We start from the raw sequence: 123,577 nt of genomic DNA, 5'->3' as shown, positions 1-123,577 counted from the left end.
AATGATTTAATTCATTTTAGAATAATGCTGTAACATAACAAAATGTGGAAAAGGGAAGGGGTCTGAATACTTTCTGAATACAACTTAAGAGTCATTGGACAAAGGTGTCTTCTGTAGGGGGGAGTTTTGTTAAGATCCCCGACACTCGATCTGAACATTAACATGCATCGCTTGCGGTACAGTTTTGAAAGCATAAGGACTTTATCTAAATTGTTAAAAAAAGTGAAATTGTTACACACCTTGATAGGGTTAGTGTTCCCACACATCCATATCTCCATGTTACAGTGCTTGTTTACAGAAAACAGAAGAAAAAAGGCGACCCCCTGTGCTAATTAGCTTAGAACACTTGTGTGTAAGCATATCTCGGGAAATGCATTGGAAGTGTAGTTGTGTCAGATGGAGGCTCCATAGCTGTATAGATCTGTGCAAAACTGCTACAGTTAAGTGTGTGTTTTTCATTTGAAAGATAAGGGCCATGTGTTTCGAAAGCCGTATCACAAGAGATGATTATTGGCGTTTTTAAACATTCAAACATAGCGTCGGGATTGTAGTTCACGTGAGGCAGTCGTGGGCGAAACTAATGGCTGAGAACTGTAAGGAGAAGGCAGAATAGAGGGTAAGTTTCAAACAAACTTGTCTTGTTGTCATTTGGTAGTCCAATTAAACTTTACATCATATTTGATTGTCAGATTTATTGTACAACATTTTTTGGAAAGTGGTTAGCTAGCTAGCTTGATTGACTCTTGCTAAAGAGCTAGTCGAGCTAGCGAGCTCATGCTTCTAAAATTATATGTTATTGATTTTGAGTGTTGTGCAGGTGTTTCATGCCAGCCACCACCTAGCATTAAATAGCTAGCTACTGTAGCTCGATGCTGTGCCGCTACGTACAGCAAGCTCTCTGCTGCTGTACGTAGCTAGCTAGCTTGTGGCTGACAACAACTGGGAACACCATTTTTTGTGCTTAGCTAGCCAACAATACCTGATGCTAATGCTATGGTTTGTTCTTTCAATTTCATCTCCTTCTATGTGGCAGACTAATCTGATAATGGAGAGTGAATAATTATAGACAACTCCACTGCATAATAGTCTTTTTCCAAAAAGTCAGACGTCCTTTGTCCTCGTCTTGTCCCATGTATATATATTTTCTATATTTTTATCCGCATATCTTTTTATATATTTTTTCTAAAAACGCAACTTCAAAACACTCTCCTGCAACCCGCCTCACTAAATGTGGTGCGGATCTGTTTTTTTTTCTCAATAGTATTATTTACCTCGTATCCGAAATCCACAACAGAAGCTAGCCAGAAGTTAGCCAGCTCACAAACTAACGTTAGTATTCAGCTAACCATGGCTAGCGGTCATCAGCTATCCTTTAACTCGGAAAGCTATCGCCAGTTTTGTACAACGTGACTCAGACCAGGGCATACCGGACCTATTTTCTCTCCATATCCTTGGATTTCTACCGCAAGTTCTGGACATTTACACCTGGATCTTGCAGCTAAATAGCTGCTATCAGAGTGACTATTGGCTAACGTCGGTTCCGGAGCAAACACCAATTATCCCGGAGCTAGCCAGCTGAAGAGTTCCATCAGCCACTCCTGGGCTACAATCACCTATCTGGACCAGTTTTACTGCTTGAAAAATTTGGAGCCCCATCGGGCCTTCACGACTGGAATACCAACGTTATCCGTCCAAGGGAGTTATTCAACTGGCCCCTCCATCGCGAAGTAACCTGAACGCATATCCGCTAACTGCGGCCAGTTAATCGTTAGCTGTCTTGAGTATATCGGCTGCTATCTTCTTGGGCCACTATAACTATTTTGACAATTGGGTTGGTCCCCTCTACCATATTGAACCCCACTAATCTACCGACGGAAACTCACAGGGTGGCTAAAAACAGACCTCCATCTTCTGCTAGCTTGCTACCCATGGCTCGGCTAGCTGTCTGAATCGCTGTGACCCCAACCAACCACACTACTCACTGGACCCTTATGATCATTTGGCTAAGCATGCATCTCCTTAATGTCAATATGCCTTGTCCATTGTTGTTCTGGGTAGTGTTTATTGGTTTATTTCACTGTAGAGCCTCTAGCCCTGCTCATTATACCTTATCCAACCTTTCAGTTCCACCACCCACACTGGTTTCAATGATGTTTCTAGAGACAATATCTCTTTCATCATCACTCAATGCCTAGGTTTACCTCCACTGTATTCACATCCTACCATACCTTTGTCTGTACATTATACCGTGAAGCTATTTTATCGCCCTCAGAAACCTGCTCCCTTTACTCTCTCTTCTCTCTTATTCTCATAGCCTTTTAGCCTTACCCTTATCCTACTCCTCCTCTGTTCCTCTGGCGATGTAGAGGTGAATCCAGGCCCTGCAGTGCCTAGCTCCACTCCTATTCCCCAGGCACTCTCTTTTGATGACTTCTGTAACCGTAAAAGCCTTGGTTTCATGCATGTTAACATCAGAAGCCTCCTCCCTATGTTTGTTTATTCACTGCTTTAGCACACTCTGCCAACCTGGATGTCTTAGCCGTGTCGGAATCCTGGCTTAGGAAGACCACCAATAACTCTGAAATCTCCATCCCTAACAACAACATTTCAGACAAGATAGAACGGCCAAAGGGGCGGTGTTGCAATCTACTGCAGAGATAGCCTGCAGAGTTCTGTCCTACTATCCAGGCTGTACCTAAACAATTTGACCTTCTACTTTTAAAAATCCACCTCTAAAAACAAGTCTCTCTCCGTTGCCGCCTGCTATAGACCACCCTCTGCCCCCAGCTGTGCTCTGGACACCATATGTGAACTGATTGCCCCCCATCTATCTTCAGAGCTCGTGCTGCTAGGCGACCTAAACTGTGACATGCTTAACACCCCGGCCATCCTACAATCTAAGCTTGATGCCCTCAATCTCACACAAATTATCAATGAACCTACCAGGTACAACCCCAAAGCCGTAAACACAGGCACCCTAATAGATATCATCCTAACCAACTTGCCCTCTAAATTCACCTCTGCTGTTTTCAACCAAGATCTCAGTGATCACTGCCTTATTGCCTGCATCCGTAATGGGTCAGCCGTCAAACGACCTCCACTCATCACTATCAAATGCTCTCTGAAACACTTCAGTGAGCAGGCCTTTCTAATCGACCTGGCCCGGGTATCCTGGAAAGATATTGACCTCATCCCGTCAGTAGAGGATGCCTGGTCGTTCTTTAAAAATGCCTTCCTCACCATCTTAAATAAGTATGCCCCATTCAAGAAATATAGAACCAGGAACAGATATAGCCCTTGGTTCTCTCCAGACCTGTCTGCCCTTAACCAACACAAAAACATCCGGTGGCGTTCTGCATTAGCATCGAAAAGTGAGCCCGTGAAATGCAACTTTTCAGGGAAGTTAGAAACCAATATTCAAAGGCAGTTAGAAAAGCCAAGGCTAGCTTTTTCAACCAGAAATTTGCTTCCTGCAACACAAACTCAAATGTTCTGGGACATTGTAAAGTCCATGGAGAATAAGAGCACCTCCTCCCAGCTGCTCACTGCACTGAGGATAGGAAACTCTGTCACCACCGACAAATCCACTGTAATTGAGAATTTCAATGAGCATTTTTCTACAGCTGGTCATGCTTTCCACCTGGCTACCCCTACCCCGGTCAACAGCACTGCACCCCCCACAGCAACTCGCCCAAGCCTTCCCCATTTCTCCTTCTCCCAAATCCAGTCAGCTGATGTTCTGAAAGAGCTGCAAAATCTGGACCCACACAAATCAGCCGGGCTAGACAATCTGGACCCTTTCTTTCTAAAATTATCTGCCGAAAATGTTGCAACCCCTATTACTAGCCTGTTCAAACTCTTTCGTGTCGTCTGAGATTCCCAAAGATTGGAAAGCAGCTGCAGTCATCCCCCTCTTCAAAAGGGGGGAGGCACTCTTGACCCAAACTGCTACAGACCGATATCTATCCTACCCTGCAAAGCAAAGTTAACAAACAGATCACTGACCATTTCGAATCCCACCGTACATTCTCCGCTATGCAATCTGGTTTCAGAGCTGGTCATGGGTGCACCTCAGCCACGTTCTCGGTCCTAATTTCTCGGCCCCCAATTTGTAAGTCGCTCTGGATAAGAGCGTCTGCTAAATGACTTAAATGTAATGTAATGTAAACGATATCTTAACCGCCATCAATAAGAAACAATACTGTGCAGCTATATTCATTGACCTGGCCAAGGCTTTCCACTCTGTCAATCACCACATCCTCATCGGCAGACTCAACAGCCTTGGTTTCTCAAATGATTGCCTCACCTGGTTCACCAACTACTTCTCCAACAGAGTTCAGTATGTCAAATCTGAGGGCCTGTTGTCTGGGCCTCTGGCAGTCTCTATGGTGTTGCCACAGGGTTCAATTCCAGCATCCAGCACCGCTACTCTGGACAGTTCTGACTTAAAATATGTGGACAACTACAAATACCTAGGTGTCTGGTTAGACTAAATTCTCCTTCCAGACTCACATAAAACATCTCCAATCCAAAGTTAAATCTAGAATTGGCTTCCTCTTTTGCAACAAGGCATCCTTCACTCATGCTGCCAAACATACCCTTGTAAAACTGACCATCTTACCGATCCTCAACTTCGGCGATGTCATTTACAAAATAGCCTCCAACACCCTACTCAACAAATCAGATGTAGTCTATCACATTCAATCCGTTTTGTCACCAAAGCCCCATATACTACCCACCACTGCGACCTGTACGCTCTTGTTGGCTGGCCCTCGCTTCATACTTGTCGCCAAGCCCACTGGCTCCAGGTAATCTACAAGACCCTGCTAGGTAAAGTCCCGCCTTACCTCTGCTCGCTGGTCACCATAGCAGCACCCACCCGGAGCTCGTGTTCCAGCAGGTATATCTCACTTTTCATCCCCAAAGCCAATTCCTCCTTTGGCCGCCTCTCCTTCCAGTTCTCTGTTGCCAATCACTAGCTTTAAGCATCAGCTGTCAGAGCAGCTCACAGATTACTGCACCTGTACATAGCCCCTCTATAATTTAGCCCAGACAACTACCTCTCCCCCTACTGTATTTATTTATTTTGCTCCTTTGTACCCCAGTATTTCTACTTTGCACACTCATCTACTGTCAAATCTACCATTCCAGTGTTTTAATTGCTATATTGTATTTATTTCGCCACCATGGCCTTTTTATTGCCTTTACCTCCCTTATCTCACTTCATTTGCTCACATTGTATACATACTTATTTTTCTACTGTATTATTGACTGTGTTTGTTTTACTCCATGTGTAACTGTGTTGTTATGTGTCGAACTGCTTTGCTTTATCTTGGCCAGGTCACAGTTGTAAATGAGAACTTGTTCTTAACTAGCCTACCTGGTTAACTAACGGTGAAATAAAATACCAAATAAAAAAGTAGTTCTGGGAACTACATGAAAGTTTTGGGAACTCTATGTTAAGGAATTTAAGAATATTAAGTGAGTGCAACGATTTTTGTATTGTTGACAAATTTACTGAACTGATGGTGGTATCCCTGAGGATGGCACACTGAGCTCTGACAAACTGGATGGAGTGATAGTGGTTTCCCTGAGGATGGCACACTGAGCTCTGACAAACTGGATGGACTGATAGTGGTTTCCCTGAGGATGGCACACTGAGCTCTGACAAACTGGATGGACTGATAGTGGTTTCCCTGAGGATGGCACCCTGAGCTCTGACAAACTGGATGGACTGATAGTGGTTTCCCTGAGGATGGCACACTGAGCTCTGACAAACTGGATGGACTGATAGTGGTTTCCCTGAGGATGGCACCCTGAGCTCTGACAAACTGGATGGACTGATAGTGGTTTCCCTGAGGATGGCACCCTGAGCTCTGACAAACTGGATGGACTGATAGTGGTTTCCCTGAGGATGGCACCCTGAGCTCTGACAAACTGGATGGACTGATAGTGGTTTCCCTGAGGATGGCACCCTGAGCTCTGACAAACTGGATGGACTGATAGTGGTTTCCCTGAGGATGGCACCCTGAGCTCTGACAAACTGGATGGACTGATAGTGGTTTCCCTGAGGATGGCACCCTGAGCTCTGACAAACTGGATGGACTGATTGTGGTTTCCCTGAGGATGGCACCCTGAGCTCTGACAAACTGGATGGACTGATAGTTGTTTCCCTGAGGATGGCACCCTGAGCTCTGACAAACTGGATGGACTGATGATGGTTTCCTTGAGGATGGCACCCTGAGCTCTGACAAACTGGATGGACTGATGATGGTTTCCTTGAGGTTGGCACCCTGAGCTCTGACAAATTGGTGGAATTAATAAAGCAGCTGGAAAAGTAATAAGAAGATTAAAGTGAAGTGAGATGATTTTATAAAGCGGGAGAGAGAAGATTCTCTGAAGGAGAAAACAGTAAAATGACTGATGGTAAAGCAAGTGGAAGACAAATAAAAGGAAGACGAGAGAAATAGAAGACTGACCTCTTGGTGGTGGTAACCAACAGCCAGGCCCCCGACCACCCCCCCCCCCCCGGTTAACTCTGGGAAGACCAACAGCCAGGCCAAAAACAACCCCTGGCTCCCGGACCAGTGAACCCCGGGTATGGGCAGGTTCTAGAACCATGGAACCTGCCGCACCGCAGCCACCCCCAGCCTATTATGGGCAGGGGGCGAGAGCTAAACTAAACCCAAGATAAGGCCAAAACAAAAGACTGACTACGACCTTAAACAAAGATGAAGGGACAAAGCCGACAGCCCCCCAGAATGCAGCTCTGATGATGATGATCAATACCGCAAAGGAGACGAGCGGACCCCACTCAAGAAGCTCTTCCTCCTGATATCATAACCAAACCCTCAGGGGGAGCTACTATGACTGTGGATTGACTCTCAGACGTGGATGAGGTGAAAGCCATTGTAAAGGCCGTGACTGACCCGCAAAAGATGCTGTGAATTTTGAAGAGGTGAGAGCAATCATTGCAATGTATAACCCCATCACATGTGAAATTTAGGAAATACTCTGTTCGTGTTTAAAGTTCAAGTGGAACCAGTGTAAGGAAGTTTGGAACAGTGATGCAACCATAGCCAACCGTGCTGACCAACTCACTGCTGTGTTTGATAATGTAAAGACAACATACCCAAAACACACAGACCGGCAGAGAAAACATTCCACCATGATGAAGGCCGATGAGAGCCTGCAACAAGACCTGAAGACATCTGTGACCACTACATGCATTGGGTGGGAGACAAAGACCCTTTCTGATGTCAAACCCCACATCACCCATGCAGAAAGACAGATCAGGCAGAAGAACTCCAAGACTGGTGCGAAACTACAATGTGCATAGTTGATGTTATTCGCTGGAGGAGGAGGACACCATGGAGGTGGAGGACGAGACTGAGGAGGAGGTAGAGGAAGGGGGAAGAGGCAGAGGGCGAGGAGTGCAATGCACCTCTGGAGAAGGAGACTGGAGCAGCTTCAACTGTGGCAAGCCAGGACATTTTGCAAGGGACTGTCCTGGGGATGGAGATGACAAGGGTGAATGGCAAGGACCACCTGAAGATGTAAGGGTTGGAAATCCCTTTGGTGGGCAAAGACCATAGGATGAGGTGGAAACAGAAGAAGACTGAAGAAGACTATTTTATTTAATAATATTTAATAATTTAATCAAAAGTAATCATACTTTTTCATCGTAATCGTACCTAAATCTATGCTATATTGTCGTGGAAATTTCCTGTATTACCAAATAATGAGAGAGCAAACCACACAAGTCAGTTATATTATAAAGTCCATCTTTAATTATATGAGCTTCACCATAGCCCTTTTTGACTCTCAGATCAATTCAGTCCTATAAATGAATTCTCTAAGAGTGCTTACAAAACAATTCTTAGTAACATTTATAGCCAAGACACACCCCTCTCAACTCACATGACGAATAACAGATCTTAGGAACATTACAATGGAAGACTTTACTTGAGAGAGGAGTATCCCATAGCCAGACAGCATTAGCTATAAATTATCGTTCAGTTTGCTCTCTTAAGATGAGGTTCTACTTCTCGTTCTTGGTACAACATAGTACCAAAACATCATTACATTTACATTACATTTAAGTCATTTAGCAGACGCTCTTATCCAGAGCGACTTACAAATTGGTGAATTCACCTTCTGACATCCAGTGGAACAGCCACTTTACAATAGTGCATCTAAATCATTAAGGGGGGGGGGGGTGAGAGGGATTACTTATCCTATCCTAGGTATTCCTTGAAGAGGTGGGGTTTCAGGTGTCTCCGGAAGGTGGTGATTGACTCCGCTGTCCTGGCGTCGTGAGGGAGTTTGTTCCACCATTGGGGGGCCAGAGCAGCGAACAGTTTTGACTGGGCTGAGCGGGAACTGTACTTCCTCAGTGGTAGGGAGGCGAGCAGGCCAGAGGTGGATGAACGCAGTGCCCTTGCTTGGGTGTAGGGCCTGATCAGAGCCTGGAGGTACTGCGATGCCGTTCCCCTCACAGCTCCGTAGGCAAGCACCATGGTCTTGTAGCGGATGCGAGCTTCAACTGGAAGCCAGTGGAGAGAGCGGAGGAGCGGGGTGACGTGAGAGAACTTGGGAAGGTTGAACACCAGACGGGCTGCGGCATTCTGGATGAGTTGTAGGGGTTTAATGGCACAGGCAGGGAGCCCAGCCAACAGCGAGTTGCAGTAATCCAGACGGGAGATGACAAGTGCCTGGATTAGGACCTGCGCCGCTTCCTGTGTGAGGCAGGGTCGTACTCTGCGGATGTTGTAGAGCATGAACCTACAGGAACGGGCCACCGCCATGATGTTGGTTGAGAACGACAGGGTGTTGTCCAGGATCACGCCAAGGTTCTTAGCGCTCTGGGAGGAGGACACAATGGAGTTGTCAACCGTGATGGCGAGATCATGGAACGGGCAGTCCTTCCCCGGGAGGAAGAGCAGCTCCGTCTTGCCGAGGTTCAGCTTGAGGTGGTGATCCGTCATCCACACTGATATGTCTGCCAGACATGCAGAGATGCGATTCGCCACCTGGTCATCAGAAGGGGGAAAGGAGAAGATTAATTGTGTGTCGTCTGCATAGCAATGATAGGAGAGACCATGTGAGGTTATGACAGAGCCAAGTGATTTGGTGTATAGCGAGAATAGGAGAGGGCCTAGAACAGAGCCCTGGGGGACACCAGTGGTGAGAGCGCGTGGCGAGGAGACAGATTCTCGCCACGCCACCTGGTAGGAGCGACCTGTCAGGTAGGACGCAATCCAAGCGTGGGCCGCGCCGGAGATGCCCAACTCGGAGAGGGTGGAGAGGAGGATCTGATGGTTCACAGTATCGAAGGCAGCCGATAGGTCTAGAAGGATGAGAGCAGAGGAGAGAGAGTTAGCTTTAGCAGTGCGGAGCGCCTCCGTGATACAGAGAAGAGCAGTCTCAGTTGAATGACTAGTCTTGAAACCTGACTGATTTGGATCAAGAAGGTCATTCTGAGAGAGATAGCGGGAGAGCTGGCCAAGGACGGCACGTTCAAGAGTTTTGGAGAGAAAAGAAAGAAGGGATACTGGTCTGTAGTTGTTGACATCGGAGGGATCGAGTGTAGGTTTTTTCAGAAGGGGTGCAACTCTCGCTCTCTTGAAGACGGAAGGGACGTAGCCAGCGGTCAGGGATGAGTTGATGAGCGAGGTGAGGTAAGGGAGAAGGTCTCCGGAAATGGTCTGGAGAAGAGAGGAGGGGATAGGGTCAAGCGGGCAGGTTGTTGGGCGGCCGGCCGTCACAAGAAGCGAGATTTCATCTGGAGAGAGAGGGGAGAAAGAGGTCAGAGCACAGGGTAGGGCAGTGTGAGCAGAACCAGCGGTGTCGTTTGACTTAGCAAACGAGGATCGGATGTCGTCGACCTTCTTTTCAAAATGGTTGACGAAGTCATCTGCAGAGAGGGAGGAGGGGGGAGGGGGAGGAGGATTCAGGAGGGAGGAGAAGGTGGCAAAGAGCTTCCTAGGGTTAGAGGCAGATGCTTGGAATTTAGAGTGGTAGAAAGTGGCTTTAGCAGCAGAGACAGAGGAGGAAAATGTAGAGAGGAGGGAGTGAAAGGATGCCAGGTCCGCAGGGAGGCGAGTTCTCCTCCATTTCCGCTCGGCTGCCCGGAGCTCTGTTCTGTGAGCTCGCAATGAGTCGTCGAGCCACGGAGGGGAGGGTAGGACCGAGCCGGCCTGGAGGATAGGGGACATAGAGAGTCAAAGGATGCAGAAAGGGAAGAGAGGAGGGTTGAGGAGGCAGAATCAGGAGATAGGTTGGAGAAGGTATGAGCAGAGGGAAGAGATGATAGGATGGAAGAGGAGAGAGTAGCGGGGGAGAGAGAGCGAAGGTTGGGACGGCGCGATACCATCCGAGTAGGGGCAGTGTGGGAAGTGTTGGATGAGAGCGAGAGGGAAAAGGATACAAGGTAGTGGTCGGAGACTTGGAGGGGAGTTGCAATGAGGTTAGTGGAAGAACAGCATCTAGTAAAGATGAGGTCGAGCGTATTGCCTGCCTTGTGAGTAGGGGGAAGGTGAGAGGGTGAGGTCAAAAGAGGAGAGGAGTGGAAAGAAGGAGGCAGAGAGGAATGAGTCAAAGGTAGACGTGGGGAGGTTAAAGTCGCCCAGGACTGTGAGAGGTGAGCCGTCCTCAGGAAAGGAGCTTATCAAGGCATCAAGCTCATTGATGAACTCTCCGAGGGAACCTGGAGGGCGATAAATGATAAGGATGTTAAGCTTGAAAGGGCTGGTAACTGTGACAGCATGGAATTCAAAGGAGGCGATAGACAGATGGGTAAGGGGAGAGAGAGAGAATGACCACTTGGGAGAGATGAGGATCCCGGTGCCACCACCCCGCTGACCAGAAGCTCTCGGGGTGTGCGAGAACACGTGGGCGGACGAAGAGAGAGCAGTAGGAGTAGCAGTGTTATCTGTGGTGATCCATGTTTCCGTCAGTGCCAAGAAGTCGAGGGACTGGAGGGAGGCATAGGCTGGGATGAACTCTGCCTTGTTGGCCGCAGATCGGCAGTTCCAGAGGCTACCGGAGACCTGGAACTCCACGTGGGTCGTGCGCGCTGGGACCACCAGATTAGGGTGGCCGCGGCCACGCGGTGTGGAGCGTTTGTATGGTCTGTGCAGAGAGGAGAGAACAGGGATAGATAGACACATAGTTGACAGGCTACAGAAGAGGCTACGCTAATGCAAAGGAGATTGGAATGACAAGTGGACTACACGTCTCGAATGTTCAGAAAGTTAGGCTTACGTAGCAAGAATCTTATTGACTAAAATTATACAGTACTGCTGGAGTAGGCTAGCTGGTAGTGGCTGCGATGTTGACACTACACTAATCAAGTCGTTCCGTCGAGTGTAATAGTTTCTACAGTGCTGCTATTCGGGGGCTAGCTGGCTAGCTAGCAGGTTGATTGCGTTACGTTACCTTAAAAGAACGACAATAGCTGGCTAGCTAACCTAGAAAATCGCTCTAGGCTACACAATTGTCTTAGATACAAAGACGGCTATGTAGCTAATAATAAAAAATAATATCCCATTTAGCAGACGCTTTTGTCCAAAGCGACTTACAAGTCGGCTGGGGCCACTACTTTTGCATATGGGTGGCCCCAGTGGGAAACGAACCCACGACGCTTGGCGTTGCAAGCGCCATGCTCTACCGACTGAGCCACACAGGACCCGGAGCTAGCTAGCTACGATCAAACAAATCAAACTGTTGTACTGTAATAGTTTCTACAGTGCTGCTATTCGGGGGCTAGCTGGCTAGCTACGTTAAAAGAACGACAATAGCTGGCCAGCTAACCTAGAAAATCGCTCTAGACTACACAATTGTCTTAGATACAAAGACGGCTATGTAGCTGGCTAGCTACGATCAAACAAATCAAACCGTTGTACTGTAATGAAGTGAAATGAAAATGTGATACTACCTGTGGAGCGACGCGGAATGTTGACCGGGTAGTTGAAGTTCAATTCGGTAGAGGTTGGCTAGCTGTTGGCTAGCTAGCTAGCAGCATCTCCTACGTTAAGGACGACAAATAGCTGGCTAGCTAACCTCGGTAAATTAAGATAATCACTCTAAGTCTACACACTCTAAACTACACAATTATCTTGGATACGAAGACAGCGAAGACAACTATGTAGCTAGCTGACACTACGCTAATCGAGTCGTTCAGTTGAGTGTAATAGTTTCTACAGTGCTGGTGGACAGTGGATGTTAGCTAGCTGCTTAGCTAGCTGCTGGGCAGATACGTTAGGACAACGAAATACGATAATTAAGCAATTATCTTTGATACAAAGACGGCTATGTAGCTAGCTAAGAAGAAGAAGAAGAAGAAAAGAAGAAGAAATTGCTAAGATTAGACAAATCAAACCGTTGTACTATAATGAAATGTAATGAAAAGTTATACTACCTGCGGACCGAAGTGTAGATGCAATGGCATATCTCAATTGTCAATTCTAGATACTCCCATCTCAAATACAATCTCTCCTGGACAAGATCACCAAGACAGTGAGCCTCTTAGGTCATATACTAGATCAAGATAAGGGCATCCTCAGAGGGGACATACAATAGTTACAGACACATTCCCATAAGAAGAGGAGCCTCCATTCTGTCCTCCTCCCCTTCTGATATTCTTCATGCATCACATGGTTTAACAGATATATTGACATATAAAGACAAGCCTGACCTCTCCCCTCTCTGGGCCCCTAGTGACTAAGCCCTGGGAGAAGAGAGGAAAATGCCACTGCCAACAGTATTATCCAAAAGAAAACATCCTAATGACAAATATCTCACATAAGCATTATTATGTAAATAAAACATCTTTTTTGTCAATGTTACCTAACTAATTCTGATTCAGCCACGACAATATTTAAGCAATAAGGCACCTCGGGGTTTGTGATATATGGCCAATATACCACGGCTAAGGGCTGTGTCCTAAGCACTCCGCGTTGTGTCATGCATAAAGAACAGCCCTTAACTGTGGTATATTGGCCATATACCACACCCCCTCGTGCCTTATTGCTTAAATATACCACGGCTTTCAGCCAATCAGCATTCAGGGATCGAACCACCCAGTTTATAATCTCCATTATTGATATAGCATATATTTGTGACTATATAAGTGTATTTAGATCACATTGATAAAAGGACAGGATATCTTGCGGTAAACAGGGTCTTTGAAGTCAAATTGTTACCTTTTTTTAGTTATGTAAAAAGGAATAGCATTCACAGATTTCTCCAAATTCTCTAAATTAAGGCATGATCATTGTTGGCGTGAGGTTGTAGGGTGTACACCCTCATATTCTTAGTTAGATCAGATAAAATTCTGATAGCCTTCATTTATATAATTTTTCTTTATAGACTTATATTGTCACTATGTCTGTTAAATAACAAAATAATATTGTACTTGACAGGCTACTGTGGAATTGTAATGGTCATAATAACATTGACCTTTTTTCAATAGACTGCCAGCGTGAGAAATTTAAACTCCACTGTTTCTGGTGCTAATTTCTCGGGCCAAACTTAATTAAGAAGCATGATTAAGAAACATCATGAACACAGGCATCTGTACTACACTGGAACAATTCTGGAATACTGGAGCTAAGGTGGCTGACAAATTTGCCACCGATTGGATGCAAAAAGTGAAGGTCGACGACAGATGTCTTGGTCAGCATCCTAGACATGATGTAAAATCCATTGATGCAAGACCATTATATAGGCACTATAATAACTGCAGATTTAAGCAAAGCCTTCAACAAAGTTGACCTTACAGTGGTAACAAAGTGCTTGATTCAGCTAGGAGACAGAGTCCCTTATCCCCTGGGTCTATAGATTAATCTCCAAAAGGAAGCAGAGGGTGAAATACTAAGGTACCCTTTCACCATGGCAACATCTGACCTATGGAGTGACTCAAAGCACACTTATTGGACCCCTTATCTTCCTGGCCCTCCTTGACAGCGCACTTCAGAAGTTCGATCACAGGTTGATGGCATTGCAGAGTGTATTAGGGTGGGGCAGCTCTACAGCCTTTAACATGGTCTAGAAAAGATGTGCTCCTAGATGGATGAGCACTCATAACAATTTCCACCACATTAGTTCCCTAAACATGTGTTGCATGTATGTTCCTTTTCTTGTTAAAAAATATATGTATCATGCAGTTCAGAGTTAATTAATTCACATGGCAGGATACAAATTAAATTAATTGAATTTGACAAAGCACTAGTCATGTCTAATAGATACATTATGTCACTTTGTAATTTTAGACATGAATTTACCACAAACCACAGCATCCCGATAAGTTTTCTAGATTGATTGTCATCCGCACGCGGTGGACATGGCACCCTTGCTATCACATTATGATAGGGAGAATGGACTTTATCTTCTTCCAATGTATTTAAAGCTATCGTACACACAGAAGGAAAGGAGCCTCTTCCTTCCTTCTATCGAGTGTAAGTGTAAACAATCGTCTTGTGAAATCACCCAGTGTGAAGGCTACTATCAGGCCATGTAGTGTAGTGTGCTTTCAATTTGAAGTGGAGATCAAATTGCATAGTGTGAGATGCTGCCACCATTTCATATTGGTGGAATTGTACTTAACATAAATCTTTCTCTCCACGGCCCTCCTCTCCATGCGCATCCTCTCTCCTTGGCTCCTGAACTAGAACTAGAAAACATAGAGATAACTATCAATCAATCAAATGTATTTATAAAGCCCTTTTTACGTCAGCAGATGTCAAAATGCTTATACAGAAACCCAGCCTAAAACCCCAAACAGCAAGCAATGCAGATGTAGAAGAACATATTATTAGATACAGTGCCAGGCGAAAGTATTCGGCCACCTTGAACTTTGCGACCTTTTGCCACATTTCAGGCTTCAAACATAATGATATAAAACTGTATTTTTTTGTGAAGAATCAACAACAAGTGGGAAACAATCATGAAGTGGAACGACATTTATTGGATATTTCAAACTTTTTTAACAAATCAAAAACTGAAAAAATTGGGCGTGCAAAATTATTCAGCCCCTTTACTTTCAGTGCAGCAAACACTCGACAGAAGTTCAGTGAGGATCTCTGAATGATCCAATGTTGACCTAAATGACTAATGATGATAAAAACAATCCACCTGTGTGTAATCAAGTCTCTGTATAAATGCACCTGCACTGTGATAGGCTCAGAGGTCCGTTAAAAGCGCAGAGAGCATCATGAAGAACAAGGAACACACCAGGCAGGTCCGAGATACTGTTGTGAAGAAGTTTAAAGCCGGATTTGGATACAAAAAGATTTCCCAAGCTTTAAACATCCCAAGGAGCACTGTGCAAGCGATAATATTGAAATGGAAGGAGTATCAGACCACTGCAAATCTACCAAGACCTGGCCGTCCCTCTAAACTTCCAGCTCATACAAGGAGAAGACTGATCAGAGATGCAGCCAAGAGGCCCATGATCACTCTGGATGAACTGCAGAGATCTATAGCTGAGGTGGGAGACTCTGTCCATAGGACAACAATCAGTTGTATATTGCACAAATCTGGCCTTTATGGAAGAGTGTCAAGAAGAAAGCCATTTCTTAAAGATATCCATAAAAAGTGTAGTTTAAAGTTTGCCACAAGCCACCTGGGAGGCACACCAAACATGTGGAAGAAGGTGCTCTGGTCAGATGAAACCAAAATTGAACCTTTTGGCAACAATACAAAACGTTCTGTTTGGCATAAAAGCAACACAGCCCATAACCCTGAACACACCATCCCCACTGTCAAACATGGTGGTGGCAGCATCATGGTTTGGGCCTGCTTTTCTTCAGCAGGGACAGGGAAGATGGTTAAAATTCATAGGAAGATGGATGGCGCCAAATACAGGACCATTTTGGAAGAAAACCTGATGGAGTCTGCAAAAGACCTGAGACTGGGACGGAGATTTGTCTTCCAACAAGACAATGATCCAAAACATAAAGCAAAATCTACAATGGAATGGTTCAAAAATAAACATATCCAGGTGTTAGAATGGCCAAGTCAAAGTCCAGACCTGAATCCAATCGAGAATCTGTGGAAAGAACTGAAAACTGCTGCTGTTCACAAATGCTCTCCATCCAACCTCACTGAGCTCGAGCTGTTTTGCAAGGAGGAATGGGAAAAAATTTCAGTCTCTCGATGTGCAAAACTGATAGAGACATACCCCAAGCGACTTACAGCTGTAATCGCAGCAAAAGGTGGCGCTACAAAGTATTAACTTAAGGGGGCTGAATAATTTTGCACGCCCAATTTTTCAGTTTTTGATTTGTTAAAAAAGTTTGAAATATCCAATAAATGTCGTTCCACTTCATGATTGTGTCCCACTTGTTGTTGATTCTTCACAAAAAAATACAGTTTTATATCTTTATGTTTGAAGCCTGAAATGTGGCAAAAGGTCGCAAAGTTCAAGGGGGCCGAATACTTTCGCAAGGCACTGTACATACACATAATTGATCAGATACATAATGCAACATATTTACAAATAAACATTTCAGATTTTAATGCAGTTATTAAGGCTAACACACACTGAGGAATCAGTCTTACCTTACGATGACATTGCAAGTGCCTATATTGCCCTCCCCTTGCCCTCCCCACACTTGCCGTGTGGGTGCTAAGTGGACATCGTCCAACCCTGCCTATAATAAGTAGGCCTAGTCTACTTACCATAGCTGATCTTAAACCTAGAGCTAGGTTTTAGAGTAATTATATAGCATTCCTACCAGCAACAGGACAGTAGACACTATTCAACAATGTGGAGTCAAGCCCAACACTTACACACCCGCCAGTGTATTAGTCCTCATTGGGTTAGCTGGGACAGAAGCCTGCACACCCCGTGGCTCTCCAGGAACAGGGTTGGTGACCAATGCCCTACATGCCATGACAGGTCAGGAAATCCTGATCCCTACTAACCCTAGTATAGGCAGACCTACTATACCTAATAGCACATATAGTCTATTGTTATTGTGGTGATTGCCATTAGACCACAAAAATGCAGTGTTGATCTGGGCCTGGACACTAATCCCTGAAATCCAAATAAACCTGTAGCCCTTAGAAACAACTTCCAGTGTATATCTGGAGGTATTGGATAGGTGTAAGCAATTTGCTTGTAGCTCCATCTTAAACTCTGATAGGCCAGGTGGGATTAAGGAAATGTCCTGTTGTGGTGTGTTGTTTTTGAAATTGGTATTGTATACAGTTTTTTAGTTCTCAAAATGAGCTTGCTGGAGCTCTGATCTTGACTCTGCAAGACATTTCTTATCTCTGCAATATTGTTACAGGAAGGTGCGTAGGTATATGTGAATGTAGCTAAATTTAATATAAAACCACTTCTAATACTCTTTGCATCACCCATCTATCTAGCTAGCTATTTGTAGCTATTTATAGCTAGCCTTAGCTAAACAATCGGCAGCTGATCGTTTTGTGAATAGAACTCGTGTGCATCACATTCAGATTCACTTTTTTATTAAATATTTGTTGTTGTTAAGTAGCTATATGCTGTATCTCCATATCTATCTACCCATTTCTAATGATCCATTGGTCTATGAATGGCGGTGTCGGAAGATACATGAAACAAAAAAATAACAAATCGTTAGGAACATTGAGAGTAGAGCTACTGAGTTCGGACTGACACATGTCCGTTGGCAGCCATATTGGATGGCGCAGGATAGTTGCTTGGCTTTGGAACGTTCTCAGCACAATTAAGGAACTTGACAAAAAAAAACTATGATATTTTAAAAGTTCAAACATGGTTACATTTTATTTAAATGTTGGTAATGTTCAAATCAACACACATGTATTTTATAGTAGGCTAAGACTATAATGAAATATAACATAATAAAATACTAAATAATATTTTTCGCAAACAACTTGCGTCAAGGCAACGTGTGGAATTAACTTACTGTCATAAAACAATAATAGGCTTAATTTGAAACTTTTTTTGATCCACATTTCATCTCTTTTGTTTAGGGAGCCGGGGATGTTGGTAGTTTGAAGGCATGTATGGCAGAAAGAGTCCCTGGTTACTATGGACATGACCTAATTCACTGACTGTGTCAAATAGATCGCATTTATTTTGGTAGATCAAACTACAATGTCTACATTCAAGATAGGATAAACAAAATGATTCAGAAGATAATAAACCATGTTTCTTTTAGTTACGTTTGTTCTCAACTTGTTTCTATTACTTTCTAGCACGTCATATTAATTTACAGAGTAGGTAGCTATCTGGACCGCTAGCTTTGTAGCCATGGATTGTGCACCTTCCATTGTTTAGCTAAGTAGCTAGCTGTTTATACACTTAGCTAACTGGTTGATGTTTTCCTTTTGCAACCAGAGGAAAGCAACATTCAACTCCACAAATGCTGTTTACATTGATATCCAAACTGAATGAAGCACTTAAGGGAACTCATGGGGATCCTTAACTTTAAAATGTTTTGTGCAACTGACTTAAATTTAAGGAAACTTTAAGGGAAAAGATGCTGGGAAAATTGACTTAATATGTTTTATGCAACCAGGCCCAGCCATATAATAACCAGGCGCTGCCAAGCAACCATCAATAGCCTATCCTATATTTGTATAGGTCACAATTTGAATGCATTTGGATTTTGGATTGCATGTTACACAATATGCACTTGTGGTCTGGGTAGGAGTGTTGAAATTTATGTGAGCAAAATGTTGCTGTGACTTTTCCATTGTGTTTAGATGAATGAACTTGTTCTCCTTTTCTTCAAGGAACATTATTTTGACCCACGAACTAGAGATGGTTACTTGTCGTGGGAAATCAAAACCATCCAGAGGAATTCTGCTTCATCTGAGAAACTAGCCAGTCATTCAGTGGCGGCCCAACAACTGAGAAAGACTCCATTCAGTCCAGAGGTTACCCTGAGTAATGTACAGTGCAGGGAGGCCATTTTCCTAATGATTTACATTTACATTTACATTTAAGTCATTTAGCAGACGCTCTTATCCAGAGCGACTTACAAATTGGTGAATTCTGATGCCTTCTATTGATCTGAGGTGGTAGGTGTGGTGAAGTTCTCGGAGCCAGAGGCTTGCACTGAGGGTCAGGATAAAGATGGGTCTGTGACGGTAGGAGTGAAATTTGGGGGAAATGTGAACTTTTGCCTTTTGGCTGATCCATTTGTGGTTTCAGGGTGGGTGAAAACAGAGTTGAGTGCTGTGGAATCAGTGAAGGTAACCAGAAGTGGTCTGGTGATAATAGTTTGTGTTTCTGCTGGTTAGAGGGAGCAGGAGCTCCGCGTTAAATGAATGGGGACAGGAGAGGTGAATTGTTTTGATCTCAAGAAAAGGGCTTAATTGAAAGGAATGATTACTGGGGTAGCAGTAAATGTGAAAGTTGACCAACTGAAGGGGAATATTCCTGGTGATTGGGATGCTCGTCATTTGGTGCAATGCAGACAGGGTGGCATGAGTACTGAAAAAAAAAGTTGTTCTGTTCTTTTGAGTCTTTGCCCAACAAAGTTATGTTAGGAGCTAAGGTAGGACTAGATAGGTTTGTTTAAATAGTGGATTATGTTGGTAGGTTATTAGTGAGTGTAGGGTATTTGTTGATTTTTTAAATTATTTTTAAGCAAAGTAAAAGGGAATTATACTCCAGTCTAGTAGGTGGCGGTAATGCAACATTTATTGGATGCCAACCGCCGTTAAACCTCATCGAAGAAGACAAGTGAAAGATGTGATTTTGCTGACCGAATTTCTACGGTTAATGGATGTGAAGAGTCTGGCAAGCTCTTCAAAGTCAACATTTGAATGTTGTTGTAGTTGGACATTGTTTCTAATTCTTGACTTGGACCATCGGTGACGTGGACCATCGGTGTAAACTAAAACAATACATTTGGACCAGTTGATATTGCCAGTTTGTTGGCAAAATTCTGCCCTTGTTGGCTAAATAATTCCTGTTTTAATACTGCTGCGTCAAACTCATAAGTGTCTGAGTAGACGTGGAATTTTGGGCAAAAAGCATGCTTGCATAAAACCAATGTTTTGTTCTGTCCTTGTGTCATTTTATTTATGCTGTTTGGAGAGACAACATCAGACAGGATTTTGGAGAGGTGGCCAAATGCATTCAAGCAAAATATAATTGAGCAAAGCAAGGACCTTGCCTCCACACCTAAACTTCAGAAGCTGATCCATGCAGCAGAATCTGCAGTCAATGAAGAGGAAACTGACACAGACGCTGCAGGTTCGATTAGCGTAATCTGACAGAACAGCAAAGGGAGACGGTCCACTCAAAAATACTTACGGAAACGCGAGCGAGCAGACTCTTTATATTCATCATCTCCTTAGTGCTCATGTTCTCATTGATAGACTGCTCACTCACGTAGCCAGAACCACATTATGAACATGTCATTGTGCTATGCTCTGCGCTTCCGGACTACAAATGTGAATAGGTGTTATAATGGCGATGATCTCTTCCAAACCTGTACCCTATTTTGCATACTTTCCCAGATGACGCAACTTTGTGCTTGTTTTTTTAATGAGTATTTTACATTGTTTATTGTTGAAATGAAAACATGTACAGCTCTTATTGGGATGTCATATTCCAGAATCTATGTGTCTCTTGACATGACAAAATTCCTTATGTTTTGAAATCTCAGCACATATACAAAACAATCTAATTTGATGTTTGAAGCATAGCACTGAATAAATCATTTTTGGACATGATGCAACCGTTCTGTTTGGATTCATTGTTATTTTGTCATTCCAGGTGCCACTACATTTATACACCTGACAGAGTAACCAGAAATGTGAATGTTAAATGTTGTGTTCAATGCTAGGAGTTAACTTTTGATGAACACTAGTGTTGAATAGAGATAATTGTTAATTATCCCATAGTGTTAAATTTGAGTAACTCTGGCAAGTGTAATGCAGTGTTAATATATCTGTATATATATATTAACTCTCAAGTAGCCATAGGCATCATGAAAAAGTACTACTGAATTACTACACAAAACCTATTTGTGCAGTAGTGACTATGTAGAGACGTGTAGGGGTTGTGTATTGAATGTGTAGTTTATGCACTACTCAAGATAAACAAGAAGAGTTTTGTAGTGTTCAGGAAAACAGTGTGTCCAGTAGTAATCAGGTGGAGCTTTTTACTACTTGATGTTGGTAGTAAATAAGTAGTCAAAACACTACAGCTTTACTACACAGGCTTTTTGCAAGTGCAGAAGACAACACGGGAAGTAGTTGGTTGTTGTTTGCTAGCTACTGTATTTGACAATACCCAAGGTAATCATCTTCAACCCTTCGTCATCCTGTCTTTCATAACCCTATGCTGGCACCATCGAAGTTTAACTTTCCTTTATTGCTAGCCAAAAATTGTATTATGTTTAGCCTAACTGTTTGCAAGCCCCATTGAAATGTGGCAATGTAGCCTCTGTTTTTGTCATGCTAGCTAATAAGTATGTTTGTTTGTATGCAAATGTACAGTAGCCTATGTTCATATTGGTATACTTCCCATTCTACTTCCCTCTTTTGGCCTGTTGCCAGGGAGACCCTCGACATAAGAAAACTGGAGGCCACTGTTGGTAAGATTAACATTGTTTATCAAATGATTTTGTCTTATGTGACCTCTGTTAGCAGATGATTGATAATGGCGTATAATTGGTTGCCACTTAAATGTTACATGGTGGAGAAATGTGGATCCAACAAAAAAGAGGATCTGAAGATGGTTAAGTCAAAGCTGAATGAAGACCAGGCATAAAAGACATTTAAAAAAAATGTGTAAATATGTAATTTTATAGTTTATAGGAGCAGATAGTGTGCTATAGGCTATTATTTTCTCAAGCTCAGATGGCCAGAAAGTGTCATACTGGACATGGACTCCGTTCTATAGAATAGGCCTAGGTGGCCCTATCACACTTCTACAACTTTGTCTGTGTTACTTCCTTCAATAAGCCAAAAATAAGAACAAAGCTGGGCAGTAGAGTCTTGCATGGGCTACAATGGCACTTTTGTAGGACTGGTGGTTGAACGCACTGTAGTGTCACTGTGCCAATAATATGCGTTTGCGTGTCCCCCCATGCCCGAGCACGCTTTCATCCTCCAATTTGGGACAGGAGAATCTTTGTGCGTTGCGTGCCCAAGAATCCAGCCAAGGTCACCCTAGAAACAAGCTTCATTGCGATAAAAAGGTGATACTTTCCGCAGTCAAATGATCTTTAGATAGGTTGTACCTAGAGGGAGTACAGCTACGAGATCAGTCAGAACCCTTTAGATAGGACTCGACTCTCTTTTAGAAATGTGTCAGTAGCTCGCAGAGGTGGGACTAGTGGTCATGAACGGAGGTTGGACAGTGTGTGAATGACCTCCTGACAAATGAAATATGAGACATAATTCCCTCAGATTACACAGACCCACAAAGAACTAAAAAATAAATCAAATTTTGATCAACTCCCATATAGAGATCGACCGATTATGATTTTAACGTAGATACCGATTACTGGAGGACCAAAAAAAGCCAATAACGATTAATCGGCCAATTTATATATATATATATTTGTAATAATGACAATTACAACAATACTGAATGAACACTTATTTTAGATTAATATAATACGTCAATAAAATCTATTTAGTCTCAAATAAATAATGAAACATGTTCAATTTGGTTTAAATAATGCAAAAACAAAGTGTTGGAGAAGAAAGTAAAAGTGCAATATGTGCCATGTAAAAAAGCTAACGTTTAAGTTCCTTGCTCAGAACATGAGAACATATGAAAGCTGGTGGTTCCTTTTAACATGAGTCTTCAATATTCCCAGGTAAGAAGTTTTAGGTTGTAGTTATAGGACTATTTCTCTCTATACCATTTGTATTTCATATATCTTTGACTATTGGATGTTCTAATAGGTACTTCAGTATTGCCAGTCGAATCTCAGGAGTTGATAGGCTTGAAGTCATAAACAGAGCAATGCTTGAAGCACAGAGAAGAGCTGCTGGCAAATGCAGGAAAGTGCCGTTTGAATGAATGCTTACGAGACTGCTACTGCCTATCACCGCTCAGTCAGACTGCTCTATCAAATCATAGACTTAATTATAATATAATAACACGCAGAAATACGAGCCTTAGGTCATTAATATGGTCAAATCCGGAAACTATCATTTCGGAAACAAAATGTTTATTCTTTCAGTGAAATACAGAACCGTTTTCTATTTTATTTAACAGGTGGCATCCAGAATTCTAATTGCTGTTACATTGCACAACCTTCAATGTTTGTCGTAATTACGTAAAATTCTGGCAAATTAGTTAGCAACGAGCCAGGCGGCCCAAACTGTTGCATATACCCTGACTCTGCGTGCAATGAACGCAAGAGAAGTGGCACAATTTCCCTAGTTAATATTGCCTGCAAACATGAATTTCATTTAGCTAAATATGCAGGTTAAAAAAATATACTTCTGTGTATTGATTTTAAGAAAGGCATTGATGTTTATGGTTAGGTACATTCGTGCAACGTTTGTGCTTTTTTCGCAAATGCGCTTTTGTTAAATCATCCCCCGTTTGGAGAAGTTGGCTGTCTTTGTTAGGAAGAAAAATTAATTCATGCTTTTGTTACTTCTAGGTTAGACTACTGCAATGCTCTACTTTCCGGCTACCCGGATAAAGCACTAAATAAACTTCAGTTAGTGCTAAATATGGCTGCTAGAATCCTGACGAGAACCAAAATATTTGATCATATTACTCCATCGGATATCATCGGATGGGGCCACAGTGTCTCCTGACCCCTCCTGTCTCAGCCTCCAGTATTTATGCTGCAGTAGTTTGTGTCGGGGGGCTAGGGTCAGTTTGTTATATCTGGAGTACTTCTCCTGTCCTATCCGGTGTCCTGTGTGAATTTAAGTATGCTCACTCTAATTCTCTCTTTCTTTCTCTCTCTCGGAGGACCTGAGCCCAAGGACCATGCCTCAGGACTACCTGGCATGATGACTCCTTGCTGTCCCCAGTCTACCTGGCCATGCTGCTGTTCCAGTTTCAACTGTTTCAACCTGTGATTATTATTATTTGACCATTCTGGTCATTTATGAACATTTGAACATCTTGGCCATGTTCTGTTATAATCTCCACCCGGCACAGCCACAAGAGGACTGTCCACCCCTCATAGCCTGGTTCCTCTCTAGGTTTCTTCCTAGGTTTTGGCCTTTCTAGGGAGTTTTTCCTAGCCACCGTGCTTCTACACCTGCATTGCTTGCTGTTTGGGGTTTTAGGCTGGGTTTCTGTACAGTACTTTGAGATATCAGTTGATGTACAAAGGGCTATATAAATACATTTGATTTTAAATATTCTTCACACAGTTCGCAACGAGCCAGGCGACCCAAACTGCTGCATATACCCTGACTCCGCTTGCACAGAACGCAAGAGAAGTGACACAATTTCCCTAGTTAAAAGAAATGCATGTTAGCAGGCAATATTAACTAAATGTGCAGGTTTAAAAATATATACTTGTGTATTTATTTAAAAAAAGGCGTTGTTTATGGTTAGGTACACATTGGTGCAACGACAGTGCTTTTTTTTTTGCAAATGTGCTTGTTAAATCGCCCGTTTGGCAAAGTAGGCTGTGATTCAATGATAAATTAACAGGCACCGCATCGATTATATGCAACGCAGGACATGCTAGTTAACCTAGTAATATCATCAACCATGTGTAGTAAACTAGTGATTATGTTAAGATTGATTGTTTTTTATAAGATGTGTCTAATGCTAGCTAGCACCTTACCGTGGCTCCTTGCTGCACTCGCTTAACAGGTAGTCAGCCTGCCACTCTCCTCGTGGAGTGCAATGTAATCGGCCATGAACGGTGTCCAAAAATGCAGATTGACGATTATTATGAAAACTTGAAATTGGCCCTAATTAATCAGCCATTCCGATTAATCGGTCAACCTTTACTCCCATATCTATTGGGTGAAATACCAGTGTGCCATCACAGCAGCAATATTTGTGACCTGTTGCCACAAGAAAAGGGCAAGCAGTGAAGAACAAACACCATTGTAAATACAACCCATATTTATGTTTATTTATTTTTTCTTTTGTACTTTAACTATTTGCACATCGTTACGTCACAGTATATAGCCAAAATATGACATCTGTAATGTCTCTATTCCTTTGGAACTTTTGTGATTGTAATGTTTACTGTTCATTTATTGTTTAATTCCCTTTTGTTTATCTATTTTACTTGCTTTGCCAATGTAAACATGTTTCCATGCCAATAAAGCCCTTTGAACTGAATTGAGAGAGAGACCAAGAGCACAAGTGTTCTTGATGAAGCAAGCAATAAACAAACTCACCATGAACAACATTCATTGGTGTAAAGTACTTAAGTAGTACCTTAAAGTATGTTTACTTAAGTCATTTTTGGGGGTATCTGTACCTTACATTGCTATTTATATTTTTGCCAACTTTTACTTCACTACATTCTAAAGGAAATGATGTACTTTATACTCCATACATTTTTCACGACACCCAAAAGTACTCATTACATTTTGACAGAACAATGGTCCAATTCAAGAGAACATCCCCAGTCATCCCTACTGCCTCTGAACTGGTGGACTCACTAAACACAAATGCTTTGTTTGTAAATTATGTTGGAGAGTGCCCCTGGCTATCTATTTTATAAATGTGTGCCGTCTAAGAAATTTGAAATGTTTTCTACGTTTGATACTTAAGTATATTTTAGCAATTCAATTTACTTTTGGCACATGTATATTTAAAACCAAATACTTTAGACTTTTACTCAAGTAGTATTTTACTGGTTGACGTTCACTTTTACTTGAGTCATTTTCTATTAAGGTATCTTCACCTTTACTCAAGTATGACAATTGAGTCCTTTTCCCACCACTGTTTATAGTCCCGACCCCAGCCCAGACTAATAACGTGATGAAGACATTGCAAACATTATTGTAGGCTACATGGACTATGAAACAACATCGCCATCAAGCGGACACTGAACCACATTTCTATGCCAAGAATCAAAACGATATTATATCGAAGCGATATTCTGATTGGCTGCTTTCTTTTTGCGTCATTTCCTGCATATGACTTTCACCGGAAAGGAGCTTTGGCGCGAAATCTTCTGTTGTGTTGAACTTTGAAGCTAGCTACCAAAAAAGAGCTGAAGGTTATCAATACATTTGAAATAAATAGCAATGTCTCCGGTTTCTAAGCCAGAGAAGGACGTGGACAACCCGGACGGTGGTGAGTCTGACCGGAATATTACTGCAAACAAGTTAGCGTGAATACCCGACACGATTTAGCCAACAAGCTGTCAGTTAACTATCGTGGGCTAACAACAAAGCAAGCAACTCACGTTCATAGAATGACTACATTTAGCTTGCTTACTTACGTGCCATTAAATTAACACCGAATGTTCATAAATTGCATAATTAGCCACAGTTAACTGGCCATTTAGCTACTGTGATGTTGACCTTTTATACTTTAAGACATACTCCGCTGGTACTTTGGCGACAAAGTATTTTTTTTTTAAACCTCCCACTTTGAGCTAAACGTTTCTCTGTAGTTCATACATGTATAATATATGCGCAGAACTAATGTTTACCTCAATTAGCCACAAAATCCCTAGTTTGAGAGGAACTTTTATTGGAGCTGTGCTGGACGCCATTTTCCCTTAATTCCCCACCCAGGTCAGCCTGGTCTTTAACTCTTTCTGCTTTCTCTCTGCCCCTTTCTTCCCCCATCTTTTATGCTCCCTCCATCTCAATCTCTCCCCCCACTCCATCTCAATCTCTCACCCCCACTCCATCTCTCTCACCCCCACTCCATCTCTCTCTCACCCCCACTCCATCTCTCTCTCACCCCTCACTCCATCTCTCTCTCACCCCTCACTCTTCCTGTTTTCTCTCTCCAGAGAATGACTGTGGCCTGGCAGTGGGTCGCTCCAGGAGGGAAAAGAAGGAGAAGACAGGGAGGAAGTCAGCTCTGGAGCAGCTCAAGAGAGCCAAGAAGGGAGAGAAAGTCAAATATGAGGTGAGAGTTGTGTGTGTGTGTTGTCCAAGTCCTGATCTGACAGAGGTGTGTTTGTGTCCACCTCTTTTAATCTGTGTGTTAAGTGAACAAGTTATGTAGTGTATGTTATCGTGTGGGTGTTATAGCCAAGCCTTGTTTTAACATGTGTGTTGAATCTGTGTGTGCTGTGTGTAGGTGGAGGATTTGACCAGTGTGTATGAGGAGGTGGATGAGGAACAGTACTCTCGAATGGTGAGAGAAAGGCAGGATGATGACTGGATCATTGATGATGGTGAGTTGGTCTGAAATACCTTCAGAACCTTTCTGCTTCTGAGTCCCAAGTTATAGCAAGTTCTCTCTCTCTCTCTCAGATGGCACAGGGTATGTGGAGGATGGGAGAGAAATCTTTGATGAGGATTTGGCGGATGATGTGTTAGAGAAGGGCGCCAAAGGTAGGAACCATGTGTGCGTTTGTGTGTCTGTGTGAAAACAAGCCTGTGTGTGTCTCCAGCCTAATTATTGTTTGTTTGTGTGTAGGTAAAGCAGGCGCTAAGGGAGCAGACTCTAAGAATAACATTAAGAAGGCAGCGGTGGCCAAACCCAACAACATCAAAAACCTCTTCATGAACAGCAACGTCAAGAAACCTGCTGAGGTGAGTGTTTGTATTTGTGCACCTGTTTATCAAAGTCGCTTCGCTAATCATGGGTGTCTGTTTCTCACCCTCTGTGACCCTATACATGCAATCCAAAACACTCAATAGTTAGTGTTCTAGTCTATTTTTTCTATTTTGTAATTGAACCAGCATTGTGTGTTTTGTGTCTCTTACAGAAAGATGTGGACCTGTCCAAAGATGACCTACTAGGGGACATTCTACAGGACCTGCACTCTGATGTCAGTCTCTCCTGTCAACCTCCACACCTTCTCATAGCGGGGAAAAAATAGTGCATGTCAGCTCACTCACACATGAAGTTTACTCCACAAGTGGTTCAACAACGCTTCAGCCTTAATGGGTTTTTTTTGTCAGGTTGCTGTGTATGGTTTAGTCCAGCTCCTGAAATTCCCCTCTCTTAAACCAACCAGCTAGATCATTTGGTAGATGCTTAGATTTCAGCTTGTTTTTGATTCTTTTTCACGAAGACATGGACTCACTGGGGGAGAATACGCTATCAGTGTGTCTGAGTGTCTCCATCTGCCCCATCTTTCAGAGGCCGTCACCCCTGACTCCTCCGGTCGTCACTCTGAAGAAGAAGAAGGCCCTCGGAACTACCATGAACCCCTTCTCCATCAAAACTCAATCCCCTAAGGTACACTTCTCATTCTCTCCATTGATCCCTGCCCCCTCTTATATTCCATTAAGGCCAAATGTTACTGAGTACACCCCTGGTCTTCTTCCTGTTGTAATGTGTCACTTCCCTCCATCGCAGGAGTCTCCATCTGCCCAGGGGTCAAAGGTGAAACACCCTCCTCCTGGTGAGCTGACTCCCCGGGTGCCCTCCCGCCTCCCCACCTCCAGGCCCTCCGTCCCCGTGGAGAAGAAGAGGGTGAAGGTGGAAGAAATTGAGGAGGGTAAGAAATCAGACTAGGAGTTAATCTAGCACTCGCTGAGCTGGTTTCCTGGACCCAGATTAAGCCTAGTTCTAGACTAAAAATATAAATTGAAAGTGCTTTTTAATCTAGCATTTGGTTGAAATCTGCAATCATATTATATTTTATTTGTCACGTGCTGAATACAACAGGTGTAGACCTTTCCGTGAAATGCTTACTTAGAAGAACTGCATTGTTGGTTAAAGGCAAGAAATAAAGTTGAGAAAATATTTACAAAATAGAATAGGTGGTGGTTGTCAATGTAAATAGTCTGGGTGGCCATTTGATTAATTGTTCAGCAGTCTTATGACTTGGGTGTAGTAGCTGTTAAGGAGCCTTTTGGACCTAGACTTGGTGCTCCGGTACCGCTTTCCGTGCGGTAACCGAGAAAACAGTGTATGACTTGGGTGATTGGAGTTTTTGGGGCCTTCCTCTGACACCGCCCCGTATACAGATCCTTCGATTGCTGAAGCTTGGCCCAAGTGATATACTAGGCTGTACGCAGTACCCGCTGTAGCGCCTTACGGTCGGTCGTATGCCGAGCAGTTGCCATACCAGGCGGTGATGCAACCGGTCAGGATGGTGCAGTTGTAGAGCTTTTGAGGATCGAGCATAAAAGGCATTTAGCTCGTCTGGTAGGCTCACGTCACTGTGCAGCTCGTGGCTGGGTTTCCCTTTTGTAGTCCATAATAGTTTTTAAGCCCTACCACATCTGACGAGTGTCTGAGCCGGTGTAGTAGGATTCAATCTTACTCTTGCATTGATGCTTTGCCTGTTTGATGATTCGTCTGAGGACATAGCGTGATAAAAAAAAAAATAAAAGTGTCCTGATTAGTGTCCCACTTCTTGAAAGCAGCAGCTCCAGCCTTTAGCTTGATGCGTATGTTGCCTGTAATCCATGGCTTCTGGTTGGGACATGTACGTACGGTCACTGTGGGGACGACGTCGTTGATGCACTTATTGATGAAGCCTGTGACTGAGGTGGTGTACTCCTCAATGCCATTGGATGAATCCCCGAACATATTCCAGTCTATTCCAGTTTATTCTCCAGTGATTGCATGTTGGCCAATAGAACGGGTGGTAGAGGTGGATTGACCACTCGCCAACAAATTCTCACAAGGCACCCCAATCTCTGCCCCCTGTATTTGTCTTTTCTTCACGGGAATGACAGGAATTTTGGCCACACAACATTTGGTGGATGCAGATGCTTCTGAAGCTGAGAGAAATTAGTTGGTGTGTGGGATGAGTCTGACTTTCAGGAAATGTCAGTTAAAGATAAGTACACTGAATTAAGATTACTGAACGCAAAGTTAGACCCAATCACCATCTCTTCAAAGTAAGTTACTAAATGTAGTCCAGTTTGTAACATTCTCTTTGAAATGGCCTTTGGAATTATGTAATTCAATGTAGTTAGCTTTGAAATGTTTGATGTATGTCCATTTTAAAGTGGTAAAAATTCATAACGTTGACAGTAGTATGGTGTCGTGTCTTTCCTATCATTAAATTGAAGACATAGTTTTTATCAAAGATTCTCTGTAATTAGAATTACGCGATCAACTGATTAATCCTGTAAATGTAATTCACTAATAAGTTGGGGCACCAAGGAAAAATATTCAGATTACAAAGTTATCATTTCCTAAAATAACTTTTCAGATATTTTATCTGATCAATTAGTCTTCGAATTAATGAATTATTTACTTTACCTCACTTTAGTCTCATTCCAAAGTCGTAAATTATTGGTTATCTGCACGAACCCAGTCTTCACTATGAGTCATCCATACATCAAGTGTCTTAAATGATTTATTTATTACTAACTAAGTAATTCACAGAAATGCATAAACAAACAAACAAACAAACAAGGTAAATGTGGCTACATGAAATGAGAATGTGCCCTAGTGGGCTAAACCGGCATGGCGGCTTGTTAGACAAAGGGGGAAGTGGGGGTCAACTAAGAAGTCACTACAAAGTGATAATTGTAACAATTTAAATGCTAATCATTTACATTACATTTACATTTAAGTCATTTAGCAGACGCTCTTATCCAGAGCGACCTTTGCACATGAACGCTCACTCATTCGGGAACAATTGCAATCAATATATATATTTACGCTCAGTGTGTCGTCTTGATCGCTGGTGAAAAGTTCATTGATTTTGTTGAATTGTCCGTCTCTCTCTATCGTGGTTATATTGGATAGTTCAGAGTGACATTCATTTGTTTCATTATAGAATCGATGTTTTGGCAGTTGTCGTTCTTCACGTTCAGTGAACCGAATTCCTAGCTGCAGACTAGTAATTAATATCAAAGACTTGTTCGTATGCTGTCGATATCGATAGTCTAAGAGTTTAACCATGTGGTATGGTTAAAAGATTCAGCAATGGTTTACATCCTTTGTCCTCTTCCTAAAGGATAAAAACATGGTCTGCGACCTTTAGCCATCTCGTAATTGAGGTAAGCTCGGTCTGCTGATCGAAAACCCGAGTGGGGGTTTTATTCGGAATGGCCGAAAAGGGCTGTCACAGGATGTCTGACCCTAACTGGGCTCAGCGGCGGTCTTCTGATTTAGTTCAAATCAAAAGGAAATGTTATTTTTCTTCATTAAACAGTCCAAAATCATATTACACAATTATACAAACAGTATCATACTCACTCATTCATCTTATACAACAATTAGATGTAAACCTCATATCTGAGGCTATTATATAAACAGCGTTATGGTAATGTGGCCACACCGTCTCCCATGAGCTTCCCCAAGTTGTGACAAACGGACCAGTTCGTAGCTGGATTCTTCACCGATATTTTATACTTTCTCTGGAACATGAAATTTGTTCGTACCTCAAGTTCTGTGAGGTGGAAGGAATTCCTTTGTCCTCTGAAAATTTACTCTGCCTCTTATACTATGTGGCCCTGTGGCAGGGTCTTCTCAGGAATTTACGACGTCTCTCTGACCACAGCAACCTAGTTGAAGGAGGCAAGGGGGAGAGGGGGATGGGGCTTGCTATACCCAAAGAGGCCAACGTCATGACAATGGTAAACTAATGTTTAAAATGAAATACTAATGTTAATGTACCAAAATTGATAGGTAGATGCAAAACATTTGGGGACTGTATTAAGACCAGGCACCCCAGGCTGAAATGGCATTTTTGCATGTCAGTGAAATTTTCAAGAAGCAAGGTGTCGCTTGCCACATGATGCATTTTTGATGTGGCATGTGACACATTTTTGCTTCTTGAAAGTCCAATATCTTGAAAACTTCACTGCGGACATGCAAAACATTTGGGACAGTATTAACAGTTTTCTAAGCAAGTAACTACTAAAATATAGTTTGGATTCTTCCTTCAATCTCTTTGGCAAACCAGCTCTCGGCTAACCCTTTCAGTGTTTCCCCTATATTCTGCTAAATTGTGGACGCTACTCCAAAAGATCTGATGTAAAATATAATAAAAAAAAAAAAAAAAATTCAGTGTAAACTTAAACCAGATATAAAATATGTAGAAAAGATAATGGAGCTATATATTTTTAAATAATATCACGTTTGAGAACTAACAACCATCAGAATAAAAACTAGACAGTCAGGGAAAATCTCAAATAAAAAAAATGGCATTGTGCTGCCATTGATTTTATGTTTGAATCACTTGGATAGCATAGGAACTTTCCAGTGTTACCAGGTTTCTATAATATATGACCTATAATTACTTACAATATGAGTGAAATAGTTTTCCTTCCAAAAAATTGTACACTGAACTAAAATATAAACACAAGATGTAAATTGTTGGTCCCATGTTTCATGAGCTCAAATAAAAGATCCCAGAAATGTTCCATACACGCAAAGATTATTTCTCTCCACATCCAGCTTCTTTACCTGCGGGGTGTCTGAGACCAGCCACCCTGACAGCTGATGAAACTGGGTTTGCACAACAGAAGAATTTCTGCACAAACTGTCAGAAACCCTGTCAGAGAAGCTCATCTGCGTGTTCGTTGTCCTCACCAGGGTCTTGACCTGACTGCAGTTCTGTGTCGTAATCGGCTTCAGTGGGCAAATGCTCACCTTCGATGGCTACTGGCACGTTGGAGAAGTGTGCTGTTCACGGATGAAGCCGGTTTTCAACTGTACCGGGCAGATGGCAGGACAACCTGTAAAGTGTTGTTGGTGAGAGGTTTGCTGATGTCAACGTTGTGAACAGAGTGCCTCATGGTGGCAGTGGGGTTATGGTGTGGGCAGGCAAAAGCTACGGACAACAAACATAATTGCATTCAAATCTGTCAATTTTGAAGGCACAGAGATAACGTGATGAGATCCTGAGGCCCATTGTCGCGCCATTCATCCATCGCCATCCACTCATGTTTCAGCATGATAATGCACGGCTCCATGTCGCAAGAATCTATACACAATTCTTGGATGCAGAAACTGTCCCAGTACTTCCATGGCCCGCATACTCACCAGACATGTCACCCATTAAGCATGTTTTGGATTGACATGTAATACAGCGTGTTCCAGTTGCTGCCAATATTCAGCAACTTCGCACAGCCATTGAAGGGGAGTGGGACAACAGTCCATGGGCCACAATCAACTGCCTGATCAACTCTATACGAAGGAGATGTGTTGCGCTGCATGAGGCAAATGGTAATCAATCAAATTTATTTATAAAGCCCCTTTTTACATCAGCTGATGTCACCAAAGTGCTGTACAGAAACCCAGCCTAAAACCCCAAACAGCAAGCAAAGCATGGTGGCTAGGAGAAACTCAGTAGAAAGGCAGGAACCTAGGAAGAAACTTAGAGGAACCAGGCTCTGAGGGGTGGCCAGTCCTATTCTGGCTATGCTGGGTTGAGATTATAACAGAACATGGCCAAGATGTTCAAACATTCATTCATAGATATACACACAGGTCAGCACCTCAGTAGTAATTGTCAGTTGGCTTTTCATAGTCGAGCATTCAGAGTTAGAGATAGCTTGTGCAGTAGAGAGTGATCACACCAGATACTGACTTGTTTTCTGATCCACGCCCGTACTTTAAAAACTTTTTTTTTTAACGGTATGTGACCAACTAATGCGTGTCTGTATTCCCAGTTGTGTGAAATCCATAGATTAGGGCCTGATTCATTTATTTAAATTGAGTGATTTCCTTAAAATCTTCATAATTGTTGCATGTTGTGTTTATTTTTGTTCAGTATAATTATATTAAAAGGCAGCTTTTTTTGTTTGAATGGTGTGGCCTCTTATTGGCCAGCTCATCCTCTTCTAGACTGCTGATTTGCCAGCTCATCTTCCTCAGGAATATGACATATTCTGTAAGGAAATAGCAAGTATTGATATGCTCTAAGATAGAAGTTTGAGGTGGGGTTTTTAAGTGCTTTTTATTTTTTTCTCCCAATTTATGCATTGGCCACATACGAGTATAGAACAAAAACATTATTTTTAACAGAATGTTCACTTTTAAAAGGGAGAATTTCACTGGACAGTTACTTTAAAACTGCACATTTTCTCTAAGCCCCATGGCCAAATGAGTAGAATTGTGGGAAATTGGCATTAAAACAGCAAAATTGTTTCCACAGCTAAGAGGGCATCTAAAATGTTCAGTCAGAGAGTGCACCATTGGCCACACCAACAATCCAAGGGGAAGCGCTGCCTTTTCCCCAATAGCTGTCAGTCTGTCCATCTCTCAATCAATCTCTCTCTCCCTTCCCCTCTCTCCCAGAGGACAACTCTCTGCAGTTTGATGGGGTGGACTTTGACGAACCCATGGAGGTGGGGCTTGAACAGGAAAAGGAGGGGCCTGCAAATGAAGAGGAGGAGCCAGAGACCAAACCAGCTGTTAAAGTGGAACCCAAAGCAGAACCACAGGACCTGGTCCTACTGTGAGTGTGTGTCTGCTTGCTTGTCTCCTGTTAGTGGTTCTACCATAGACTTTGCTAGACATGGCATCATTGTATCTGTCCCATTATGGTGTCTGTGAGAGCACAGGCAGTGCCATTGAGGCCATCTCTATTTTGAAGTAGTCAATTTTCTTCTACTTTATGAGTTGGCAAACAAACTGAAAGGCTGCATACTGTTTGAACAGGTATAAAGTCATTGTTGGTGATTTACTGGCACCTGCATTTATGGAATGTTTGCTCACGTATAATTATTCGGCTGATCCCTCATGGTGACTTGAGTGGGAATTACGTGGTCCTTCCTTAACCCATATGAAGTCCCACCAAGTTGACTACTTCAAAAATGGTGAAAGTCCACAGTGGCGCTGCCAATGCTGAAATAGGCTTTTGGGCACTAGTCTTCTATCTCTATGGGTTATACTATGAGCCGAGGCCAAATACCTTTGTGTGTGTGTGTGTTTACATCAGTGGTGGAAAAAGTACTCAATTGTCATACCTTAATAGAAAATGACTAAAGTATCTTTACTTTGACTCAAGGAGAAGTGAATCAACCAGTAAAATACTACTTGAGTTAAAGTATTTGGTTTTAAATATACTTAAGTATCAAAAGTAAATGAAATTTCTAAAATATGTAAAAGTATAAATCATTTCAAAATCCGTATATGAGGCAAACCAGACGGCATGACTTTCTTTTATATTATGTATAGTCAGGGGAACACTCCAACACTCAAGACGTAATTGACCAATGAAGCATTTGTGTTTAGTGAGTCCGCCAGATCAGAGGCAGTAGGGATGACCAGGGATGTTCTCTTGATAAATGTGTGAATCAGACCATTTTCCTGTCCTGTTAAAGCATTTTCAAAATGTAATGAGTACTTTTGGGTATCAGGGAAAATGTATGGATTAAACAGTACATTATTTTCTTTATATATTTACTATATAAATAGTAAATTACAGATGCCCCATAAAGCTACTTAAGTAGAACGTTCAAGTATTTTTAGTTCCACTGGTTTACAGTAGCAACCATTGGATCATGAGAACCTTTTTAGCCCATCTATCCTGTTCCTCCAGGAGGGGCAAGCTGGGGGGGACTTGGGGTCAGGAGGAGGGGGACAGTGAGGCCCCCGTGGAGGTGCAAGTCGACCCCAGCCGTCTCCCATTGGCCGAGGGGCCAGAGGGAGAGCTCATGTTCCGCTTCTATTGGCTGGATGCCTTCGAGGACCAATACAGCCAACCAGGTGAGTTCTTACCAAACCCATGGACTAGTACAGCCAAACAGGTATGTTCTTACTTAACCCATAGACTATTACAGCCAACCGAGTTCATATTACCAATCAGATGTCCAGGAATCCTCACTAAAACAACCAAGAAAGTGAGCCCTTCCCAAACAAAATGTGGCATGTTAAGATGTGGTCATTTTATGGTTATGTAATGTGTTTTCCAGGTGTGGTGTACCTATTTGGTAAGGTGTGGATCGAGTCAGCCAAGGCCCACGTCAGCTGCTGTGTGTCAGTGAAGAACATCGAGAGGACCATGCACTTCCTGCCCCGTGAACGCGTGAGTCCTGTTTCCTGTCACATGATCATCTACTACAGAATATCCACGTTTTCACACCATGTTAGACTACTATTGGAATCAACTGTGACCCAAACTGTCTCTGATGAGCTTTATTACGGAAGGTTGACGTTTCCACTTAATACTGTGTGTTTTGTGATTGCTCTTCTGGTAGGTTGTGTGTTTTATAATGGGTCTCCTTTATTGGTTGTGTGTTGTTATTGACAGAAGGTGAACCCAAAGACAGGCGAGGAGACAGACACTCCGGTGGGGATGATGGACGTCTACCAGGAGGTCAATGACCTCTCTGAGAAGTTTAAGATCATGAAGTTCAAGTCCAAGGTCTGTGCCCGTCTCCCCTAGGACCAGATAGAGAAGGATTAGACTTACAGAATGATGTCAGAGGGGTTGGGTTAAATGCGGAAGGCACATTTCAGTTGAATGCATTCAGTTGTACAACTGACTAGGTATACTCCTTTCCCTTTCTTAGCAGAGACCAGGAAGTAGCCTTAACATGGAAACCAATGTTCATTTCATGACTTCCTTAGTATGTTTATTATAGACACATTGACTGATTCGGTTGAATGATTAGTTGATTGGCTGACTGTGCTCTCTGTTTCCCTCTGTAGAAAGTGGAGAAGAGCTACGCCTTTGAGATCGCTGATGTCCCTACAGAGTCCGAGTACCTGGAAGTCAGATACTCTGTGAGTATTCTCTCTCTCTCTCTCTCTCTCTCTCTCTCATATATTTATATGTATATATGTATATGTATATATATGTATGTATGTGTGTGTGTGTGTGTATGTATATGTATGTATGTGTATGTATGTATATATGTGTGTGTGTGTGTGTGTGTGTGTGTGTGTGTGTGTGTGTGTATATATATATATATGTATATATGTATATGTGTGTGTGTGTGTCTTATCCATTGTTATTGTATTTTTTGTGCAGGCTGAGTATCCGTCTCTGCCCTCGGACCTCAAGGGTGCGACTTTCTCCAAGGTGTTTGGAACCAACACCTCCAGCCTGGAGCACTTCCTCCTCAGCAGGAAGATCAAAGGACCCTGCTGGCTGGACATCAAGACCCCACGTAAGACTACACACACGTTCTGAGACACACAGATGTTCACAAGCACTCTCTCATAGTCACACAAACAAGCAACACACACCTCTAACCCTCTCTCCTGTCTCCCTGTAGAGTTGAGCAGCGTGCCTGTGAGCTGGTGTAAGGTGGAAGCAGTGGCGATCCGTAGTGACCTGGTCACTGTGGTCAAAGACCTGCCTCCTCCACCTCTCACTGTCATGTCCATCAGCCTGAAGACTGTACAGAACCCCAAGACACACCACAACGAGGTCTGTCTCTCTGTCATATGTTAAGATAAGAGAAGTAATCAACATTTTAAAATGTAATAGATTTGGTAGATAAATTATAATTGGAAGAGGAAGTGTAAACTCAGTCTTAGCTAGAAAGGTAACTCCAAACACATTTTCACAAAGAGCAGCTGTTTAGCTGGTAAACAAAGGTCAGACATGTTGAAAAAAATGTATTTCCGGGCCTATTCTCCTACTGTAGGTATGTCATAAAAAATGTATTTAATATTTTCTTGTTGCAGTTTTTAGTCTAGGTGGAACTAACATGTGGAACAAGTACCCTTTAACTAACCCATATAATTAGAATTAATAGAACACATTCCCATTCAGACACTAGAACAGATATTCCCATTCTATGGCATTGACACGGTCTGAGGAGACAATGTTCCCATTCTATGAGTTATATTGCTACACTCTCACTGTGAGTAATCTAGTAAATGACTAATTCTGTCATTCACTTGAACAATGGGCCATCTCTTATCAAATCAATCAGCCCATAGATAGATAATGCACATTCCAATCAAAATGGATAGTGGATGTTATTGCATGTAGTGTAACACTTGTCTTAACAAGGTCTCCTTTTTACTTTTTATTGTAGGTAGGTAAATATGAAAGGATATGGCTTCAAATACAATAAGATAAATTTTTATTTTTCAGATAGCAAATAATCCCTTTATTAGGATGCGACAACCCTGATGGTCTCCATTGGAATCCTGTTACGGCTAGTGTAGGGATGGTTTGTTATGGTAGCAACCGTATGTTTCTGTTTTCTTTTATATGTTTTCTGTGATCTGATGGCCTGTTAGATTAGCTTTGGTTTCACCCTCTCCGTGGTATCACAGCCGTTACCTCTGTGTTTGCATGTTATTCTTCAAATCTTCCAGCCACTGAGCAGCAAAAGGGCTGAAAAGCCATGGTTACACATTAACCCTACATGTCTGGAGTTTTCTGAAACCATCCACCTTCTCTCTCTATCCAGGGTTTGCACAAAGTGCTTAAAGTACTTCAATATGGCACTCTGAAATTAAAGTACTGGAATACCTTGAAAATCAGACATTTTCTCAAGTTGGTACTTGAAATGTACTTGAATTCAATTGAGAGGAGCACAGATTATGAACAAGTATGTTTATCAAAAATATTAGAAAAATATATTGGTCTTGCGAATTTTGCGCTGTGGTTGCCAGGTGAGCTCGCTTATTTCACCCACACTGGCACTCAGCCAGGCAGGTACAGAACTGAATGATTAGGTGCCACCTAACGTCACATTGAGAGCTAAATGCCCGACAAATGTAGATTCAACCCTGCCTTTTGTGCGTATGGAAAATGTTGGGGATATTAGAATATTTGTGTTTAAGTCCTTAAATTTAACATGCCACTGTCTGTACGAACCCCGTTTCTCTCTCTCTCTCGCTGACTCTTTCTGTGTGGTGTGATTGCGTGTGACAGTGACTCTGACTAATTAGACTTGGCTAAATAATTAGTGAATCAACTGGCCTGAACCTTACCTATTATTTCCTGCTTCCTGTCCATCCCTAGATTGTGTCCCTGGCTGCCTTGGTCCACCACAGTTTCCACCTGGACAAGGCCCCGCCTCAACCCCCCTACCAGACACACTTCTGTGGTGAGTTGGTGTCACAACCTGTGAGGGAGGGAGGGGTGGGGAGGGGAAGAATGTTCTGGCTTTTTTCACGGTCTCAAATGTTTGCTTACTCGGTGTTCTGTCCTTTGTGTGTTTTAGTGGTCAGTAAACCCAACGACTGTATCTTCCCCTATGACTTCATGGATGCCGTAAAGAAGAAGGTGAGTGATGACAGAACAACACTACACTGGTTTCTCTGAAATCCTGTCCTTTAGCAGGTGAAGAGTCAGAGCCCTGTTCAAATACATAGAAATGCATCCCTCTCCTCCTTTGACTTGATCACTGACGCCCCCCCAACCCTCACATTTCTCTCTCGCCCTCTCTGTCAGAATGGTAAGGTGGAGATAGCAGCCACTGAGAGAACTCTCCTGGGATTCTTCCTGGCCAAGATGCACAAACTTGACCCTGACATCGTGGTGGTGAGTAAGACGGGAAACTACATACCAGCTACTTATGAGCTACATAGCAGAACCATAAAGATACAGACCAGCTTCATGTGAGATACTTATGAGTGACGTAATAAGCTAATTGAGAATATGCGCTGCATAGGAGCTACTTTATGTCATTTTCATACATTGCATTTGGAAAGTATTCATATCCCTTGACTTTTTCAAAATGTTACGTTACAGCCTTATTCTAAAATTGATTTATTTGTTTAAACTAAATAACACACACATTGCTTAAACTAATAACACACACACAATTATACGTTTTTTTTATTGAACACCGTGTAAACATTCACAGTGCAGGGTGGGAAAAGTATGTGAAATCAAATTTTATTGGTCACATACGCATGGTTAGCCGATGTTAATGTGAGTGTAGCGAAATGACCATGCAGTAATATCTATCTAACAATTTCACAACAAAGGAATGACTAAGAATATGTACATATAAATATATGGATGAGCGATGGCTGAACGGCATAGGCAAGATGCAGTAGCTGGTACAGTACATAAATATGAGATGAGAAATGTAGAGTATGTAGACATTTATATAAAGTGGCATTGTTTAAAGTGACTAGTGATACATTTATTACATCCAAAATTTTAATGATTAAAGTGGCTAGATATTTGAGTCAGTATGTTGGTAGCAGCCACTCAATGTTAGTGATGGCTGTTTAACAGTCTGATGCCCTTGAGATAGAAGCTGTTTTTCATTCTCTCGGTCCCAGCTTTGATGCACCTGTACTGACCTCGCCTTTTGGATGATAGCGGGGTGAACAGGCAGTGGCTCAGGTAGTTGTTGTCCTTAATGATCGTTTTGGCCTTTCTGTGACATCGGGCGGTGTTGGTGTCCTGGAGGGCAGGTAGTTTGCCCCCGGTGATGCGTTGTGCAGACCTCACAACCCTCTGGAGAGCCTTACGCTTGTGGGTGGAGCAGTTGCCGTACCAGGCGGTGATACAGTCCGACAGGATGCTCTCAATTGTGCATCTGTAAAAGTTTGAGTGTTTTTGGTGACAAGACACATTTCTTCAGCCTCCTGAGGTTGAAGAGGTGCTGTTGTGCCTTTACCATGCTGTCAGTGTTGGTGGACCATTCCAGTTTGTCCGTGATGTTTACGCCGAGGAACTTAAAACGTTCCACCTTCTCCACTACTTTTTTTTAAATTTAATTTTATTTCACCTTTATTTAACCAGGTAGGCTAGTTGAGAACATGTTCTCATTTGCAACTGCGACCTGGCCAAGATAAAGCATAGCAGTGTGAACAGACAACACAGAGTTGCACATGGAGTAAACAATAAACAAGTCAATAACACAGTAGAAAAAGAGTCTATATACATTGTGTGCAAAGGGCATGAGGAGGTAGGCAAATAATTACAATTTTGCAGATTAACACTGGAGTGATAAATGATCAGATGGTCATGTACAGGTAGAGATATTGGTGTGCAAAAGAGCAGAAAAGTAAATAAATAAAAACAGTATGGGGATGAGCTAGGTAAAATTGGGTGGGCTATTTACCGATAAGACTATGTACAGCTGCAGTGATCGGTTAGCTGCTCAGATAGCAGATGTTTGAAGTTGGTGAGGGAGATAAAAGTCTCCAACTTCAGCGATTTTTGCAATTCGTTCCAGTCACAGGCAGCAGAGAACTGGAAGGAAAGGCGGCCAAATGAGGTGTTGGCTTTAGGGATGATCAGTGAGATACACCTGCTGGAGCGCGTGCTACGGGTGGGTGTTGCCATCGTGACCAGTGAACTGAGACAAGGCGGAGCTTTACCTAGCATGGACTTGTAGATGACCTGGAACCAGTGGGTCTGGCGACGAATATGTAGCGAGGGCCAGCCGACTAGAGCATACAAGTCGCAGTGGTGGGAGGTATAAGGTGCTTTAGTGACAAAACGGATGGCACTGTGATAAACTGCATCCAGTTTGCTGAGTAGAGTGTTGGAAGCTATTTTGTAGATGACGTCGTCGAGGATCGGTAGGATAGTCAGTTTTACTAGGGTAAGTTTGGCGGTGTGAGTGAAGGAGGCTTTGTTGCGGAATAGAAAGCCGACTCTAGATTTGATTTTCGATTGGAGATGTTTGATATGAGTCTGGAAGGAGAGTTTACAGTCTAGCCAGACACCTAGGTACTTATAGATGTCCACATATTCAAGGTCGGAACCATCCAGGGTGGTGATACTAGTCAGGCGTGCGGGTGCAGGCAGCGAACAGTTGAAAAGCATGCATTTGGTTTTACTAGCGTTTAAGAGCAGTTGGAGGCCACGGAAGGAGTGTTGTATGGCATTGAAGCTTGTTTGGAGGTTAGATAGCACAGTGTCCAAGGACGGGCCGGAAGTATATAGAATGGTGTTGTCTGCGTAGAGGTGGATCAGGGAATCGCCTGCAGCAAGAGCAACATCATTGATATATACAGAGAAAAGAGTCGGCCTGAGAATTGAACCCTGTGGCACCCCCAAAGAGACTGCCAGAGGACCGGACAGCATGCCCTCCGATTTGACACACTGCACTCTGTCTGCAAAGTAGTTGGTGAACCAGGCAAGGCAGTCATCAGAAAAACCAAAGCTACTGAGTCTGCCGATAAGAATATGGTGATTGACAGAGTCGAAAGCCTTGGCAAGGTCGATGAAGACGGCTGCACAGTACTGTCTTTTATCAATGGCCGTTATGATATCGTTTAGTACCTTGAGCGTGGCTGAGGTGCACCCGTGACCGGCTCGGAAACCAGATTGCACAGCGGAGAAGGTACGGTGTGATTCGAGATGGTCAGTGACCTGTTTGTTTATTTGGCTTTCGAAGACCTTAGATAGGCAGGGCAGGATGGATATAGGTCTGAAACTGTTTGGGTCCAGGGTGTCTCCCCCTTTGAAGAGGGGGATGACTGCGGCAGCTTTCCAATCCTTGGGGATCTCAGACGATATGAAAGAGAGGTTGAACAGGCTGGTAATAAGGGTTGCGACAATGGCGGCGGATAGTTTCAGAAATAGAGGGTCCAGATTGTCAAGTCCAGCTGATTTGTATGGGTCCAGGTTTTGCAGCTCTTTCAGAACATCTGCTATCTGGATTTGGGTAAAGGAGAACCTGGAGAGGCTTGGGCGAGTAGCTGGGGGGGGGCATGGCCTGTCCCGTCGATGTGGGTACGGGGATGCTCCCAATGCTGTTTCCTGAAGTCCACGTTCATCTCCTTTTGTTTTGTTGACGTTGAGTGTGAGGTTATTTTCCTGACACCACACTCCGATTGCCCTCGCCTCCCTGTAGGCCATCTCGTCATTGTTGGTAATCAAGCCTACCACTGTTGTGTCGTCTGCAAACTTGATGATTGAGTTGGAGGCATGCTTGGCCACGCAGTCATGGGTGAACCGGAAGTACAGGAGAGGGCTGAGAACGCAGCCTTGTGTGGCCCAGTGTTGAGGATCAGCGAGGTGGAGATGTTGTTTCCTACCCTCACCACCTGGGGGCGTACCGTCAGAATGTCCAGGACCCAGTTGCACAGGGCGTGGTTGAGACTGATTATGATTTTTCAATGCCGATACCAATTATTGGAGGACCAAAGAAGCCAATACCGATTAATCTGCCGATTTAAAAAATAAAATAATTTATTTATATATTTTTTATATTTTTGTTGTAATAATGACAATTACAATTAGTGTTCATTCAGTATTGTTGTATCTTAATATAATACATCAATAAAATCAATTTAGCCTCAAGTAAATAATGAAACATGTTCAATTTGGTTTAAATAATGCAAAAAAAAGTGCTGGAGAAGAAAGTAAAAGTGCAATATTTTTCATGTAAGAAAGCTAACGTTTCAGTTCCTTGCTCAGAACATGAGAACATATGAAAGCTGGTGGTTCCTTTTAACATGAGTCTTCGATATTCCCAGGTATGAAGTTTTAGGTTGTAGTTATTGGAATTATAGGACTATTTCTCTCTCTACCATTTGTATTTCATTAACCTTTGACTATTGGATGTTCTTATAGGCACTTTAGTGTTGCCAGTGTAACAGTATAGCTTCCGTCCCTCTCCTCGCTCCTCCCTGGGCTCGAACCAGCAACACAACGACAACAGCCACCCTCGAAGCAGCGTTACCCATGCAGAGCAAAGGAAACAACCACTCCAAGGCTCAGAGCGAGCAAGAGACGTTTGAAACGTTATTAGCGCGCGCTAACTTGCCAGCCATTTCACTTCGGTTACACCAGCCACATCTCGGGAGTTGATATGCTTGAAATCATAAACAGCGCAATGCTTGACGCACAACGAAGAGCTGCTGGTAAAACACACGAAAGTGCTGTTTGAATGAATGTTTACGCGCCTGCTTCTGCCTTCCACCGCTCAGTCAGATACTTAGATAATTGTATGCTTGTATGCTCAGTCAGATTATATGCAACTCAGGACACGCTAGATAATATCTAGTAATCTCATCAACCATGTGAAGTTAACTAGTGATTATGATTGATTGTTTTTTATAAGATAAGTTTAATGCCAGCTAGCAACTTACCTTGGCTTACTGCATTCGCGTAACAGGCAGTCAGTCTCTTTGTGGAGTGCAACAAGAGGCAGGTCGTTATTGCGTTGGACCAGTTAACTGTAAGGTTGCAAGAATTAATCCCCCGAGCTGACAAGGTACGAATCTGTCATTCTGCCCCTGAACAGGCAGCTAACCCACTGTTGCTAGGCCGCCATTGAAAATAAGAATATGTTCTTAACTGACCTGCCTAGTTAAATAAATACTATTTTTAAAGGTGTTTTAAAAAAAGAAATGGGCAAAATCGGTGTCCAAAAAAAAAACAATTTCCAATTGTTATGAAAACTTGAATTCGGCCCTAATTAATTGGCCATTCCGATTAATTGGTCGACCTCTAGTTGAGACCCAGGGTCTCGAGCTGAATGACGAGTTTGGAGGGTACTAGGGTGTTAATTGCTGAGCTTGGAGTGTGACTGTTTATTTTCCACCATAATTTGCAAATTAATTAATTAAAAATACTACAATGTGATTTTCTGGGGGAAAAAATCTCATTTTGTCTTTCATAGTTGAAGTGTACCTATGATGAAAATTACAGGCCTCTCTCATCTTTTTAAGTGGGAGAACTTGCACAATTGGTGGCTGACTAAATACTTGTTTGCCCCACTGTATGTCCATAAACACACCAGCCAGCTGGTCTGCGCATGCTCTGAAGACACGGCTAGGAATGCCATCTGGGCCTGCAGCCTTGTGAGGGTTAACACATTTAAATGTTTTACTCAAGTTGGCTGCGGTGAAGGAGGGCCCGCAGGTTTTGGTAGTGGGCCGTGTTGGTGGCACTGTATTGTCCTCAAAGCGAGCAAAGAAGTTGTTTAGTTTGTCTGGGAGCAAGACGTTGGGGTCTGCGACAGGGCTAGTTTTCTTTTTGTAGTCTGTGATTGACTGTAGACCCTGCCACATACCTCTCGTGTCTGAGCCGTTGAGTTACGACTCTACTTTCTCTATACTGACGCTTAGCTTGTTTGAGAGCCTTGCGGAAGGAATAGCTACACTGTTTGTATTCTGTCATGTTTCCAGTCGTCTTTTACTGATTTAAAAGCAGTGGTTTGCGTTTTCAGTTTTGTGCGAATGCTGCCATCAATCCACTGTTTCTGGTTGCGGAAGGTTTTAATATTCGCTGTGGATACAACATCACCAATGCACTTGCTAATAAACTCGCTCACCGAATCAGCGTATACGTCAATGTTGTTCAACGCTATCCGGAACATATCCCAGTCCACGTGATCAACGCAGTCTTGAAGCATGGAATCAGATTGGTCGGACCAGTGTTGAACAGACCTGAGCACGGGCGTTTTCTGTTTTTGTTTCTGGGAGCAATGGAGTTGTGGTCAGATTTGCTGAAAGGGCGAGGGAGGGCTTTGTATGCGTCGCAGAAGTTAAAATAACAATGACCCAGGATTTTTACAGCCGGGTCGCGCATTTGATGTGCTGATAAAATTTAGGGAGCCTTATTTTCAGATTAGCCTTGTTAAAATCCCCAGCTACAATAAATGCAGCCTCAGGATATGTGGTTTCCAGTTTACATAGGATCCAATTTAGTTCTTTCAGGGCTGTCGGTGTCTGCTTGGGGGGGGTGTATACACACGACTGTGATTATAATCGAAGAGAATTATCTTGGTAGATAATACGGTCGGCATTTGATTGTAAGGAATTCTAGGTCAGGTGAACAAAAGAACTTGAGTCCCTGTATGTTGTTATGATCACACCACGACTCGTTGATCATAAGGCATACACCCCCGCCCTTCTTCTTACCCTTGGATTTAATAACTGGTTGACCCTCCTTTGGCAGCAATAACCTCAACCAAATGTTTTCCGTAGTTGTGGATCAGACCTGCACAGTCAGGAAGAATTTTGGACCATTCCTCTTTACAAAACTGTTTAAGTTCAGCAATATTCTTGGGATGTCTGGTGTGAACTGCTCTCTTGAGGTCATGCCACAGCATCTCAATCGGGTTGAGGTCAGGAGTCTGACTGGGCCACTCCAGAAGGCATATTTTCTTTTGTTGAAGCCATTCTGTTGTTGATTTACTTCCTGTGTTTTGGGTCGTTGTCCTGTTGCATCACCCAACTTCTGTTGAGCTTCAATTGGGGGACAGATGGCCTAACAATTCTCCTGCAAAATGTCTTGATAAACTTGGGAATTTATTTTTCAGTCGATGATAGCAAGCTGTCCAGGCCCTGAGGCAGCAAAACTGCCCCAAACCATGATGCTCCCTCCACTATGCTTTACAGTTGGGATGAGGTTTTGAAGTTGGTGTGCTGTGCCTTTTTTTTCTCCATACATAGTATTGTGTTTTCCTTCCAAACAACTCAACTGTAGTTTCATCTGTCCACAGAATATTGTGCCAATAGCGCTGTGGAACGTCCAGGTGCACTTTTGCATACTTCAGACTTGCAGCAATGTTGTTGTTTTTTAGACAGCAGTGGCTTCTCCCGTGGAGTCCTCCCATGAACACCATTCTTGTTTAGTGTTTTTAAGTATCGTAGACTCGTCAACAGAGATGTTAGCATGTTCCAGAGATTTCAGTAAGTCTTTAGCTGACACTATATGATTCTTCTTAACCACATTGAGCATTCTGCACTGTACTCTTGCAGTCATCTTTGCACGATGGCCACTCCTAGGGAGAATAGCAACAGTGTTGAACTTATCTCCATTTTATAGACAATTGGTCTTAGTGTGGACTGATGAACAGATACTTTTGTAACCCTTTCCAGCTTTATGCAAATCAACAATTCTTAATCTTCAGTCTTCTGAGATCTCTTTTGTTCGAGGCATGGTTCACATCAGGCAATGCTTCTTGTGAATAGCAAACTCAAGTTTTTTTTTTTTATAGGGCAGGGCAGCTCTTACCAACATCTCTTATCTCGTCTCATTGATTGCACTCCAGTTGAGCTGACACCTGACTCCAATTGGCTTATGGAAAAGTCATTAGCCTTGGGGTTCACATACTTTTTCCAACCTACACTGTGAATGTTTAAATTATGTATTCATTATAGATAGGAAAAATATAATTGTTTGTATGTTATTAGTTTAAGCACACTATATTTGTCCATTGCTGTGACTTAGATGAAGATCAGATCAAATTTGATGACCAATTTATGTAGCTATCCAAGTAATTCCAAATGGTTTACATACTTTTTCTTGCCACTGTAGGCGTACAGAGGCCCATTATCAGCAACCATCACTCCTGTGTTCCAATGGCACATTGTGTTAGCTAATCCAAGTTTTTAATTTTAAAAGGCTAATTGATCATTAGAAAACCCTTTTGCAATTATGTTAGCACAGCTGAAAACTGTTTTTCTGATTTTAAAGAAGCAATAAAACGGGCCTTCTTTAGACTAGTTGAGTATCTATCTGGAGCATCAGCATTTGTGAGTTTGATTGCAGGCTCAAAATGGCCAGAAACAAAGCACTTTCTTCTGAAACTCGTCAGTCTATTCTTGTTCTGAGAAATGAAGGTTATTCCATTCAAGAAATTGCCAAGAAGCTGAAGATCTGGTACAATGCTGTGTACTACTTTCTTCACAGAACAGCGCAAATTGGCTCTAACCAGAATAGAACGAGTGGTGCAAAACTAAGCATAAGGATAAGTACATTCAAGTGTCTAGTTTGAGAAACGGACGCCTCACAAGTCCTCAACTGGCAGCTTCATTAAATAGTACTCGCAAAACACCAGTCTCAATGTCAACAGTGAAGAGGCGACTCCGGGATGCTGGCCTTCTAGGCAGAGTTGCAAAGGAAAAAAACATCTCAGACTGGCCAATAAAAATAAAAGATTAAGATGGGCAAAGAACACAGACCCTGGACAGAGGAAGATTGGAAAAGGGTGTTATGGACAGACAAATCTAAGTTTGAGGTGTTCAGTTCACAAAGAAGAACATTTGTGAGATGCAGAAAAAAATGAAAGATGCTGGAGGAGTGCTTGATGCCATCTGTCAAGCATGGTGGAGGCAATGTGATGGCCTGTGGGTGATTTTTGGTGGTGTAAAGTGGGAGATTTGTATAAGGTAAAAGGGATCTTGAAGAAGGAAGGCTATCACTCCATTTTGCAACGCCATGCCATACCCTGTGGACGGCGCTTAATTTGAGCCAATTTCCTCCTTCAACAGGACAATGACCCAAAGCACAGCTCCAAACTATGCAATAACTAATTAGGGAAGAAGAAGTCAGCTGTTATTCTGTCTATAATTGAGTGGCCAGCACAATCACTGGACCTTAACCCTATTGAGTTGTTGTGGGAGCAGCTTGACCGTATGGTACGTAAGTGCCCATCAAGCCAATCCAACTTGTGGAAGGTGCTTGAGGAATCATGGAGTGAAATCTCTTCAGATTACCTCAACAAATTGACAACTAGAATGCCAAATGGAGGATTCTTTGACGAAAGTAAAGTTTGAAGGACACAATTTCAATTAAAAATCATAATTTCTAAGCTTGTCAGTGTCTTGACTATATTTCCTTTTCATTTTGCAACTCATTTCATGTATGTTTTCATGGAAAACAAGGAAATGTCTGTGACCCCAAACTTTTGAATGTAAATAAGGTATTTTTATTTTATACATTTGCAACAACAACAAAAAAAAACTCTTTTTGCTTTGTCATTATTGGGTATCGTGTGTAGATTGAGTGAAAAAATCATTTTAAATTTTAGAATTAGGCTTAAGAAAATGTGGAAGGGGTCTGAATACTTTCAGAATCAACTGTGTATTACTGCTCTCTATATTTACACCCCAGCTGACCTCTTCTCATCTATTTCCTGTAGGGTCATGATATATTTGGCTTTGACCTGGAAGTGCTCCTTCAGAGAATCACTGTGTGTAAGGTCCCCCACTGGTCCAAGATCGGACGCCTCAAGAGGTCCAACATGCCCAAACTAGGGGTGAGTATCAGGGACTCGAAACCTGGGTCCTCAGAACAACTCAATATTATGTTAGCACACTGAGCTAAAGTCTCCTTCATTATGCTTGCACATGTCTCACTCCTTTGCAGTGGCTTTGGTCCATATCTAGGCATTACAGCAAAGGATAGTGGAGGTTCGAGTGGGTGTTAATGTTCTTCCTCTCTGGTGCCTGTGCTGCGTAGGGTCGCAGTGGCTTTGCAGAGAAGAGTGCCACCTGTGGCCGTCTGGTGTGTGACGTTGAGATTTCAGCCAAGGAGCTGATTCGCTGTAAGAGCTACCACCTAACTGAGCTGGCTGCTCAGGTGCTGAAGACTGAGCGAGCCACCATACCTGCTGAGAACATCAAAAACCTCTACAGGTGTGTGTGTGCCTCTACATATGAGTGCTTGGTCCCCCAATAAAAATCTAAAGTTCAGCTGTAAAGGTCCTGTTTGTGTGTCTCCCTCCATCAGTGACTCCCCCCACCTGTTGTACCTGTTGGAGTTGACATGGACGGATGCCAAGCTGATCCTCCAGATCATGTGTGAGCTCAACGTGCTGCCTCTCGCCCTGCAGATCACAAACATAGCAGGCAACATACTGGTGAGAGAGACACACACGCACCGTTGAGTGAAATGCTGAGTAATTCTTAACACATGAACCCGCTCTCTCTTTTTTTCCTCTCTCTCTCGTCTCACTCTCTCGCTCTAGTCTCGTACTCTGATGGGGGGTCGTTCTGAAAGGAATGAGTATCTGCTGCTCCATGCCTTCCATGACAAGAACTACATCGTACCTGACAAACCCTCCTTCAAGAAGGCCCAACAAGAACTGGTATACACACTTGCATGAGGCCAATACTAGACACTTGATTTTGTTTCCTTTGTGTCGTAGCCAGAGGGTAGAGAAATGCACTAAACTAAAGTCTAAACACACATGTTTTTAGGGATTTTGAGGTCTGGCTTATTTAGGTTTTGGCACTGAAAGGAACAGAAACCTACCAATGTAATAAAACATTTTAGATTTGTCTGTCATCACTCACTCACCGTATGGACCTACTGGAAGGCGGACTTTCTTCCTTTCCTTCACCTCTCCTTTTCTCACTTTCTCTGTTTCTCTCTACTTTTTCTCGCTCTCCATCTGACTTTCTCCATTTTGCTCTCCCACATTCCCTCACTCAGGCAGAGGGAGAGGAGGAGGGGGATTCTGGGAAAGGGAAGAGTAGAAGAAAGAAAGCAGCCTATGCAGGTGGACTGGTACTGGACCCCAAAGTGGGTAAGTCCGGGGGGGGGTCAATATGTGCATTATGAAGTCTCAAGTTTCTATTATGTTTTTGTAACATTCTGTGTGAATTTCGCCCCAAAATGTCCATGCTGTAACAAAGTAATATGTGGGGACGTTCTCCTGTCCTTACCTTAAGTGTTGTCTACACACCTCATCAATAGTACTGTTGCATGTATTGGATTGTTTTCAAGTGTTTTTAATCATTCCTGGAAATGTAATCCCCCTCCAAATAAATTGGTCTTTGTTTGAGGCTACTGTACTTGCTTCCTGCATACTGTCAGAAAAAGGTTTGTGTGTTCCATAAAACAGACAGTTCCGTTAGGTTTTATATTGAATAAGGTGTGTAGTAACTACTATTTTGTTACAGACTTTGTTTAATATGAATCATGCTATGTAAAAAATATAAAAAAATATTTCCACCATCAAAATGACAGATGTGTGTTTCTATGAAGTACCCTGCTAGTCAGAATGCACCCTAGAGTGTGACATTCACCGGAGCAAAGAATTCTGAGTGGCACCGAAATGTATTTTATTTTGATGAAATGGTCTGTGAGGAGTAACTCCTATTCACTCCCCGTAGGTTTCTATGATAAGTTTGTGTTGCTGCTGGACTTCAACAGTCTGTACCCCTCCATCATTCAAGAGTTCAACATCTGCTTCACCACCGTACAGAGAGAGGCCCACAGCACATGCAAGAAGACTGAGGTGTGTGTATGTGTGTCTTAGTCGGTGAGAGACTCACTGTGTGTTTGTGTAGTTGAACTGTACCATTTCTTGTTTCTGTGCCAAAAGGAGCATGACCCTGATGAGATTCCAGAGGTTCCGGACGCCGACCTGGAGATGGGAATTCTGCCCAAAGAGATTCGCAAGCTGGTGGAACGACGTAAACAAGTGAAACAGCTGATGAAAGCACAAGACATCAACCCTGACCTTTACCTGCAGGTACATGCATAACGACTTCTGCTGTCAGGTTTCTCTCTGTTGTTGTGATTTTCAGTTTCAGAAACCTCTGGTTTGTTACTCATAACCCAGACCACACTTGCTTGAAGCTGAAATGCGTAGGTGGTGGCTTCTTGAGTAACACAGTCCTATCTCTCTGTCTCTGTGTGCAGTATGACATCCGTCAGAAGGCTCTGAAGCTGACGGCTAACAGTATGTACGGCTGTCTGGGCTTTAGCTTCAGCCGCTTCTATGCCAAGCCACTGGCCGCGCTCGTTACACACAAGGGTAGAGAGGTGAGTTCCGTCCTGCTGGGTATACTGTAGTGAACGACTGGTCAAGTATGAATGCTGGAGCAAATCCCACTAGAGGGCAGTCCAAGACCAGCCTCTCACACACCACTACTTTTACTTCCATTCTTTTCTTTTTCTGTTGATATTGATAATCCCTTTTCATTTTTTGCATTGACAAATGTAATGTCTGATTCTGAATACATTTGCTCCATCTCGTTTCATCGTCTGTGGTTGGACTGTGAGGTAGCAACAGTGTGTACTTTTTCCTCTTAGCCTTAGGGGCAGCAGGGGATGCTGAAGGTGACAAAGTTCTGACTTTAGTCAGGGGTTTACCTGTAGCTGGTCATCACACACACCACGCCTGTATTAATTAAATTAGCTCAAACAATATCCACATATACCTCTGGTGTTCCAGTTATCCTCAGGGAGCTGTTTATTGGGATCCCCTTACAGCGCCATTGTGTTCCCTAATAGAGGTCAGGGCGTGTGCTTGTGTGTTTGGTTCAGCTCTGTGAGAGTGAGTGACTGATACCAACATTAACGGGTGTGCCATATCTGTATCTGTGTTGCCCTGAGCCTTGGGTTTGGTCTTAGCCCAGCTTAATTTCACACCTCATTCTGTGACCGTAGAATAGATAGGACCATCATTAAGCCCAGGGCTGTCCTGTATAGTTCTGCTTCAGAGCTGAACTGCGACTCAGTAAGTTATCAGTGATGTACACAGGATTCTCCCCTTCTATAAAATTAGAAGAAGTTCTAATTCTGGTTAATTCAATCCCTACTCAATGGTATAAACCCTAAAATAAGCATTTCTAAGAAGTCACTTTGAAAAGGAAAGACCTTGACTCAGATTAAACTTCTGACAGGTGAAAGCCAAGTAGCTCCAAGTTAGTTTCTAGTGATTTGGAGCCAAAAAGGGCAGCTGGGTGTTTGTAGTGTGTTTTCTAGTGTATTTATACTTGTCTAAAACCGCATAGCTGTCCTGTATCACCATATACACACCTATTATCAATTGAATATGCTTTCCTTTTATGATCTGATTTTAGGGCTGTTTATAAATAAACATTACACGACACCACCACTCACCCAGAATGCTTTGCTTATAAAGGCCTTTTTGCGGCTCCCTTTGTGGTCCCCTCTTTTTTTGTGTGTGGGATCTCCTCTTTCTCTCACTCTTGTCTAAGCTGAGGCAAAAGCCCTCTGGGAATAGCAGGTCAGGCCTGGGGCCACGGTGAGTTCTCAGTCCAGGGAGGGGTTAAGATGCCTGGGCTTAGGAGGGGATGACAGCCCCCTGGCTGTGGATGTTCTTGTCTGATTTACCAGGTTGGAAGGGAAATCTCCCTCCTTTATCTCCAGCCTTCTGCCAAGTTTCACCCGCATAACTGTACAAGCGTGTGTTTGTGAGGCAGAGAGACAACTCTACTGTTTGAACACTGGCCTTTGTAGGGAAACATTTGTTGTGCCCCGGTCCCCCCATCCCTGGTATGTGGGGGTATTAGGGGATGGGGAGCATTAAGTGGAGGGTTTAGGGTTACACGGCTCAGGGTCCGGCTCAGATGTCCCCAATGTGTTATTTTTGGTTCCTTTGTGTGGGAGCCAGGGGTAGAGGAGGGCATACACCGATGTCATGTACAATCACATTTGACACAATGGTTATTTTGGATAGGTTTATTGTTAAGGGGGTAACAAGGTGTAGTAGTGAGGAGATAACAGGCGCATAGTGTTGTGTGCGTTTGCGCTAATCGAGTGATGTTAATAACCACTTTAGTCTATGGAAGCTGTTGATGGTTGTGGAACGCTACTTAGTTTGAACACTGACCCGTGTGTGTCAGGGTTTCCGTTAGCGGGTAGTAGCTGGCCAATTTTTAATAAAATAAAATCCGATAAATGAAACTGGCGCTGGACAATTTACCGGGAGAAGATGGAAAAAATCCCATTGCAAAATAATGCTTTTTAGCCTATTCATTGATGGAAATACATTTGACCCGATCATGCTTATCGGTCTGTCGAATAATTTAGTAGAATTAAATTGACACGTGTATTTTTCGTTAGTTATGTTTATCACATACATGCAGATACAGAGCCTATGAGCGAAAATTGTTCAGACGGCACAAGAGCTGCTGCTACAACTTCTCAAACATCCGCTCATTCTTTGCTTTTGGAGTGAAACGTGCTTTTATAAGCCCAATCGTTGCCTAACAATTCTAAATGCAATCCTGTGTTAACAGTTTTATGGCCACGATTTAAAAAGTTATTCTATTTTTATTTCTCAACTGGTAGGCTAATTGAAGTGCTCTTCCCATTTGCCATTCAAGTGCATATGGGCAAAGGTCGGCAAGCTTCAGCGCGTCACACACCACTTTGCAATGAGCTGGAGGCAGTATACTTAATTGTTTGAAACTTTAACATTTTACATTGAGCAAAAATATAAATGCAACGTGTAAAGTGTTGGTCCCATGTTTCATGAGCTGAAATAAAAGATCCCAGAAATGTATCATATGCACAAAAAGCTTCTTTATCTTATTACATCCCTGTTAGTGAGCATCCTGCTGACAGGTGTAGCATATCAAGGAACTGGGGACAATAAAAGGCCACTTTAAAATGTGCAGTTTTGTGTCACAACACGATGCCACAGATGTCAAGTTGAGGGAGTGTGCAGTTGGCATGCAGACTGCAGGAATGTCCTCCAGAGCTGTTGCCTGATAATTTAATGTTAATTTCTCTACCATAAGCCGCCTCCCAAGGTCGTTTTAGAGAATTTAGCAGTACGTCCAACCGGCCTCACAACGGCAGACCACTTGTATGTTGTTACCTTTATTTTACTAGGCAAGTCAGTTAAGAACAAATTCTTATTTTCAATGACGGCCTAGGAACAGTGGGTTAACTGCCTGTTCAGGGGCAGAACGACAGATTTGTACCTTGTCAGCTCGAGGATTTGATCTTGCAAACTTTCGGTTACTAGTCCAACACTCTAACCACTAGGCTATCGTGTGGGTGAGCGGTTTGTTGATGTTAACATTGTTAACAGAATGCCCCATGGTGACTGTATGGTATGGCTAAGCAAAAGCTACAGACAACGAACACAGTTGCATTTTATCGATGGCAATTTAAATGCACCGAGACACCCATTGTCGTTCCATTCATCGTGGTTCAGCATGATAATGCACGCCCCCATGTCGCTGGAAGCTGAAAATATCCCAATTCTTCCATGGTCTGTATTCTCATCGACGTGTACGACCGCGTGTTCCAGTTCCCGACAATATCCAGTTCCCACCAATACCCACACAGCAGACATTGTGGGCTAGGATGGGAATGCTATGTTGCACGTGTAGCGCAAAATTTTATGTGGTGTCATTACGTAATTCACCTATGTTATATTGGTATGCACGTCAGCTTTGACATCGGTTTATCACATCAGCGTTAAACTAGACATGGGGCCAATACCAACGTTGGCATTTTTAGCTAATATTGGCCGATTCCGATATGTTCACCGATATATCCTGCATCCCCAGTTAGAACTCAACCCTGCACCCACACTGTTCCTCTGGATAAGAAGCAATGTAAAGATGACCGTAACACACACACAACTTTCAATTAATTATCTGAAATTTCATTTACATTTGCTGTACTGCTATTCTTGTTAATCTACCTGTCTCCATAAAGCCTATCTGAAGACAGTTTTAAATCTCTATCTATGTATTAAAAAGATACAGGTGGTGGACCAAAAAACAGAATCACCTGGATGGATGAATGAAAGGCAACAATAAGCCCCCACCCAAAAAGTGCATGAGTGTTCGCCCAATAGTCATCTTCTTGTCCCTCCATTTGTTTGCATTTTTGTCCACCACTTTGTAGGTCTTCTGTCCCTGATATCCCTCAACCCTGATCTAATTATTCTCTCTCTGCATCAACGACTACTTGTTCACTCCAAACGTCTTTGAGAGGGTACAAATGTTTATAATTGATTTTAATCTTGGTAAAGGCACCATAACTAGATCCACAATATGCATGACTAGTTTTTGTGTGTTTTAATCAGTTTAAATCTGAAGAAATGTATATATATATTTTTTTTTGCTCATGTTCATTGATTATTAGGCATATCAACACACCTATCCACATGTTTCAATGCCAACCAGGCGTAATAGGATCATACTGGCCTTAATTGGAACAAAAGTGATTTATGGTGAGAAAGACGGAATAGCTAAGTCTACTCATAACATATTGGAAACCAATGGTTTGGGGTATAAATATACTTTATAAACTACAATATTGTGCTAAGTTAGTATTGAGCATATTGAACAATAATGCTTCATTGTCATTTACATTATGTATAGAGGGGGAGTGCTTTTTGGGCTACTGTACCCTTTAAACCCACCTGAGATGAATGTCAAATTTACAAAAATGGAATCTACACTACATTGCAAAAAGAATGTGGACACCTACTCCTCAAACATCTCTGGTCTGAATTCTTAGTTAAATAAGGTATTTCTGTTTTTAATACATTTGCGAACATTTCTAAACCGGTTTTCGCTTTGTCATTATGGGGTATTGTGTGTATATTGATGGGAGATAAAAATGGAATCAATTTTAGAATAATTCTGGAACGTAACAAAATGAGGAAGGGAAGGGGTCTAAACCTTTTCCGAATGCACTGTATAACAATGCAAGGTTAATTTAACTGCAAAATAAGACAAAATGCATTGAAAAATGTAAGCTGTGAATACTTGAAGTCTACCTTGTAGTTTGTTCATCAAGTTATGTTGCTACAGTGAGACTGACATGCAGGCACAACTGCAAGCATGAAAAACCCATATATTCAATTGGTAAGAAATGTGAATGAATGCTCGGAAATAGGCTATCATGTGCATATATCAGCACATTAGTCTCAATTGTAGATAAAGTATGATCACTTATCTGAAAGCCTACTAAAAATATATATTTTAAGTATTTATCTGAGGGTAGCCTCAAAGCCAACGGGTTTTTTTTTTCAGCTTTGAGACTGGCCATGAGTGGGAACTTACACATTGTCAATAACTTAATAATAAAACATGTGAATTGGTTTATAATAAAATAATGAATATAACAACCAGATGAATTAGTTGAAACATTAAATAACAGAACAAATAACAAATGCAAGTTGGCTTAACGAGTATGCTTACCTTAAACCTTTCTACTATGGGGGATTTTAGATTGACAAAGGCTAGTAATTTTGCTGTTTGTTACTCGTCTTCTTGGCTTCTTCTGAAGATGTGCTTTGAAATTTGGTAAGAAGGACGCACGCAGGTGCATGTTCTGTTAAGACAAAGAACCATAATATTAAGGTGATTTCTGTCATTCTGAGCACCCTGGGTGGACATCCCAATCATGCACCCAATGTATATTGGTCCATTAAATTAAAATGCTGCTGGTCAAATGTCCGGTGCTGCATTTTCCTAATGGAAACCCTGCCGTGTGTGTGTGCATAGTGAGGGTAGGGCCATATTTCAGGACTGCGGAGGACACCTAAAACACTTTGTTGTAACAGTCTCTGACTGTTTAAAAACTGAAGTCGGCGTGGAAGGAATGGCCAGGTTCGTAGGTGAGGGCTAAGGGGGTAGAATAAAAGAAGAGGCATACGGCTAGGGGACGGTTGTTATTAGCCGTATGCACGTTGAATTTTTTTTTTTTTTTTTATGGACAAAATTCAAATCACAGTTCAGTTATCACAAAACATTATTTTCCTCATTATAGCCTAACTAGATGATGGGCTATAAAGGCCTGGGTGAAGTTGTGCAATTTTAAATAAAACCTGAGAAAAATGTGAACTTTAGGCTACTTTTGTGAATTTGCGAGTCAAGACATCGAGAGATTCAGATGACAGACCGGTGCGCACCATGTTTTTTTCTTTGCCTGCCCTCTCTGGCTCTGGCTCGCCTGGGGGCGTATTCATATGTGACCGACGGTCTTATGTAGCAAAATTTGAAATTGTATTTTTTACATTTGATGAAGGTAGAGACTTAGACATAAAAAATGGTACAGTGCCTTCGGAAAGTATTCAGACCCCTTGACCTTTACGTCATTTAGTTACTTTGCAGCCTTATTCTAAAACTGATTTGATTTTTTTCTTCTCAGGAATCAAAACACAATACCCCATCATGAGTAATCGAAAACAGGTTTTTAAGAAAAAAAAATCAAATGTATAAAAAAAAAAATCTAAAATCCTTATTGAAGTATTCAGACACTTTGCTATGAGACTCGAAATTGAGGTCAGGTGCATCCTGTTTCCATTGATCATCGTTAAGATGTTATTACAACTAGATTGGAGTCCACCTGTGGTAAATTCAATTGATTGGACAAGATTTGGAAAGGAACACATCTGTCTATATAAAATCCCACAGTTGACAGTGCATGTCAGAGCAAAAATCAAATAAAATTTTATTTGTCACATACACATGGTTAGCAGATGTTAATGCGAGTGTAGCGAAATGCTTGTGCTTCTAGTTCCGACAATGCAGTAATAACCAACAAGTAATCTAACTAACAATTCCAAAACTACTGTCTCATACACAAGTGTAAGGGGATAAAGAATATGTACATAAAGATATATGAATGAGTGATGGTACAGAGCAGCGGAAGCAAGATACAGTAGATGGTATCGAGTACAGTATATACATATGAGATGAGTATGTAAACAAAGTGGCATAGTTAAAGTGGCTAGTGATACATGTATTACATAAAGATGCAGTAGATGATATAGAGTACAGTATATATGTATACATATGAATAATGTAGGGTATGTAAACATTATATTAGGTAGCATTGTTTAAAGTGGCTAGTGATATATTTTACATAATTTCCCATCAATTCCCATTATTAAAGTGGCTGGAGTTGAGTCAGTGTGTTGGCAGCAGCCACTCAATGTTAGTGGTTGCTGTTTAACAGTCTGAAGGCCTTGAGATAGAAGCTGTTTTTCAGTCTCTCGGTCCCAGCTTTGATGCACCTGTACTGACCTCGCCTTCTGGATGATAGCGGGGTGAACAGGCAGTGGCTCGGGTGGTTGTTGTCCTTGATGATCTTTATGGCCTTCCTGTAACATCGGGTGGTGTAGGTGTCCTGGAGGGCAGGTATTTTGCCCCCGGTGATGCGTTGTGCAGACCTCACTACCCTCTGGAGAGCTTTACGGTTGTGGGCGGAGCAGTTGCCGTACCAGGCGGTGATACAGCCCGCCAGGATGCTCTCGATTGTGCATCTGTAGAAGTTTGTGAGTGCTTTTGGTGACAAGCCGAATTTCTTCAGCCTCCTGAGGTTGAAGAGGCGCTGCTGCGCCTTCTTCACGATGCTGTCTGTGTGAGTGGACCAATTCAGTTTGTCTGTGATGTGTATGCCGAGGAACTTAAAACTTACTACCCTCTCCACTACTGTTCCATCGATGTGGATAGGGGGGTGTTCCCTCTGCTGTTTCCTGTTACTCCTTCCGGCGCCGACAGAGATGGCCGCCTCGCTTCGCGTTCCTAGGAAACTATGCAGTTTTTTTACGTGTTATTTCTTACATTGGTACCCCAGGTCATCTTAGGTTTCATTACATACAGTCGAGAAGAACTACTGGAATGTAAGATCAGCGTCAACTCGCCATCAGTACGACCAAGAATATGACTTTCGCGAAGCGGATCCTGTGTTCTGCCTTTCACCCAGGACAACGGAATGGATCCCAGCCGACGACCCAAAGAAACGACTCCGTAAAAGAGGGAAACGAGGCGGTCTTCTGGTCAGACTCTGGAGACGGGCACACAGCTGTGAGGTTGGAGGAATTGCCCGTAGAGCTCCGAGACCGGATTGTGTCGAGGCACAGATCTGGGGAAGGGTACCAAAACATTTCTGCAGCGTTGAAGGTCCCCAAGAACACAATGGCTTCCATCAATTTTAAATGGATGAAGTTTGGAACCACCAAGACTCTTCCTAGATCGAGAGAAAGATGAACGGAGCAAATTAGGATCCTTGATGAAAACCTGCTTCAGAAAGTATTTAGGCCCCTTGACTTTTTCCATATTTTATTATGTTACAGCCTTAATCTAAAACTGATTAAATGTTTTTTTCCCTCAATCTACACTCAATACCCCATAATGACAAAGCAACAAAAAAAGGAAATATCACATTTACATAAGTATTCAGACCTTTTATGCAGTACTTTGTTGAAGCACCGTTGGAAGCGATTACAGCATCGAGTCTTCTTGGCATGATGCTACAAGCTTGGCACACCTGTATTGGAGTTTCTCCCATTATTCTCTGCAGATGCTCTCAAGCGCTGTCAGGTTGGATGGGGGGGGGGGGGGTTGCTGAACAGTTATTTTCATGTCTCTCCAGAGATGTTTGATTGGGTTGAAGTCTGGGCTCTGGCTGGGCCACTCATGGACATTCAGAGACTTGTCTCGAAGCTACTTCTGCTTTTTCTTGGCTGTGTGCTGAGGGTCGTTGTCCTGTTGGAAGGTGAACCTTCACCCCAGGATGAGGTCCTGAGGATTCTGGAGCAGGTTTTCATCAAGGATCTCTCTAATTTATTCTGTTAATCTTTTCCTCCATCCTGACTAGTCTCCCAGTCCCTGCCGCTGAAAAACATTCCCACAGCATGATGCTGCCACCACCATGCTACACTGTACAGATACAGCTTTGATTGGCGATAGATTAATTTATGTAGCCAGGCATAAGATAAACAGCTGAACCTAGTTCCTCCACGAGATCCTTTATGAGAATGAAAGAAAAAAAACTGTTGGAGGTTGTCTTCTGCAGTGTTGAACCAATCCAGTAAAATTTGAGGAGTTAAGATGGAGTGTCGCCTTCGTAACCCTTTAGACCCCAATAGAATTCTATAATGCTGCTGTAGGTTACTGAGAATTTAAGATAAAGGTGAAAAGTGAGGTGAGGTGAAAAGTGGCAGAGCGAGAGCGGTGTTTGTCAGACCATGAGACATCCAGAAAATCGGTCTTCTCGTACAATCATCTGTAGCGTCCGAACGGTTTTGCCTGCAAACTAGTATGACCCGTCTATGGAAAGAGACTCTCACGAACACGATGGTGGCATCTGTTTTGCTCTACGACCCCCACAAGCGTCTTGGGACTCGGCACAGCCAATCTGCCAACTTCTGTCTGTAGCGTCCGAACAGTTTGGGCTACACACTAATATGACCCCTCTGTGGAAAGGTGAAAACTTACAGTACCAGTCAAAAGTTTGAATGAGCAGGTGTGTCCAAAGGTTTCTCTTTATTTTTACTTTTTTATACATTATAGAATAATAGTGAAAACATCAAAACTATGAAATAACACATATGGAATCATGTAGTAACCAAAAAAAATGTTAAACAAATCAAAATATATTTTGTGTTTGAGATTCTTCAAAGTAGCCACCCTCTGCCTTGAGAGCTTTGCACATGCTTGTAACTATAGACTCCCCTCTGGTGTGCTCTCCCTCTCCAAATCTCTATCCCTCCCATCATCTTAACTCTTCCTCCCTGCCTGCTGCTGAGCTCTGACTCTCCACATCACTTCCCTTGCTTTCACTGTACTAGAGGAACAGTAACAGAGGGGATCAAAGGAACAAATATTATTCCATTGTGGTAGGGTTGGGCGATATCCAGATTTTCAGATCATCATACTGTCCTCTCACCCCTGGAATTACGTTATTACCGGCTTAGTACACAAGGGGGCACCAGAAAACGCAAGAAAGCCCATTGGGCGTCTAGTACCAGAATGCTAACAAAATTAGCACAAGTAATTGCGAATTTCCATGTAGGCTGCTAATTAAATATGCTAACGAGCCAAACGAAAATAAACAAATTGCAAAGACCTGCAATCCTGCCCATAACGTTATACATAAAGGTAGGAGCTACCGAATGTCATTTTTTGTGAGTTTCGACGTTTACAAGCAGATGTGAACGAGAGACATTGTGCAAATGAACAGTTTTGAGGCATGCTTGTCTGAAGAAAGAACGGCACTGGCTCTCTAGCTGCTTATCTACAGCTGTGACTGTGTGGAGTCCTGAAGTCACTAGGGCAACAGGCCTGCCTGCTCTGCTCGGAGAATAGGGGGGAGGAGCAGACAGGCCTAAGAACTGAGAGGAGAAAAAATGCAAGGAAATCAAAATAGCAGCTGTACAAATAACTAATCCAAGGGGATTTGATTTCTCAAACACAGCAGAAAGCTAACACAATATGATGCCCCGTCACCTTATCAATTTAGCCTCTTACTTAGATAACACAACCCCTAAGTTTAACTTGCTAACACAGAATTCTGCATTTTTCATGCAGGGGAAAAACCTAAAACGCATAAGAAATATCTTGCTGCGTTTTGTAAACACATATCTAAAATTCTTATTGTAATTTCTGCTCGGCATCAGAATAATTTTGTGCTTCAGTTGCACTTCTAAACTCGGATGAGATTTTTTTAAATGGCATTCTATCATCACCATCAGGCATTCTATCAGCAGACAGCACTACAGCCTATTTTTCTCTGGTAAAATGCAAGATCAACTTCAAGCAAAACATTAGGAAATGTAGCTGACTGCAGTCTTTCTATGATGGGCCTAAACATTAAAATATGGTGGCCATGCATAGTTTTTGAAAAAGATACTTGGCTTTTTCATTGTCGCCAATTCGTGTTGGACTTCTGTCATCTGATGAAAATGAAGCTATTTACTGCCAAATGTTGCACTAATGTATTTCCTGTGAAGGAAAACTATAATTCCATCTCCCTGATCACTTGATTGAAGAAAAATAACTGACTTTCAATATAAAACGCGACCCCCGTCGATACACAGCTGGACTTACCTGCTCCCGCGTTTACAAACAAACACCTGACTGGCTCAACTGTTCTGGTGAACTACTTGAGCTTCATAATGTAAAATAATGTGACCGGTGAAATGAAGAACGCGATCTGCTTCATCTCCTAACGCATTGCACAAGTTGACTGCAGATATTTACCTAAAATATAGATACAAATATTCAAATGTTTTGAAAAACGTCAAAGAAAATGTTTCAACGGTTTTGAAGAACCTTTTCCCCGGTATATACGGAATACCGCCCAAGCATAAATTGTGGTCAGGATAATAATATCTCTCTTTTTCACTGACACACACTCTCCCTCCCTCACTTTCTTTTCCTCAACCATACACATACTATTCTAACAATCACCTCAGGGGTTTCCATAATAAATTGTCATAGTTACAACACGCCTCCCATTTCACACACACACACAGTATAATCATGTGGTACCCAAGGAAGAATAGCAGCTGCATGAGAAACATTTAATGAGAATTCTAATAAACTAAATCATGATGCTATACAGCACTTTCAATCAACCAATCAATCAAATCACATTACACACACACAGATACAGTATCATCATAAAGCTATATAGCACTTGTATTCAATCAGTCATCAATCAATTTTTTTTTATAAAGCTCTTAGTTGCCAGATTGTTTTTTGTTCGTTTGTGTGCATATACACAGTGTACAAAAGATTAAGGACACCTGCACTTTCCATGACATAGCTTTCACCTGGTCAGTCTATGATCCCTTATTGATGTCACTTGTTAAATCCACTTCAATCAGTATAGATTATGGGGAGGATGTTTAAGCCTTGAGACAATTGAGACCTAACTAGATTGTTTGTGCCATTCAGAGGCTGAATGGGCAAGACAATATTGCCTTTGAATGTGGTATGGTAGTAGGTGCCAGCCACACCAGTTGTTCAAGAACTGCAACGCTGCTGGGTTTTTCACACTCAACAATTTCCTATGTGTATCAAGAATGGTCCACCATCCAAAGGACATCCAGCCATCTTGACACAACTGTGGAAAGCATGGGCCAGCATCCTTGTGGAATGCTTTCGATATCTTGTAGAGTCCATGTCCTGACGAATTGAGGCTGTTCTGAGGGCAAAAGGGTGGGTGCGAAACGCAAAAGTAGGAAGGTGCCCTTAATGTTTTGTACACTCAGTGTATGTTTGTCAGACTGATGGCTAATCAAACAGGATAGATCTATGGCTCGGTGCTATAGACAAATCTAATCACTTTTTAATGGTATGGCGGTAGTTGATGGTATTTTATGTTTTTAAATAAAAGTTCAAATATGCTTTGAGTAGTTAATGACACACGGGTGGCAACACAAATAAGTGATTTCAATGGGGCATTCTCCGTTCATACTGGTTAATCCTAGTCCAAAACAAAAATTATTTTCAGCATTTTGATCAATTTCTATATTTACTGCACGCTTACTGTATTATAATTTCCACACTGCCACGCAGTATATGTGCAACAAAATATAGGCCTTGTTAATTGAACTGTTTGAATCATGGAAATATAATGATTATTCTAAATCTGTAGTTGCAATATAGTGGCCAGCACCTTGAATATATTATTTGACATGACAATGAATGGATAAACCAGGGGGAAATTGACAGGGTAGGGAAAAAGGTGTTGGTCAGTGTTTCCAGGTGAACCAAATTAGATGTTAGAGCTTACTTCATCAAGCTAGGTTAACTAGCTTGTTCTGCGTTGCATATAAGCAATCCGGTACCTGTTCATTTATCATCGAATCACAGCCTACTTCAACTTGATGATTGAACAAATGCGTATTTGCGAAAAAAGCACAATCTTTGCAATAATGTACCTCACCATAAACATCAATGCCTTTCTTAAAATCAATACACAAGTATTAAACCTGCATATGTAGTTAAAATAAATTGTTAGCAGGCAATATTAACTAGGGAAAATTGTCACTTCTCTTGCGTTCAGTGCAAAAGCAGAGTCAGGGTATATGCAGCAGTTTGGGCCGCCTGGCCTGTTGCGAACTGTTGAAAGGCCGTTTATTCCGAACAAAGACCGTCATTAATTTGTCCGAATTTTACATAAGGTTGACGTAACATTGAAGGTTGTGCAATGTAACAACGGACTAGATGACCAGTTTTGATAGCCCTTAGCCATACCCTCATCCTACTCCTCCTCTGTTCCTCGGGTGATTTGGAGGTTCACCCAGGCCCTGCGTGTCCCTAGGCACTCTCATTTGTTGACTTCCGTAACCGAAAAAGCCTTGGTTTCATGCATGTCAACATCAGAAGCCTCATCCCTAAGTTTGTTTTACTCACTGCTTTAGCACACTCCGCCAACCCTGATGTCCTTGCCGTGTCTGAATCCTGGCTTAGGATAGCCACCAAAAATTTTGAAATTTTCATCCCCAACTACAACATTTTCCGTCAAGATAGAACTGCCAAAGGGGGAGGAGTTAGCCTGTTAGTTCCTATTTCGCAACAAAGCCTCCTTTTCTCACTCCGCTAAACATACCCTCGTATAACTGACTATCCTACCAATCCTCGACTTCTTCTATGTCATTTACAAAATAGCCTCCAATACTCTACTCAGCAAACTGGATGCAGTCTATCACAGTGCCATCCGTTTTGTCACCAAAGCCCTATATACCACCCACCACTGCAACCGGTATGCTCTAGTCGGCTGGCCCTCGCTACCTATTCGTCGCCAGACCCACTGGCTCCAGGTCATCTATGTCTATGCTCGGTAAAGCTCCGCCTTATTTCAGCTCACTGGTTACGATAACAACACCCACCCATAGCACGCGCTCCAGCAGGTATATCTCACTGGCCATCCCCAAAGCCAACATCTCCTTTGGCCGCCTTTCCTTCCAGTCATTGGCTGCAGAGAACTGGAACAAATTGCAAAAATCGCTGAAGCTGGAGACTTATATCTCCCTCACTAACTTCAAGCATCAGCTTTCTGAGCAGCTAACCGATCGCTGCAGGTGTACATAGCCATCTATAAATAGCCCATCCAATCTACCTACCTCATCCCCATATTATTTTTATTTACTTTTCTGCTCTTTTGCACAGTATTTCTACTTGCACATTATCATCTGCACATCTATCACTCCAGTGTTAATTTGCTATATTGTAATTACTTTGCTATTATGGCCTATTTATTGCCTTACCACCTCACACCATTTGCACACAATGTATATAGACTTTCTTTTTTTCTTTTGTGTTATTGACTGTACGCTTGTTTATTCCATGTGTAACTCTGTGTTGTTGTGTGTGTCTCACTGCTTTACTTTATCTTGGCCAGGTCGCAGTTCTAAATGAGAACTTGTTCTCAACTAGCCTACCTGGATAAATAAAGGTGAAATAAAAAATAACAATTTAGTCTTGGGTTTGCCACCCAGTCGATTAAATACGAAAAGGTTCTGCATTTCACTGAAAGATTAAACGTTTAGTTTTCGAAATAAGAGTTTCTTGATTTGACCATATTAATGACCAAAGGCTCGTATTTCTGTGTGTTTATTATATTATAATTAAGTATGTGATTTAATAGAGCAGTCTGACTGAGCGGTGGAAGGCAGCAGCAGGCTCGTAAGCATTTATTCAAACGGCAGCTCTTAGCAATGCTGGGATGCACAACGCTGTTTATGACTTCAAGCCTATCAACTCCCGAGATTAGGCTGGCAATACTAAAGTGCCTTTAAGAACATCCAGTAGTTAAAGGTATGTGAAATACAAATGGTATAGAGAGAAATAGTTCTATAATAACTACAACCTAAAACTTAACTGGGAATATTGAAAACTCATGTTAAAAGGAACTACCAACTTTCATATGTTCTGAGGAAGGAACTTCACCGTTAGCTTTTTTACATAGCACATATTGCATTTTTACTTTCTTTTCCAACACTGTTTTTGCATTATTTAAACCAAATTGAACATGTTTCATTATTTATTTGAGACTAAATTGATTTTATTTATGTATTATTTTAAGTTAAAATAAGTGTTCATTGTTCATTCAGCATTGTTGGAATTGTCATTTATTATCAATAAATAAAGATCATCCGATTTAATCGGCATCGGCTTATTTTCTTCCTCCAATCATCGGTATTGGCGTTGAAAAATCATAATCGGTTGGCCTCTAACAGAAATGGTAGTACAGGTGCAATGCTTAACCATCTGGAAGGGATGCATCGCGGTACGCAAACCGTTGCTGGCAGCAGCATTATGAATTTGCATGGATTTAAAATATATATATATATATATATTGTTTTAATGGAAAACCGATAAATGGCTGTTTTAAACATTACGATTTGTTATGTCATTGTCACATCCCAAGTTGTTATGGCTACCAGGGGAGCGTGGGCGGGATTAATCCTGTCTGTGTGATAAGATCTGGGTAAATACTATTCCCTGTGCTCATATGTATCCCCTTTTCCACGGTACTCACATTTGTTACAATCAATGAAGCCACTTCCAAGAATACATAATGGTGATGTGTACACCATACACTAGTTGAACCCATCTCTCTCCCTCAGGGTGTGTGTTATAGTCCATATTGTTGCACAATCCCCAATCTTCCTAAATAGTGGGATTGGCTGGTAATATGCCTGGACTTAACAAATAGTCACGTTGGGAGAGGTATAATATGGCAAAAAGTACGTTTTCTGAGCAAAACAAATACAGTAAATAGTCTATATCTTAAAGCATGTTAACACCACTTCAAATTAGTGGTTTTGGCTATTTCAGCCACACCCGTTGCTGACAGTTATGTAAAATCCAGCACACAGCCATGCAATCTCCATAGAGAAACATTGGCAGTAGAATGGCCCGTACTGAGGGGCTCAGTGGCTTTCAAACTGGCACAGTCATAGGATGCCACCTTTCCAACAAGTCAGTTGGTCAAATTTCTGCCCTGCTAATGCTGCCTCAGTCAACTGTAAGTGCTTTTATTGTGAAGTGGAAATAACGGCTCAGCCGCAAAGTGATAGGTCACACAAGCTCACAGAATGGGACCGCCGAGTGCTGAAGCATAGAGCATAAAAACAGTCTGTCCCCACTCACTAACGAGTTCCAAATTGCCTCTGGAAGCAACATCGGCACAATAACTGTTTGTCGGGAGCTTCATGAAATGGGTTTCCATGGCTGAGCAGCCCCACACAAGCCTAAGATGATCATGCGCAATGCCAAGCATCGGCTGGAGTGGTTTAAAGATCGCCGCCATTGGACTCTGGAACAGTAGAAACGTGTTCTCTGGAGTGATGAATCACACTTGACCATCTGGTAGTCCAATAGACAAATCGGTGTTTGGCGGATGCCAGGAGAACGCTGCCTGTCCCAATGCATATTTCAAACTGTAAAGTTTGGTGGAGGAGGAATAATGATCTGGGCCTGTATTTCATGGTTTGGGCTAGGCGCCTTGGTTTCCATGATATGTTCCAAAATATAGTGGAAAGCCTTCCCAGAACAATGGAGGCTGTTATAACAGCAAAGGCGGGACCAGCTCCAAATTAAGGCCCATGATTTTGGAGTAAGATGGTCGACAAGGTGTTTACATACTTTTGGACATGTAGTGCATATTTCAATGGGTGTGAGTGTATCTACTTATCTCGTTGTCCAGACTGAAAATAAAGTACTAAACTTCTATAGAGCTTTTCATAACATAAATATTTCCATGGTTATTACTGTATAACAACAGGTGGGAGGAATTTGTAAGTGTAATTTATGAAAATGGTAATGACTGTCTGACAGAGTTAGGTAAATTATATTTTTCTTCGTAGAGTTTTAAGCTCATAGTATCTGATTGTAATGTAAAGTTATTGTTGTAGGTAATAATTGGGATCATTGTCGTATGACGACAGTATATGTAATACTATAGAGCTGTGTGTGTAGAGAAAAGAACAACATTGTTGGTTAAGCTCACGGGGGGGTTGTCGCTTTGTTAAAAACCGCTGGTGCGCAATCTCTAATATTAAGACTCGAGGTTCTGCTCTCCTGTGTTAGATTACCTCAAGCTCAAGACCATACTATTTACCGCGATTATTTTGCATCTGTCTATTTACCACGACAAACCGATGCTGGCACTTAACGAGCTGTATAAGACCGTAAGCAAACAAACAAATGCTCATCCAGAAGCGGCACTCCTAGTGGCCGGGGACTTTAATGGAGGAAAACTGAAATCCGTTTTACCTACACTACCAATCAAAAGTTTTAGAATGCCTACTCATTCAAGGATGATTTTTCTTTATTTTTACTATTTTCTACATTGTAGAATAGTAGTGAAGACATTAAAACTATGAAATGACACATGGAGTCATGTAGTAAACAAAAAAGTGAGCCAATCAGTTGTGTTGTGACAAGGTAAAGGGTAAATACAGAAGATGGCCCTATTTGTCCATATTATGGCAAGAACAGCTCAAATAAGCAAAGAGAAAGGACAGTCCATCATTACTTTAAGACATAAAGGTCAGTCAACACAGAAAATTTCAAGAACTTTAAAAGTTAAGAGTGCAGTCGCAAAAACCATCAAGCGCTATAATGAAACTGGCTCTCATGAGGACCGCCACAGGAAAGGATGGCTAGCTAGTTAGTGGGGTGCGCGCTAATAGCGTTTCAAACGTCAATCGCTCTGAGACTTGGAGTAGTTATTCCTCTTTGCTCTGCAAGGGCCGCGGCTTTTGTGGAACGATGGGTAACGCTGCTTCGAGTGGGGCTGTTGTCGATGTGTTCCTGGTTTGAGCCCAGGTAGGGTCGAGGAGAGGGACGGAAGCTATACTGTTACACTGGCAATACTAAAATGCTTATAAGAACATCCAATAGTCAAAGGTATATGAAATACAAATGGTATAGAGAGAAATAGTCCTATAAATCCTATATTAACTACAACCTAAAACCTCTTACCTTGGAATATTGAAGTCTCATGTTAAAAGGAACCACCAACTTTCATATGTTCTGAGTAAGGAACTCAAACATTAGCTTTTTTACATGGCACATATTGCACTTTTACTTCTCCAAGACTTTGTCTTTGCATTATTTAAACAAAATTGAACATGTTTCATATTTATTTGAGGCTAAATAGATTTTTATTGATGTATTATATTAAGTTAAAATAGGTGTTCATTCAGTATTGTTGTAATTGTCATTATTACAAATAAATAAAAAATTGTCCGGTTTTAATCGGTATCTGCTTTTTTTTGGTCCTCCAATAATCGTTATCGGCTTTGAAAAATCATAATCGGTCGACCTCTAGCTTCAATACAGGACTAAGATCAAATCCTACTACACAGTCTCTGATGCTTGTCAGATGTGTCGGGGCTTGTACTCCGTGTTAGTTTGAAAAGTGAAACCCAGCTGCAAGCTGGCCAGTTACGTAAGCCTACCAGACGAGCAAAATGCTTTCTATGCTTGCTTTGAGGCAGACAACACTGAACCACGCAGAGGAGCACCACTTGTTCCAGCGGCTGTGTGATCACATTCTCTGTAGCCGATATGAGTAAGACCTTTAAACAGGTTCATATTGCTGACGACACAGCGGTGGTAGGCCTGCTCACTGATGACGATGAGAAAGCCTATAGGGAGGGGATCAGACACCTGGCATTGTTGTGCCGGTACCACAACCTCCCTCAACGTCAGCAAGACAAGGAGCTGATTGCGGAATACAGGAGAAGGAGGGCAGAGCACACCCCCATTCATATCGAAAGGGCTGTAGTGGAGCGGGTCGAGAGCTTCAAGTTCTTCGGTGTCCACATCACTAAAGAGATATAATGTTCTACACACAACAACACAGCTGTGAAGAGGGCACGACAACGCCTACACCCTCAGGAGGCTGAAAAGATTTGCCATGGGCCCACAGATCCTCAAAGTTCTACAGATGCACTATTGAGTGCATCTTGACTGGCTGCATCACTGCATGGTATGGCAATTGCTTGGCATCCGACCACAAGGCGCTACAGATGGTAGTGCGCACGGCCCACTACATCACTGGGGCTGAGCTCCCTGCCGTCCAGGACCTCTACTAGGCGGTGTCAGAGAAAGGACCTACAAGTTTTCCAGACTCCAGCCACCCAAATCATAAACGGTTCTTTCTGCTGCCGCACGGCAAGCAGTACCGGTGCACCAAGTCTGGAACCAACAGGACCCTGAACAGCTTCTACCCCACCCCCAATCCATAAGACTCCTAAATAGTTAGTCCGGGTAGCTATTTGGTTAACTATTTAACTGCCGGCATTGATTATTTTTGTACAAACTTTTTTGACTCATCACATACGCTGCTGTTACTGTTTATTATGCCACTTTATTCCTAGTTATATGTACATATCTGCATCAATTACCTCAAACCCCTGCACATCGACTCGGTACTGGTATATTGCCAAGTTATCATTATTCATTGTGTATTTATTATTACGTGTTTTACTTTTCTATTTCTCTTTTTTCTTTCTGTCTGCGTTGTTGGGAAGGGCTCGTAAGTAGGCATTTCACTGTTCGTCTACAACCTGTTGTTTACGAAGCATGTGACAAATAATATTTGAGGTGAGGTGGTTGTATTAAATCGGACCTAGTTTTACAACAGATGTACCCTCCTGAAATTACACATGACCGCACTGCCAAGGAATCCACTAGGACAGATGTGTGTCACTCATGTAGTGTGTGAAAGTCCGTGTGTGTGTCCGCTCTTTGACAGGAGTGTGGGTGTCCGCTCTTTGACAGGGCTTAACATACCTCCTCTGATCTGGGCAGGCTGTGTGTGTGTTGGGGTAGAGGGTGCAGAATTCCCTTTCACTGAGCAAATATCTTTTTGGTGTCTTGCGTGAGGAAATGTGTTAAGGGGACATGCATATTTTGACTGCCAGTGCCTTGACTGTTGATCAATTAGGGCGTCTCCTCCTTTCATTGCATTCCTTTCTTCCCTCCCTTTGCATCTATTGTCTTTCCTTATTTTTGCCATGTCTTCTCTCTCCTTCCCCTGCCACCTCCTCCATCTTTACCTTACCACATTCTCCCCATCTGTTGAGGACATATACCTTTATCACAGTCTGAACATCTCAAGTCTTTCCCTGGGTGTATCTGTATTATCTTGTGTGACAGTTTGAACTCTGACCTCCCTTTCAGTGATGACCTGTAAAACCCAGCTTGACGCCTGTGGACGTCATTCTGTTACCGAGAGGTCTCAAGTCTGTGATCCTGCCCCTGGCACCGCAGGAGGGCCCGTCAGCCAGCCGCTAATTTACTGACCAGACTAATTATACACTGACAGGAGGGGAAGGGGGACGGATGGGGGAGAGGTAGAGTGAAGTGGAGAAGGGAGGTGAGAGAGGGAGGTCTAGAGTGTTAGAGAGCAATGGATACTGCAGTTTAGGAGAAGACACAATGAAAATAGATATATAAAAGAGTTAAAGGGTGAGGAAAACAAGGGAAAGAGAAGATTGAGTGTTTGTAACTGCCAATGTCGATCTTCACAAAACGACACTATCATAAATCATCTGTCCCTGTGGCACCACAACTAGTTGTTTATCTGTAACATGAGTGGCTTTGTTTAGTTGTGTGTGTGTGTGTGTGGACTACGGTGCCTTCATAAAGTATTCATACCTTCATAAAGTATTCACATTTTGTTACACCCTGAATTCAAAATGGATTTAATATATACAAAATCTCACCCATCTACTCTACGACTGACCCTATTTAGTCGACTGGTCGACCGAGATTTCTTTAGTCGAGCAGTCTCGTTGTTTTTTATTTTTTTTATTTTTTATCTTTCATGGTGCACAAGACACCTGTCTGATTCGAGGCTGTCTCTGGATTAATCCCTTGTGGAGGCCACAGGGATGGCACAGTCCGTCATTCTAAGACATGTGATACTGAAATTGTATATGGTGCAACACTAATAAATCTAATATTATTTTATAACAAATGCGCTTTCTCCTGCGTTTGATACGGTCTCTGTCCGAGGTTCTGAAACAAACTTCAGTGCGCCGTAGAATTGCGCCTTTCCCTATATTGCTATGTGCTTAAGCGCAAAGTTAACCAGCGTATTGGGATTGAGAAAAATGTGGCAGAGGCAGCAGAGACGAGTAAACACCCAGCCTTTGCCTTGATGACAGCTTTGCACACTCTTGGCATTCTCTCAACCAGCTTCATGAGTTAATTTCCTGGAATGCATTTCAATTAACAGGTGTGCCTTGTTAAGTTAACTTGTGAAATTTCTTTCCTTAATACATTTGAGTCAATCAGTTGTGTTGTGACAAGGTAGGGGTGGTATACGGAAGATAGTCCATGTTATGACAAGAACAACTCAAATAAGCAAAGAGAAACGACAGTCCATTACTTTAAGACATGAAGGTCAGTCAATATGGAACATTTCAATAACTTGGAACTTTTCTTCAACTGCCTTTGCAAAAACCATCAAGTGCTGTGATTAAACTGGCTCTGATGAGGACCGCCACAGGAAAGGACGGCCCAGAGTTACCTCTGCTGCAGAGGATAAATTCAAGAGTTACCAGCCTTAGAAATAAGCAATTAACTGCACCTCAGAAATGGCAGCCCAGTTAAATTCATCACAGAGTTCAAGTAATAGATACATCTCAACATCAACTGTTCAGAGGAGACTGCATGAATCCGGCCTTCGTGGTCGAATTGCTGCAAAGAAGCCACTACTAAAGGAGTTCAATAAGAAGAAGATACTTGCTTGGGCCAAGAAACGTGAGCAATGGAATTTGATTTTTGGCTCTAACCGCCGTGTCTTTGGGAGACGCAGAGTAGGTGAACGGATGATCTCTGCATGTGTGGTTCCCACCGTGAAGCATGGGGGAGGGGGTGTGGGGGTGCTTTGCTGGTGACACTGATTTATTTAGAATTAATGGTACACTTAACCCGCATGGCTACCACAGCATTCTGCGGATATATGCCATCCCATCTGGTTTGTGCTTAGTGGGACAATATTATTTTTTTCAATAGGACAATGACCAACACACCTCCGGGCTATTTGACCAAGAAGGAGAGTGATGGAGTGCTGCATCAGATGACAATCCCCCGACCTCAACCAAATTGAGATGGTTTGGAATGATTGGACAGCGGAGTGAAGGAAAAGCAGCCAACAAGTGCCCAGCATATGTGGGTAATCCTTCAAGACTGTTGGAGAAGCATTCCAGGTGAAGCTGGTTGAGAGAATACCAATAGTGTGCAAAACTGTCAAGGCAAAGGCTGGCTACTTTTGAATAATCTCAAATATAAAATATATTTTGATTTGTTTACAACTTTTTTGGTTACTACATTAACTTATTTCATAGTTTTGATGTCTTCACTATTATTCTATAATGTAGATTGGTACTAGGACTGTATATATCTACAGAAATTAGACCTCTTGTTTCTGTTGCCTGTTTGAGTGTTTGTTTAATAGCCTACTGATTCTGTGAGCATCAAGCCTCATGCAATGGCAGAATGTCGGCTAAAGCAATTTCAGCTGTTTTTAATCTTTGCTATGCTTTAATAAAGTCTTTAAAAAAAATTTCATTAGAACAAACTGGTGTTACTTATAATTTATTTAGTGTGTACACTGTTCCAAACAGGCTGAAAAATAATATTGTAAACTAGCATCTGTTTGTCACACATAATATGCACACCGCTTTCACTCTTTTATCCTCCATTTTCTTGATGTCCTTATTGTTATTATAACGATTATATTATGATCAAGTAATCTCGTTATCATTACTCGTTTTGTATAGTAGGTATTAGTCTGCTGCTGGAAAAAAACGGAAACTGAGCAATCAGGGGGGGGGTTGGTTTATATATTTATATTTTTTCATTAGTACAGACTTTTGTGCAGTTATTTTTTTAGTGTTTAAACTGTTCTAAATGGGCAGGAAAAAAATATTGTAATCGAGCAGCAACTGTTTGGCACACACAATACTCACCCAATGCTTGCTCCTATATCCATCATTTTTCCACAACTAAATCAAGTCCTCCACATATCTGACTTCCCCTTTCCCTCCTGAGCAACCAGTAAACAATCACCCGTTTTGAGTGTCTTTTTCGCATCTTTCTGCATGCATTTTGGTGTCATGCGTTACTGTGTACAGAGTTTGTTATAACCAATTTATTGATGCTTGCATGTTTCACGTAAAGAGAGCAAGGGTCGAGGGATTTAAACAAATGATGGATTTGGATAACAGAACTTTTCAGTTAGAAACAAGTAAGAAACTATATTGCTGAAATGTTGCAATAAACACTTGCTGTGCTGTGGTGCCTTTTTTGCAGCAGTAGGGAGGAGAGCGAGACTATGTGCGCCAGTCACAGGCACTCGCTGTCATTTCTTTTAACATAGTGTGACCATTGGCCTCTTTCTTGAGTAATTTGTGTGTCTTAATTATTTAATCAAACAGTAGGCTATGCTTAAAGCATCAGACAAGGTCAGTGCATATGTAGTTGCTTTTATTCGAACACAGACAGATACCCTATATATGGAAAAATAAGTTTAAACATTTAGACCAATGTATTGGTCGAAAGAACAGGGCGACTCTCGGTCGACCAAGATTTGTTTGTCAGGGACAGTCTCTCTCTCTCCTTTTTGACTCTGTCTCTCTCTTTTATATATATATATATATACATACACACACACACACACACACACACACACACACACACACACACACACACACACACACACACACACACACACACACACACACACACACACACACACACACACACACACACAGTGGGGCAAAACGCTATTTAGTCAGCCCCCAATTGTGCAAGTTCTTCCACTTAAAAAGATGAGAGGCCTGTAATTTTCATCATAGGTACACTTCAACTATGACAGACAAAATGAGGGGGGGGAATCCAGAAAATCACATTGTAGGATTTTTAATGAATTTATTTGCAAATTATGGTGGAAAATAAGTATTTGGTCAATAACAAAAGTTTATCTCAATACTTTGTTATATACCCTTTGTTGGCAATGACAGAGGTCAAACGTTTTCTGTAAGTCTTCACAAGGTTTTCACACACTGTTGCTGGTATTTTGGCCCATTCCTCCATGCAGATCTCCTCTAGAGCAGTGATGTTTTGGGGCTGTTGCTGGGCAACACGGATTTTCAACTCCCTCCAAAGATTTTCTATGTGGTTGAGATCTGGAGACTGGCTAGGCCACTCCAGGATCTTGAAATTGCTGTTCACAAATGCTCTCCATCCAACCTCACTGAGCTCGAGCTGTTTTGCAAGGAGGAATGGGAAAAAATTTCAGTCTCTCGATGTGCAAAACTGATAGAGACATACCCCAAGCGACTTACAGCTGTAATCGCAGCAAAAGGTGGCGCTACAAAGTATTAACTTAAGGGGGCTGAATAATTTTGCACGCCCAATTTTTCAGTTTTTGATTTGTTAAAAAAGTTTGAAATATCCAATAAATGTCGTTCCACTTCATGATTGTGTCCCACTTGTTGTTGATTCTTCACAAAAAAATACAGTTTTATATCTTTATGTTTGAAGCCTGAAATGTGGCAAAAGGTCGCAAAGTTCAAGGGGGCCGAATACTTTCGCAAGGCACTGTATATATATATTTGTACCTTTTTATTTAACTAGGCAAGTCAGTTAAGTCAGCCTCCCAGGTGGTGCAGTGGTCTATGGCACTGCATCGCAGCGTGCCACCAGAGACTCTAGGTTCGCGCCCAGGCTTTGTCGCAGCCGGCCGCGACTGGGAGGTCCGTGGGGCGACCCACAATTGGCCAAGCGTCGTCCGGTTAGGGAGGGTTTGGCCGGTAGGGATAACCTTGTCTCATCGCACACCAGCGAATCCTGTGGGGGTCGCCAGGTGCACGGTGTTTCCTCCGACACATTGGTGCGGCTGCCTTCCGGGTTGGATGCGCGCTGTGTTAAGAAGCAGTGCGGCTTGTTTGGGTTTTGTTTCGGAGGACCCATGACTTTCGACCTTCGTCTCTCCTGAGCCCGTACGGGAGTTGTAGTGATGAGACAAGATAGTAACGACTAATAATTGGATACTATAAAAAGGGGGTAAAATTAAAAATAAATAAAAAAGTTACATTCTTATTTTCGGTGTTTCCTCCGACACATTGGTGCGGCTGCCTTCCGGGTTGGATGCGCGCTGTGTTAAGAAGCAGTGCGGCTTGTTTGGGTTTTGTTTCGGAGGACCCATGACTTTCGACCTTCGTCTCTCCTGAGCCCGTACGGGAGTTGTAGTGATGAGACAAGATAGTAACGACTAATAATTGGATACTATAAAAAGGGGGTAAAATTAAAAATAAATAAAAAAGTTACATTCTTATTTTCAATGACTGCAGTGGGTTCACTCCCTTGTTCAGGGGCAGAATGACAGATTTTTACCTTGTCAGCTCAGGGATTAGATCTTGCAACCTTTTGGTTACTAGTCCAACGTTCTAACCACCATGCTACCTGCCGAACCAATACCACATAATGACAAGATCTCAACATGTTTTTTTCCCGTGTAGTAAAAATGAGATGCAGAAATATCTCATTTCCATAAGGGATTCCATTTCCATTCCATTTCCATTTCCACAAGGGAGTGAACCCACTGAGTCAATACATGTTAGAATCACCTTTGGCACGGATTACAGGTGTGAGTCTTTCTGCATAAGTCTAAGAGCTTTGCACACCTAGATTTTATAATATTTGCACATTTTTTTTAAAATTCAATCTCTTTCAAGATCATTACTAGACAGCCATTTTAAAGTATTGCTAGAGATTTTCAAGCTGATTTTAAGTGAAAACTGTAACCTGGCCACTCGGGAACATTCATTGTTTTGGTAAGCAACTACAGTGTATATTTGGACTTGTGTTTTAGGGTATTGTCCTGCTGAAAGCTAAATTTGTCTCCCAGTGTCTGTTTTTCCTCTAGGATTTTGCCTGTGCTTAGCTCCATTCATGTTCTTTTTATCATACAAAACTTCCTAGTCGTTGCCGATGACGAGCATACCCATAACATGATGCGGCCTTCACCATGCTTGAAAATATGAAGAGTTTTCCTCAGTGGCGTGTTCTGTTGGATTTGCCCCGAACATAACACTTTTTGTATTCAGGACATAAAGCAAATTTCTTAGCTGCATTTTATTTGCAGTTTTACTTTAGTGCCTTATTCTAAATAGAAGACCTGTTCTGTTAATAGTTTTATTCTGTACAATGCATCCTTCTTTTCACGCTGTCATTTAGGTTAGTATTGTGGATTAACTACAATGTTGTTTGTGTAATTAATAGCTTCACCATGCTCAGTTATATTCAAAGCCTGCTTTTTACATTTTTACCCATCTACCAGTAGGTGCCCTTCGCAAAGCTTTGGAAAACCTCCCTGTTTTTTGGGGGTTGAATCTGTGTTTAAATTTCACTACTCGACTGAGGGACCTTACAATTATCTGTATGTGTGGGGTACAGAGATGAGGCAGTCATTCAAAATCATGTTAAACACTGTTATTGCACACAGTCCATGCAACTCATGTGACTTGTTAAGCAGATTTTTACTTCTGCTTTTATTTAGGCTTGCCATAGCAAAGTGATTGAATACTTATTGACTCGAGGCATTTCAGCTTTTCATTTTTAATGTGTTGTTAAACATTTGTAAAAACAATTCCACTTTGACATTGGGGTGTTGTGTGAAGGCCAATGACACACAATCTAAATGTTATATATTTTACATTCAGGCTGTACCACCACAGACTTAAGAAAAAGTCACCAGGTGTGACTATTTTCTGAATTGCGGTGGTTAGTACAGTGCAGCCGTCGGTTTGGATACCACACACACATTCCGGAGTCATGGTCAGATGACTAGTCTTTCAGTGGGGTGGCTCCTTGAGTGGTCCACCCTGTGGTCACTGACAGCAGATGGAAAACTGTCTAAATGCATCCAGACCACGCATCAATTATATGAACACTACCTCCTCTCCCTCGCTCCACCTCTTTAATCTCAGCTGCTTTCTTTCCTAACACTACTTTCCTTCCATCTCTTTCTTCCCTGTTTTGACATTTTTAGGCACAATATTACATTCTTAGGCATGTGTGTTTGCGTGTCCATGTGCCTGCGTGTGCATGTGATGTAGGATGACCTTGGTGGTTGTCTCTAATGGACGAGGCTGTGCTGTAATTACTCAAACTTCCCCTCCTCCCTCACATCTCCCTCCATCCTGTATCGGAGGTATGTAGCAGCCCATAAAGCTTAAGTCCCACTCTAATTTCAGGGAGGGGAAACCACTCTTAACCTCTCCTCTCCCCGCGCTGTCGGTCTTAAATAGCCCTGTCCTTGTCCCTGCGGATGGTTGTGTGTGTGTGTGTGTCAGCGTTTCAGATCAGAAAATGTGGCACCTAACATTTGACCTGCAGCATTTTAATTTACTGGACATTTGAGAAACTTACCAGACCCATATGCATTGGGTGCCTGATTTAGGGCGTCCACCAACGGTGCTCAGAATGACCGATTAGGATCATTCATCTTAACAGAACATGCCTCTTGAGGAAGCAACTGCATGCGTGCTCATTACTGAAATCCGATGCGAATTTGAATGTTAGAATAACTGTCCATTTACTTTTCCTCAACCAGCAAGACGAGTAACGAACAGCAAAATCACTCCCCGTAATAGAAAAGTTAACCTATTCTATTGGTCAGCTTGTCATTCTTTGCATGAAAGAAATAGCCTATTCCAAACAAATTCGAGGACAGTGGTGGGACGATAGAGCCCAAATTCATACAACTAGTAAGCGTAGGCTACTTTTAAAATAAAATTTTAAAAAATTAAAACAGCAACATATGAATGTTTAGCTTAAAATGCTGATAAACAATTTATTAACATTTTAAGTGCAGCTATAAGCACGAGGCAGTCGGCTACTCGTGAATGTTCATTCCATAATGCTATTAGGAGAATGACACCATTGTCAAAAGCGCTCCTCACCTGAGCGGTTTCATGAGACTGGGATGAAAATATTTGTTAGGAATGTAGAAAGAGGGGAGATCTAAAGATGCAGCAAGTAGCATGGGTTGCTAATATGACTAGGATTGTGCATTTGGCTACATGACAATGAAAGTTAATTTGAAAACAAATGGAACATAAGAGAGAAGCTACTGGTTTCATTGGCATATGGAACTGTTTATAAAATAGTTGCCTCCGCGTTTGGTCGTATTTTGGCTAGGCTACTTTGAAGCAAGGTCAACATGCCTCATAATGTACTAAAACGTTCATGTTTCAAGCCATTAAATGCGTACTGCCTCCAGCTCATTGCAAAGTGGTATGTGACGCTCTGAAGCCTGCCTACCATTATATGCACTTGAATGGGAAGTGTGCTTCGATTACCAGTTGAGAAAAAAATATAAATGGTAGCTTTTTTTAAATTGTGGCTATCAAAACTGTTTTTAACATGATTAAATTCATAATTGTTCCTCAATGATATGATTGGGCTTATAGAACACATTTCACTCCAGCAGCAAGCTGTAGCTGCAACTCATGTGCTGTCTGACAGATTTTAAGCTGAAACTAGGCTGTATGCGCATGCTCCAATTTAATTCCACAAATTCATGCAAATTAACCCATAGATCGATAAGCATGTATTTACATTGACTGGTATTTTCATAAATGAATAGGATAAATAGCATTATTTTGTGATGCGATTTCTTCTCCCGGACAATTGCCCAGCGGAGATTTTATTTATCGCCTTTCTGGGTTTTTTTATCAGCAAAAAGCCGGCTACTACCGGCTAACTGAAACCCTGGGGGGTGTGTGAAGGGACATGTTGCTGGTGTCAGGTCAAACTGCACCCAGTCACTCTTACCCCACCCTCAGATTAGCATCCCTGATCCTTGCACTGTACACACACACTTAACCCCCACCTGTTAGAATCCATCTGCTACAGAGGACACAGGCACTAGGTGCCATAATGTCTGTCCATCTATCCCTCAGTCTCTCTCTCTTCCTTATTCTGTCCATTTTTCTCTTACACCTTTCCGTGATGCATTTGAACAGACACTTTACTCTTGGTTTCACTGTGTTTCTTCTCTTTTTCTCTTTGCCTGTCCCCTTTTGAGCACAGCTCCATTCGTTCTCTCGCTCGCTTCATCTGTTTTTTTCATTCCCACTCTCTGGTCCGTCACTCACTCTGTTGGCTATTGAGGCCATTAGGAGTCATTAGGCTCGCTGTGTGTGTGTGTGTGTGTGGGTTTGAAGGCCCGTTGCAGCGAGACTAATGGCCCTATTAGCCAATTATCCTCCATTTAATAGCAAATCACCAAGGATTTACGTGTGCGCGCTCACACACAAAGATGCGAAAACAGCAGATTTTTCTGACATTGAAATCATTAGATGGGCCACAGTCCAGACAGTGGGGGGAAAAAATAATAAAGTATATTTACACACACACACAAACACACAGTGTATACAATACAAATTCACTATAATAGTAGACTAACTCTGTAAGCCACTCTACACAATCAGTGAATCAACATCATTGCCTAGGCCCTATGCGTTCTCTCCCAGACTCATGCATAGAAAGTTTGGAGCGTAGCATAAGGTAACCAGTCCATCCAGTATGCATAATAATACAGTCCACACTCAAGGGTGATTACTATAATTGTTTTATTTTAGAGTGTAGACTGGACATATGCGGTAGGATATTAGGCTAGGTATTGTATAACGGTACAATCATTATTTTAAAAAAAATAATTAATTAATGCTTGAGCTCAAATAGGCATAAGCTCTAATGTGCGTATGGGTGTTCTACATGCCACGTCTTAAATGCTTTGAATGAATCACCTTAAAGTGCTGTCCATTAGTGTTTGCCTTTGAAACAACATCCACAACAACCATGTGTTCTACTGAGTTTCAACCTATTGTTGAACTTTTTTCTTCACATTTATCATCAGAGTGAGGTAAAAAAAATAATAATAATAATGGTCAGTTTTAAGAGCGTGAGACTATCTTGATAAATGTTTGTGATTTTCCATTGCATTTGCATTGATGTCAGTGGTTAGAGGGACAATACATCCCTGAGTACCAGGCCATTAGGACCTGATGGAGGGACAGTAGAGCACTGAGTATCAGGGCATTAGGACCTGCTGGAGGGACAGTAGAGCCCTGAGTACCAGGGCATTAGGACCTGATGGAGGGACAGTAGAGCCCTGAGTACCAGGGCATTAGGACCTGATGGAGGGACAGTAGAGCCCTCTGGGACTCAGGGCTCTACTGTCCCTCCATCAGGTCCTAATGGTCTGGGACTGATGGTCGTTAGTGAGTTGAGTACTACCAACACATGTACATGTGCATAAGAGGAGGTTACCGTGACTCAACAGTCACCTGGAATTTGACAGCAGTCATGACTCATGACTGCCAGTTTGGCAGTAATGCAGTCACTGCAACAGCCCTACTTGACAGTTCATTATGCTATTTGAGTGCTTTTGTATTCATGATGTTCTATACTGTGTTTCCTTTAGATCCTGATGCACACCAAAGACATGGTTCAGAAGGTGAGTACTTGTTGTACTCTAAACCTAACTGATCAATGGAATACCTCACCAGTAGTCACTACATGGCCATGTTAGAAAGAACAATGTAACAATATCCTTACTGATGACCAAGAGCTAGGTGGTGCGCACAAAATGTCACCCTATTTTCTATACAGTGCACTTCTTTTAGCCAGGGCCCAGGGCTCTGGTTAATAGTCTTGCACTAAATAGGGAATTTCCGTACTATTTCGAACGCAGTACTACTTTAGACCCCACTCCTCACCTCTGACTTCCTGTGTGTGTCAGATGAACCTGGAAGTGATCTACGGCGACACAGACTCCATCATGATCAACACCAACAGCTCCAGTCTGGAGGAGGTCTACAAACTAGGAAACAAGGTAAGGAAAGGGAGGAGGGAGGGAGAAATAGAGGGGTCTAGAGAAAGAGATTCCATCGTAATCGAACTCCAACAGTTATATTTTGTGGGTTGATGGTGAAATAAAGGCATGGAAAGTGTAATAGAGAGAACAGAATGCCAGATTGATAAAGAGAGATTGACATTGCCTGTGTCTTCCCCAGGTGAAAGCTGAGGTGAACAAGCTCTACAAGCTCCTGGAGATCGACATCGACGGGGTGTTTAAGTCTCTGCTGCTGCTGAAGAAGAAGAAGTACGCCGCCCTGGTGGTGGAGCCGCTGGGGGATGGCCGCTACAGCACCAAGCAGGAACTCAAGGGGCTGGACATCGTAAGAAGGGACTGGTGTGACCTCGCCAAGGAGTGTGGCAAGTAGGTGGACTCGTCAACTGGAGAACACTATATACTGTACTTCCACTCATCCCCTTCTTCCTCTTGTATAATGCCAAGATGTCTCAACCATTTTGGCACAGAAGGTAGTGTGTTTGCTTTTGCTGCAGGGTTGGCTGGTTCAAACCTTGCTCTGGCTGATTCCCCTGAGTCGTGGCAATGTTAATCAATGATCTGATTCTACCCATCTTCCTCCTCCAACACTTTCTCAGCTATGTGATTGGTCAAATCCTGTCGGACCAGAACCGTGATGTCATCGTGGAGAACATCCAGCGTCACCTTGTGGATTTGGGAGAGAAGGTCGCTAACGGAACCATTCCGCTCAACCAGTATGAGATACACAAGGTGTGTGTTTTTTCAACATTCTTTGCATTGATATGCGTGTCTACAGTGTGAGTCTGTATCAATGCCCACTGTATCCTCTCCATCTTTTTCTCCTCATCTCTCTTCCCTCTCTCTCTCTTTTTCTCCCTCATCACCCCTCCCTTGCTCTCCCTCTTTTTCTCTCCCTTCTCCCAGGCCCTGACTAAGGACCCCCAGGACTACCCAGACAAGAAGTCTCTTCCTCATGTTCACGTGGCTCTGTGGATCAACTCTCAGAGCGGACGAAGGGTTAAAGCTGGAGACACAGTCTCCTACATCATCTGCCAGGTAGTGATGTGGGAGTGTGTGTGGGATGGCAAGTGTATTATGCGTTTACTGATGTGTCTTTTTGGAGAGGGACTTTCAGTCAGAAGTGTTTTTGACCCTTTCTCCCTCTCTTCTCTCCCCCAGGATGGTTCTACATTGGCAGCTAGTCAGAGGGCCTACGCGTTGGAGCAGCTCCAGAAGCAGGCCGGGCTGAGCCTGGACACCCAGTACTACCTTGCCCAGCAAGTGCACCCCGTGGTGGGCAGGATCTGTGAGCCCATTGAGGGTATCGACGGGGTCCTCATCGCTTCATGGCTGGGTGGGTCTCAGTTCTCAGCACTGTTTCACTGTTATTAGAGTAGATATGAATTGTAGAGGTTTTCCTGGCCTGGTGCCTGAAGTTTTCCCTGATAAGGTCAGATGGTCTGGAAACAATCCTGGCCTTAGAGATGAGAGCCAGTAGAGATATAGTTCTTAACAGAAACCTGTGTCCTTGGTCTTCACATTCTGTCTGTAGATGGCACTGTGTATGTTGCTCTAGGGGAGGTGGGGGGTTCTGTGGCCTAGTCCTCAACACTGATTTACTAACACATTATTCACTTAGCCACGGAAGGTGTGTGTTTTCTCTGTGTGTCAGTGTTTGGGTTCACCTGGGAATACCAAATGGGTGTTCAGCTGCTCAGCTTCTAATGATATGATTATCTCAGCTGCTTGCACACACACAGTGATTTGATTGTTTTGGCATCCTTACAAAAATCTGATATTTCCGGTTTGTTTTTATCACACCTCCCTCACGATCTGCGCTCTCTCTGTCCTTCCTCTCTACCTTTTCCTCTACAGTCTCCACCATACCATATGTTAGGGTTCTGTCCACCCACTCTCCCCAGATTGATTTGGTGATAAAATATCACTTCCTTATGTTATAAAATACATTTTACCAAGACAAATATGATTTATTAATGTTCTGAGTCGTTCAGTAGGGGTTTTCTAACTTTTGATTAACAGTATATCAACAAAGTCTGATTTCGTAACCTTATGCATCCGATATCACCGAGCTCTGACAGCCGTGCAGCAACTGAGGATTTACATATTGTGATGGTCAAGTTTATTCCACGGGTCGCTAAAAGGTTAATTGGCATGACACAAGCTGTATTAAATGTAATAAGCTTTTAAAATAGAAACAAAATTAATTGCACTCCCCTTACCACTACCACTCTTTTGAAGCAAAAAAAACAGACTTTCAATATAAAATGCAGATTAAATCTTTTTCATTACAGATTTTTTTCTATGTCTGCGTTTTGAAAATGCAGATTTCTGAAAGCTAATGCGACCCCATGTTTTGTGAAATCTTCGAAAAAGAACAGGAATTTTTCATTATTATTAACAGCATATGGTAAAATATAAAAATACTACATGTCATGTCTCAAAATCTATATCTTACCTCTATATTGTTTTATGTCCTGTGGATGGAGAAGAAAGATGAGTTAGGCAACTCAATTCTGTCACAGCATCCAGCCAAGTCAACGTGATGCTGTGCGATATTCCTTACTTTTGAGCACTTTTTTTTTGCTGGCCTTGATATATGCACTTTTAATTTGACATTTTAATTGCATTCAGAAAGTATTCAGGCCCCTTGACTTTTAACACATTTTGTTACTTTACAGCCTTATTCTAAAATTTATTTACAAAAAATGTCCCTCATCAATCTACACACAATACCCCATAATGAGAAAGCGAAAACAGGTTTTTAGACATTTTTGCAAAAGTTTTAAAAATAGAAAAACGAAATTCCTTCTTTATGTAAGTATTCTGACTCTTTGCTATGAGACTCAAAATTGAGCTTAGCTGCATCCTGTTTCCATTGAAAATCCTTGATGTTTCTACAACTTTATTGTTGTCCACCTGTGTTAAATTCAATTCATTGGAAATTATTTGAAAAGGCACACGCCCGTCTATGTAAGGTCCCACAGTTGACAGTGAGTGTCAAGAGCAAAAACCAAGCCATGAGGTCAAAGGAATTGTCCGTAGAGCTCCGAGACAGGATTGTGTCGAGGCACAGATCTAGGGAAGAGTACCAACAAATTTCTGCAGCATTGAAGGTCCCCAAGAACACACAGTGGCCTCCATCATTCTTAAATAGAAGAGGTTTGGTCCCACCAAGACTCTTCTTAGAGCTGGCCGCCCGGCCAAACTGAGCAATCATGGGAGAAGGGCCTTGGTCAGGGAGGTGACCAAGAACCCGATGGTCAGTATGACAGAGCTCTAGAGATCCTCTGTGGAGATGGGAGAACCTTCCAGGAGGACAACTATCTCTGCAGCACTCCACCAATCAGGCCTTTATGGTAGAGTGGCCAGACAGAAGCCACTCCTCAGTAAAAGTCACATGACAGCACGCTTGGAGTTTGCTAGAAGGCACCTAAAAGAATCTCAGGCCAAAAGGGGCCTACAGGACTCAGACAATAAGAAACAAGATTCTCTGGTCTGATGAAACCATGATTGAAATCTTTGGCCTGAATGCCAAGCATCACGTCTGGAGGAAACCTGGCACCACCCCTACGGTGAAGCATGGTGTTGGCAGAATCATGCTGTGGGTAGGTTTTTCAGAGGCAGATACTAGGATACCGTTCATCTTTCCCTCAATCCTGACTAAAGTGCAGAGAGATTCTTGATGAAAACCTGCTCCAGAACATTCAGGACCTCAGACTGGGGCGATGACCCTAAGCACACAGCCAAGACAATGCAGGAGTGGCTTCGGGACAAGTCTCTGAATGTCCCTGAGTGGCCCAGCCAGAGCCCGGACTTGAACCCGATCAAACATCTCTGGAGAGATCTGAAAATAGCTGTGCAGTGACTATCCCCATCCTACCTGACAGTGCTTAAGAGGATCTGCAGAGAAGAATGGGAGAAACTCCTCAAATACAGATAAGCTTGTAGCATCATACCCAAGAAGACTTACATTTACATTTAAGTCATTTAGCAGACGCTCTTATCCAGAGCGACTTACAAATTGGACTTGAGGCTGTAATCGCTTCCAAAGGTGCTTCAACAAAGTACTAAGGGTCTGAATACTTATGTAAATGTGATATTTCCATTTTTAAAATTTGTAATACATTTGCAAAAATTTCAAAAATCTGTTTTTTTTCTGTCATTATAGAGTATTTTTTGTAGATTGAGGGGGAAAAATATTTCATCCGTTTTAGAATAAGGCTGTAATGCAACAAAATGTGGAAAAGGTTAAGGGGTCTGAATACTTTCCAAATGCACTGTATGTCAACTTCACCCTTGTGCATTGCCACACACATTCAGACAATGTAGTCTTGATTGGTTCTGCCTCAGGCTGGTTTTGTGTGTTTGTTCAGTAGCAGTGTGTTTATAACTGACGCCAATACAGTCTGTGTAGATATTGTGATTGATTGTGTGTGTGTTCCCCAGGTCTGGACCCCAGTCAGTTCCGGGCCCAGCAGCAGGCGCAGAGAGAGGAGGAGGGAGATGGGTTCCTAGGAGCTCCGGTCCAACTCACTGATGAGGAGAAATATAAAGACTGTGACCGCTTCACATTCACCTGCCCTCTCTGTACCACTGATAACGTCTACGACAATGTGTTTGAGGGAGCGGTACGTACACACACGTTTGGTACTTCCTGTGGAGGAGGCTATAGTCTTTCAGTGTTGTACCTCATGCCTTATTTGTAGACAGGACTGACTCATACACACAGTCTGTGTTCATTGACATAGTTTACACTCCTGCACTTAAAGGCTCCTAAACCCCTATACACACACTCTCCATCTCGATCTGTCTTTTGTGCTTTTTCTCGCTCACTCACTCTCTCACTCACCCACTCACTCACATCACACTCCTACCCACCTACTACAGCCATTCCTGAACCAAGGTCACTGGAAAAGGGAGGTGTGTATTTTCTTATCACTCAGTAATGAGTTAGACGGACACAGCTTTCTCTTGTCGCAGAGAAACTCTTGAAGCTGACACTTTCCCCTCCGTTTGTCCTCCCATGGTTTTTACATCACACACACTGATAAGGTGGTACGTTAATTAGTGGTAACATGGTCTAACAACCCAGGCGGGCCTTGACTTGAGATACAGGGGGAGTGAAGAAAAGAGGCCAGGGAGATTGAAAGGGGGTGGCGAGAGAGGAGAAGAGCTGGAGGGAATGGGAAAGACAGACGGGGGAGAGGACGAGAACATCAAATAGAGCGAGGTAGACGGCTGTTATCAAAACAGAGAAGAAACAGAGGGCGAGGGAGGGAAAGAAGGAAAATCAATTGATGTTTTCTAGTCATCTCCTGGGGATGAAAACCCAACTTCAAACTTTTGCTGTATGTGTACGCCCGGTTGTCCTGCCGCCCGGCTGTCAGTCCAACTCCCCATCCACCATTTCTGTAAAAGCAGGGAAACCCTGTAGGAATACCACTACTACTGTGTGGATGTACCACTGTGTGGAAATGTGTGTATCAGTGCAATAAATGCATAGCCCTGTTGAGACACTCCCCAGTCCTGTCACTGACTAATTGAGAACATTGTTTAGGCCTTAGCAGATAGGAAGGAGTTAGCTACTAGTTGTAGAATTTCCATTATGTTAGCAGTCCAGGTAGGTGCCTATGAAAGCCTGTTCTGACAGGTGAATGAGTGGGGAGGTTGGCTGGAGCTTGGGAGTCTGCAGGCTGGGCAGATTGGCTGGGGGTCTGCAGGCTAGGGAGATTGGCTGGGGATCTGCAGGCTAGGGAGATTGGCTGGGGATCTGCAGGCTAGGGAGATTGGCTGGGGGGGAGTCTGCAGGCTAGGGGGGAGATTGGCTGGGATCTGCAGGCTGGGCAGATTGGCTGGGGGTCTGCAGGCTAGGGAGATTGGCTGGGGATCTGCAGGCTAGGGAGATTGGCTGGGGATCTGCAGGCTAGGGAGATTGGCTGGGGATCTGCAGGCTAGGGAGATTGGCTGGGGATCTGCAGGCTAGGGAGATTGGCTGGGGATCTGCAGGCTAGGGAGATTGGCTGGGGATCTGCTGGGGATCTGCAGGCTAGGGAGATTGGCTGGGGATCTGCAGGCTAGGGAGATTGGCTGGGGATCTGCAGGCTGGGGATCTGCAGGCTGAGAGTCTGCAGGCTGGGGGTCTGCAGGCTGGGGGGGAGTCTGCAGGCTGGGGGTCTGCAGGCTGGGGGTCTGCAGGCTGGGAGTCTGGGGAGATTGGCTGGGGGTCTGCAGGCTGGGGGTCTGCAGGCTGGGGAGATTGGCTGGGGGTCTGCAGGCTGGGGGTCTGCAGGCTGGGGAGATTGGCTGGGGTCTGCAGGCTAGGGAGATTGGCTGGGGGTCTGCAGGCTGGGGAGATTGGCTGGGGGTCTGCAGGCTAGGGAGATTGGCTGGGGGTCTGCAGGCTGGGGAGATTGGCTGGGGGTCTACTTGATCTGCTTATATGTGGTGCTGCATGATTCCTACAGTCCTGAGTTCTCCACTGCTAAACCTGGAGAGCAGGCTTTGACTGGTCCTGTGTGTGTGTGTGTGTGTGTGTGCGCGCCAGCACTGTGCTGACGAAGTCCCATCCTGTTTGTGTGTAGGGTACAATGGTGGAGGCGGCTCTGCTGCGATGCTGCAACCCGACCTGTGGGGGGCGTCCTCTGGACTACCCCACACACATCAGCAACAAGCTGCTACTGGACATCCGCAAGCACATCAGGAAATACTACAGCGTGAGTACCAATGGGGGTGTGTAAGAGTGGGAGAGAGGTGTCTGTGTGGTTTATTGCAGGCAGTTTTGTCCTGCTCAGATTTACTATTACAATTTATTCCTACTCTCTACTGAATGCCGAACAATGGCCTTTCCCTCTGCTACACACACATAAATACACACACCCCTTGCCCTTCTGTAAATGGACTTAATTTAGTTCTTTCAGGCTTTAGTGCTTACCTGGAATAGTCAGGCTCTGACTGGAGCTTGTATTTGGATATCTTTAGTTGGAGAAATGGTGTGGAGGGTTTTAGAACTGTTCTGGAACTCTGTATTGGTTTCAGAACTTTTGCTTAGTAGAACTCGTATGTTTTCTAGAACTAGCGCTGATGCTGTCTTCAGGGTTGTGGAATGCAGTGGAAGATTGGAGTGGCGTTGCCTGCTAGTCTTTTAGATTGAGCATTGTGTGGAGGTAGGGGAGGGGGTGTTACTCTCCCACAGTGCTGAGCAGAAATCAATTAGTGGGGCGAATGTGCCCCAAAAAAACACGCACATACACTCTCTCTCAGGGAACGAGCCCCTCGCCCCCTTTGTAATGTGTGAAACAGCTGCTGCCACTGAATACTAACACCACACACACACATACACACACACTCTAGGAATACACGTGTGTATAAACACACAGAGGGGGCGATGAAGAGTGGTAATTAAGGATTTCTTTCAGACGAAGGGAGAGCTCAAATGGAGTTGTTTGTCTGGCCAGATAGACTGAAAGTCCTGGCCTGCACCTCTGTGCGCGTGTGTTCCTACAGAGACGTTAACACCCCCCCCCTATTATCAATAAACCTGCTCTGCTAGACTGGCCAAACACTGATCCCTCTTTCTTCTGCCTCTTCCTCTCCATCAATCTTCCTCTCCATCTATCTTTGTCACTCTTCCCCCCCCCGAGTGTCGTTGGTTCGTTTTGTCATTCCGACCCCCTTCTTATTTACCCCTTTCAAACACCCGTTGCCATGGCGTTTAACAAATTATTGCAATTACTCTCGTCATGTGGGTCACCCCTGGAAACTGGCTGAGGGAGGGAGGGAATAAATAGAGAAGAAGGTGATAATCCTATTTTGAACAAAAGGTCAAATTGCTGAATGGAGCCGCTTTGATTAAGCGGAGGATGTACAAAGTGGACTGGTTTCAGCTCTATTCAGAGAGTGAGAGGTGAGTGCGTGTTTGTGTGTGTGCGTGTCCCTGCCTGCATGGTTGCGTGCTTTGTCTACAAAAGTGGACTGGTTTCAGACCTATTCAACTCTAGAGCTGGCAGGATTGATTTCCTTACAAGCTAGAACCTCTTGTCTCTTCTCTCTCTCTAGTCCTTTTATCCTGAGAACCACCAGTCAAAATAGTGTGTATGTGCGCGCGCCAGGTTGATTCCTGTGTGTTGAGTTCCACTGGTCTGAGATCACTGTGTGAAACAGTAACCCTCCACAAAGTCAACTATCTGCCTCATTATCACACCCTGGATGGAGGGAGAAAAGGCAGTAGAGAGTTGGACAGGGGAAGAAAGGGGGAGCATGTTAGAAAAGAGGGAGAGGAGAAATGGGATGCGGTGCAAATGAGAGAAAAGAGGAGAGGGTGAAAGGAGAACAGAAAGGAGAGAGGACTAGGGATGGAGAAGGAGGGAGTGTAGGCTAGTTTCTGTGTCTTGTCTCACTGCAGTTTAATCTGTTTAGTTAAATGGTGTGGAAGTCATCTGACGGCTGGATTCAGTGTGTCAGGTAGTGACTGCTGTAATTATGTCATTATCAGCCCCCCCATCTCCTTCTTGCTCGCTCTCTGGCTTAATGTTTTTCTCTCTTTCTCTCCTCTTGCTCAGTTTCACTCAAAGACCCACAGGACTTTATCAGTCAATATACACTTTCTCGTGTGTGTGTGTTCGCATGCATCTCCAGCCCATGGGAACAGTGCTGTGTGTTTAGGCTTGTGTCCTCAGGAGACTCTGGGATCAGACAGTCAGGCAATAACATCCCTAATGAACACACACACACACAGCATCCCGCCAATCGCCTATAAACGAAAACCAAACACACACATATGTCCCAATTCAATTACAATCTCCCAGAGTTCACAGCATTACCCACAACCCCCTGGGCCAGAGACGTTATCTAAATTGCCAACCGTCACAGACACGAGGATCATGGGACATTAAACTGCTCTGTTGGCTCTGATAATATTCACCACAATTTTGTGTGTGTGTGTGTGTGTGTGTGTGGTTGCAGCCAGGTTAATGAGATTGATAACAGTACAATAGACCCTTCAGTTTATCTGTCTACTCTATGATTGTAATTGATACAGGGGAAAAGAGACCTCCATATTTCCTCCTTTTCTCTGTGGCCTAGTATATCTGGGGGAGTTATGAGGTGACTGGTGCATAGGGGTGTGTGGCTCACCCTTAGAGTGCTCAACTGGGTCGTTGTGTGTGAGGGATGATTTGGTTTGTGAGGTGATAGGACAGGTGCAGTATGTAGTAAGGGGTAGGATGTCTTGGGAACTGTTATTATGTATTTAATAGCCCCAACACGAAAGGGCAGGCCAGGGAGATATTGGGGGGAGGGAAACAGAGGGAGTAGGTTCTGCACCTGTCCAAGGCCACTGACTCACCCCAGGGGTCCTAACCACCTGCTGCCCTCTGCTCTGCCTGTCTGAAAAGGGAAGGACCCCCAGGCTCAAGCAGATGTGCCTTATTCACACAGAGGGGTTGTCTTGGAAAATTCGAGAATATACCATTTAGGGAGAAGGCGGGAGAAAGTTGATCTATGTGTATTTAGGCAGATAATTATGTAATTGTTTCCAGCAAGTTCACCTTGTTTTTTAAAGTTTCCTTGATATTAATACAATGTTGTAAAATCATTATATTTCCTCTGCTTCTCTCTCCCCATCCTTCTCTCTCTGTCTGTCTCTCTGTCCCTCTCATGCTATCTCACTTCACCCCCCAATCCCTCTTCATTCCTATCCCTCTCTCCATGTCAGGGTTGGTTGGTGTGTGAGGACCAGGCCTGTCAGAACCGGACTAGGAGGCTGCCTATCTCCTTCTCCAGATCTGGACCCATCTGTCCTGCCTGCACCCGCTCTACACTCAAACCAGAGGTAACAGAGACACACTAACACGCATGAACACACCACACACACATAATCCACTTGCATAAACACACTGGATGTGTACACCCCCACCCCCACACACACACTCACTCTTATCGATGTTGGATGGTTTGTCCAGGTGATGGTGCTGTAGAGCCATTTTAAAAGCTACTGAGCTCTTGTTCTTCTCTCATCCCCTTCTCTCATCCCCTTCTCTTCTTGTCCCCTCCTTGTCTCAGTCCTCCGCTTCGCATCTCGCGTCCTCTTGTCCTCTTCTCTCATCCTTTCCTTCATTCACATGGTCTAAATGATCTCTTCTCACTCCCCTCTCACGTTCCCTTGTTTTTGCTCTCCTTTTTATTTGCCTCCCCTCCATATTTCTCCTCTTTCACTCTCCCTCCCTCCTACCCTGTCCTTGCCTCAACGGTTGTGTTCATACTTTAATGAGATTCTTATACAGGCCTTCCCAACACACACACACACACTTGTAATTCATGTTGAAGTACAACATACACACACTGATAAGGGTATCCTCTGTTCTCTACACAGGCCTCTTACGGCCTTGAGTGTGTCTCTGTAGGAGGGTACTGGTAGTTTTTAAACTGTCTCCTTTATGAAGACCAGGTTAGCCTGAAGGGTAGATGTTTTTCTTTCTGTGTCTCTGCCTTCACTTGATCTGATGTCTCTTTCCCTCTCGTTTTATCCCTAACGTTTCAATGTATTTTTCTCCTGTAGTTCTCTCCCTTTTTCTGCTATGTTTCACTCCTTCTCCACTTTCTTCCTCCTTCCCTACAAGCTTCTCTCTCTCTCGATCCTCCCCCTTTCTCTCCCCAAGCTCCCTTTCCCCTCTTCCTCCCTCTTCTCTCTCCCCCTTCTTCCCCCTCTTTTTCCCCCCTCATCCTCTCTCCCTCCCCTTATCTCTCTCCCCTTCTATCTCTCTCTAGCAGTGTGTAGGGTTGTGTGGCGACAGGTTGAAACCCAAAAGGCCAATTTGTCTTGTCACCACGGCCACTTAGGCGTCCTTCTCTGTGCCTGAGGGCCCTGCCACTTTAAACTGCTGGCTGAATAAAACATTTAACTCACCCCTCTACCCTTAACCCACCTCTTCTCTCCTCTGCTCCCTCCGTCCCTCCTGTTCTTCACTGCTCCCTCCATTCCTCCTTCAGCCTTCCTCCCTTTCGCTCCTCGCCCACTTGCTCCCACCTTTCTGTTCTCTCTCCCTCTTTCTCCCCTCTTGTACTTTCATTCCTCCATCCTTTTCTCATTCTCTATCTCGTTATCCGTCATCCCCTCTTTCTCCCCTTTGCCTCCACCCTTCTTCTCCTATATCTTATCCCTCTATCCTCTTCCTACTCTTCATTCCACAGCCTCGTTCCTGTCTCTGTCAGTGATGTGTTTTCTGCTTGCTCTCTCTCCCCCTCCTGCTACCTCCCTCTCTCCCCTTCTCATATTCCCTCCCTTGCCCCCCCTCCACATTATCTGTCTCTCTCTCGCCCTACTCTCTTCCTCACTCTGATCTCCATGTAATAGAGGAGTAATAGCCACTCTTGTTGATTGGTTAGTAATTTGAGGGAGTTATGCACAGGTGCAATTTGTAATATTTTCAGTAAATTAAATTCTCTTTCTCTCTCCCTCTTTAACAATCTCCCCCTCACTTGCTTTCGTTTTGTATCTGATGTGCTGTTTCTCTCTCTCATTTTCTGTTTCTCTATCGCTTCTTTTTTCCCTTTCATTTTCGGTTTAGCCAATGCGCTCAGTCCCCTCCCACTCTTTTTTTCTCTCTCCTGTCCCTCTCCTCCCTCTTTCTTCCTCTCTCTCTCACTCCCTCCCTCTTTCTCCCACCCTGTCTTTCTCCCTATCTATCTTTCTCTCCCTGCTTCCCTCTCTCTTTCTCCCTCAGTTTTATTGATGTACGTTCAGGCGCCCATTAAAGCTCTTTTTTTCCTCTCTAGTGGAAATTGCAGCATGTTAATTTTCACACAAATTACGGCAATAGCAGGTATCTCTATTTGATACATTATAGCTGGAGCAATCAGAGATAATTGAGTGCCTTTCAGAGGGAGACGGCTGCATTCACTCCCGGCTCAAAGCCGCCCCATTATCGCCTAATCGCTCTTTAAACACTGAAATTCACCGAACAAAAATTCTTGTCATAATTTCGCTTAAGTGTATTTGGAAATCACAGGGCCTTTGAGCGAGGATAATTGAAATCAAATCCCTTTCACTGAAGCTGACATTTCTACATTTCCCCCCAATTGAAATTAATTTCAAAAATTGAGCATGAATATCTTCAAATAGCAGGCAATTATGCCTTGTGAATGGGGAGAAATTACCCATTGGTGCAGGGCTGCGCTAGCGAGCGGGAGCGCCAGTTAAATGTCTTTGTTTCCTGCAGTGTTTGGCTAGTAAAGATTTACATATATTGACTCATTATGGAGGCTTGTGAAGCAGATCGCTGGGAGAACTCAACCCAACGCTACAACGTCTGAGTTAAACCCTATCAGATATCACAACGCACAGCTACACAGTGATTTCTCTCTCCTCTCTCTTGCAGCTACAGTGGTGTGTGTGTGTGTAAGGGGTCAACTGGATTTGCAGGTTAGCAGTGTCTAGGTGGAATATACACTGAGTGTACAAAACATTAGCAACATCTTCCTAGTATTGAGTTACATCCCCTTTTGCCCTCAGGGGCATGGATTCTACAAGGTGACAAAAGTGTTCCACAGGGATGCTGGCCCATGTTGACTCCAATGTTTCCCACAGTTGTGTCAAGTTGGCTGGATGTCCTTTGGGTGGTGGACCATTCTTGATATACATGGGAAACTGTTGAGCATGAAAAACTCAGCCGGTGCACCTGGCACCCACTACCATCTACCAGTCTTCTGTTTTTCCAATTCACCCTCTGGAGGGCACACAAACACAATGCCTCAAGGCTTAAAAATAATTATTTAACCTGACACTGAAGTTGATTTAACACGTGATATCAATAAGGGATCATTTCTTTCACCTGGTCAGTCTATTTCATGGAAAAAGCAGGTGTGCTTAATGTTTGTACACTTAGTGTATGGCATGTAACCTTTAGATGTAGCTCCAGTGTTTATGGATTAGTACTAGTGATGGCTGACTGTGCTGTATTTACTGAATGAATTTCATACTGAGCACGAGGTTTGTCTTAGTTACACACTTATTTTGTCATGTAGTCATTGACCTCTCAGTACCTGTCTGAATAGAATACTAATTGTAGTTTTTTTTTGGGGGGGGGTTCATTTTACCGTGTTCGGTTTATTGTGTGGGCTTTTGTGGTCTGTTTTAGACTGTTGGCTGTGGTTTAGCTATTTAGACCCATTTTGTATGCTATCTCCCCCTTTTTCTCTCCCTTTCACCCCCTTTCAATTTTCACTCCCCCTCTTTGCTCTCCCACAATTGTTTCTCCCCCTGTTCTCTCTCTCTCTCTCTCTCTCTCTCCCCTTGTTTCTCTCCCTCTCAGCCCATACTTTACAGGTTCACTGAGAAAGGGAAGTGCACCTACTATATGGGTGTGTGTGTGCAGATTGAGTGAGGGGGGTAGTTAGCGAGGTTGTGGGGGGGGTTGTTCGCTCCCTAGAGGCAATTTCACAGCTGGTTTGCTCTTTGGGCAGCCAGGCTGAAAATGCAGCAGATTTGTGGTGCAAATTGAAATGGTGTCAGTACAAGAACAAAGCACTGAGCCGAATGACGAGGCGTTTGTGCGTGTGTGGTTGTGTGTGCTCTAAATTCAATAACGACCTGTAACACCTTTAGCCACGCCTCTTCGACACCTGTCAGTCAAGTCCAGTGTGACTTTGTGTGTATGGCTAGTTTGTGTGTGCTCTGCGTTGGCAACGGTAACCAAGGATCCATTATGGGATTCATGGTTAGTTATTGACCAGGCAGTGCATCGTGGGTCAACAGCTGTGTGTCTCGCATGGCCATAGATGACCATTGCATACATGCAGACAGACAGACAGACAGACAGACAGACAGAGCCTTGCGAAAGTATTCGGCCCCCTTGAACTTTGCGACCTTTTGCCACATTTCAGCCTTCAAACATAAAGATATAAAACTGTATTTTTTTGTGAAGAATCAACAACAAGTGGGACACAATCATGAAGTGGAACGACATTTATTGGATATTTCAAACTTTTTTAACAAATCAAAAACTGAAAAATTGGGCGTACAAAATTATTCAGCCCCCTTAAGTTAATACTTTGTAGCGCCACCTTTTGCTGCGATTACAGCTGTAAGTCGCTTGGGGTATGTCTCTATCAGTTTTGCACATCGAGAGACTGAAATTTTTTCCCATTCCTCCTTGCAAAACAGCTCGAGCTCAGTGAGGTTGGATGGAGAGCATTTGTGAACAGCAGCAGTTTTCAGTTCTTTCCACAGATTCTCGATTGGATTCAGGTCTGGACTTTGACTTGGCCATTCTAACACCTGGATATGTTTATTTTTGAACCATTCCATTGTAGATTTTGCTTAATGTTTTGGATCATTGTCTTGTTGGAAGACAAATCTCCGTCCCAGTCTCAGGTCTTTTGCAGACTCCATCAGGTTTTCTTCCAGAATTGTCCTGTATTTGGCTCCATCCATCTTCCCATCAATTTTAACCATCTTCCCTGTCCCTGCTGAAGAAAAGCAGGCCCAAACCATGATGCTGCCACCACCATGTTTGACAGTGGGTATGATGTGTTCAGGGTGATGAGCTGTGTTGCTTTTATGCCAAACATAACGTTTTGCATTGTTGCCAAAAAGTTCAATTTTGGTTTCATCTGACCAGAGCACCTTCTTCCACATGTTTGGTGTGTCTCCCAGGTGGCTTGTGGCAAACTTTAAACAACACTTTTTATGGATATCTTTAAGAAATGGCTTTCTTCTTGCCACTCTTCCATAAAGGCCAGATTTGTGCAATATACGACTGATTGTTGTCCTATGGACAGTGTCTCCCACCTCAGCTGTAGATCTCTGCAGTTCATCCAGAGAGATCATGGGCCTCTTGGCTGCATCTCTGATCAGTCTTCTCCTTGTATGAGCTGAAAGTTTAGAGGGACGGCCAGGTCTTGGTAGATTTGCAGTGGTCTGATACTCCTTCCATTTCAATATTATCGCTTGCACAGTGCTCCTTGGGATGTTTAAAGCTTGGAAAATCTTTTTGTATCCAAATCCGGCTTTAAACTTCTTCACAACAGTATCTCGGACCTGCCTGGTGTGTTCCTTGTTCTTCATGATGCTCTCTGCGCTTGTAACGGACCTCTGAGACTATCACAATGCATGTGCATTTATACGGAGACTTGATTACACACAGGTGGATTGTATTTATCAGCATTAGTCATTTAGGTCAACATTGGATCATTCAGAGATCCTCACTGAATTTCTGGAGAGAGTTTGCTGCACTGAAAGTAAAGGGGCTGAATAATTTTGCATGCCAAATTTTTCAGTTTTTGATTTGTTAAAAAGGTTGAAATATCCAATAAATGTTGTTCCACTTCATGATTGTGTCCCACAGTTTTATATCTTTATGTTTGAAGCCTGAAATGTGGCAAAAGGTCGCAAAGTTCAAGGGGGCCGAATACTTTCGCAAGGCACTGTACGTACAGACAGACAGACAGTTGAAGTCGGAGGTTCACATACATCTTAGCCAAATACATTTAAACTCCGTTTTTCACAATTCCTGACATTTAATCCTAGTAAATATTCCCTGTTTTAGGTCAGTTAGGATCACCACTTTATTTGAAGATTGTGAAATGTCAGAATAATAGTAGAGTGATTTACTTCAGCTTTTATTTATTTCATCACCCAATGGGTCAGAAGTTTACAAGCACTCAATTAGTATTTGGTAGCATTGCCTTTAAATTGGGTCAAACGTTTCGGGTAGCCTTCCACAAGCTTCTCACAATAAGTTGGGTGAATTTTGTCCCGTTCCTCCTGACAGAGCGGGTGTAACTGAGTCAGGTTTGTAGGCCCCCTTACAACTTTGGAAGTATGCTTGGAGTCATTGTACATTTGCAAGACCCATTTGCGACCAAGTTTTAACTTCCTGACTGATGTCTTGAGATGTTGCTTCAATATATCCACATCATTTTCCTACCTCGTGATGCCATCTATTTTGTGATGTGCACCAGTCCCTCCTGTAGCAAAGCCCTCCCACAACATGATGCTGCCACCCCCGTGCTTCACTGTTGGGATGGTGTTCTTCGGTTTTGCAAGCCTCCCCCTTTTTCCTCCAAACATAATGATGGTCATTATGGCCAAACAGTTCTGTTTTTGTTTCATCAGACCAGAGGACATTTCTCCAAAAAGTTTGATCTTTGTCCCCATGTGCAGTTGTAAACCGTAGTCTGGCTTTTTATGGCGGTTTTGGAGCAGGTTATGTCAGTCTTTCAGGTTATGTCGATATAGGACTCGTTTTACATTACTCAACTAGTCTAAAGAAGGACAGTTTTATTGCTTCTTTAATCAGAACTACAATTTTCAGCTGTGCTAACATAATTGCAAAAGGGTTTTCTCATGATCAATTAGCCTTTTTTAAAATGATAAACTTGGATTAGCTAACATAACGTGCCATTGGAACACAGAAGTGATGGTTGCTGATAATGGGTCTCTGTACGCCTATGTATATATTCTATAAACCATCTGCCGTTTCCAGCTACAATAGTCATTTACAACATTAACAATGTCCACACTGTATTTCTGATCAATTTGATGTTATTTTAATGGAAGAGAAATTTGCTTCTTCTTTTTTTTTAACAAGGAAATGTCTAAGTGACCCCAAACTTTTGAAAGGTGGTGTACATACATACTCACACACTTGTTAAACACTACACACACTCATTCATAGACATTGAAAACACAATCCATTCGCGGACACAGGCATTACGGATACTAACACTGTCATACACGCATCATAATAATAACATACTACATACCCCTAATGCTAGTTATGGGGGTGTCCTGTAGTTGAATGTAACAGTCAGTGTAATTAGCGTTGTGATAATGACCTCATGCAATCACATTGACGGAGGATGTTGCTCAGCTGCCTCTCCTCTTTCTCAAAAACCTTATCACAACAAACTATAAGCCAGGTGATTTACACATGATCAGATCTCTTTCCCTTTCTCATCCCTCTCCTCTCCCTCATTTCCCTCTCTACCTCCCTCTCTCTCGCTCTCACCCACTACCTCATTATCTCAGCCTCTCTCTCTCTCTCTCTCAGGTGTGTGACTAGAGTTAATTGTTGCTGAAATTAACAAACCAAACTACGGCTTTATTGGTCATGCTCCCTGAGAGGAGGATAGCGAGATGTAAATAGATGAGAGATGGAAATAGGAGGATCAGGGATGTGAGCATGGTCCGAGAATGTGGGAGGAAAGTGAAAGAGGTGGAGGTTGAGAGTATATTTTATGACATCTGATTAAATACAGGTAAAACGCGAATATAATGTGTCTTCATGGGGCGTTGGGCCACCACGAGCCAGAACATCTTCAATGCACCTTGGCATCAATTCTACAAGTGTCATGAACTCTATTGGAGGATGCGACACCATTCTTCCACGAGCAATACCATAATTTGGTGTTTTGTTGATGGTGGTGGAAAACGCTATCTCGGGCACTGCTCCAGAATCTCCCAGAAGTGTTCAATTGGGTTGAGTTCTGGTGACTGAGATGACCATGGCATATGGTTTACATCGCTTTCATGCTCATCAAACCATTCATTGACCACTCGTGCCCTGTGGATGGGGGTATTGTCATCCTATGGGGGCATAGCTATGGTTGCCAAAATAATGACCTGCCCAGCACTTTTATACATGACCCTATGCATGATGGGATGTTAATAGCTTAACTCAGGAACCACACCTGTGTGGAAGCACCTGCTTTCAAAACACTTCATATCCCTAATTTACTAGCATTTCCATTATTTTGGCAGTTGCCTGTATATTATCAGAGCACCTTGGGTGCTAGTAACACTGGGGTTGGATTAAGGGGCTTGGAACAGTCTTTTCTCTCTCTCTCTCTCTCTCTCTCTCTCTCTCTCTCTCATTTGACAAACTACAGGTTTGACTGCTACAGTACCTGTTGATGAGTGTGTAGTAATGTGTGTTTTCTCTCCACAGTACTCTGAGAAAGCCCTGTACACCCAGCTGTGCTACTACAGGTTCATCTTCGACTGGGAGTACGCTGTCAGCAAAGTACTACAGAGCGACGAGAGAAGTAAAACTACACACACACTAGCATTCAATCAATATTACAATTGACACCCACTTACTGTACATACATCTTAGAGGCCTATGTTTTAAGATGCATATACAGTTTATTGTAGTGACTGTCACACTCACGTGTAGACACTAGTGATACGCGGGTTGACTCATAACCCACAGTTCCCGCGGTTAAATCCGCCTGGCGGGCAGGCTTAGGACATTAAATATTGTGTGTATGAAGGGTGGGTGGATGAAAGGTGAGTTGAATAGAGAAAACAATGCATAAAAAATCCATATATATCATTCTTATCTATAGGCTCCATTAAAAATGTTTATTGTTTTTTGACGTTAGTGCGTAGCCTAAGCCTACGCTTTAGGACCGAACTATACACTCTCCAAATACACACCAATTGCCAAATGCTTTGGGATCAGAAAAAGTTGACGTTGATCCACTGAGGCAGAAAAGACTATCGGAGTTTAATTAAATAAGAGGAAAGCTGCAAAATGGACAGATGAAAATAAATAGGAGCGCCAGAACAGTAGTTTAATGTTTGGGAACGATTTGGTGAAGTGGTAAAAGAGCATGATAGCGGTGCCGGCTATGTCATATGTGATGATTGTGAGACGCTATATAAATTCAAGTCACACGACGGGGACTGTAACATGGAATGTCGAGGGAACTGTAGGCTAATGTTCAGGATGGTTAAATGGAACAGTCGTCTAAAATCTGGACACTGACTAGGTCTATAACCTCTCACATAGCCTAATGTAACATTTACTCCTGCAGAATGATTTCTTTCTTTCAGCATTTTGAGAGAATGAATGCGTGGTTAGGGACTGTCTGTAAAGGTGCTATCTTTATCAGCATCATAAAATATGCATCCAAGCCAAAACTTGTTAGGTAGTTTTCACAGCTTTTAATTTCCTTTAAACTGGTCTAACTGATGTATTTTGGAAATTTTGCACATAAAATCATTTCCGTTTTATTTTTTTTATTGCATTTTCGCCCCGGTCCCTTTACTGTCTGAGTGAAGCAGTGAAGAAAGAACTTTACCAATGTCAACTAGAGAGAATGAATTCTTCAATCGATTTATGGCATTATTCTGGTGAGCAAGGGTTTATTTAGTTTTCGAAGGCAACAAGTAATGACTGAAGATAAGCTGCATGTATCTAATTATAGACAAGTTGACTAACAAATAGACAACCAAAATGTTGAAATTATAAGCAGAAACACGGGCCTATCTAAAAGGCCTGTCAAAAAATTGCTCCGCCTCTGACTGTACATCACATTTTCCATATTTGCGTGTTTGGTTCGGATGTGGGCCTCAGATTTGAACTATCACATAGTCAGTCAGGTGTGGATGAACAAACAGCTGACCAACGCATCACTAGTAGACACACACCCATGCGTTGGTGGATGGGCGTGTGCTATGAGGGGGTTGGGTTAAGGACACTCAGCTCCTCGAGTCGACAGCCCTAATTTCGTAGACGGATTCAATCACACAGACACACACACACACACAGACACAGAGAATCTTACACAATCGTACACACACAGAATGCAAAATGCTCCAATCACGGAGAGAAAGAGGGAAAGAGCTCTCCATCTCTCTCTTTCCCGCTCTCTTCCTTTTCTCCGACAGCCACTCTGTTGCCAGTGTTGATTGAAAACAGGTTTTAGATTTGGGGAAATGATAGGGGGAGTAATAGGCAAGCGGATGAAAGGATAGCCCTTCTGCCTTAATAGGACATGGAGCGTATATTTCCTCCCGGACCCATTTAGCCGCGACACACCACGCTCTGGGCTCGCTCCGGAGGCCCCTTACCCACAGTCCTCTGATTGATGTCACTTGATTAGAAAGGGTCGCTCTGCGAATAGATTTATTTATTTGATTAAATATGTATGTATGTATGTATGTGCGTGTGTGTGTGTGTGTGTGTAGACGCATGTGTGAAAGCGAGGGCCAGAGAGAGGGAGCGAAAGAGCAAGGCAGCGGAGGTAAATATAAGTTGTAATCAATAGATGACCACTCTGGAGACGGATGGCGCAGGAATGGCAGGATGGGGATGGAGGAGAGGTGGAGGCGGCGAGGAGGGCTAACATGATTATAGCCTCTTTTCTTTTGTGTTTTTCCCCCTCTTTCTTTGATGTGAGAAATCAACGCCAATCCTTTCTTTCCCTCCCCTTTTCTGCCTTGCTTTCTTTACTTGCTTTTCATTATTTCCTTCTTTTGCGTCTGGCCTTGTCAGGTTCTTTGTTTGGTCAACTTTAGAAATAACCGTTTAACCCTTTACGGTCGTGGGAATTGGCCTATATGGATAGGGCTACATTGAAATGTTTCTTACAGAAGAAATATGGAATGCATAACAATGGTAGCAGTTAAAAGGAACTGGGAGACTATGTGGAAATGATTAGACTAAAGGTGAGGTACACAACAGTTCACCTATCACATGACTGAATCTAACCATTACACTGTTGATATTATGTGCATTTTACATTTACTGTACTTTCACTGCATTTGTTAATGAAATCTGAAAATATTCTGGATACATTCAGTAACATGATAAGAATGTTGGGTAGGCGCAATATAATAAAAAATAATCATAAGGGCTTGAGTGAGAGGTCAAACTGGTGTTTCCAAGTAGCCACAAACCTCTCCAAAGTGTGCAGTGTCTTAAGTAATTTCAATGCACTTTTATGACTAAAAGAAGTGTCTTCAACTATACAGTGCTTTTTTGAGCTCTCCGAGCTGTGCCGTTGAGGAGCTGGAGCAAGCACACTTGTAGTTGTTTTGTTTGGAACACAGCACTGCTTTCCCGCCATCACACAATTACTGTTTGCGCAATCCAAAAATGTCCCATTTATAAATCGCAATCTGGGTCAGGTGGGCATAATTTGAATGCTTGTTCTATTGCCAACATGACTAGCTAAATCATGACTAGCTAAATTCTAAGATAAGATCTTACAGTGTTAGGCTTTCACAAGGCAATTCAGAGAAGCCGATCTGGTGCGCATAGAAAGGAGTCATGAGTGCATTCTGATGTGTTGGTCCGTGGAAAACTTCCTTCACAATACAACAAACGGGCTCATTCTGTTCAGGATATGACGCCATGTCAACTTGTAACTGTACATCAAACATAGTGATCAGAAATGTTGACACTGACATGAGTCTTATGATGTGGAAATGTGAAGTGCACATTTGGACTCACGGGTGTTTGGCAAGCTTGTATGACATCATAGCTGTATTTATAATATAATCCTCACTGTCTCATCTTTCAAAATACATTGAGTCCTCGTGGTTTACAGAATGTCCCTCGCTCAGACAACAAAAGAGTTGCAAAAGTTACCCGATTACCAGGAGGGATGAGGGGCAACTTCTAGTCAGGCGCGGTACTCGAGTTCAGAAGGGCTGTCAGTCAAAACCCATACAGCGCTGTGAAGCGACAGAGCCTGAGCTCTGACATCACGTATAGCATGTTTCTGTACAGTCACTGCATTACAGTTTAGGCACTTACCAGTGTCCAAGTCTGCTATTTTCAACCCTCATATGGGTACAAGTGTAAAGGGCTACACCTTTTATTGTATAGTTTTCAACAACACACCGTGTTGAAACTATTCAGAAATGTATATTTCATCTCCCAGGCCTAAACACACGACTATGTGACTACTCTCACTCACCCTCACAACACACACCCTGGCTTCGCTCAGACTGGGATAACTCTAGATGTGACTGGATTAGTGGACTGACTGGGACGACACGCACACCCACACACACACACCCGTGCAGCTGTAAAGTACATGTTGTGTGTGTTATCCTCTGGTCCCAGGGCAGTAATACCACATATTACTGTATTACACTCTCTGGGGAAGCTTTGCTCGGATTATAGGGCCAGACAACAGTGGCCCTACACACTCCTTACCTGCTGGGTTACCACACCTTCACCTAGTTTAGTTTCCTGAACCTTTTGCTTTCATGGGCACACTTTTTGGTAGTATGAACATCTGCTGAGAATCTATCTGTTGATAAGCAAATGCTTGCTGAACTTGTGATTAGGGTAAGGGTTATGGTTAGTAGGTAGTTACTTGAAATGTTACTAATTAGTCTGTAGAGCGTCTACAAATGGACTATCCAAATAGTGTTTCCGCTTTCACTGATATTTCTTCAATCTTTACCTCTAGTCCTACATGGCTTGTGTTTGCTGCAGCAACTACTCTTCTGTTACCCGAGAGGAGACAGGTATCTGTCTGATCTACATATACCCTACATTATTGTGCCCGATTGCTGTGACTGAGTTAAACATAGAGGTAATTTCCTCCCCGGCAGGAGATCGCTAATAGAATACACAGACGTTCACACACCTAGCTACCAGCAGTATTCCCCCATGATAAAACAATCTCATTCTTGGCAATAATTAAACATCTCATATCAATGACTTCCACAGCATTTACTGGCACGCTTCAGCTTTGTCTCCTCCCTCCTTCACTCCCTCTCTCTTTCCTCCTCTGTCTCGCTGTCTGTGGTGTACAGAATATGATTGTGTGTGTGAACCATAATTTAATTTCTCTGCATTGATCAGATATAAATTCTCCTCTCCTGATGCCTCAATCACATACAGAGCTCCTCTGCCCCTCGTCACAGCACTGTACCCCCCCTCCTTTCACTCTCTTTTCCTCCCTCTCTCCTGCCCCCTCTCCTCTCTTCCTCTGCCACTCTCTGTCTTCTCTCCTGATCTCTCTCCCTCCTCCCGTAACCCTCCCTCCCTACCAGTCCATATAAGGACAGTAAATCCGTGGGTGCGATTGTCAAATCAATTATTCTTTCTGTGCAATTACCCTCACACAAAGAAGTTTCCCCGTCCTAACCGTGCTCCACCATGCTCCGACGGGTGATTAAATTAACTCCTGTCCCAGTTGCCCGCTACGCTAGCTGCTAACAGCCATGCGCTAATAGAATATTCATGTTAGCGTTAGCAAGCGCTATGGCCCGGCACCATTATTTTTCATCACGTTAGTGTTGGTGCCAGGATTGCTTTGGCCCATCTTCATTAACTTCATCATGCACACTTAATTATACCCTTGTTATTGTATACCTAGATAGAGTGGAGCACCGCACAGCCCTGATACACTGTAGACAGGCCCGGCCTTGTGTGCGTGGTGTCTCCTTCTCTCCGTCATGCCTTTTTCTCTAGTCTTTTCTCCTGTTCCTTTTCTTTCATTCTGTTTCTCCTTTTGCTTTGTCTCTCTTCCTCTCCTCATTCCTCCCTTTCTCCCTACTATCTTTTTTATTTTTCTCCATTCACTCGCTCTTTTAAAGGGAGGCCATTTATTTGAACTGCAACCCCTACTGAGAACTGGGCTCTCTTTCTCTCTCTCCCTCCCTCCTTCCCTCTCTTTCTCACTCTGACTCTTAAATCATTCTTTTATCCATTCCACACACAGTGATTGAGGGGGAAAAGAGAAAGAATGAAGAAACGCAGGATGAAGACTAGAGAATTTTTTTTTTCTCCTACCTTTCAGAAATGATGACATGATTGCGTTCGCTTGATCATGCATCATCTTCTTTCTTCTCCCCCCTCTCGCTCTATTCCTCAAATAAATAGTCCCCCCTCATTGCGCTCTATTCCTCAGATAAATAGTCCCCCCCTCCTCTCGCTCTATTCCTCAGATAAATAGTCCCCCCCTCCTCTCGCTCTATTCCTCAGATAAATAGTCCCCCCTCCTCTCGCTCTATTCCTCAGATAAATAGCCCCCCTCCTCTCGCTCTATTCCTCAGATAAATAGTCCCCCTCCTCTCGCTCTATTCCTCAGATAAATAGTCCCCCTCCTCTCGCTCTATTCCTCAGATAAATAGTCCCCCCTCCTCTCGCTCTATTCCTCAGATAAATAGTCCCCCTCCTCTCGCTCTATTCCTCAGATAAATAGTCCCCCCTCCTCTCGCTCTATTCCTCAGATAAATAATCTCCCCCTCCTCTCGCTCTATTCCTCAGATAAATAGTCCCCCTCCTCTCGCTCTATGACTCAGATAAATAGTCCCCCCCTCCTCTCGGTCTATTCCTCAGATAAATAGTCCCCCTCCTCTCGCTCTATTCCTCAGATAAATAGTCCCCCCTCCTCTCGCTCTATTCCTCAGATAAATAGTCCCCCCTCCTCTCGCTCTATTCCTCAGATAAATAGTCCCCCTCCTCTCGCTCTATGACTCAGATAAATAGTCCCCCCTCCTCTCGCTCTATTCCTCAGATAAATAGTCCCCCCTCCTCTCGCTCTATTCCTCAGATAAATAGTCCCCCCTCCTCTCGCTCTATTCCTCAGATAAATAGTCCCCCCTCCTCTCGCTCTATTCCTCAGATAAATAGTCCCCCCCTCCTCTCGCTCTATTCCTCAGATAAATAGTCCCCCCCTCCTCTCGCTCTATTCCTCAGATAAATAGTCCCCCCTCCTCTCGCTCTATTCCTCAGATAAATAGTCCCCCCTCCTCTCGCTCTATTCCTCAGATAAATAGTCCCCCTCCTCTCGCTTTCTATTCCTCAGATAAATAGTCTATTCCTCAGATAAATAGTCCCCCTCCTCTCGCTCTATTCCTCAGATAAATAGTCCCCCCTCCTCTCGCTCTATTCCTCAGATAAATAGTCCCCCCTCCTCTCGCTCTATTCCTCAGATAAATAGTCCCCCTCCTCTCGCTCTATTCCTCAGATAAATAGTCCCCCTCCTCTCGCTCTATTCCTCAGATAAATAGTCCCCCCTCCTCTCGCTCTATTCCTCAGATAAATAGTCCCCCTCCTCTCGCTCTATTCCTCAGATAAATAATCTCCCCCTCCTCTCGATCTATTCCTCAGATGGTCTCCCCCTCTCTCTTGCTCTATTCCTCAGATGGTCTCCCCCTCTCTCTTGCTCTATTCCTCAGATAAATATTCTCCCTCCTCTCGCTCTATTCCTCAGATGGTCTCCTCCCCTCTCTTGCTCTATTCCTCAGATAAATATTATCCCTCCTCTCGCTCTGACTCAGATAAATAGTCCCCCCCTCGCTCTATGACTCAGATAAATAGTCTGCCCCCTCTCGCTCTATTCCTCAGATAAATAGACCCCCCCCCTCTCGCTCTGACTCAGATAAATAGTCCCCCCTCGCTCTATGACTCAGATAAATAGTCCCCCTCCTCTCTCCCTCTTCTCTCCCCCTTCCTGCCATTTCTCCTCCCTCCCTTTGTCTCACTTTCTCCTTCCTCTGAGGTGAGGATTATCTAGTAATGGTTGCTTGTGGTGGCTGGGTCAGCCTCACCAACCTGTGTGTGTGTTAGTGAGGAAGTGAGCACATCATTCTTTTTCCATCTGTTCCCTTCTCAGTTTCTGCACATGCCATCTTCTGTCGCGTGTGTGTGTGTGCGTGTGCGTGTGTGTGTGTGTGTGTGTGTTTAACCTTTGTTCCCTCTGGGCAGCCTGTCCCTGTGTATTTATACAACACCCACTAATGCACCACACAGAGAAGAAAACGAGAGAGAGAAAGGAGGGATGACAGAGAGAGGAGGATGGGTAATAGGAGTGTGGTAGAGGAGAGTGGAATCGGATAGAGGGATTAATATGTGCGTATTTAGAATATATACTGTATATGTTTTGTATGAAAGTGGTAGAAAGAAAGGCTTAATTGGAGATTATAAACTGGGTTGTATACCACGGGTATGACAAAACATTTATTTTTACCGTTCTAATTATGTTTTTAACCACTTCATAATAGCAATAAGGCACCTCGGGTTTGTGGAGTCGTGCATACGAACAGCCATTAGCCATGTTATATTGACCGTATACCCCCTCCCCCCCTGAAAACGGTGGGATATCAGACCCTATGGGGGGGGGGGTATACGTACATACATGCGTACAGTACCAGTCAAGAGTTTGGACACACCTGCTCATTCAAGGGTTTTTCTTTATTTTTACTATTTTCCACATTGTAGAATAATAGTGAAGATGTCAAAACTATGAAATAATACATATGGAATCATGTATTAACCAAAAAAGTGTTAAACAAATCTAAATAGATTTTATATTTGAGATTCTTTAAAGTAGAAACCTTTTGCCTTGATGACAGCTTTGCACACCCTTGGCATTCTCTCAACCAGCTTCATGAGGTAGTTCACAATTCCAGTGGGTGAGAAGTTTACATGCACTAAGTTGATTGTGCCTTTAAACTGCTTGGAAAATTCCAGAAAATGTCATGGATTTAGAAGTTTCTGATAGGCTAATTGACATAATTTAGTCAATTGGAGGTGTGAATGTGGATGTATTTCATGGCCAACCGTCAAACTCAGTGCCTCTTTGCTTGACATCGTGGGAAAATCTAAAGAATTCGGCCTAGACCTCAGCAAAATAATTGTAGACCTCCACAAGTCTGGTTCATCCTTGGGAGTAATTTCCAAACGCCTGAAGGTATCACGTTCATCTGTTCAAACAATTGTACGCAAGTATAAACACCATGTGACCACACAGCCGTCATACCGCTCAGGAAGGAGACGAGTTCTGTCTCCTGGAGATGAATGTACTTTGGTGCGAAAAGTGCAAATCAATCCCAGAACAACAGCAAAGGACATGGTGAAGATGCTGGGGGAAATGGGTACAAAAGTATCTATATCCACAGTAAAACAAGTCCTAAAACGAGAACCTCAAAGGCCACTCAGCAAGGAAGAAGCCACTACTGCAAAACCGCTATAAAAAAGCCAGAATACGGTTTGCAGCTTCACATGGGGACAGCAATCATGCTTTTTGGAGAAATGTCCTCTGTCCTGATGAAACAAAAATAGAACTGTTTGGCCATAATGACCATCGTTGTGTTTTGGAGGAAAAGGGGGAGGCTTGCAAGCCGAAGAACACCATCCCAACTGTGAAGCACAAAAGGGTGGCAGCATCATGTTGTGGGGGTGCTTTGCTGCAGGAGGGACTGGTGCACTTTACAAAATAGATGGCATCATGAGGGAGAAAAATTATATGGATATATTGAAGCAACATCTCAAGACATCAGTCAGGAAGTTAAAGCTTGGTCGCAAATGGGTCTTCCAATTGGACAATGACCCCAAGCATACGTCCAAAGTTGTGGCAAAATGGCTTAAGGACAACAAAGTCAAGGTATTGGAGTGGCCATCACAAAGCCCTGACCTCAATCCCATAGAAAATTTGTGGGCAGATCTGAAAAGGCGTGTGCGAGCTAACCTGAGTCAGTTACACCAGCTCTGTCAGGAGGAATGGGCCAAATTTCACTCAACTTATTGTGGGAAGCTTGTGGAAGGCTACACAACGTTCGACCCAAGATAAACAATTTAAAGGCAATGCTACCAAATACTAATTGAGTGTATGTGAACTAGAGGTCGACCGATTATGATTTTTCAACGCCAATACCGATTTATTGGAGGACCAAAAAAGCCGATACCGATTTAAATCGGACAATTTTTTTTAAATGTATTTATTTGTAATAATGACAATTACAACAATACTGAATGAACACTTATTGTAACTTAATATAATACATCAATAAAATCAATTTAGCCTCAAGTAAATAATGAAACATGTTCAATTTGGTTTAAATAATGCAAAAACAAAGTGTTGGAGAAGAAAGTAAAAGTGCAATATGTGCTATGTAAGAAAGCTAACGTTTCAGTTCCTTGCTCAGAAAATAAGAACATAAGAAAGCTGGTGGTTCCTTTTTAACATGAGTCTTCAATATTCCCAGGTAAGAAGTTTTAGGTTGTAATTATTATAGGAATTATAGGACTGTTTCCCTCTATACCATTTGTATTTCATTAACCTTTGACTATTGGATGTTCTTATAGGCACTTTAGTATTGCCAGTGTAACAGTATAGCTTCCGTCCCTCTCCTCGCTCCTCCCTGGGCTCGAACCAGCAACACAACGACAACAGCTACCATCAAAGCAGCGTTACCCATGTAGAGCAAGAGAAACAACCCCCAAGGCTCAGAGTGAGTGATGTTTGAAACACTATTAGCGCGCGCTAACTAGCTAGCCATTCGGTTACACATTTCACTCTCGGGAGTTGATAGGCTTGAAGTCATAAACAGCGCAATGCTTGACGCACAACGAAGAGCTGCTGGCATAACGCACGAAAGTGCTGTTTGAATGAATGTTTACGCGCCCGCTTCTGCCTACCACCGCTCAGTCAGATACTTAGATGCTTGTATGCTCAGTCAGATTATATGCAACGCAGGACACGCTAGATAATATTAATATCTAGTAATATCATCAACTAGTGATTATGATTGATTGTTTTTTTATAAGATAAGTTTAATGCTAGCAAGCAACTTACCTTGGCTTACTGCATTCGCGTAACAGGCAGTCTCCTTGTGGAGTGCAACGAGAGAGAGGCAGGTCGTTATTGCGTTGGACTAGTTAACTGTAAGGTTGCAAGATTGGATCCCCCGAGCTGACAATGTGAAAATCTGTCGTTCTGCCCCTGAACGAGGCAGTTCACCCACCGTTCCTAGGCCGTCATTGAAAATAAGAATGTGTTCTTAACTGACTTGCCTAGTTAAATAAAGGTAGAAAAATGTTGTTGCTTTTTAAATCAATCGGCGCCCAAAAATACCGATTTCCGATTGTTATGAAAACTTGAAATCAGCTCTAATTAATCGGCCATTCCGATTTAATCGGTCAACCTCTAATGTCAACTTCTGACACACTGGGAATGTGATGAAATAAATAAAAGTTGACATCATTCTCTCAACTATTATTCTGATATTTCACATTCTTAAAATAATGTGATGATCCTAACTGACCTAAAACAAAGAATTCTTACTTGGATTAAATCATTTACATTACATTTAAGTCATTTAGCAGACGCTCTTATCCAGAGCGACTTACAAATTGGTGAATTCACCTTCTGACATCCAGTGGAACAGCCACTTTACAATAGTGCATCTAAATCATTTAAGGGGGGGGTGAGAAGGAATACTCTATCCTATCCTATTCCTTGAAGAGGTGGGGTTTCAGGTGTCTCCGGAAGGTGGTGATTGACTCCGCTGTCCTGGCGTCGTGAGGGAGTTTGTTCCACCATTGGGGGGCCAGAGCAGCGAACAGTTTTGACTGGGCTGAGCGGGAACTGTACTTCCTCAGTGGTAGGGAGGCGAGCAGGCCAGAGGTGGATGAACGCAGTGGCCTTGTTTGGGTGTAGGGCCTGATCAGAGCCTGGAGGTACTGCGGTGCCGTTCCCCTCACAGCTCCGTAGGCAAGCACCATGGTCTTGTAGCGGATGCGAGCTTCAACTGGAAGCCAGTGGAGAGAGCGGAGGAGCGGGGTGACGTGAGAGAACTTGGGAAGGTTGAACACCAGGCGGGCTGCGGCGTTCTGGATGAGTTGTAGGGGTTTAATGGCACAGGCAGGGAGCCCAGCCAACAGCGAGTTGCAGTAATCCAGACGGGAGATGACAAGTGCCTGGATTAGGACCTGCGCCGCTTCCTGTGTGAGGCAGGGTCGTACTCTGCGGATGTTGTAGAGCATGAACCTACAGGAACGGGCCACCGCCTTGATGTTAGTTGAGAACGACAGGGTGTTGTCCAGGATCACGCCAAGGTTCTTAGCGCTCTGGGAGGAGGACACAATGGAGTTGTCAACCGTGATGGCGAGATCATGGAACGGGCAGTCCTTCCCCGGGAGGAAGAGCAGCTCCGTCTTGCCGAGGTTCCGCTTGAGGTGGTGATCCGTCATCCACACTGATATGTCTGCCAGACATGCAGAGATGCGATTCGCCACCTGATCATCAGAAGGGGGAAAGGAGAAGATTAATTGTGTGTCGTCTGCATAGCAATGATAGGAGAGACCATGTGAGGTTATGACAGAGCCAAGTGACTTGGTGTATAGCGAGAATAGGAGAGGGCCTAGAACAGAGCCCTGGGGGACACCAGTGGTGAGAGCGCGTGGCGGGAGACAGATTCTCGCCACGCCACCTGGTAGGAGCGACCTGTCAGGTAGGACGCAATCCAAGCGTGGGCCGCGCCGGAGATGCCCAACTCGGAGAGGGTGGAGAGGAGGATCTGATGGTTCACAGTATCGAAGGCAGCCGATAGGTCTAGAAGGATGAGAGCAGAGGAGAGAGAGTTAGCTTTAGCAGTGCGGAGCGCCTCCGTGATACAGAGAAGAGCAGTCTCAGTTGAATGACTAGTCTTGAAACCTGACTGATTTGGACCAAGAAGGTCATTCTGAGAGAGATAGCGGGAGAGCTGGCCAAGGACGGCACGTTCAAGAGTTTTGGAGAGAAAAGAAAGAAGGGATACTGGTCTGTAGTTGTTGACATCGGAGGGATCGAGTGTAGGTTTTTTCAGAAGGGGTGCAACTCTCGCTCTCTTGAAGACGGAAGGGACGTAGCCAGCGGTCAGGGATGAGTTGATGAGCGAGGTGAGGTAAGGGAGAAGGTCTCCGGAAATGGTCAGGAGAAGAGAGGAGGGGATAGGGTCAAGCGGGCAGGTTGTTGGGCGGCCGGCCGTCACAAGAAGCGAGATTTCATCTGGAGAGAGAGGGGAGAAAGAGGTCAGAGCACAGGGTAGGGCAGTGTGAGCAGAACCAGCGGTGTCGTTTGACTTAGCAAACGAGGATCGGATGTCGTCGACCTTCTTTTCAAAATGGTTGACGAAGTCATCTGCAGAGAGGGAGGAGGGGGGGGGGAGGAGGATTCAGGAGGGAGGAGAAGGTGGCAAAGAGCTTCCTAGGGTTAGAGGCAGATGCTTGGAATTTAGAGTGGTAGAAAGTGGCTTTAGCAGCAGAGACAGAGGAGGAAAATGTAGAGAGGAGGGAGTGAAAGGATGCCAGGTCCGCAGGGAGGCGAGTTTTCCTCCATTTCCGCTCGGCTGCCCGGAGCCCTGTTCTGTGAGCTCGCAATGAGTCGTCGAGCCACGGAGCGGGAGGGGAGGACCGAGCCGGCCTGGAGGATAGGGGACATAGAGAGTCAAAGGATGCAGAAAGGGAAGAGAGGAGGGTTGAGAAGGCAGAATCAGGAGATAGGTTGGAGAAGGTATGAGCAGAGGGAAGAGATGATAGGATGGAAGAGGAGAGAGTAGCGGGGAGAGAGAGCGAAGGTTGGGACGGCGCGATACCATCCGAGTAGGGGCAGTGTGGGAAGTGTTGGATGAGAGCGAGAGGGAAAAGGATACAAGGTAGTGGTCGGAGACTTGGAGGGGAGTTGCAATGAGGTTAGTGGAAGAACAGCATCTAGTAAAGATGAGGTCGAGCGTATTGCCTGCCTTGTGAGTAGGGGGGAAGGTGAGAGGGTGAGGTCAAAAGAGGAGAGGAGTGGAAAGAAGGAGGCAGAGAGGAATGAGTCAAAGGTAGACGTGGGGAGGTTAAAGTTGCCCAGGACTGTGAGAGGTGAGCCGTCCTCAGGAAAGGAGCTTATCAAGGCATCAAGCTCATTGATGAACTCTCCGAGGGAACCTGGAGGGCGATAAATGATAAGGATGTTAAGCTTGAAAGGGCTGGTAACTGTGACAGCATGGAATTCAAAGGAGGCGATAGACAGATGGGTAAGGGGAGAAAGAGAGAATGACCACTTGGGAGAGATGAGGATCCCGGTGCCACCACCCCGCTGACCAGAAGCTCTCGGGGTGTGCGAGAACACGTGGGCGGACGAAGAGAGAGCAGTAGGAGTAGCAGTGTTATCTGTGGTGATCCATGTTTCCGTCAGTGCCAAGAAGTCGAGGGACTGGAGGGAGGCATAGGCTGAGATGAACTCTGCCTTGTTGGCCGCAGATCGGCAGTTCCAGAGGCTACCGGAGACCTGGAACTCCACGTGGGTCGTGCGCGCTGGGACCACCAAATTAGGGTGGCCGCGGCCACGCGGTGTGGAGCGTTTGTATGGTCTGTGCAGAGAGGAGAGAACAGGGATAGATAGACACATAGTTGACAGGCTACAGAATAGGCTACGCTAATGCAAAGGAGATTGGAATGACAAGTGGACTACACGTCTCGAATGTTCAGAAAGTTAAGCTTACGTAGCAATGTCAGGAATTGTGAAAAACTGAGTTTAAATGTATTTGGCTAAGCTGTATGTAAACTTCCGACTTCAACTGTACATACATACAGTGGATTCTGAAAATATTCAGACCCTTTGACTTTTCACTTCACGGCTATTTTCAGGTCTCTCTCGAGATGTTTGATCGTGTCGTCCAGGCTCTGGTTGGGCCACTCAAGGACATTGAGACTGGTCCCGAAGCCAATCCTGCGTTGTCTTGGCTGTGTGCTTAGGGTCGTTATCCTGTTGGAATATGAACCATTTATTTATTTGACCCCATTTTTTCTCCACCCAATTTCGTGGTATCCGATTGGTAGTTAGTTTTGTATCATCGCTGCAACTCCCGTACGGTCTCGGGAGAGACTAAGCTCGAGAGCTCTGCGTCCTCCGAGAAACAACCCAACCAAGCCACACTGCTTCTTGACACAATGCCCACTTAACCCGGAAGCCAGCCGCACCAACGTGTCAGAAGAAACACTGTGTATCTGGCGACCATGTCAGCGTGCACTGCACCCGGCCCGCCGCAGGAGTCGCTAGTGTGCGATGGGACAAGGACTTCCCTGTCGGCCAAACACTCTCCTAACCCCGACGACGCTGGGCCAATTGGCTGTGACAAAGCCTGGACTCTAACCCAGGATCTCTAGTGGCATGTGGCACGGTAATGCAGTGCCTTAGACCACTACGCAACTCGGGAGGCCCCCAGGAAGGTGAATCGTCACCCCAGTCTGAGGTCCTGAGAAGGTTTTCATCAGGGATCTCTCCGTACTTTGCTCCGTTCATGTTTCCCTCAATCTTGACTAGTCTCCCAGTCCCTGACGCTTATAAACATCCCCACAGATTCTGCCACCACCATGCTTCACCGTAGTGATGGTGCCAGGTTCCCTTCAGACGTGACGCTTGGCATTCAGGCCAAACAGTTATATCATGGTTTTATCAGACTTTATAATCTTTCTCATGGTCTGTTCTTTTTGGTTCCTTTTGGCAAACTCCAAGCGTACTGTCATGTGACTTTTACTGAGGAGTGACTTCCGTCTGGCCACTCTACTGTAAAGGCCTGATTGGTGGTGTGCTGCAGAGATGGGTGTCCTTCTGGAAGGTTCTCCCATCTCCACAGAGGAACACTGGAGCTCTGTCAGAGTGACCATCGGGTCTTGGTCACCTCCCTGACCAAGGCCCTTCTCCCCCACGATTGCACGGTTTGGCTGGGCGGCCAGCTCTAGGAAGAGTCTTGGTGGTTCCGAACTTCTTCCATTTAAGAATGATGGAGGCCACTGTGGTCTTTGGGACTTTCAATGCTGCAAAGATGTTTTGGTTCCCTTCCCCAGATCTGTGCCTCGACACAATCCTGTCTCAGAGCTCTATGGACAATTCCTTCGACCTCGTGGTTTGGTTTTTGCCCTGACATTCACTGTCAACTGTAGGACCTTTACATTGACGGCTGTGTGCCTTTCCAAATCATGTCCAATCAATTGAATTTACCATAGGTGGACTCCAAGTTGTAGAAACATCTCAAGGATGATCAATGGAAACAGGATGCACCTGAACTCAGTTTAGAGTCTCATAGCAAAGGGTCTGAGTACTTATGTAAATAAGGTGTTTCTGTTTCATTTTTTATACGTTTGCAAAATATTCTAAAAACCTGTTTTCGCTTTGCCAATATGGAGTGTTGTGTGTAGATTGATGAAAATGTATTTAATTAATTTTAGAATAAAACTGATGTAACAAAATGTGGAAACGGTCACTGTATATACAGTGGGTGGAAAAAGTATTTAGTCAGCCACCAATTGGGCAAGTTCTCCCACTTAAAAAGATGAGAGGCCTGTAATTTTCATCATAGGCACACTCCAACTATGACAGACAAAATGAGGGAAAGAAATCCAGAAAATCACGTAGGATTTTTAATGAGTTTATTTGCAAATTATGGTGGAAAATAAGTATTTGGTCACCAACAAACAAGCAAGATTTCTGGCTCTCACAGACCTGTAACTTCTTCTTTAAGAGGCTCCTCTGTCCTCCACTCATTACCTGTATTAATGGCACCTGTTTGAACTTGTTATCCGTATAAAAGACACCTGTCCACAACCTCAAACAGTCACACTCCAAACTCCACTATGGCCAAGACCAAAGAGTTGTCAAAGGACACCAGAAACAAAATTGTAGACCTGCACCAGGCTGGGAAGACTGAATCTGCAATAGGTAAGCAGCTTGGTTTGAAGAAATCAACTGTGGGAGCAATTATTAGGAAATGGAAGACAGACAAGACCACTGATAATCTCCCTCGATCTGGGGCGCCACGCAAGATCTCACCCCGTGGGGTCAAAATTATCACAAGAGCAAAAAATCTCGGGAGTTGAGCAAAAATCCCAGAACCACACAAGGGGACCAAGTGAATGACCTGCAGAGAGCTTGGGACCAAAGTAACAAAGCCTACCATCAGTAACGCACTACACCGCCAGGGACTCAAATCCTACAGTGCCAGATGTGTCCCCCTGCTTAAGCCAGTACATGTCCAGGCCCGTCTGAAGTGTGCTAGAGAGCATTTGGATGATCCAGAAGAAGATTGAGAGAATGTCATATGTTCAGATGAAACCAAAATATAACTTTTTGGTAAAAACTCAACTCGTCGTGTTTGGAGGACAAAGAATGCTGAGTTGCATCCAAAGAACACCACATCTACTGTGAAGCATGGGGGTGGAAACATGCTTTGGGGCTGTTTTTCTGCAAAGGGACCAGGACGACTGATCTGTGTAAGGGAAAGAATGAATGGGGCCATGTATCGTGAGATTTTGAGTGAAAACCTCCTTCCATCAGCAAGGGCATTGAAGATGAAACGTGGCTGGGTCTTTCAGCATGACAATGATCCCAAACACACTGCCCGGGCAAAGAAGGTGTGGCTTCGTAAGAAGCATTTCAAGGTCCTGGAGTGGCCTAGCCAGTCTCCAGGTCTCAACCCCATAGAAAATCTTTAGAGGGAGTTGAAAATCCGTGTTGCCCAGCAACAGCCCCAAAACATCACTGCTCTAGAGGGGATCTGCATGGAGGAATGGGCCAAAATACCAGCAACAGTGTGTGAAAACCTTGTGAAGACTTACAGAAAACGTTTGACCTCTGTCATTGCCAACAAAGGGTATATAACAAAGTATTGAGAAACTTTAGTTATTGACCAAATACTTATTTTCCACCATAATTTGCAAATTAATTAAATAAAAATCCTACAATGTGATTTTCTGGAATTTTTTCCCCTCATTTTGTCTGTCATAGTTGAAGTGTACCTATGATGAAAATTACAGGCCTCTCATCTTTTTAAGTGGGAGAACTTGCACAATTGGTGGCTGACTAAATACTTTTTTGCTCCACTGCATATATTTTAAGAAGCTGAGAAAAATACTTGTCATCAGAGCAGATAGAAGTAATACTCATCCCTCTGTGAATCGCAAACAGTAATTTTAGGGGGAAAATTTTTGATATAGCATTTCTTTTGGATTATGTTGCTTCAAAACTTTTGTAGGTACTTCCAGTTGTTTTTAGCATCCACGTGTATGGGACTTTGCAACTCAATAGATGCTAGTCAGCCTGCAGAATAAACACTTCTAAGGTAGCTTCGATAAATAGATCTAAACTAGAAGAGGTACATTTGTGGGCTTGCTTCAGCGGAATACAAGGATTTGTAGCCTACCATAACCATTTGGTCTTTTGAGATATTATTTTATTGAATATTAAAACATACAATCTACCTGCATAGAAGCTGCTCAATGTTTACATTACATTCAGTCATCTTATTGACTCCCATCCAGAGTGTTCCACTGAAGCAACGAGGGTCAACACCCTGCCCAAGAGCACATCCACAGGTCTCCCACCAAGTCAAAACTGGGACCCAAACCAGCAACCTATCGGCCACCGGCCCAAGCTCCCAACCGCTAGGCCACCAACCCTCCAAGACCCCCTCCCACAATTCCCCGGGAGCTGCCCCTCAACCATCCAAGAAAATACATAATAATAAAATACAGCTCCCTCCATTCCCCACCCCCAAATCCCCTAGCCATCGTCCCCTAATGCACCAACGAAATGTACAAAAGAGAAAAGCAACAGAAAATAACAATGCACAAACTAAATAAATCCAGGACAACAAAAACAGCAAGACCAACTGAATACCTTTGAGTGCATGTGTGGCCCTATTTATGTGTGCGTTTTGAATCCGATCGTGTGTATATGCATGTGTATATGCACGCATACAACCACCTGCGCAGCCTCGGGCAGACAGGCATTGGATGTAACAGCGTTGCCCCTCCGTGTCATTCCAACACTATTTTTTGCTTTGTTTATTTTGACTTTTCTTTGACCGTCATTCTATCCCCTGCCCAGAAACTCCACTCCCAATTGTCTCCAATTCCACATCCCAACCCTCTGCTTCCATCAGCCCATCCCACCCATCATCTCTGCTGGCCACCCTCTTTGGATTTCTACATGCACGATTTAGTTCAACTGTGCTGTGATGTTTAACATACAATTTGAATCTATCTAATCAAATAGAATCCACAGATTGCGAGTTGAAGATAGAGACTTTTACTTTGAATATTAGTATGTTATTAACTGACTGACCAGGTCTCTCCAGATCTCCCAGCAATACTATTTCTCGGGTCAATTTTAGATTGTGCTTTTTCAGCCATTCCGGAACCTGAGACCAGAAACAGGATTACTAATGTAAAACCAGACCAAATGGTCCAGTGTCCTCAAAAAAATAAAATAAATGCAGAGCTGCGACGTTTATATTATTTATTTATTTTACATTTTATTTGGCATTGTTGGGAGATCTGGACGAGGGTCACTGTTTTGACTTGGTGGGAGACGTGTGGATGTGCTCTTGGTCAGGGTGTTGGCCCTCGTTGCTTCAGTGGGACACTCTGGATGCGATTCTATAAGATGACTGAATGTAATGTAAAAGTTAAGCGGCTTCTATGCAGGTAGATTGTATGTTAGATTTATATAGTCAGTTAAGAACAAATATTGTTTTATGCGTTGTTTTATACATCAACTCATACATACCATGGAATCGGTACATCAAAAATCTCTTCCCAGCTATTTTGCTCCCTTATGGCACAGCTGTCAAAATCCTGGTCCTCTACTTAAACTGCCGTACTTTCCTATTTATGCTATTCTTATTCCTCCACCAGTTTTGATCATTTATATTGGGCAGATGGACCAGTTCCCTACCACCTCCCGTTGCCACCTGTCTCCTCCATTTTTGGGGGGGCTATCTTTTGATATATTGAATAAGTGAATTATTTACAAAGACAAATGTACTTGGTTGCAATGTTATACATCAAGGGTGGTCAACCATTCTCCAGGAGAGCTAATACCTTTGTGCAGGCTTTTATTCCAGTCCCCCTCTAACAAACCACATTTTAGAAATTAGCTACTCAACCAGACCTTGATAAACTGGCTCTGATGTGTTTGAGCAGGGCTTGATCAAGAGCCTGCACACCCAATAGCTCTACAGACTGAGGGTTGACCGTATGTGTTTTATACAGTTGCCTAATAGGTATTCCACTTTGTCAGGGGTTAAGTGCCTTGCACAACGACAGGAGGTGGTACATGGGATCAGAGAGCAGCCTCAGTGTCGACATCACATTATGCTTACTTTTTTATATGTACATAGATGCTGCCAATTGTTGGTCATGGAAATGTAGTTAAGTCATCGAAAAGTCATGAATTTCCATCTGACACAAAATGTGTGTCGACCCCATAGCCCAACTTGAAATGATAGTATCACTGCTCCACTATAGATCCCTCAACTCTCCAGTTAAGAGTGATATAAATCCCAAAGCCTGTATTTCTACCAGAGAGAATATTGTCATACAGTGCAACATTTGACACTGTTGTGCTTCTGAATACTGTCTTAGACTGACCATGTTCCTCGATTATTTATCTCTTCTCCCTTTCCCTCTCTCTCCACCTCTCCTGTCTTTCTCATCCTCCTCTCCAGTGAGGGTTAAGAAATTATGGAAGACAGAGATGGAGGTCTACAGGAAGTTAAAAGATGTTCCAGACCGCTCCCTCCTTGCCAGCGGTTACTCTGAGGTCAACCTCTCCAAACTCTTTCAAGCCTTCACTTCCCTCAAGTAAATCCTGCGTCAACTCCTCCTTCACAGGTATTGGCCAGTGGGGATTTAATTATTTACAGCTGTGGAGTCCTATAAGCATGCACATTTGGACAGTGAAGGCCCCCACCTCCTCTGGATGTGACTATCATTATGGATGTGACTTGGTTTACTGAAAAGAAACTTGTTTTCTTAGACAACATATTTCTTGGTGACTGTCATCCCTCATGTTGCATGGGTGTTAAGGCATATAATGATTCTGGTAATGCTTGTTGTACATGTTGCTTGTGTGTTTGATGAAGTTGCATTGACCCTTGGCTCTTGATGCCTTTTCTTTGTATGTATGAGAATTTTACTACATTTGAATGAGATTAGGAGGACAGAGTGTATAGGGTCTTTGTATGAAATTAGGCCTTGATTTACATAGTGATGTGTGTGTGAAAGATTACAGCCAGTCGGTGTGACCCTTGCTCTCATATCAGCACATCTTTCTCTTATCAACCCATTATGATTGGCTGCTGAGATGGCTAAAGACCCTCTACTCCCTCCACACACTGTTGAACACACACTCTGTGACCTAGTCACATTTTTTTTGGGGGGGTGACAATCAGCTAAACGAGACACCAGAGGATGACTGGGTGAGGGAGGCAGATGACTTCTCACACACATGGAATTAGCCAATGATACAAGCCCTGGCCAGTGAGTATACTGGACTCCTGCCGTGATTGGACACTTGTTAAAATTACCCCCATTCATTGTGTGTGGGGTGTGTGTGTGTGATGGACGGACAGAGAGAGAGAGAGGATCGGTGGTGAAATAGATGGGGTGAGGGAGGGCAGGAGTTGTTCTTTAATGTCCGTATTGAACAGGTGATGTCGCTCTCCAACCTTCCTCTGTTTAAGTGATGTCATTGGAATAGCCTCCTTCACACTTTCCTTTTCTGTTGCTATGAAAATTGTTTTTTTAATGTGTGTAATTTTCCACTATTTCTCATTCTGAATGTTGTATTATTATTTTTTTATTCATAATCTTCTGTTTAGATACAGAAAGTTTTGTACAACATTTGATACTGAAGCTTAAATAAAAGTGAAATAACTAAATGAAAATCTCCTTGGTACTGTATGTTGATACATGTTTGTATGAACTGGCCTTTTCAATTAGCTGCTTGGTGGCTTTGAGAGATGTGTGTGACAGTAGGAATGTGTGTGTGTGTTCTAGTGTGTCTAAGGGCCTCTTAAATTAGTATATTAGGGAATATCCGCTGTGTGTTCTCCATCCTTCACTGTAGTTGTGTATGTATAATGACAGACTGATCATTTTTACTAGGTCTCATCATCATTGCAGGAACCATTTCCATAAACGCCGCTTCAGAAATCACTACACGCCAGCCTCAGACTGCTAGAACAGATCTTAAGTAGGCTCAACACTTAAACCACCATTCCCTATTGTGTGTGTGTGTGTGTGTGTGTGTGTGTGTGTGTGTGTGTGTGTGTGTGTGTGTGTGTGTGTGTGTGTGTGTGTGTGTGTGTGTGCATATAGTGGCATTTCATATATATATATATATACTGAACAAAAATATAAACACAACATTTAAAGTGTTTGTTTCATGAGTTGAAATAAAAAGATCCCAGAAATGTTCCATGCGCACAAAAAGCTTATTTCTCAATTTTGTGCACAACTTTTACATCCCTGTGAGCATTTCTCCTTTGCCAGGATACTATATCCACCCGAAGGTGTGGCATATCAAGAAGCTGATTAAACGGCATGATTTCTTTTACACAGGTGCACCTTGTGCTGTGGGAAATAAAAGGCCACTCTAAAATGTGCTGTTTTGTCACACAACGCAATGACACAGATATCTCAAGTTTTGATGCAGGAATGTCCAACAGAGCTGTTGCTAGATAACTGAATGTTAATTTCTCTACCAATGTCATTTTTGAGAATTTGGCCATACATCCACCTGGCCTCAACCACAGACCACGTGTAACCATGCCAGCCCAGGACCTCCACATCTGTCTGACTGGGTTCTCTATAGTATTTATGTCTAATAAAGCCCTTTTGTGTGGGAAAAACTCATTCTGATTGGCTGGGCCTGGCTCCCCAATGGGTGGCCCACCCATAGCTGTGGCACTGACCAGTCATGTCAAATCCGTAGATTAGGGCCTAATGAATTCATTTTAATTTAATGGTTTCCTTCTGTGATCTGTGAATCAGTATCTTTGAAATTGTTGCATGTTGCGTTTATCTTTGTTGAGTATATTTATTAAATCACATCGTGAAGGTGGGTTTAACACTTAATGGCAGTTTTTATTCTACTTTTACCAGATTAAATCATCAGTGGCGCGGCTTTTGTATTTATGCTTTCCTTTCCTCGAGCTCTGCGGATGGAAAAAGCATCCTATTCACAGCAGCAGCGATGTGCACGTCAATCCACGTGCGTTCCTGCATGGGCGATTAACTGTGTTTTTCAATAAGGCTGTGATTCCCGAATCACCTCCCAAACAAGACTTCGCAATAATTCGACGTTGTCCTAGACTAATAAAGAGCGAACGAGTCGTATTGTGTGCGTGATGTTAAGCTTTATTGCCTGTCCTCTTTGACCAGAATGGCGGCGTTGAGCAAAGCGTCGGACAAGGTCTTCTTTGATGAGGTAATTAGCGGCCTATTCTATCCCTATTATTCATAGCGCGGTGGAACATGTAAGTACCAGGAAGGGTGTCAAAGGGAGAGCCGGTCCTATTGCTGTGTCCCTCTTGTTCGTCATGAAAGGACAGCTATGAGACGATAAACCGCTTAATACAGCCAGCTAATTGGATGAGAGCGAAGGGGAGCGTATGGAATTAAGGGGGAGAAGGAAAAAAAGGACTAGAGTGCCAGAGGCCTACCTATTCACTCCTTTTATTCACCTCCATCTCCTCCTCTCTCTCCCCAACTCCTCTCATCAGTCTGCGTCACTAGTCCGAGGGGAGGCGAGATGGCTCCTCATCAAAACAGCTTATAGAGCGCCTCACGGGAACGGGGTGAGGAGAGGAGTGATTGGGGCTATTCTGTTGGAAGGGTTCGGTGGGAGAGAGGGTCCTGGAGAGTCGGAAATCAGCGGTCAAATCAGTCTCGCGCAGACCAGGGATGTAAGCTATATGATGAAATGGGTGCGTCATTGTGGAGAGCAATTTTAGACATCTCTAATAGGCAACCTTTATAAGAAGATTGTGGTCGTGTTGGCCATAGGTCTATATATTCTCATTTCTACTCCAAATGTCTCCTATTTGAAAATGTTATATAATTATATTCAGAAACTATTCATAGATATATCTTAAAAAGGAACTTTCATTATTTGATGTATAGACCTACATTATGGCGTTTTCAAAGTCGTTTGAATCCGAGAGCCTATCCAATCTACAGGCCATTCTCTGTCAAAGAATGTTCAATATT

At 43.2% G+C, this 123,577-nt stretch overlaps 1 protein-coding gene across 1 annotated transcript; it reads left to right on the top strand.

Annotated features, from left to right (window-relative positions):
* The first annotated feature begins 26,083 nt into the window (after positions 1 to 26,083).
* Positions 26,084 to 121,245, top strand: pola1 (polymerase (DNA directed), alpha 1). The gene is made up of 37 exons (XM_064949262.1): positions 26,084 to 26,227; positions 26,898 to 27,016; positions 27,191 to 27,287; positions 27,367 to 27,447; positions 27,533 to 27,648; positions 27,825 to 27,887; positions 28,202 to 28,300; positions 28,421 to 28,562; positions 34,277 to 34,436; positions 35,523 to 35,689; positions 35,896 to 36,008; positions 36,234 to 36,347; positions 36,635 to 36,709; positions 36,957 to 37,095; positions 37,204 to 37,358; positions 38,913 to 38,997; positions 39,115 to 39,176; positions 39,345 to 39,434; positions 48,742 to 48,858; positions 49,062 to 49,237; positions 49,332 to 49,461; positions 49,570 to 49,689; positions 50,037 to 50,130; positions 50,720 to 50,844; positions 50,932 to 51,081; positions 51,252 to 51,374; positions 81,594 to 81,626; positions 81,912 to 82,004; positions 82,186 to 82,391; positions 82,622 to 82,754; positions 82,929 to 83,060; positions 83,184 to 83,358; positions 86,472 to 86,653; positions 88,607 to 88,738; positions 91,738 to 91,854; positions 99,971 to 100,067; positions 120,031 to 121,245. The coding sequence occupies exons 1-37, from the start codon at positions 26,179 to 26,181 to the stop codon at positions 120,168 to 120,170; spliced, it is 4,401 nt and encodes a 1,466-aa protein (XP_064805334.1). The 5' UTR covers positions 26,084 to 26,178; the 3' UTR covers positions 120,171 to 121,245.
* Positions 121,246 to 123,577: the final 2,332 nt, after the last annotated feature.

This window comes from Oncorhynchus masou, chromosome 30 (assembly GCF_036934945.1).
Source record: "Oncorhynchus masou masou isolate Uvic2021 chromosome 30, UVic_Omas_1.1, whole genome shotgun sequence".
NCBI lineage: Eukaryota > Metazoa > Chordata > Actinopteri > Salmoniformes > Salmonidae > Oncorhynchus > Oncorhynchus masou.
Note: the sequence above shows the minus strand (reverse complement) of the source record. Positions and strands in the feature narration are given on the sequence as shown.

Excerpts from the sequence above, each read along its gene's own strand:
- pola1 (XM_064949262.1), top strand. The coding sequence starts at position 26,179 with ATGTCTCCGGTTTCTAAGCCAGAGAAGGACGTGGACAACCCGGACGGT. Across the intron at positions 34,437-35,522 it reads CCACAGGACCTGGTCCTACT|GAGGGGCAAGCTGGGGGGGA; the intron begins GTGAGTGTGTGT and ends CTGTTCCTCCAG. Across the intron at positions 48,859-49,061 it reads CCAACATGCCCAAACTAGGG|GGTCGCAGTGGCTTTGCAGA; the intron begins GTGAGTATCAGG and ends TGTGCTGCGTAG.